The sequence below is a fragment of the Diadema setosum genome, chromosome 22 (genome assembly GCF_964275005.1).
Source record: "Diadema setosum chromosome 22, eeDiaSeto1, whole genome shotgun sequence".
NCBI lineage: Eukaryota > Metazoa > Echinodermata > Echinoidea > Diadematoida > Diadematidae > Diadema > Diadema setosum.
Genome location: NC_092706.1, coordinates 17,304,001 through 17,424,098, shown reverse-complemented (window position 1 = coordinate 17,424,098; position 120,098 = coordinate 17,304,001). Strand labels below are relative to the sequence as shown.

General features: G+C 37.5%; 2 protein-coding genes and 1 long non-coding RNA gene across 3 annotated transcripts; 2 read left to right on the top strand and 1 right to left on the bottom strand.

Annotated features, from left to right (window-relative positions):
• The first annotated feature begins 23,282 nt into the window (after window positions 1-23,282).
• Window positions 23,283-35,191, top strand: LOC140245587 (vacuolar protein-sorting-associated protein 25-like). Its single transcript, XM_072325151.1, has 6 exons — window positions 23,283-23,341; window positions 26,558-26,703; window positions 28,000-28,053; window positions 28,467-28,555; window positions 30,884-30,959; window positions 32,524-35,191. The coding sequence occupies exons 1-6, from the start codon at window positions 23,292-23,294 to the stop codon at window positions 32,634-32,636; spliced, it is 528 nt and encodes a 175-aa protein (XP_072181252.1). The 5' UTR covers window positions 23,283-23,291; the 3' UTR covers window positions 32,637-35,191.
• A 4,243-nt stretch (window positions 35,192-39,434) lies between these two features.
• LOC140245366 (uncharacterized) lies at window positions 39,435-42,993 on the bottom strand. The gene is made up of 3 exons (XR_011902327.1): window positions 42,858-42,993; window positions 41,583-42,113; window positions 39,435-40,372 (listed from the first exon to the last, which is right to left on the bottom strand). It is a non-coding gene; the product is annotated as an uncharacterized lncRNA (long non-coding RNA).
• Window positions 42,994-46,084: 3,091 nt separating this feature from the next.
• Window positions 46,085-108,057, top strand: LOC140245326 (alsin-like). Its single transcript, XM_072324905.1, has 28 exons — window positions 46,085-46,157; window positions 58,502-59,445; window positions 63,344-63,920; window positions 70,213-70,381; window positions 72,690-72,802; window positions 73,273-73,441; window positions 73,729-73,900; window positions 75,893-76,148; window positions 76,409-76,568; window positions 77,573-77,704; window positions 78,361-78,489; window positions 79,967-80,020; window positions 86,191-86,261; window positions 87,194-87,365; window positions 88,451-88,557; window positions 90,097-90,162; window positions 90,773-90,871; window positions 91,323-91,593; window positions 94,907-94,984; window positions 95,979-96,100; window positions 96,907-97,077; window positions 101,516-101,621; window positions 102,511-102,668; window positions 103,295-103,456; window positions 104,258-104,437; window positions 106,104-106,149; window positions 106,780-106,988; window positions 107,905-108,057. The coding sequence occupies exons 1-28, from the start codon at window positions 46,147-46,149 to the stop codon at window positions 108,044-108,046; spliced, it is 5,046 nt and encodes a 1,681-aa protein (XP_072181006.1). The 5' UTR covers window positions 46,085-46,146; the 3' UTR covers window positions 108,047-108,057.
• The last annotated feature ends 12,041 nt before the right edge of the window (window positions 108,058-120,098 follow it).

The following is a 120,098-nucleotide window of genomic DNA, read 5'->3' as shown; positions in this document are numbered from 1 at the left end:
GAGAGTTTTTTTTTTCTAATGTAACGTGTTAACACGAATTCATCAACGTGTTCCCCCTCCCAATTTCCAGACTGCCAAAAAGTGACCATTTTCTCTTTATAAAGTGTCCCCTACATTTGGAGGGGTATGTCCATAGGCATACTGGGGTATCTAGGATTTTCCGTTTTCTTCTCCTTTTCGTGTTAGTTGGAAGGGGCTGTCTTTTTCTTTTTATTTTACCCTTCATGGGGCGCAAAGTTTTTGAGAAAACACAAAGTTGATATTTTTTTCAAAGAAGGGCAATTTTCATGGCGAGATAGGTCATTTGGCTCTTCATTAAAAAAAAAAAAAAAAAAAAATAGCCAAAAATTTCCTTCCTCCTTGTGCCTTAGTTTGATAATAATGTTTTTGTCCAATCACTGAGAAAACTGAAACTACATTCTTTAAGCCGTCTGTTTTCGTCTTTGAATGTGATTTTCTATTACTTTTCATACTTTCCGTCGTGATGGAAAGACATGAATTTGGTAAATCCTTCAGTGAAGGGGACATTATTTTATGATTAAAAAAAGAGTTTTTGTTTTGTTCTCTAACTTAAAAGTGTCTTTTCATGTCCATGATGAGTTAAAATAGCACTATGTCTTTTTATATACATTTTATTCCCTTGAAATGATTTTCCTTTACAATGTATTCTTTCCCCTGATGAGACGCGTATGGTATAAAAAACAAACAAACAAAAAACTATTGAGCAAAGGGGTCCCTTGATGCATAAATGGAGCTTCAGGCGCTCCACTTAATTGTGTGTGTTTACGTACAGCGAAGACATTTATCAACACACTTTGTCCCCACTAGCCCCCCCCCCCCCCCCAAAAAAAAAAAAAGACAAAACAAAACAAAACAAAACCCACATCAGTCTACTGACAACTATTCACATGATAATGTAAAGACTTATCACCAGTATTTTTATCAGCATTAGCCCTCCTCGTAAGCCAATAACTATAGTCTGTATAATAATCAAGAGCGTGTGCAGGCAGTCCCCCCCCCCCCCCCCCCCAGTGCCCCCTGTAACAAATGATTAATCACTGATTTAAAGACCAAAATGAACAATAAAGGCATATTTCTTGTCTAAGATGTTGTAATTTCATAACTGAAAATGCAAAAATTTTCGCCCCTAACGGAGCGAAAATCATAATACACTAACAACATACATTATTGTATCTATACACTAATAGTCTTCTTCTTAAGTGCCGTCTTCAGTCCGAAGGTTGGCGACTGTGGACCTCCACTTAGCTGTTCCGTTCATGGCCGCCTTACTACATGCAGTGCACACTCCTTTATGTTGTTACACCACACACTGCGCTGGCGTCCTCTGCATCTCCTGCCTTCTATAATCCCTTCCAGTACACTTTTTGGGATGTTCTGATGTCTTGTAACATGGCAAAAATATTTGAGTTTTCTTGATTTGATGTCTTTCATCAAGGTTTTTGTGACGTTCAGATGATCTAGAACATACTGATTTGTTTTCCTGTCTGACCATGATATACGGCCCAAGCGTCTGAATATCCACATCTCGAATGCAGCCAGCCTTTTCATATCATCCAAGTACAATGTCTATGTTTCACAACAGTAAAGGAGAGTTGAATGCACGTAACATTTAACCAGTCTGAGCTTGGTTGCAGTAGATATCTTCCTTGATGTCAACACTTTACTCATTTGGGTAAACTGAGGTTTAGTCATTCCAATTCTTCTCCTAATTTCTCCACCATTCTTCCCATCTTCATAAACATTTTGTCCTAAATATGTGAATTCACCGACTTGTTCCAGGAGAGTGTTGCTGATAGAGATGTTTACCCTTGGTATTTCCACCTTTCGAGATATTACCATCGTTTTGGTCTTTTTCACATTCATGTCCAAGCCAAATGTCTTACTTTGGCGGTATATGACATCTATTGTTTGCAGGTCTTGTTCATTGTCAGTTAGCAACACAGTATCATCCGCATATCTCAGATTATTTATCATTACTCCACTAACGTTAATGCCAGGCATGCCTTCAATGCTTTTAAAAATGCATTCTGTGTATAGATTAAACAAACTAGGTGACATGATGCATCCCTGATGCTAAGTTACACTACTAGTAACTTATGAGTAAATTTAGTGTATAGATGGTAGCCTCGTGTCCTCGAGTGTACCCGCTGAAACATACCTTTAGTAAACCTTACTTATTTTTCATTTTCTTCTTTGCTTTCTAGCAGTATAAGAATATTTTTTATTGTTCGAACGATGCGATCACGTTTAAGCTTTTAATGAGTACATTTCAGATAAATTGCAAAGTGAAAGTGGCTTGCTCGTTCTGCCCGTACTTATAGTAAAATGAAAAGTTTTCATAAGTTATTATCATAGTCCTTCGCAGTGATTTCTTTTACTATGTTTAATTCCTCAGAAATTTAATCCAAATGCTCTATAAAAGCGACTTTTATACTCTGTTTTTACAAAAAGTCCCAACCGTGGGAGGGGGTATCCCCTCCCACACCCTCCCACGCTCGGTCGCTTCGCTCCCTCGACGAGGATCTCACACCATCACATAATATACCCCCGTATGTTAAGATTATAGTCCTTCCAACTGATTTTTTTCAATATGTTAATATCCTAGAAATTTGCTTTTAAATGTTCTATGAACGTGACTTTTATACTCTGTTTTTACAAAAAGTCCCTACCGTGGGAGGGGGTATCCACCCTCCCCTCGCTCGGTCGCTTCGCTCCCTCGCCGAGGATCTCGCACCATCACATTATTAATGTACTCCCGTATGTTATGATCATAGTCCTTCCAACTGATTTTTTCAATATGTTAATTCCCTACAAATTTGCTTTAAATTCTCTATAAACGCGACTATTATACTCTGTTTTTACAAAAAGTCTCTACCGTGGGAGGGGGTATCCCCCTCCCCCCGCTCGGTCGCTTCTCTCCCTCGCCGAGGATCTCACGCCATCACATTATTATGTACTCCCGTATGTAATAATCATAGTCCTTCGCACTGATTATTTTTCACTATGTTTAATTCCTTAGAAATTTGCTTTTAAATGGTCTATAAACACGACTTTTGTGCCCTGTTTTACAAAAGCTCCCTACAGTGGGGGGTGGGTGGAAAGGGGGATTCCCCCCCCCCCCTCGCTCGCTTCGCTCCCGCGCCGAGGATCTCACATCGTCACATAAATGTGTCCCCGTTGAGATTTTGCCCCCCCCCCCAAAAAAAAAAAAACAACAACAACAACAACAACAACAAAAAACAAAAACAAAAAAAAAAACAGACGCGTTCCGGCGCGCTTGTTAGTGTTGTCTTTGATGCTTTTGTTGTTAGGAATTTGTGAATTATACAATCACTATAATACGTTATAATAACTAGGGTCTATTATTTTTATGTTTGCATATATCATGTCAATATATAGACACGTTAAGATACATATACATAATTATGATTGTAACGTTCACTCACGTAATCACGTTATCACGGTTTGGGTAACGTCCGTAAAAACACGTGATCTAAAGTCATGGGATACGTGACCCAACGCCGTTGAAATACCGTTAGTGATGGCACTTGACACAGATGTTAGCAACGAATTATTCAATGTTCAAAGAGACGAGACTGACGTAGAAGTACCGGATAAAAATAGCGAGTGGAGGGGCAGCAGTGCGCGATGATTTCGCAAGAAGTCGCGATCGCGTGAGACGTGCAGCGCGCATGGACTCAGAGTGTGATTTAAGCCAGCAACAACATATTGACCAACGAAATTTGCGCTTAATTCGGAAAATTTATCCGACAAGCTAAAACGTAAACAAGCAAGTGACTATATATAAAACAGGTTGATGCTTGAAAGGTGAAAATTAACCTGTAGGCCATAAATATACCTGTAGGCCATGAATATACCAAATCTACACAATGTGATAGCCATGGTAAGTCTATCTTTCATCAGTTGTCTCAGTGTATTTGCTTTAGTATATTTTCAATAACAAACACTATATATGTCTTTCCTCCTATGCAAATATGAATTTTTTGAATTTATATTACTTTCGACACTCCTGAACGTCATTATCATGTATAAATACCACCAGTGAATGTCGTAGACTCCAGCATGCAATGCAACGAGAGAACATTTTGATAGCTTTTAGGAATACCAGCCCCAGTATGACCGAAATTTCCACTTACTTGATAGTTCTAAATGTCATGATTTTTTCAAATATTTTTTTTTCTGTGAAGTACAGTTTGCCACCAAGGTCCGCTCCATACTTACCCCTTGAAGCAATGGCCTGCAGAAGAAGTATCAAGTAAATGGGCATTCCTAACATGATTGTTATGTTGCTCAAACCACCACGATATCCAACGAAATATGATGCACCACGTTCGCGTCGAGGGTGCCGTTTGTGAACAATGACAACAGTCACCTGCATAATTACTAGACCTCATCAACAGGGCGGAGAACTACTGCAGGACGCTAACAAACATTATGATGTGCCATGTTTACTCTGTTCGCCCGGTGTATTTGAACTTTTCTTTCCTTAGCAGATCAATTGAATCGATTATTAGCATGTTTACGTCGGCTCTGTGTTTGTACATTCCCCACTGACAAACGGTGAACAGGTGGACAAACTCAAAGCGTCATCTTCATCAAAATATTTGGTTTGTGACGAATCTTTCATTAGACTCCTTTTTTTCGAAGAAGTAGAACTTTCCTGAAATAACTAAGATAGATAGTAATAACAATTGAAATTTACAATCGAGTTCCCGAGAGAGAATATTCTGGCAATAAAAACGTGATATCTAACATGTTTTCACTCTTGTTCTCGATAGCTTGGTGACAAAAACAAAAGTTCAAAAAGTTAAAAGCTAGAAAGGTCGTCAGGATTTCTTTGTCCCTATATTTTGGCTGGACTTCAACTTTTGCTGATCGGCATATGATCAAACAGGGGTGCCGAGGGTCGGCTCCTGCTTTTCTCTTCTTGGGATGCCACCTTTCTTCTGATGTTTAGAGGGTGCGGTGTCACACAGCAAGTATAGAGGTCTTCTACTCACCGGTGGTTAAAGTAACCAGTAATGGCTCGGTAGGCAGCATTCAAGGCTGGGTCGATTTTGGCGGCATGACCTGATCTACACTAGACAGGAGAAGCACACTCAGCAGTTGAGAAATACAAGTCGAGAGTCACAGAAAAGACAGTTCTGGCATGTGCTCCCCATTTTGTGTTCGATAGTTTCCGGAGGATGCTGCATGCTTCTAGATTTCATCTTTGCTTTGATTTTAATCATAATAATTATGGTCCTTGTAAGTGAGGGACCTATCTAGGGTGACACTAAACAGCCGGGCTTTGAGGTATGGGGGGGGGGGGGGAAGCTTCTTCTCACACCAACTGACACGTAGCTGATGGTCTGCTTGTTTGTTCTTTAGATGAAAAACACACAGTCACAGTTGTGCCTTTAGGCTACAAGTCCTTAGAAGGTGGTTAAAGGCATGGTAGTGGACGAGGTTATCCAGGGCATGATAGACTCCTCCACTTCTTCAAACGAGCACTTCTGAGAGGCATTGTGGTTGTCATCATAGAGAAAATTTCTAGAACCAGGATAAACGGGTTGGTCACTGAAGGAGCGTTCGTGAGGCGGTCCCTGTCAGGTAGCTCACCTGCGACTGTTTTCTTCGTAAGCTAAACTCTTATGAACTATACATGTCGTCATGTCACATCAAGTTCTGAGTTAAGATTTGCTGATCGAATTTGCCTTTTAAACATGTCGAGACAGAAATCCTGACGAAGCCCAGAGGGTCGATTGAAAGGGAACGGACAAAATAGGCACGGTGTGTCCATAGTGTGATTTCAATTGTAATTCACAGTGTGTTCTTTCCGGGAGGAATAATGGCGAAAACAAAATTAAATGTGAATGATAAACAACAGAGTATGCATCCTTAAGTTTTTGTAAGATAATCAGGATGGCCGCCAAAAATTAAAGTTTCCAACAATTTACTCATAAAATTAATGATGAAAAATTAAAAAAAATTGATGGTTTTACACTATTTCAACGGTGTTGAATCCGACTCTGGGTGATGGAAGGCTTTCACTTCCGAGAGTTTTACGATATCCAAAATGGCAACCAACAAATTTAAATTTTGATATAAGTATTCCTTATAAATCGTAAAAGACTGAAAAGAAATTGATGATTATCCTATTTCGAGGATGCTGAATTCGAATCCAGTTGAAGCAACTGTCACATACCTGAGGGTTTTGAAATATCCAAGATAGCCACCACTAATTCCGGGTATTTCTTTAAAATGGTGAAATAATTGAAAATAATTGATGGTTTTGACCTAGTTCGAGGGCGCTGTATCCAAATTTGGCTGATGCAACACTAGCATATCCTAGAGCAGATGTAGAGGGTTTTGAAATAGTTAAAATTTTTGGTGGCCATTTCGACGGTCATCTCGACTTGAATATCTCAACATCCTCAAGAATGCAAGAGTTGCATCAACCAGATTCAGAATATGTACTCTCAAAATATAATTTAAAACCAGCAATTTATTTTCGATATATTCACAATTTATAAGGGAATACTTAAATTAGAATTTCAATTTTCGGCGGCCATTTTGGACATCTCATGGGATGCGTTACCCAGATTCGGATTCAGCACCCTTTATAGAGATAAAAAATCATCCAGTTATTCAAATTTTCACCATTTATAAGGAAATACAGGAACATTGTTTTTGTAATATTGGCGGCCGTCTTGAATATCTCAAAATCCTCAAGGAAGTAAAAATTCCATCATCCAGATTAAGATTCAGCTCCTTTCGGAATAGAGTAAAACCATCATTTTTTTTTCTTTTTTTTTCAGCATTTAAAAGGACATAATATTATATACCAATTTCAGATTTTGGCGGCGATTTTGGCGGTCATTGTGGAGGCCATTTTAAATATCACAAGAATTGCACAATCCAGATTTTCATTCAGCACCCTCGAATCAGAGTAAAATGATTAAAAAAAAGTGCGCTGACAATGAAACAAGGTGAAGCCTCTGGCACCTAGACTGATATAACTTAAGCAAAAAGTCAAGTTATCAAAAAATACTTCCTAAAGAAATGATAACCCTGCAAAAAATATAGAAGCACTTGAAACAAACTTAATAGAGATCTTGAAATTTTACGTATTCCTTTTTTATATTGTCAAGCAAAAAAAAAAAAATATTGAGTCATGTATATACCATGAAATATGAAAGGGAAAAACATCCTTTTGATTTCTGACATGTATGAAATGATACTTTTTAGAAGTAGGCTATGACAATGCAGCGATTGTCTTTTTCAACTTGATTAGTGGTTGACTAGGGTTTGCACTTTACTATATTAGGCATTGTACCTTAGCTGAATTTTACCCAAAATGGCAATTTGATGAAGACATATGTGTGCATGTGCAATGGGAAAATTGTGAAGTGGTTACTCTCACACATTTGTCTTGCCAAATGTCATTTTAACTGATATCACAATCTTCGTGATAGCGTGTGAAAATCTAACATTTCATGAAAATATTTCATTTTGTCGGATCTCACTGAAACTTTTGTTATCTCATAATGATACCTGGTTTCATTCAGATTTTACATCTAGTGGAAAGTCCTCCGCGGGATGACATACTGATTTGCAGGTTTAGCCAGACCTACACAGACCTATGTTATTGCATTGTTCTCGAGGTTCGTCGCGCCAACATTGTCTCGCATTGATCGACTTGATTTCTCTATTTCCTTCACTTCGACAACAATAAAAAGAGTATTACGTAAGAACAGGAAATCAATGAGTTGTTGCGTTATAAGTAAGGTAAAACCAATTTTGTCAATTACGGGGTGGTTCGGTTGCTCAAAGGTAATTTCATTCAAAGATGCCGCCTATTTATAATGTTTGTTGTTCCCGTATCCTTTCAGCTTTATAGTCTTCCCTCCCCTGTCCTCGGCGACGGGAAACACGAAGAGATCAAAATCCGACCTTTATAGTAAAATTGCGTCATTGGTAACAAAAAGAACCGCACATGAAAAGATCCCTCAAAAAGCAAAAAACTTGATAACGTCAGCATCTTATAACCCTTTTGTGGTAAATATTTTAAGTGGTCACTGGAATAAGATAAACTTCTTTACAATCTTCGACATAACATAGTTGTACAGTGATGATGACGTCTCTATAGGAAAACAAGATAAGTGGTATTGATTGTCCTCATTGACATCAGTGTCGTCCAGCGCCCTTTCTTTTGCTGTATTTTGTTCTGCGACGCCAGGATTCCAGAGTGATACTCCTCTACTGAACCATTCATTTCTCATCTAGCGACATGTCTTGCTGCTTGAAAATGTCGTAGAAGCAGGAAAGTCTCTAATATACACCGCGCGTCAGCAATAATCTTCCAAAAAATACAGGCAGGATAGCTAAGCATTGAGAAGTCGGGTAAGTAACGAATTGTCAAGACTTTTTTTTTTAATTTCAAATAATTTTATATAAGTAGAAAAGAGCAGCTCATGAGATATCATGCGCAGTATGCTTCCACTACATTCAACTCCTCACGTTTTGAGCTTACTTTAATGCATTCAATTATAAAGTCTTATCTTTTCGAATTTATCTGTAAATATATATATCAAAGAAATGCACAATTCATGGCTGCATGGAGCATCGCATCACAATGTTTATAGCAGTGTAAAAAAAAGTGTTATAACGGATGCTAAAAGGGCTCGATCAAAATGTAGCTTCATATTTCACTTGTTCTTGTACTGCGTAACATCTTTCCACGAGTCAAGAGCTTGTAAGATACTAATAAAGTAATAGCAGTCTTCATCGCTTTTGACATTATTATCCGATTAGCCTTAAAGGGGATGGCTAGTAACCGATCAGTGGGAATCAGTGGGAATGCTGAGGGATGATTGTTCCAATCCTTGTGGGATTCATTTAAGAGTTCATTATATATCTACTGTTGTGTGAAAATTATTTGCTTCAGAACGGTCTCATATTCAAGTAATGTGCAGATTAATGCCCCGTCACTGACCAGGCACGCTAACCTGGAAACATTAAACTGCACATTACTTGAATAATGAGACCATTCTGAAGCAAATAATTTTCACACAACAATAGATATACAATGTACTCTTAAATGAATCCCACAAGGATTGGAACAATCATCCTCCAGCATTCCCACTGATTCCCACTGATCAGTTAGTAGCCATCCCCTTTAAACATTAAGCTCTGATATAATCAAATTTCATTCCTCAATCTCGTAGAATTGATACCATAACATTATGGTATTGGCTATACTAAGTGCTGTGTAAAGTAAATGATATTCTGAATGCGAAATACGTTCTTATATTAAAATATTTGGTCTGATACGTAATATACAATACATAATTTACAAATACGCAAAAAAAAAAAGCATCCCGAAGAACGGCACAAAAAGGAAATTCTGTGAAATGCTGATCTGTGAGGAGACTCTGTGTCACAGTGGATGAGACCATGCACGAACTACCAATTCTGAGGTCCCTGGTCCGACTCCCCTTTTGCTGCGGTTTATTGTCTCTTATATAGGCACTTTTTATAACTCATTGCACACCATCGGATGACACTGAATGCCGTTGGCCTTGTGCATGGCTATTTGCTTTATAAGCATTCATTGCTTCCGGTCACGTAAAACAAATCAATTCAAATCAAAATCAAGCATAAATGACATCCAGGAAATTAAGAAAACCGTAAGGTTGTGATCATTGAATCTTGGGACTGTTTTCGAACACGACTTTTAATTACTATTTTGGTTATGTAGTTGTGAAGATTCTCCTCTTTTGTGCAAGGTTAGAATGAAATTCATCACTATTTAGGCGATATTTCAGGTGACTTTATTTTTACATGATATGAATACATAAATACGTTTATAGTAAAGATAAAGGTTCGGGATATTTATGACATCGATCCCATCACAAATCAACGTCACAGAATGCTAATACTGCTTTGCTTTTTCCAACAGGTACAGCAGCCTTTGCACAATGGGCGAGAAGGAAGGAACATCAAACTTGACATCACTCCAAAATGTCGTCAAGGGAATGCGAAATAACTTGGTGAGATTAAAAATAATCATGTTTCGATGTCACTATGCATATCAAAGCCCTCTTATGCCTCCTTTCGCTGAAGTATGACAAATTCGATTTAAGTCATGCTGCGTGGGTAAAATTTGCTCAAGGATGAAAAATCCTTTTGCATTACAGGCCTACATTACTAGCACACTGATAACTAGTGGTTTTTCTCGTAACTACAACGAATATGATATTGTCTCATACAAAGCACTTCCGCTAACATTTGTGATGCAGGTGCATAGTTGACTGGTGTTCATTCAAACTTTGTGTGCGTCTGTCATGTCTAATGTCTGTTTTTTGTGGGTGGGCGTTTGCAGTCTTTGTCTATCTGTTCTTCAGATGACACACTTGGGGACGTTAATGCAGTGAACAATGTTCAGTTAACTCCCGTATTTACAAATAAAGGCTAGAGAGAAAGCGAAAAATATATAAAATGCACCATCGCACTCAATGGGACGTACTCCTGTGCTAAATCATGTCCGGGTGTGTCCGGGTGTGTTTTCTTTTGCAAAATAATACCCCCCCTCTCCCCCCCCCCCCCCATTCATATCTAAAGGAACATAAGGGCAGGAATATCTTGAGTATAGCTTATGTCAATTACCATACAAAATCTGTATCAATTTAATACTGACATGAAAATGAAGTTCAAAGTGAGTTCGAGGATTCTAAAGCATCTGAACTTTTAGATCAATGGAAATGAAAATACTGGGATGATGTTTTTTTATGCCTCCGCCACGAAGTGGTGCCGGAGGCATTATGTTTTCGGGTTGTCCGTCCGTCCGTCCGTCCTTCCGTCCGTCCGTCCTTCCGTCCGTCCGTAATGAATTTTGTGGACAAGGTAACTATCGAAACCTGTTGAGGTATCCTAATGAAACTTGGCATGTATGTGTATTAGGGGGTGAAGTTGTGCCTATCAACTTTTGGGTGCACATGCTCAAGGTCAAAGGTCAAAAGGTCAAGGTCAAATACATAAAATTTCACTATTTCCACCATATCTATTGAATGCCTGAAGATATTTTCTTGAAACTTAGTGTATACATGTTTTACCCAATTAAGATTCTCTGTTGAAAGTTTGGGTCATGAGGTCAAAGGTCGAAGGTCAAAAGGTCAGGGTCAAATACATAAAATTTCACTATTTCCATCATATCTATTGAATGCCTGAAGAGATTTTCTTGAAACTTAGTGTATACATGTATTACCCAATTAAGATTCTCTGGTGAAAGTTTGGGTCATGAGGTCAGAGGTCAAGTAAAAATATTAAAACTTCTTTTTTTTCTCCGTACCTTGGAAAATTGTTCAAGGTATCTTCATGGAACATAGTATTTACATGTACTGACTGAAAGTGATTATCTAGAGAATGTAGGGTTCATGGGGTCAAAGGTCAGGGGTCAAAGGTCAAGTGCAAGACTTCAAAATGTTACTATTACCCTCATATTTATGCAATGCCAGCAGGGTTATTTTTTTACACTTGGTGTATGCGTGTGTAACCTAATAGAAATTCTCTGGAAAGTTTTTTTTTTCTCTTTTTGCCTTAAAGGTCAAAAGGTCAAAGATCAAGTGAAAGTGCAGAACTAACTTTTTCCTCCATATCTCGGAAGTGGCTCAAGTTACCTTGAAACTTAGTACATATTATGCATGTTCTACCTGAAAGTAATTATCTTATGAATTTTAGGGTCAAGGGCCAGATGAAAATGGTAACAATTTACTGTTCAATTCAGAAATTGCACTTTTTCTCCACACCTGTACCTTGAAAATTACTCAATGCCTAAATGTATGAATGGGTCAAAGTCAAGTTAAAGTCCTTAAATCCCTAGATACATGCTCTCCTATTCATCCAATTAAACCTACGTCAAGGAAGGTGAACATTCAACACATTTGTGACAAACTTGTCATTCCAATATTTTGCCAATTTTGTGAAAATGTAATCACACAGTGTCCACATGTACTATCTAGACCTATTGGGAAAATCATGCATTATGGCGGAGGCATACCAGTCGCCAAAGCGACATTTCTAGTCAATCTTTCTCTTGCATCAGTGAATGCAAATTAGCACATCTTTTGTATTATACTCTAGATAGTTAACGAAAAATATGTAAGAAGTACGTAAGATATTGCTGTCGGTTATTGATGGTAAATCAGGTCAAAACTAATACATTTCATTGGAGAAACATTTTTTGATAGAAGCAGGCAAACTACATTTTCAAGTGTAATACAAGAGGTTTGCGCGCCTTAAATATCTGTCAATGAAGGGGACATAGTTAATTATTGTTCACATTCATGTCATTAAAGTGATAGTAATTCGAAATCAACTGTATATCATAATGCGTTTAATGTCCAGAGAATGTTGAATGATAAAGCAACAAGCAAAATATATCGATGGATTTTATTTATCGATATTTCGTTATCAAAAGACATTATTTTTTTTAATCGTCGACAAGACAATAGTTTGATTAGATTTGCCAAAACTACCACCTCTTCATACTATGATTTGTATGATGTATATTACAGACTTTTTCCACTTTGCTTTTTTTCAAAGGATGATATCAAGTCTGAGCATCAACGAATCAAAAAAGAACTGACTGAAATCCAGGCTTCATTTGCAATCCTAAGACAGTTTGCTGGACAGTCTACAGTTCACCACAAGTCGAGACGAGTCAGCGGTCTTCATGCTTTAGCTTCTCTGAGTGAAGAAAGTCCAGTGTTACCTTCCGATGTTAACAGTCACTCACGAAGTAGTTCCATAGCGCTGTTAGAGCCTCCGTGGTCTGACAACGACGATGATACCATTTGTAACTTCTTTAATGAGATTGGGGATGGGAACAGAAAGTCACTCGACGAGGTTGCTTTCTACAGGCAGTTCTTCCCTCTAAGCTCCGAAACAGAACGACTTAAGGACTTTACAACACAAGACGAAAATGACATCATTGATGTCATCCTCTTTCCGCCATCGAGGCCAAAGTCCATGTCATTGCAAGAGATTTATCAGATGGCCAATGGATTTGACGATAACCGTTCTCTAAATCGGAAAGCATCTTTATTCGACAGCACCATCTTTGATCGAGGCGCGCTACTGCCAAGGCGCCAGTCACTGAGTGTGAGAAGAAGTGGAAAGTCTCAGCACATGAGAGAAGATATGGTAACTGCTCTATGAATTCTAAGTCGAACTGATGACAAAATGATGGCCTAATTGAAATCAAGGGGGAAGAGAAACACGTTTTTTTTAATGATAAAAGGGATGGATGTCAAAAGACATCTCCTTTAAAATCACCTTTGTGAAGCACAGCAAGGTTGCTCGTTTCTTCATGGATTAAGCCCACATTGCCGTAGACCTCGACGACGTATATCACAGAGTGGCTTGATGTCTCACACTGTAAACAATATTCATTCACAATAGCCAATTATCGAATCATACGTATAGTTGTATAGTGCAGCATCGAATGATTTGCGATGATTTAGAGTATCCTGTCTTTTGAATTTTGACCCTTAACATGCTTAATTTACTGTTCAATTATTGATTGTATTATCTCTTTCTCTCTCTCTCTCTCTCTCTCTCTCTTTTATTCCGAAATTTCTATTCCCATCACTACGGAGGAACAATTCTGTCCGTAAAATGTTTGTGTTTGGTTTTCTTTTTCATGAATAGTCATCTATCATCCATGCTTCTGTCTGCTGCGACACCTGCGAGGAAGGCAACGCACGTGTTTGCAACTGACTAACAGACGATATATTTCAAATATCTAAGGAAGCACATTACATATCAAAACATATACTGCTTAGGCGTCACATGTCGTCAGAGGCGCATGGTATACTTTACAAATCAGAGCTCGAATTTGCTGTTTAGATGAATTAAGTTTGCTGTATCATAAACATGTTTGTATATATGCACTGCGATCAAACTGTTGATGTCATCATTTATTTCCGCAGCGCTTCCAAGAAGTAGGTCTGATATTTGCTGCAGCTGGTCATAGCATATTATGTTTGAACAACAGGAATGAAACTTCACTGTGTGATTAAGTTTACCTTGTTATGGCTGCTCGAAGCAAGTTTGCTGGTTTATACCATGATGTGGTGTCATTCAATTGAATTATAGATACTTAAGTTTAGCACTTCCATTTCTCAAGAAGAGAGAAATTTTGAGAATGATCAATGCCAACAGTATCTGTAGTTACAAACTCACATACATGGTATACCTTGTAAATGTGTTCTGCAATCTTTGTGGAAGGGGGATGGAGTTAAGAATGATGGGATACAATATTTTACGAACAGTTTATACACTGTATAATACTTTGCTTTGACATTGTGTTGTTGCTTGTCAAGAAGATCGGGAAAGACGCAGTCTTATATGAATTTCCTGTTCTACAGTAAAGTTACAGCTGCAATCCCTCCTAAATGCCATGCCTTTTGTGAATACCGACAAAGTGTTTCGATCGTTTTCATGCTTTGATGTGATAATAACCTGGAGATAACAAGTTAACTATGGAACAATTTATTAATCGAACGAAAGAACAAATCATCGTGAGAGCATGGAGAGTGAGCGAACAAATAAATGACTGAGTGAGCCAATGAATGAACACTAAATTAAAAATGAAAGAATACTTATTATAACTAGAGAAGCACTCTGAGAGCGCAGACCTCCGCCAAGCATGCAGCTCATTTGCACCATCTTGTTCTTCCATAGAGATATCAGTGATTTCCACCCATACGTAGTCATTGTGTGCTGAAAGTTGCCCGATTTCCCAATATAGAAGCATTTGTTACGTCACAAGCCCTCAGCTGCACGGCGCGCCTCGCCCTAGCAGAAATTATACAACACATGTATGGAATCTTGCCATCTGATTGGATAAATGCTGGTCACATGACATTCAGAGGAATCGGTTATCCAACGCTCACACTCAATGGCAGTGCAATAGTCGACTATTGAACGGTACAAGCGAGCCGGCAGTGCAATAGACCCTAGGACACACTGAACTTGTGTATCGTACAGCTAGCTGGCATTGATGCATACGCGCACCCGTAGGGTTTGCGCTGCGCCAGCACGCAACAACCGTTTATGTGTACCATACCACCACCGGTCACCTACGCACGTCGCACGGCCATGCCACTACGTTATCATGGCTACGTAGACCTACCTCTTTTCACCCGAGCTTTGTTCTCGTCTCTGATGAGGATCTCAGCGCATTGCTAATCATGAGTGAAATGCAGCAGCAAATACTAAGAAGGTGATCAAATACAGTATGCTTTAAATAGAGGTAAGCAAACTCTCTAGACCTAGCTATATAGGGTTTCGTTAGATCTTTTTCAAGACCTAACTAGGGGGCCTACCAGAGATCGAGCCAGTGGCAGTACGCTAGTTGGCCTAACGTTAGGCGTAGGCTTTCGCATACGTAGTTCTCGATCTACCTATTTAGGGTTAAAACATATCTATTTGTGGTCCAAACATGTAGGCCATGCCTAAATATTTCGATATCATGTGTTGTATAAAACAAATATTCAATGTTTATCATTCGTGCGACGGTACCGAATATTACATTCGGTACAAGTTTAACCGTTCTATTCAACTCCGCTTCGCGTCGTTGAATAGAACGGTTAAACTTGCACGCTCATGTAATATTCGGAACCGTCGCACTCATAAACATTGAATATTTGTATACTAGAGCACGCACTCTAGGGCGCACATACATGCAAACCTCAAATACGCGCAGCCTGAACTCCCAAGTTCATTGACCCTACCTGCCAAAATTTCAAAAATCCTTCATAAATTTCCCAAATATTCTCGGATCACTACCAAAAGTGAATCATTTGTTACTTGTGTCATTCTCAACCTTTCCTGCAAGTTTCATCCAAATCCGTTAACTACTTTTTGAGTTATTTCGCACACGGACAAACTAACTAACGAACTAGCGAACCAACGGTAACGAAAACGTAACCTCCTCCTTTGGCGGAGGTAACTAGAAAAGCACTTTGAGGGCGCAGACCTCCGCCAAGCATGTAGCTCATTTCCACCACTGATCTTGTTCTTCTATAGAGATATTAGTGGTTTCCACCCATTCGTACTTATAGTTATAGCATTGTGTGCTGAAAGTCGCCCGATTTCCCAATATACTCTAGAAACCTTTGTTACGTCATAACCCTCAGCTGCACGGCGCGCCTCGCCCCAGCAGAAACTAGAGCACGCACTTTAGTGCGCGCATGCAAACCTCAAATACACGCAGCTTGAACGCCCAAGTTCATTGACCCTACCTGCCAAAATATCAAAAATCCTTCATAAATTCCCCCCCAAATTCTCGGATCACTACCAAAAGTTAATCGTTTGTTACTTGTGTCATTCTCAGCTTTTCCTGCAAGTTTCATTCAAATCCGTTAACTACTTTTTGAGTTATTTTACACACGGACAAACTAAGTAGAGAAGCACTCTGAGAGCGCAGACCTCCGCCAAGCATGCAGCTCATTTCCACTACTGATCTTGTTCTTCCATAGAGATATCAATGATATCCACCCATTGGTACGTAGGCCTACTTACCGCATTGTGTGCTGAAAGTCGCCCGATTTCCCAAGCACTAGCTCTGAGAGCGCAGACCTCCGCCAAGCATGCAGCTCATTTCCACCACTGATCTTGTTCTTCCATAGAGATATCAGTGATTTCCACCCATACGTACTTACATTATTGTGTGCTGAAAGTTGCCCGATTTCCCAATATATAAGCCTTTGTTACGTCACAAACCCTCAGCTGCACGGCGCGCCTCGCCCTAGCAGAAACTAGAGCACGCACTTTAGGGCGCGCATGCAAACCTCAAATACGCGCAGCCTGAACTCCCAAGTTCATTGACCCTACCTGCCAAAATGTCAAAAATCCTTCATGAATTCCCCAAAATTCTCGGATCACTACCAAAAGTGAATCATTTGTTACTTGTGTCATTCTCAACCTTTCCTGCAAGTTTCATCCAAAGCCGTTAACTACTTTTTGAGTTATTTCGCACACGGACAAACTAACTAACGAACTAGCGAACCAACGGTAACGAAAACGTAACCTCCTCCCTTGGCGGAGGTAACTAGAAAGGCACTCAGAGCGCAGACCTCCGCCAAGCACGCAGCTCATTTCCACCACTTATCTTGTTCTTCCATAGAGATATCAGTGATTTCCACCCATACGTGATTATAGTATTGTGTGCAGAAAGTTGCCCGATTTCCCAATATATAAGCCTTTGTTACGTCATAAATCCTCAGCTGCACGGCGCGCCGCCTCGCCATAGCAGAAAGTAGAGCACGCACTTTAGGGCGCGCATGCAAACCTCAAATACGCGCAGCCTTAACTCCCAAGTTCATTGACCCTACCTGCCAAAATATCAAAAATCCTTCATAAATTCCCCCTAAATTCTCGGATCACTACCAAAAGTTAATCGTTTGTTACTTGTGTCATTCTCAACCTTTCCTACAACTTTCCGAAAAGAATTAAGTTCAATTCATGTGTATTTACATACACTCCCCTCTCCTTTGTCACAAAAGAATAAACGGTATAAATAGGGCCTTGTATATTGTAAAAGAGACAGATGTACAACAAAAGAGAAACATTATAGGGCTTTTTACACTTGTAAATTTTTGCTTAGCCCCGGACTATCGGTGGGGCTAAGGGGGGGCCTTAGCCCCACCGATAGTACGGGACTATCCTTAGCCCACTTTCTGTTTACACTCGTTTTTGCCAAAGTGGGCTAGCCCCACCGATAGTACGGTACTATCTGGCCCTGCAAAATAGCAGGGGTTAGCACCGCAATTGCGGTGCCAAGCAAGTGAGTGTAAACAGAACGAAAAAATAATCCTGGGCTAAGCGACGGAGACGAAGTGCGACCCTCACTGACCAATCAGAAACGAGGTAATCAAGTGCTGCCGGTGCGTGCGTGTACGTGTACAGTACACATCGTAATTATGACATGTGGTTTGGAAAGTCCGGGGCTAAGAAAGACGAGTGTAAAAAGGTCAGTTTTCTCCTTAGCCCCGGACAAGAGATAGTACGGGACTAATTGGCGAGTGTAAAAAGCTGAAAAAATTGGTACGGGACTAACGATAGTCCTGGGTCAGAGAAAGTCCGGGGTTAAGAAACACAAGTGTAAAAAGCCCTTATGATACACCATAATAACGAAACACCATAATAAATTACGTAGGAGAACAAAAATTAATCAACTTCTCAAGCATATATCGGTCGGCTATTGCCTCCAGTCATGAAGCTTTTCAGAATTGCTCCTCCTTTTTGGGAGGGGACCTCCCCTTTCGCTTGCTCCAGCCTTTAAAGCCTTCCTGCAGTCTTGCGAGCTCTCTCCAAGACATTATCCCAACCCCTGCACCGAGCCCCCTTGTACGTATAGGCCCTAGCTACAATTTGACAATCATAACGCCCTGCACCCGGATCGTATAATAGATTGGACAACTATGGCGTGCCCCTTGTTCCTAATGATGTCTGTATGGAATGATAATGATAATAATAAGGCTAAGCAACATAATAGTAATAATGATGATGATAACAATTATGATAATGATAATAATAGTAATAGTAATAAGATTAAAAATAAAGATAATAATAATAATAGTAATAATAATAATACTTTCATTATTATTACTATTATTATTATTGTAATAATAATAATAATAATAATAATAATAATAATAATAATATCTATTATTATTATTATTATTATTATTATTATTATTATTATTATTATTATTATTATAACAATTATTATTATTATAACAATAAGAAAGAATGAAGGTAATTTTACTGGTCACTGGGCTTGGGCACAACCCCACATTTTTATCTTTGTTTTAGACTATATAAAGTTCGACGGTGTCTGAACTGTATATGCCTGACAATTTGATTGGCAAGTGACAATGGACAGCAACATTCAATTTTAACAACTATATGATGTATGATTTTAAAACTACTGTACACGGACTCACAGAGGAACCATTGGCTGAAGAGAGTGGCCAGTGGTGAAATAGAATAAACTGAACTGATCTCAACTCAACTTAGAAAAAAAAGAAATGTTTGAGGCACTCGGAATTAATTAAAGTTGGTGCTCATCCAAGTCTGATATTTTCCCATGGTGTGTCATAAAATAATATCTTCATCCACGATGAGCTTTATATAGTGTGACCAGCGGGGGAAAAAGGGGGATTGTGTTTGAAGCTGCTTACAACTATGCTAAACTGCCATGAAATTATGTCACATCATGTTAATCAATTGTGGTGCCTAATCAGCTGACAAGAAAAAACAAGAAAAAACGTCCTCATATTTTTTTTTCTACGAATTATGATGCCCAATTAGGTGACAAGCAAAAAACAAAAACAAAAACAAAAGAAAAACAAATTTGATTGTGTTGCCTAATCGTCCTCGCATTTTTTGCTACAGTTTGTAATGGTTCCCGATGAGCTGACAAGCAAAAAAAAAAAAAAAAAAAAAAAAAGAGAAAAGAAAAGAAAGAAAAAAAGTCCTCAAATTTTATGCTCCCTAAGCTAACCTTTGGCACTCAATCAGTGAATCAAAACAAAAACTCATCAGTTGCGCCCTCCTCGGGATCCGCCACTGATAATGATTAATTAATTAGTGCCAAATAAACTCACGATTATAACAGCTGAAATAATGATAATAATAATGATAATAGTAATAATAATAATAATAATAATAATAATGATAAAAATAATAATAATAATGATAATGATAATGATAAAGATGAAGATAGAGGTGATTTTTCTCTTATCATCTCATTCCATTAATATCATCCCATTGTAATGGTACAGACAGCCATCAAAAACGAAAAAACAAAACAGAACAGAACAAAACTTACCAAGCTTGGAATATTCGGGACACTGACGATCTACTACTATATAGCTCAGTACGAGTTATTACGACCATGGACCTATGTAGGTTCGTGTTACGACTAACGTAAAGGCCCGGTCCCACTGGCCGACGGACACAAAGCGTATGCAGAAAGGACACAGCGGACGAGCAAAATTTCGGGGATATGGCTTCATCCGCTTTCATCCGCTCCAGAAATTGACAAAATTGGCGAGAATTGGCGGTAACAGAACGGAAATAGAACGGACGTGGGTAGTATGTAGCGGGGTGTTAAACGGATGTTCATCGGAAACCTAGCGGATGAAAGCGGATGGAAGGGGGTGACAGCTCCGAAGGAGTTACCGGAGATAATTGCGAAACGAACGCATAGCAGAAAAAGCGGATGCAGAGTGGATGCAGAGCGGATGCAGAGCGGATGCAGGGGGATGCTTTCGAAATGCTTTGTATACGATATGCATATACGCTTACATCCTTTCTATTAACGTGCTATTAACGATGTATAGACGTTCCACGTACCATATCTTTCCTCCCTCTTTCCGTTTTTAGCTGCAGCGGATGTGAGTTGCGAGGATGCCCAGAGGATGCAGAGAGGATGCAGCGGACGTTTAAGGGATGCCGCACGGACATACAACGTTTGTTGCTCGTATGTCGCGGATGTACATCGTACACAGCGGAAAGTTCATCCGTTCTAAAAGTTTTAAGCAGCTTAAAACTATTTGCGCGGATGAAATCACAGTGGACGGATGCTCGATGGATAGGTATATCTAGAGCGGATGAAACACGTATGCAATGGGTACACAGCGGATTCGTAGCGTTTTCCAACGGATGGCAAGATTTTTTGTACGCTTTACATCCTCTTTGCATCCGTAAGTGCAGTGGGACCGGGCCTTTAGCTCTCTGGTTTCAAAAGGTCAACGAGGCGAGGAGGTCGATGGTAAAATCAGGGAGGTGAGACAATCACCTCCCTTGTAAAATTCACGGGAAAGGCGGTCGCCATTTTAGGATGCAAACCTCCGGGTGATCGATAGAGGGCGTATTTCTGCCTCCGTTTCATTTCATGGGGCATACAGGATAAAAGATGAATTCAGGACCTTATTATGGCATATAGAAGTAGAATTCCTGCCTAATTATGAAATAGAATTGAAGAATAATGTTTTTAACTTTCCAATCTATAATTCTTCAATGTTCGCCGGCTAATTTATGACCGTATGCAAGCCTACTTGTGTCCTATAAGCCAAGTAGACGTGCTTATAGTACAGAATGACGTGGGGAGCTCATAATCATATCGAGGGCACTTTGTCCCCCCCCCCCCTCCTCTCTCTCTCTCTCTCTCTCCTTCTGATCCCTTCTCTCTCTTTCTTCATCTTATTCTCCTCCTCCTCCTCCTTCTTCTTCTTCTTCTTCAATTTCTTCTTCTCCTCTTCCTCCCCCTCCTCCTCTTCCTCCTCCTCTTCCTTCTTCTCTTTCTTCCACCTTCAGACACATAGTTTGGGCCGTGGACAGAATTTCAGTTCCGTCATTCATGTTTTCAAGTCGCCCGTGTTTTTTTTTTTTTTTTCACATAAAGACTAATTATCCCCATGATGAAACATATTCCGTGGACAAAATAAAACAGATCCGTAATGAAGTTTTTATGAATGGTTCAAAACTGGTAAGAGCAGACTTTTTTCACTTTTGTATTTTTTGCCAAGTTGACGTATGAATCAGCCATCAGCATGCGAAAGTGTTGTCTTTTATATTCCTTGTGCCTATGCAACTGACTTGCTCTGACCTATATGAACCAGGTTCAGCATCATCCTTCTTGGATTTGTGTTGCGGAATATGTCAGTTATGTCTTTTAGGATGTGCTCTTGGTGAAATGATATGGAAATTTTGAAATGAAATTAGTATAGTACCATTTTTTATCGGTTGTCTATAAATGAAAATATTTTGAAGAATAAGAGTCCAGAAATAAAATGAAGTCTGTGATTGTTCGGTGATTTTCTCATCTACAGATCAAAATTTGTTTGAAACTTTTGATCATGCACACAATGAGTCGAAACGGTCAGAAGGTGTGGTATGGGAATACCCCTTCCAACACAAGAAAGCTTTTGCATTATTTTGTTATTGAAATTCAAATCTGGGTACACGCTTTTCATGGAAAGTAAATAGATGTGAATGTGTGTACACGTATAGTGGTAGAGTAGTTAAACGTCCTTTACGCCTTGTTTTGTAAAAATTTTTATTTATATCTGTTATTTTCACATGTACATGTACATTATCACTTATATTTTTGTATTCATCTATTGTAAATATGTTTGTACTCTCATACCCCGAGAGGAGGTCGATATAGAGTCAATAAAATCTTACAAATCTTACAAATCTTTCGAAACACACAATAAAATATTTTCAATCAAAAATGAGAAAAATTATTCTATTGATAAGATATGAAGAGGTAAATAATTGTACATCTGTCACCTCTTATCATGCGTCTTCACCATGTGAGTCTATGGGGTGGATGTATAGCGGTCACTGTAATTTTAAAACCTGCAGTTTGAATGGAGTGTATATGGTGATATATATTACGATCTCAGAGGTATAATATTCTCACAATAGGATCACGAGAAATGCAACCAGTAAAAAGAAGAGTATAATCTGTAATTGTTTCACGGTTTTTTACTGATCAAAATCATCTTAAAATCCATCATCTGATTCTTGGGGGAAAAAAGGATTTGAAAACCCTTCCAGACCAGTCCTCCCGCCAGTAAATGAGACGTCCATGGTTCCTATATACCTGACTCGCTCTCTCAGTCGTTTCTTTGAGTCAAGATTTTCAGCTGTAACGCCGATGAAAGGGGAAACGGGGGAGAAGGGAGAATACCCGGGGAGAGGGAGAGAGAAGAGAGAGGAAGGGAGAGGGAGAGAGAGAGGGGGAGAGGGAGACTTAAGAAGCGCTTTGTGAGTACGTTTTAGTTACGCCTGCACATACTTTTATTAGTTAGCTCGAACTTTCAGGAACAACAATTTGGAACAAAAAGGCATTTCTTCAATTTTATATCATACTTAAGTAGAAATTTTGCTTCTGTATGATATAACAAGGTCCTACATACATCTGAAACCTTGTATGCCCCGTAAAAAGAAGAAAATGAAAGGGAGGCAGAATTTTCTCCATAATCTAGTTATACGGCCACGTGATATACGCTCCGGAAGATCCAGCGGTTTGCATCCTAGAATGGCCGCCGTTGGACTCCATTGCATACTACGCTCGTTTACGTGTAAAATCGGGAGAGTGTTCCCTCTTAGCGCACTGCGTGCGCTCTATACTCTTTGGTGCGCACTGCGTGCGCTTGTATACTCTTCACTTTGATTGGAATGCAATGGGGAATTTCGAGTGGCCGTGGCAGTACGAATTTCCACCATTTTTCACGTAAGATCAGTTTTATTCCGCTTATTTCAATCAGATTTAAGAATTTTTATATCTAAATCCCCCTGATACCGTTCGTTCATTTTACTTTTGAGGTCAGATTCCAAGCTTTAGTCAGAATACTGGTAGAATCAACAGTCCCATATGTATTATTTTGTGTCAGTTGCACCAACTTTCTCTCAACTTTTAGAACTAAATAAGTTTAAAATTTAATACCCCTTTCCCGCTGAAGGAAATCTTCCCCGAGTGCACCCGGGTGCACCCGGGGAACCCCGCAGTATGAAACGAAACTCGGTCGAAACCTAGGGGAAGCCTAGGTGAAATACCGATTAAATTTTGGGCAATTTTTACCCTAGAAACGTCCTGGGTAAACACCGATGCCGATATGATTCAATGGGAAACCACCGCGACCGGTGGTTCATGAGCTGGAATCGGCCACGGTGGTGCGAGCAGAAAACACGTCTAGATGTCTAGGGAAAAGTTGCAAACAAAATTCACCGAGAGCATTGTCTTAGGTGTGAAAAGACGGCACTGAAAATTTCACCGGAGGTTCCCCGGTGAATTCACCTGGGAATCCAACGGCGGTTCACCGAGAGTGGCATCAGGAAAGGGGTATTAGTCTAAGCCTTTTTTTATAGACCTCTACTCCGAATTATAAGGAGCAGGGTGGATCAAATCCACCTTGATAGACAGACATTGCAAGGCAGGGATAGCTTCATCTCGCTTTGTCATAGTTATTAACATCTTTCTTATTTTTGTCTTTTGTGTAAAAGTAAAACTGTTTAATGACAATGTTGCTGGATCTCCTTCAGTCCTTGTATTGGCTTTCTGATGTCCCTTGTTAAGGAATTCCACAATTTAACTCCTATTTAGGAATAGGCAAGAGATTGAAAGTTGACACACCAGTAAGCACTAGTAAACTGTTTTACAAGTCTACATATTTGTACCTCTTGTTGCATACATTGACAATATTCTACTCTATATGGTAAATTGCCTTTCAACAAATCCAACATACAATTTGTATGTAGAAGTTACGTTATGTTTGAATGGAATATCAATCGAGTAGAAAACACCATGACCTGCAGTTTTCTGAAAAGTTTTTTTTTTTTTAACTTGTCCGTAATGGATGACATGTGATTGTCTAGTTTTTTAGTACAATTTAAACCAGACAACATGAAGTTCCACACTCTTCAATTCCATATGCATGTACCAGTATACATATAAACACATACAATATGTAACATGTGGCTGAATGAAAGACTTGGTTATAAAGCAAAATGAGAATATGCTGCCTGGTGAATATAAGATTTATTCTAATGGCTCTCTTTCTTCAGACCTCAGAGTTTAAGTGATATAGGAGATAGAAGAAGTAACAGTCTATAGTGATTAACATCAGACATGTAAGAATTGGTTTGACATTATCTTATAGTATCTACCTATATAAAGAAAATTATCTGGAATCAATCACTTGTTATAGATACGAACCTCAATAAGAGCATAAAAGGTTGAAGAAAACTCACTGTTTCCTTAGTCCAAGAAATCACAATGCTTGCTTATTAGGAAGTGAATGTTGCTTTAAAAAACAAACAAACAAACTTTTAGTAACATTACATTCTTTTAAAATTCACCGGTAGTTGTATGATTGCAGGCAACTAAAATCCTGTGTGTGTACAGGTTGTGTATGTGTGTGTGCTTGTGTGTATTTTGTCATGAGCCTCATTCTGTTTTCATTACATGTACATGAAATAAAACTTGAAAAGTGCTTATAGTATGAGACCGTGCACCTCAAAACAAACAAAAAGTCGCACCACTTGATTTTACGTGAGGACTCAAAAAAGGTGAAATGGTTCAACCGAGTCAATCGAGTCGATATTTGATGCATCACGCGTTACCCCGGGGTATCATAGTACCCCGGGTTACTGCGTTGTGTAGCGCCACCTCACGTCCACTCGAGGACAGCCAGAGAAAAATGCATGCACTGTGTGTGCGTGTACATAGTCATTCCCATGCCACTGCATGTTATACTATGCGTGCATGGCACGCTGTGATACCACTAGCGTGTGCTTCAGTGCAGTGCAGTGCAGTGGCTAGCGTGCACTAGCTCCAGCACCAAAATAATTTCTTCTTTTTGGCACCCAGGGTACAACCTTATTAAAAAAATAAATAATTCAACAAAATGGCTGATTTTTATTTGGTACACCGGGATACCATTTATGTCATCATTTTCTGAAAGAGCTATCCTCCTATGTTATTCTTCAGTTTGGGAGAGTGTGTCTTTAGCAGTTTTTCTACATCGCTTTTTGGAGGAAGAGTAGAATGATCAGGTTTGTCTTAGAGGCTGCTTTTCATGTCTTGAAATCCTTTGCACACTTTTCACTTTCAAGTCTGATAACTTTCGAAAGGATTATGCTACTGCTTTGAAAGTTAGCATTAATCATAGGCAGAATATGCTGATAGAACATGCTTAATTTCAGTTTAATCTGATAATCCCTTCATTGTTGTTGCTCCAGTGGTTTACATCCTGTGTTTTGTCCCATTCATGGCACAGCTAGCACGGCTTGGTAAAGATTAAGCGCTTGAATAGACCGTGTTCTTCAGAGCCTCTTTTTTCAGTTCACACTTTTCAAGAGTGTTCGCTTTCTTCCCAATAGTTAGGTAGGTTAGGGGAGTCCATTTGTATTGAGTTATACATCATTTTAAAGCTTAGAGTCTGCTCTTTCAGAATCTGCCCTTAACTGAAAATCCATTTCTGGCGACTTTTTGTTGGTTTTGTGGTACAGGGTCACATATATACATGTTATCTCAACCTGACTGTAGTGAGTTTTCAAAGATAGATGCATGCAGGTAAATTGATTGAGCAACCTATTGGCAACCAGTACTGGTTTCTGTTGTCAGACTTACTGTAATGTCTAGTGGAGCCCCAAATGGAAGATGACACTTCTGTTTATGTAAGAAATGAATACTAATGATCCTTCCCTTCATCTTGTACAACTGTAGGCATTAAATCCATTTGATTATTGTGCTGAAGTCACCTTGTTGTGTAAGGTGCTCTGACATCTACAAGCCATCTATTTATCATTTACATACTGTATAGATAGGCAGGCATTTAAAAACCAGACTGCACTCTTTTTGTCTCTTAATTTAACAATTTCTGTAATGACTCGCCACATTTCTTCTCTGTTTTTATAGATATTTTTAATATACTATTCATTCCTGCAGATTACAGCCCAATCTAGAAGTGAGGAAGAAGCAGCTTCAAGCATGGTGTGATCTTTTGCTTGCATACCACAAACATCACAGGATATACACACTAGATGTCAAAGAGGCGGCATCTTCTCCTCTCTTCAGTAATGCCAAGTTGAACAGTATCCTTTTATGTGATGTTATAGCCTGCCTTGTAGAAAATGCAGCATGCTTACTTCCTTTGTAGAAAGTAGGAACCAGTGTAGCTATTCGATATGCTGATGTTGTGATATACATTATAGTCAACTTTATGAACTTGTTTGAGTTTGCATTGAAGGTCAATTACAAAAAATGTAGTTGTTTCTCTGGTCAGTGTGGAAACAGTTCTTTTGATGAAGACTAATAGTTCCTGCATATAAAATTGACAGACAGAACTGTCACATTTTTGTCTGTCCGTGTGAAATGCATTACCCACTAAGTATAGAAATTGTATAAAACACAGTGTTCAATAGAATTTTAGTGCTGTTATCACCTTTTCTAAGCAATATTATACCATTCAGTTAAAAAAAAGCAAATTTTCAATGCGCATTCATTATTTGACCTTCATATGTTATTTCATAGATGTCTGTACAACGTTACATATGTTACACCAAAAATTTTTATATTGAGAAAAATTTTACAAAATTGCTTCTTTTAACCCGTTGAGGAGAAGCTGATTTTGATTTAGCATGCATTTCCCATTGACACCTGCCCGAGTATACTGGCGACTTGTCTTCAAAGTGTCTTGAACAATTTTGGAGCAGTTATCTCTCATTAAAGTATTTGAACAGATTGTATTGTATTGGGGGTAATGCACATTGGAAACAGAAAATAACCCAACATCCCTGAAATGTACCCTTTTTACAGTGGAAATGCCCCCTGAAAGTCTGAAAGCCATCATTGCTAGGTTATTGCAGTGCAACAACATCAGATGACCAGGATGAGAGTTTTCTTTTTGATATCATGTCAAATGACACAAAGAAATCTGGTGGAGATTTGTTTGTAGGTCATTTGGAGATTGTAAGGCTATGACATTATCACATCATCATATTTCATGTTTAATGAAGTTACTTTTGCAGTTCTGGCTTAGATGAAAGGTTTAACATTAATTATGTTTGTTTCATTTTTATTTTGTTTATCAGAGCCAACTTGAACTTGGTATGGAATAGCACTATGATGCGTGTATAATGTAATCTTAGAAGGCTTCCTTTAAAAATCCTTCAGATTCTTATCAAATCATCATCTAAATCTGGTATGTCTTATTAGATGACCATGACTCAAATTGCAAGTCAAAATACCAGTAGAAATATATTGCAGTGATTTAAAAAAAAAAATGATCATGTCTATTCTGAGACCTCAACTGTGATTGGAAGATTAAGATTGTTGTGCATCTTTCATGTAGTTTTGCAATAGTAAGTGTCCTTAACTTCATCTCTTAGGGAAGCTGTCAACAGAAGGAATACAGGCTGTGCTCGAAGACTTGAGGGTAAAAGGTTAGTGTGCTCAAATAAATGAATAATGCAAGAAGACCCAAGAAGAAGGATCTGCCCCTTAATCCATAATTGTAACCTTTTTGCATCATTTTTAGTAGTTGTTGACATCACATTATTGATAGTTTCAATCCAGATGATGAATGCCAATTGCTTCAGATCTTAGACACATCAAATTGGCATTGCAACCAAATAAGAAATTAAACTGCTTAACTCCGAAATTAATGTGACTTTTAACCAATGATAAGCTATAATGATTCAGCTAATGAAACTGAAGCATTGTTGTACATTAAATGACATACAACAGTACATGTACATGTAATATAGCACATAATCATAATCTACACACATAATTATTACAGAAAATATGTATGCAAGTATATTATTTCCTATTTCATGCTTTGTTGCCTATGTAGGAAATATTGAATGGACAGATAAGGGGAGAGCAAGATGTCTTGTTATGTGGCGAACACCAGAGGAATGGGGAAATCTTATATACAGATGGGTAAGTAAGCACAGCATATATCCAGAGCCATGACCAGTAGCTATTTTTGTACATTCACTGTTGGGAAAGTATGTGATCTCTCATTGAAACAAGGTTAGATCGAATGAAAATCCACTTTTGGTTTGGTAAATCATTTGGTTCTAATTAACTTTACATGTTAAACTGGGGGAATTTGAAGTTTCTTTTGTTGTGATGTAAATTTCAGGGAAAAAAGCAGCAGCAACAACAACAACACAGAAAAAGAAAGAAAAATTTGTGCAGATAAAACGGACAATTTCAGGTCCTGAACCAAATGGCAAGTAAAATCACCTGCTGTGTCAAGACCAGCAAACTGCTGTTGGGATAGCCACTCTCTGTACTTGTTTTCATTATATCGTGTGTGCTTGCAGTAAATGAAAGCACCTCACACATGCAGCTACTGTGTATTCCACATTCTCTCAGCTCCCAGCTCTGATTGGTTTGGAGGATGAAAGTGATATGGGTTTGTCAGTTACCTGGGAGATGTCACTGTTTGTATTAAAAAGTTTGAGGGACTTGGAACTGCCCTAACCTGGCACTGTTCTTTGAGGGATAAGAATGTGGATGCTTTCCATCTGTACCTGTTTGTTTTGTATTCGTTAACTGAAACTTTGGTCATATCATCAAATCAGAAACTCAGAAAAGTGATGCATAATTCACAAGCCAAGCATAGGGTACAGTGACCACTGACATTTCTCTACACTTCTAAGAAGTCATTGCATAGTTTTCTTTTTCTTTTCTTTCTTTTTTGCCCCTGTTTAATTTGCTTCCTTTACTTACCATTACTTTATGCCTACAGCTCTATTTTGTAATGTGTGAGTGAGAAATGTAAACATGATGGGTATGGAATGTGTTATCATAGGAAATGAAAGACAGGTCCAGTGTGAGATATAACTATTTTCAAATACAGAAAAAAAATAGCAATGATATTGTGCTGTATTATGTATGTAACCCCATCATAGCAGAACATCTCTCACAGTGTACATGTATGGCTGTGTTCCACGTGTACTGATACGAGTGTCTAGATATATCACAAGATAAAGTAGCCAAACCAGTGACCTTGTTATAATGGGATTTCCCTATACTGTACTTTCATCAGATTCCTGAAGGTGTTGAAAAAAAAGGGATTTCCTTTATTTCAGTAATCAAACTCACCTCTCTTCTTGCCCATGCCACCACCCCCTCCACACCCTCCACCACCCCATTATGGCCTTAGCAGTATATTGAAATCAAGAGAGGTGATTGGCTGAGGACATGTGGTAAAACCTATCACTGCAAGTTATCAATAAGATAAGTCTTTAAAGTGAACGGTCCATGAACTAAATGACATACAAAATGAAAAGTGCTAGTTGCAATTAAAAGTATGCTCATGGTATTCCACCTTATGTTTGTAACTTTTAATAACCCGTTGAGGACAAGCTGATTTTGCTATAACACGCATTTCCCATGGACACCTGTCCAAATATAGTCAGGACTAGTCTTCTACGGGTTAAAAGTAGTGTCCCATCAGAGGTGAGTAAACAGGAACATGACATGTACATGTTCAAGGTTTAAAGTGAAGTGAGTGTTCCTGTGTCTGTAACTGACATTTAATAAAGTCTTTCATCCCTCATACACATAAACATGTACTTGATACAGGCAAATGAAGCTGCTCATTTGTTTTCAACCATTTTACGACATTTAAAGGGAATGCAAACCCAAAGAGCAATGTGGATTGAGTGAAAGCATTAACATTAGTAGAACACATCAGTGAAAGTTTGAGGAAAATCGGACAGTCGATGCAAAAGTTAGGAATTTTTAAAGTTTTGGTGTTGAAACCGCTGGATGAGGAGACTACTAGAGGTTATGACGTATGAGTGGACAACAATATAAAGAGAATTCCACAAAAATTCACTTTTCTAGCATAATGAAAGAGCACTGGACTAAACCGCTTTCAGAAAGCAGGGGGAATAATTACTACCCCTAACATATGTCAGTATCAAGTTGATGGAATGTGTAATTTTCATGAAAAATGAATTTTTATTGAATTCCCTTTATATTTTCTCTTTATTGTAGTCCACTCATACGTCATATCGTCTAGTAGTCTCCTTACCCAGCAGTTCCAAAACCAAAACTTTAAAAATTCATAACTTTTGCATCGATTGCCAGATTTTCCTCAAACTTTCACTGATGTGTTCTAGTAATGTAACTACTTTCACTCAATCCACATTGCTCTTTGGGTTTGCGTTCCCTTTAAACAAAATTAAATCATATCTTTTGTATTGTCACCTTTGCATTTCACTGCAGTAATCTTATTTATGTTTACCATAGGCCAGTAACAATGGAATGACCAACACAGTGTGCACGTTATACGAATTGACAAGTGGCGAAGACACAGCAAAGGAAGGTTAGTACTACAAGGTGTTGTGATATACTCAATAGCAACAGTGCTGATGCTACAAGACTGTGTATGTCTGGACACATGCCATCCCTATGTATGAATGTGGTGCAGAATATGATGAGATTTACTGTATAAGCTGTTATTTTCGCGAGGGTTTAATTTTCGCGAATTTCGCGAATCCCAATTGGACCGCGATTTTAACAACACGCGAAAATGTCACCATAAGCATTTAGAAGTGCAATCTAGTCAACCATTTTCCTCCTAATCGTAGTGGTACTTTATACAACCATGTGATTTTGTTACCTGCCCAACATCCCACCGTGTAGCTCTTGTAGATATCTTTAAAATATCTTGAAACAAGTTTTTAGAATTCTTTATATTGTGTTCTGCAGCTTAACACTCACAGATATTGCACTGTTACTGTCACCTCGTCATGCCCTGCACGAGGTCATGTTCTGACATTTAAGCGAGGAGTGCACTGTCTTACAGAGTGTGTCAAGGTATCTTCCATTGAAGCCACAAAAGGATTTCTGCCTTAGTGAAAGTTAGTAAGTTCTCACACCAAACTACAATGTATAAAGAACAAATATACATTAAAGGGGAAATCCAGTCCAAATAAACGTTAGTCTGATAAAAAAGAGTAACATCTTACAAGTTTAATGGTAAAAATTTGACTGAAATAGGATGAAAAATAAGGAAGTAATGACATTTTGAATTTTTGCCATTTTCTGCAAACAGTTCTTGTACAGTGGATATGAATATGCAAATGAGTGAGCTAACCATGTCATAGCCTCACAAATGTCCACTGATCATGTACACAAAAAAAAATGACAAAAAGTCAATATTTCTGTCATTGAATTCTGAAACATGATGTTATTCCTGGTTGAATAACTTCAGATAGTGATCAAGATACTGTATAAGCTGTTATTTTTGAGAGGGTTTGATTTTCGTGAATTTTGCGAATAACAGTTGGATCGTGAATTTAACAACACACGAAAAATGTCTGCATGCACTATGTTAATAGAGCATTAACGTAAGCTCGGGGTCGATTCACGAAAACAACATTGCGCAAAAATGTCTATGACCTCGTTATTCGCGAAAATATCTTTACGCGAAAATAACAGCGTATACAGTATACCAAGATTTGAGCCTCAGGCATAATTGTGTTTGAATGAAAAACTGAAAACTTCAAAATTTTATGTACAAAATATATGCAAGTTGTGAGGGGATGACATGCTTACTTTGCCATTTGCATATTCATATTGACTGTTTAAGAACTTTCTTCTCCTGAAATAGCGAGACTTCAAAATGTCAGAACTTCCTTATCTTTCAACCGATTTCAATCAAAATTATACCGGTGAACTTGTAATATTCTACTCTTTCTTATCAGACTAACTTATATTTGGACTGGATTTCCCCTTTAAGTAGGGCCTACATCTCCAAATTGGAATGTTACCAAATTGAAGCTTGCATGGCAGTCCCAAGAGCTGCACTGTGACGTAGAGTTGAGTGTAATACAGTCATCCTTTTAGCATGTGATGGATGTACCCCTTTTTTTTAATTGATCCAGAGTTCTATGGCTTAGAAGACTGGCTGCTGAAGAGAGCGCTAAAATGTTTGGAACGTCAGCGAAAGGCAGAGATGATAGCGTTTGACACGAATGAAGGAGTCAAGTTCTTCTGATTCATTCCTTTGTTTCTGAGGCATGCTGGACTGCCTTTCAAGAAGCTTCATGAGCACAGAGGGACTTCAAGTTTGAATGACTAATGTGGAAGGGCCATCTAAACCCTTGAAGACATGTGGCTAACTTTGCATAATACCACATGACCAGTATGTGCCAGGGAGATTCAGTGTTGGATTTTGTGGCATGATTTTTTTTTTTCTATCCAGAGTTAAGAGGTGATTTTAAGTTCTTGTAAGTGTACTCTCACATGAGGCATATGTATGCTTCCACAACTATCGGTCATTCATTGATATAACCTCTCAATAAGCGATTATGCTCATGTGCAATCTCTACCACTTTTGAAGTTGTTTCTTGTAGTCCATATCATGTAAAGTCTAATTTTCCAATCAAATAAAGCAGAGTTAGTGGAGATGAAAAACAAAAAACAAACAAGCTTTCAAATATTGTATTATAATTATCTTTCCTGTTCATTTTAGATTTCTCAGCTTAAGGTGAATGGAACAAACTGTTTATTATTATTATTATTATTGTTATTTATTCGGCAATTCAACGTACAATACAAGCAGACATAAAATACAAACAGAAAATGGTATTACATGATATAAAAACTGTGGTGATTCCAGGTTTAGACTGTACATCATTTCACAGTGATAATGCTTTCAAAGTTGTGACTTTCTTTTCATGGTAGTATGGAAGGTTACCAACAGTATGTTGGTAAATTTGCTTTGTCCTAGGAATCAGTAAATATGCTAGTAATATTTGAGATCCAGAGAAGCATATTCAAATTAATTCTCACTGGATAAATTTCTAAATTTAAGGTAACTGCAACTCTCAGATAAATGGTTATAGACATCATGGAATACTGGTCCAGAAGGAGAATTTTTTTTTGAAACAATGTTGTTAGTTCAATCTCTCCCCAAGGTTGCTAAAGCAACTAGAGGTTATCATCCATGGGCATTGATCAAAACATGAAATGACAAGTTATAAGGGTGATTTTTTTGAAATTGCTACATATTAATCTAGATATGATTTCTGTGATAGCTTTCATGGAAAACCCAATGCGAGACTTGTGAGGTAATGACATCATGTCCTCATTCACTTTGTACACTGACGTTATGATTTTTATCACAGTGTAGTGACAACATACTAGAAATTGTATGTAACTTTACAAATTCATCACATTCTTATTCCTTGTTTGATTGTAATGCCACTCTTCCCATTCTGTTTCTTTGATTGTCCTTCATATGTTATGTTAACTTCGTCAGATAAAAGTAGAATCTCACCTCAAGTTTGGCTGAGAATAATTGACATGGTATAGCTATTAGAAGATCGTATATGACTTTATGTTGTTTCCTGCCCAAAACCACATCTTTCCAGCAGTTCCATTCTCTGCACTACAGTCAGTTTCATATATAAGGTATTGAGAAAGTACATAAGAAAATAGTTTCATAGGCCTGGTCAAGGATAGGCATGGTTTAAACATCCTCCCCCCCCCCCCCCTTCATTGCTCTCTAATTATTGATATCTTAGTCCTTGCTGAAAGTCAGTTCAATCTTTCAGTAAGATGTTACATCAAGTGGATTATTTGGTCACTTTAATTGTCTGGATTCTGGCTTTCCATTGTATTTTGTTTATTTCCCCCATCTTATTTTGAATGAACCATTGAGCAATGTCACTTTCTTTGATTGAAAGAATATGGTAGCTTATTTGCACATCATGGCAACACCCATGTCAATATTTTTTCAAAACTTATTTGACACCTTGAAACAGCACATACATTTTGCTCATTAGTTCTGTGATATGTCATCACCTAGAATGTGTATGCAGTGTGATTCCTTGGTATATCTGTGAACATCGAAGTACTCTATGGCACTATTGATGCACATTATATCAATATGTATACAAGTTAATGCAGATGTATGTGTCATGGGTTTCTGTTCTCAGTTATATGACTTTATCAATTCAGTATGAAACATGCCCAATTTTTCAGCCTTCCTTGCATATTTTTGGGAACCCTTTGTGTCATTACATCCTCAGCGGACTAGTATTAATCATGGATCAGGTCAAAAGTAGGGAGCAGCCATGTTTTGAATGAAATGACACAACTCTCTAATATCAATGAATATGACAGATAACAACACAGAGTATTCAGAAATCCAGGCTATCAATACATTGTAATTTGACACAAAATACTGCATGTCTAAGTGGTTGAATTATTGGGATGTATATTTCATCATGGAGCACTAAATCACATGGATTGCATGTAGACATAACCAGAATGTGTCTCTCAGTCTTTGATGACTCATTTATTAAGGGGTATACAGTAGAGCAGCAATGTGGTCATATATGAAGGCCAAAGGCTATTGTTGATATTGTCAGCCTCTACACTAAACTTCCTCTTGTACTTTTTATCAGGAAGACTTTGCAGGCAATTTGTTGTTGTACGCGTAGCAAGTAGTCAGTGTGAGTAAAACATTGAAAGAGCCTTTTTTATTGTATATTATAGTATGCAATTGCTACAAAGACCACACACACACACACACACACACACACACACACACACACACACACAACAATAAAGTTCTTTGTGTACAGTCCACACCATTGCAAGTGTAATGGATATACATTACACATGAAAATATCCCCAGGCAAATTGGAGAGAATTCCCCAACAGAGCATTTGATACAGTGCTCATTTGTAGGACATAACATTTATTCTCTACTTCAAATAAGTTATTCGTGAGGTTAGGTTTGTCCACTTGTATCTTTCCTCTACATTATTCTGTAAATCTAGGTGAATAAATGCATGATGATTTGTATAATATAAACATGCAATAAACAGACTGTAATACTGCAGTTTATTGTGTTTGATTATTATGATACCGATTATTGTTAATGTAGAAATATATGTTATGCCCATCATCTCCACTGGGTCACCATTTGCAATATAGTGAAGCCTTTAATGGATTAATCAGAATAAGTAAACAAACTAATCTCATTTCCCATATTGTCTTACCACAACTTCACTATCCTTAACACTCTTCATTACAATGGTCATACATTTATGCTTTACTGAGATAAATATATGTGCACTGTCTATATTTTTACATATTTTTGTAATGGATAATACCTTTTCCTAAACTGTATTCCATATCTTCCTTGTTTTATATCTATATCTGTTTTTCAATTAACAATAACTTTGTAATGTAAGCACTTTTCTACACATATCTGCTTACCAAGATGCCTGTAGGTACATGTACAAATGAAAGCAGAATCATAGTTTTTCTATGGCTGTTACCATGTGGATTTGGATAGGTGTATGTACATGTTTGTGTGCGTGTTTCTGTGCATTGAATATACACTACATTGTGGGGTGAAGGATGGGGAAGTTGATGACCTATTATAACCATATTAATACCACCTGAACATGCTGGCAAAAAGATACAAGAAAGAGAAGGGAATTTCACAGAAGCAAAAAAGTGAGACTTTGCTTCCTTGTTTTTGTGTAGGCCTACATTGTGATTTAATTTATTCCATTACGTGCAGACAGATTTTCATTGCTTTCCACGCAACTAACTCTGTATTCTGTCTTCTCTTTTTTTCTACCTTTTTTCCAAAATCTCTGATATCGGTAATTGTCCCCTTATGTACAAAGATATTTGGAAACACATGCCATATTTAAAATACTGATTTGAAGCAAAATTCATACAAACAAGGGTTGCAATTGGTACTGCATGTTCCTTCCATGAAGTGACTTAAAGGAGACACTGCATCTATTAAAGTCATTTTCCTTTCATCTCTTCACTTCCCTCTTATCATTTCACAACCCAAATTATCCAAGTCTTGACAGCTAACCTTATAAGATTATAGCAGAAAAATTGATAATTCCCATGATTGATAAATTGCACCATGAGATCCACTTAGATTGGAATATGCTTGAGAAAGTGAAATTAAAGATGAAAATTAGAGAGAGAGAGGGAGTGAGAGAAGTGCTGTTTGCTACATTGATGTTAGGAGAGTGAGACGATGAGCAGTGATGAGTGAGTAGATGACTTGACATACTGTATGTGTGATTGCAGGTTGAAAGTTTGCCAAGAAGTGTGTGATACAAGAGTGAATTACTGAATGAATGTTCTTGGAGTCAACACGAGCAAATATTGTCAGAGTCCAAAAACAAGCCGGCGAGAATAGACAAAAATGATTTCGAATGGGACCATAGTTCAGGTACAAATTAAATACAAACATACATTACTAGTGCCATTTAGCACAATAGCAACATACATTGCACAGGAATTTTATCAAAACCATTTAGTTTTAAAATCTATCATTACCAAATATGATTTGCATTATATCTTTCAGTTATGTACATGATAGAAACCCACTTTGTACCATTTTTTTTCTGAGTATATATTCACAATCTGTCAAATTCCAACTGTTATCACCAAATAATTCTGATGGTATTCTTGGGAAAATTTAACAATTAACATCTTCCTGATGTTACAGTTATAGAAGTCACTTCAATTAAATTTCTAGGTTGTTTTTCTTTTCTTTTTTTCGATGATAGATTTACTTGGAATCTATACACATTAAAAATGCCTTTTTAATGTTATAATACAAATGTCCTCTACAGTCTACTTTTATTTGTATAACCTTACACTTTGACATACTCTCCTGGAGAAACATGTATTCTTCATAACAAATAGAATAATTACAAATATTACAGAAAAACCCCTTCTTATTATTGTAGTGAATCATGGAGATGCCATATAGGCCTACTGATGTTCAAAGATCTCGAAGATTTCAAAGATCAATGATTTGTATATAACTATTGTTTGCACTTTGGCCAATTTATGTACAAATTCAGTAATCATTCTCTCCCGCTTGTAAGCGGATTCCATGTTCGCTAAAATAAAACTGTCCATTCATATCCTACCAGGCAATCCAATAAATCATGCCAGCTTTCGACTAAGACCATTTTTTTTTTTTTTTTTGCCAAATCTATATATTATTCACATCCTTTCTCTGGCCCTCAGATTTGTGAATTCTCTTGAAAACAGCTATTCACAAAAGAAGCTTAAGTTATAATACCTTTATCCTTTTTTCAGAAATGCCTTTATAGCTGCTAAGGTACGCTCTTTTTTTTTTTCTTTTTTTTTTCTCTCTTTTTATTTTTTCATGCAACCATAAAACAAACAAAGCACACAATATAAACAATGTACAAATGTCCAGCCTATAGCATTAAAAAGGGTTAAGTAAACAAGTTACATTAAACTATCTGCCATAATGGAATAACACAAGAAGATGGATGTCTATGAGATATATGAAAATAGAGGATCAACCATTACAAAAGCATGGACCACTTCCTCAAATGACATTGTAATTTACCTTTCTTTTGTGCTATAGCATATTCAGTTTTCTGTTTATACTTTACTAAAGCCATAAATGCATCAAAATTCAAAGTTGAACCTTGAAATCTACATCTATTTTATATATAAAACTTAAGACAAAGAAATAAAAAATTTATACATGTACAAAATTCTACGTCATTATTTACACCAAACATCATATTAAAAGGCAAAAAGGTATATACCTTTTTGGTCTTTTCCTCTATGAAATCAAATAATTTTTTCCATAAAGGTGGTGTTTTAGGACAGTGTACAAATAGATGAAAAGCAGTTTCCTGTTCTTGACTACAAAACATACAGTTTGGGTGTTCTATTCTTTTAATCTTAAATAAGAATGCATTTAAACCAATAACATCATGAAAAACCTTAAAATAAAAGGAACAAAGTTGTGTTTCAACAGTACATTTATAGTTATTCATATGAATAACATCCCACTGAACTGTTTCATCATTAATGGAGAAGAGGTCTTTCCATTTACCTATTCTTTTCTCACATGAGGAGTCACAATGTACATTTCTTATTACCGGATAAGCATGTTTAGAAATTTTCTTTTTTTTCACCAGCTCTGACACTAGTTTATCAAACATATCTTCATCGGTATCCAAGGAAGAATCAAACCATGAAAGATAAATACCATTCATTAAAGAGTTATATTTTCTCCTATCCTTAATTGCAATATCAAATTCCAGAACTAGCTCTTCAAAGGTTTTGACACGACCCCCTATGTGCAAATCATTAATAAAATGAATTCCTTTCTCAAACCAGTCAGGGTAATAGAAAAAGGGTCTATGTTTCAAACTAACTTTCTTATTCCACCATATATAGTCCTGTAAATGAAAATTTGAAAGGCCAAGGTCTTTCAAAATACCTTCTCTATAAATGTACACTCTTAGAAAAAAAGGTTCTTTTGAGCACCATTAAATGGTTCTCAGCACTGTCACAATAGCGACACCCTTTTAGGTGCTCGTGAGAACCTTTTTGAAATGGTGCTTGTCGGCACCTTTTGCAAAAGGTGCCCATTAGAACCTTTTTCCCGATGAAATGGTGCTCGTGAGTACCATTTAAAAGGTGCTCATGGGCACCTTTTTGACTAAAGATGGGCACCTTTTTGACTCTTTTTCAAAAGGTGCTCACGGGAACCATTTCATTGGAAAAGGTTCTAATGGGCACCAATGTTAAAAGGTGCTGACAGGCACCATTTAAAAAAGGTTCTCACAGGCTCCAAAAAAGGTGTCGCTATTGTGACAGTGCTGAGAACCATTTAATGGTGCTCAAAAGAACCTTTTTCTTTTTTCTTAGAATGTAGTATGTGAATTGATGTCTGTGTATTTTTGGTGTGTTTCACATGCAGTGCTGGTAAGGTGCTTCACTGGCACCATTCTTAAAGGTACATTACCTATCTGCATTGAAAATGTGCATCACAAACTCATTTGAAATGAAATGAATTCATCTGAATTTCATCTCATCAGTCAAACATACGTTCAAAACATGTACATTAGCAATACATTAGCATGTCATACATTATCATTGACACTGGAAAAAAAAGAGCAAGGATAACACACCCATGCACACGCAGTTTCACAAGCATGAATACATGTACATGACATTCACCAATATTTTTTCATGAAACATTACTCAATAATTGAAAACCATAGAAATTTGCTCTTTCACAAATTCGCAGAAATGTATTTATTCACCTTAACTTTTACAATCTAAAGGTGAGGTTTGTATTTGTCATGTTATAATCTGTCAAATATTCTTAACAAAATATTTTCATTTGTTTACTAATTCTTTTTCAACAATATTTGTCATTTGTGTACCGAGCAGTTCTTGAAACACCATCACACATCTCTGTACAGATGATATGAAATAGCAAGAGGTGCATCAGGCTTTTGAAATACATAACAAAATTTCTAATTCTCTGTGAAATAATTCCTGCATGGATGAGATACAGTAATTGTGTCAGTCTTAAGATAGGCAGAAGTCAAGTACATTACTTAAGAAGTATGAGGAACTTTTTCCACATGTTTGCCAGTTTGTTCGGTGTTGTTGTTTTTTTTTTTTTTTTTTCTTTTAAAGCATGCTTGTCCTAAAAGCAACTACAAAGGGCAGGAAAACAATTCCAAATTCCATTAAACAGGACCTTTGGTATTGTCACAGAAAACATACATTATATTGCTGGTATGATACTTGGGATAGGATAAGCTTTACACTTCTTCACTTCACATTCATAACGTCGAGTACTTGAATTAACTTATCTTTGTTTGTATACGAGTGACCTTTTTTGTTGCTGTTCTGCAATTTGAAAGCACCACAGACTCATCTATACAACTGTAAATACAAGAAGAGTATCAATTCAGGTTAATCATGACTTCTGACAATTTACAGCATGTCCTACGAAAACACACACACACACACACACCCAAAAAGAAGAAAAGAACACATTGTTTATAATGTGAAGGATAATAAGAATCCCAAGGGGAAAAGAGTTAGGATACCACACCCACACAGTTTCACAAGCATGAATGAACAAAATTCCTCAACCATGATCTAAAATATGTAACATTTGGAATCAATAAAAAATTACTTTTTTTTTTAAAGCAGAGCAACAAATTCATTAGAGTAAACTATATATGATGCAGGCCTAAAGCTGAGGTTTGAATTTGCTGTCCTATAACCTGCCTATGACAATAATATGTTGTTAGCATTTGTCATTTTGTTCACCAAATTTGCCAACAGTCTTTTAAACACCACCACCACGTACATGTACATTTTGTATGTCTGCAAAAGCAATATAAACTGGTGACAAGAGGTGCATCAGTGCTTTGAAATAAATTACATAATCTTCAATTCTCTATACACAATACGTAATTCCTGCGTGGGTATAAATGCAATACGTTTTACTAGTCTATGTGCAAACTTTAAAAGTGTGCAGAAATCGACCACACAATGACTGGAGAAGTATAACGAGCATTTTCCGTTTGTGCTTTTAAAGTTTAGAACTATGAATGACTCCACTTCTCAGATTGGCATCTGGTCTGATCTCATTATGTCTACCCCCCCCCCCCCCCAATACAGTTGATTCAAAGCTGTTAAATGCACATTATAGTGAAACATTATCACTGGTACATTGTAAGTTGCAAATGAAGAGTTTGTTTGCAAAAACCGATAAGTCCATAGTTGCCAAATGGAGATATTTGCGATTAAAGGTCAAGAAAAATAAAGAGAATAATAAAAAAAAATCTTTGCTTCTTTTGACCATAACTTTAAAAATGTACCTTTATATGCAGTGACCAAAATATCATTTAAAAGGTATTATTTTGTACTTTATGACAGAGACCGTACTTCAAAATCTTCAAAAATGGACTTATCGGTTTTTGCGAACAAACTCTTCAAATACTGTATTGGGATCATAACAAAACATATGTGACCCTCCATCACACAAACCAACAAAAAGTCGCCTGACATGAATATTTGGTTGACGGCAGATTCTGAAAGAGCAGCTATAAAATACACTATAAGTCAATGCAAACGGACTTACCTATACCCTATCTACATATTTCTCAAAGGTTTTCTCTGGCAGCATCAGCGTTTTTTCTTTGACTCAGCTCACTCTTGGCTAGCGTAGGTTTCTGGTCGATGCTGTCAACGGGCTATCGGGCTAAAATTGTCATTCTGATCGATGTATTCTTTTGGTCACCCAGATCATTCTTGACTAGCCAAGGGTTCTGTTTGATGCTGTCAACGGGCTATCACGGGCTGTCATTCTGATCGATGTATCGTCTTAGCCACACAGCTCATTCTCGACTAGCCCAGGTCCGGTTTCTGGCTGATGCTGTAAATGGGCTATCCCGGGCTCTTATTCTGATCGATGAATTCTTGTGGCCGCCCAGCTCATTCATGGCAAGTGTTAAGCCTACGGTTCTGGCCGATGTTGTCAACGGTCTGTCACAGGCTGTCTCTCTGATCAATGTAGAGTCTACCTTTTTCCCAAACACGTACGTTCTGCTTCATCGTCCCGGCCGGAGTTTCTTGTTCCGTGGTTTCTGTGCATGTTGGTGTGTCCACTTCCCTGACATATGAATTGAAAGAAACAATAGACCTACACCGCGTTAATAAAACAAAGTCATGCTATAATTCGATAAACAGAACACGGCATTACATGACGTGACTCCTTACTTAGAACAAGCCTGAAAACATATTGAAGAGATTTTGACCTAAAAGTTAGGCCTACTGCCAGCTGTAGACAGACCTCTATTGCTAGTATTGGCTCTAACGTTAACAATGACAGTTATAACTTATAGAACAAAAGTTATTGCATGTAGAACGGTTACCGGTAGTAGACCTTACCCCGGGGCGCTCCTTGTACAGTTATCTTTGCCTTCGGCGTTCGGGCTGTGTTTCGGAGTTAGCAGACTCTATTTTTAATAGGCATACACGTTACATATGCAGGCCTAGCCAAGTAACTTAGCCCGGCCCAGTCGCTGTAAAAACGCGACAGCCCTGCTCCGGCCCCGCACGGCGTCTGTTCGGGCTAGCCCATATGGGCTATTGCTATGCCAAATTTCTAATTGTAAAGTGTTAGGCCTAACATGTTATTGTTAGATCTGGATCTACTGTACCTGGTAAACATTACACAAGATAGCAGCTTCGATCAAATTAGATCTAAAACATTAACGTTAGGATCTAGCTAACCGTTAAAGGTTAATCACTGACTGAAAACGAAAAATGAGTGATGAATCTAATTTGATTTTGTACCAACGACTGTCGATCATCTAAAAATGAGATAAAACCACATTAAAACTAAAAATCTTACCTATTCTCCTAAATTGTGATGACTGCCATGGCGAGAATGGAATTGACAGTGACACGTTTCCAGTCCACTTCAGGCAAAATTAATGTCTATAATGTTAACGTTACCAGGTGCCGTTCGTTATGGGTGTGATACTGGTGATGCATAGACCTAAATGTGTAAGTGTCTACCCGGGCCCGCCACACGTACATAGCTAGCTGCATGCATGGTATTGCATTGGCACTCTCCTGCCGCTGTGGTGGCTTGCATAGGCGCAGCCAGGCAGCACAGGGCTAAATATAGCCGCGGCGCGTGCCGCGGCGGTTACATAGTCCTACAGTGCAGTACTAGTATGTGTATGTTTACGCGTACGCATATCTGATCGAGCGCTAAAATTGGATCGTGGCAGCTGTCAGTTGGCACGCAGCCAAGAGAAGTCATTAGTCTACGATAAAAAACAATATGAACTTTTTATTATCACAGCAGTAGAAACACATACAATATTTTTGTACCAATACCACAGTTTTGGTGATTCTTACATCTGGCATTTGAATATACAGCAAGGGGAAAAATGAAAGTGGACCTAAAGATATTGTTTGACCTGCAAGAGTACCACAAATAACACTCGGGGACTGGGTCGCATACTAGCAAATGGTGACGAACGGAACCATTTCGATTGGGAACCATTTATAGGTGCTCATCGGAACCATTTTGTGAGAACCATCTGATGAGAACCATTTTGGAGCCGACGAGAACCATTTGAGAACCTTTTTTTCTTAGAGTGTACTGCTAAGGTACGCTCTTTGTATGTCAGATTCTATTTTTTTTTAAATCATTATCATTTATTTCTTTTATGCAATCTTCTCTCTATACCTTGTCATGAGCCAATGAATCTAATGCATGCCTCGCGTAGGCCTTCGTTGGTTTAGACCCTTCAACTCCTTTTCATGCCGTCAATCCCTCGTTTGAGGCGAGACCCCAACTGGGGTTCCCCAAAGTGGGGTGCGTATATTTGTCGTTTGGGAGTTGGGAGTCGAAGTACTTGTCCATTGCAAATAAACTTTCTGCTCAGGCGTGACAAACCTGGAGGCCAAGCCAGGGTTTGATGACTCCAGCAGCTGTCGTATTACGTAAGAGCATGATAAGGATATCTGCCTGTGGCAGACCATTCAAAGTGAACTCAATTTTCTCTATCCTTTTTAAAGTTTTCAATTTTATATTCTATTGAGAAATTCTATGGTCATCCATTTTACATTTCGAACGAAAAAAATTGACCCGTAAATAACGAAAATACAGGAATAAGAAGGAGAGCATTGCCAGTTTGCCGGTGCTATTTGGCAGTGAGTTACAACGGGGAGGTGAGACTACCTCCCTGGTTACAATCAGCCTGCTGACTGGATCGTTGAGAAAGCAGCTGTCGTATTACGTAAGAGCATGATAAGGATATCTGCCTGTGGCAGACCATTCAAAGTGAACTCAATTTTCTCTATCCTTTCTAAAGTTTTCAATTCTATATTCTATTGAGAAATTCTATGGTCATCCATTTTACATTTCGAACGAAAAAAATTGACCCGTAAATAACGAAAATACAGGAATAAGAAGGAGAGCATTGCCAGTTTGCCGGTGCTGACAATGTGCTATTTGGCAGTGAGTTACAACGGGGAGGTGAGACTACCTCCCTGGTTACAATCAGCCTGCTGACTGAATCATTGAGAAAGAGAGAGAGAGGGGGAGAGAGAGAGAGAGAGAGAGAGAGAGAAGGAGAGAGAGAGCGAGGGGGAGAGAGGGAGAGAGAGAGGGGGGGATAGATGGGGGAGGGAGAAGGGGAGAGACAAAATGGAATGACAATAGTTCCGGTCACTACAGTACAGGCATGCTCTGTCTGCATACGCTGAATGTCTACACTCACACGCACACACGTACACACACACACGCACCATGGAGCTACATAGCCCATGCCAAAACCAAAACAATCTCCTCCTCTCGCGGTGCCCCCCCCCCCCCCCTCCTGTTGCGCTGTGGCGATGACTGATGCTTAGATTAGGCCAGGGTCAAGAAACAGGTGTTTTATATCTTTGACTTTAAGTCATTGATTGCCAATATATGCACTGGCATTATTTACGGGGGTGTAGCCTCTTCAAACGAGAGATTTGCGTCATGTTTCTTTTTCACCCCTTTTTCCTGTACTCTTCAGGCTCTTTCTGTTATTCCTACCACGCTATTTTTTTTCTACTTTTTTTTTTATACAAGAGAGCTGTACTGTGTTTGTTTGTGTGTGTGGCCATTTAGTGTGTCTTTTCGTCCTTTTCTTATGGCAATTTCCCCAGTTTTGTTAGTTCAGCAATTAGTTACTATAGTTACTATTATTAGTCGCTATAGTTATTGTTTATAAGAAGACTGCGAACTACAAGCTCTGCTTTTTACAGTCCCCTTCATTTCCATTCACACTTGAATATGTTTCATGATCATAAAAGACATAACATTTATTGCATTTCAATTCATAACATTTTCGTTGATTTCTAATGTATTGATTTTGTGTAATTTTGTCGTTTGTATGATTTAAAAGCAGATAATTTCTAGTAAGATTTCTCGTCAAAAGAGAAAAGCTAGTTCTGTGCAGTGCTCTCTGATAGGAGTATTGTGCAGTGTGCAGTGCAGTTGTGCATGAGCGCCCTCTACGAAAATGCCTCATAAACAGAGCTAGCTCACGAGTATAATCATAAAAATAGTGGCATAATAATAATGCGCACACACAGACTGTGCGAGGCTAGTGAGACGACTGCAACTTGCATAGAGAATGTGTAACGTTTAACCGTTTAGGGGTAGCTGGCTCCGTCATGTCATACGCCATACGAGAAGCAAGCGAAGTATCGATTAAATTCCATAAATTTTTCAGCATATAGAAAGTAAATCTTCAATGTGAGACCTACTTGCCCTGGGTAGCAAAACATTTGCTGATGAACGATCGTAAACATCGCGTCATACTCATATTTTTTTTTAACGACAGCGCCGGCGCGGCGGCACACCTGTGCGGACGACGGCTCACTCGGGGCGGCCCCGGGCAGGCCTGCGCATCAAATCTACCTGGCTAGCTAGATAGAACTCGGTACGATTGGAGATGGATGTGCTTTGCTACCAAGGCCGCGAAGGGGACAACATTGCTGTTTAAGTGTCTGAACATCACTGTCAAAATTGTGACCCCGCCACAGGTTACAGAATTCGGCTAGTGTCTGATTAGCCAGCCCCTTTGTCATCTCCAACATCAATTTGCTTCGGCGTCCACAGGTCACATCCTGCTGCATCATCAATCATCATGGATGTTGTGTAAGAATCTGGCTCCCTCCATTTTAACCTGTGGGTTGTTGTAGGGTTCTGATAGATCTACATGAAAATTACACACTTATTACTGTTCAGGACCTTGTCTTGCATTGTGTTGATTCTAACTATTTGTGATAGTGCTGTGCTGTGATGAGTATGGAGAGCGCGAGCGTCTAATACTCCATAGACATAGAACTTAGAAGTCTACTGTACATGTAGATTATATTCAAACATGCCAAGACGATAATAATCATGATAATTAATAATAGTGTATAAGACACTATAACGCTAGAGAGACTCCCATAGGCATAATTGCTCATTGTACCTAAAAAGATACTCGAGTAGTCATTGTGCTGTGGAACAGAAGTCAGAATATTATGTTGCAACAAATCAGAGTAGAAGTATTGTATCAGTTCGGGAAACCCACTCACAAGGGGGGCCCCTCCTTATAAGTAACCCGTCCCCCTTATAAGTAACCCCGTCCCCCTTATAAGTAACCCCCGGGGCACCCCTTATAAGGAGTCTCCACGCTTTTTTGCAATGCAACGCGAAAATGAAAGGACTGCGGCAATTCGCTTGATTATGTCCATAAAGCTTCACAAGTTTCCTAGTTACTCACGAAATTTGAGCAAAATCGGTTTGAGGCATCATATCTAAAATCATGGATTTAAACGCGATGTCAAACGACCCATGCGAATGCTGAAATGCGAGCGATTACTGGCGTGAGTGTCGCCAGGCGCGGCGGCGCGGCAATGCTTGAGTGCAGACGTGGCGACTGAGCACGGAGGTCAGTCGCCACGTCTGCACTCAAACATTGCCGCGCCGCCGCGCCTGGCGACACTCACGCCAGTAATCGCTCGCATTTCAGCATTCGCATGGGTCGTTTGACATCGCATTTAAATCCATGATTTTAGATATGATGCCTCAAACCGATTTTGCTCAAATTTCGTGAGTAACTAGGAAACTTGTGAAGCTTTATGGACATAATCAAGCGAATTGCCGCAGTCCTTTCATTTTCGCGTTGCATTGCAAAAAAGCGTGGAGACTCCTTATAAGGGGTGCCCCGGGGGTTACTTATAAGGGGGACGGGGTTACTTATAAGGGGGACGGGTTACTTATAAGGAGGGGCCCCCCTTGTGAGTGGGTTTCCCGGACTGGTATGGTTGAGGGGTCTAGATATCGCGCACGAAAATTTGAAATGCTCTTATAATAGAAGTTATTCCATAATCGTACCTGAATTCCTCAATGAATATCACGAAAATGCAGAAAAATCACCTCCCAGAATCTCCTGATGATACGATGACAGAGTAGTGCGCTGTCGCCGTTTGTATGTCGGACTTTTTTTTCTGCGTTCAATTTCTCGGGGTATGTAAAGATCGCGCAGCTGCCCTCTGTAGTTTCATGCGTGAAAGTGTCTGCCCCTCTGCGGCTGTAACGTGCTCTGGGTTTCGTAGAATATTTTTTCACTTGATATTGAATTTGTCCCTGTTAAGCAACAGCAGTTTTACCTAACTTGTGTATATTATTGTTATTATTATTATATGTGTTATCATTATTATTATTATTATCATTACTATCATTATTATTATCATTATCATTATCATTATTACTATTATCACCACCCTCATCGATCATCATAATCATCATCATCATTATCATCTTCATTATTATTATTATTATCACTTCCACCACCATCATCATTTTATCATTCTTATTATCATTATTTTTATCATTGATATTTTCATAATCGTTAAAAATTTTCATTTATAAAGTTTTCTTACAATATTTCTAATCACTTTAACCAATAATATACACATAATATGAAATGGAAAAAGTAAAATATGAACATATATTTTGTGTGTGTGTGTGTGTGTGTGTGTGTGTGCTTACCCATTCGTCACCCTCTCATTTTCGTCACCCATTTGTCACACTCTCATCTAATTTGTTTTCTTCAGTATCATTATGGCCCTCCCCTGTCACAAATATATCACAAGTTAGCGCAAGAAATCACAAACAAATTCAAATTGAAATCACACTTCAACTTCGATAGACTGAAATATTTATTCCTTTGTAATATTATAATCGTTGTGTTAAAATTTGACTTAAAACAACATTTATTAACAGTATTTCAGCGTAGCTGGCAGCATACATTGTTCTTGTGTATGATGACGTCACGTGGTAAACGATCGATCGAACAAATTACGAATTCTATCGACTACGAACGAGACAAGCGAGACGACACGTCTAGGCTACCAACATCCTTAGAACAGATTTTAAGGGAAGGTAGGTTTGTACAAGGTAAAAAATTGGAAATTTAGTGGAAAATTTGTTGGAAATCAAAATTTCTTACCTGCTTCCTTCTCATGTTGAGCGGTAAGTCAGGTATGTTTATTCCATGGGCGTATCGGCAAATTTTGCGCTTAGTCCTACGCGTAATATCGCTTGTTATACGCAGTTACGCTATGCGCGATCATTAGGTCCCTGCGCGAGACCTAGTACCCTTACTATACTAGAACTACAACTGTACCATAGAAAATATAGTAAAATACATGTTATTACAATGTTAAAAACAATTGTCATTTTCAATTAAAAAGGTACATATGTAGGTTTTGAGGTTTTTAAAAGCGTCCTTGTCGTAGAGATATTGCAAGGTTGTAAATTTACCAAAGTTTTGGACGGGGGGGGGGGGGGGGGTGGGAGCAGAATCCCCCAACTGCTTGATTCGAGGTGTCTGTATTTGTGAGTTTGATGAGCGAAGATTTTTGTGGTGGTTGGTGAAGATTTAAAAGAGTATTTTGAAGGTATAGGTAGGGACAGATTTTGTGCAATAAACAGTAGAAAAGAAGAAGAATCTTGAAAATTCAGTATGTTTTTCTACTGGGTGCCAGTGAAAGGACCGAAGTATTGGGGTAATACAGAGTAAGTGTTGTTTTCTTTATGAAGGTAAGTAATCTAGAGGCATATTAAATTCTGAAGATGTTGCAATTCACCGAGTTCTTTTTTGTGAAAGGCTGCAAAATAGAGAATTGCTGAAATCTAGACAGGATGAAATAAGAGCATGCATCAATCAATCAACCTATCACGCAACCCCGGGGCGCTGTCCCCAACATGTACAGTATGTACATATGTACAGTATGTATACGGTTCGCCGTTGTGGTTACCCATCACATATATACACAGCCCTGTCCCTGTGCCATTTGTACGGAAGTAACTCTTCGCGTGGCGTCGGATCTGGTCAGGCTACCCATCACGTAATGAATGATTTGAATTTTGATCGTTAAAATTAGCCACATAATCATAGTTTTCTATGATAACTTGTGCCACCAGTACGTACAGTAATTATAGTTGATTACTGCGCTGGTAGATTATATACACTTGTATGAATTCTGTGATTATCTGTTGAAGCCAGAATTAAAGGGCTTCCTTTCAAAATAATCCAAGTAAAGAAAGAAAGTTTCTCGTCCAGGATGGAGAACAGTGATGCAGGAGGTCCTTACTATTTGATATCTTACCTTTTTTTCTGATCTTCTTCTTCTTCTTCTTTACTGTTACAAAGTATCTCAGTAAAAAAAAAAAAAAAAAAAAAAAAAAAAGGTATAATACAAAGAGGTAGCTATACTGTAGTTGTATGTGTAGCTAAAGAAAACATCCTCATCTTAAAAGATCTTTAAGGGGAACGGATCTGAAGCCGCCGCATGCATGAACAAGCTAGTGCGATATTAGTGGTTAGGAGTTCTACAGCTGTATGTACTCTAGTAGTACACATACAGTATGTGCACATAACCTGTGAAACCAAGCCAGGCTCGTGCATGTACACATATGCACAGATGCGAAGGCAACTTGTCCATTCATGACTTACATTGTCCTGAGTATGTGCCGATGCTTTCTCAACAACATGCCTCGTCTAGGCCCACAGGACAGCCGTTGGTTTGTTTGGCGATCATTCTAGCCTAGCACTGTGATAGTACTCTTAACACTACAGACTACACTACATTGTATTACCAGAGGAGATCCTAATGCAATGCATGGATGACACACTGTAGAAATGGGCATCATGATTGGTAGATGAATTTTCAGTATTTTTTTGGTGGCCCCCAAATATAAAAAGTTGATGTGTTAATAACTCAAAGGGCTGCAAGTGGGGACAAGAAAAATAATACGTATCACATTGGTATTTGGAAATATATTAGGAAGAATACAAACGATGCAGTGGCCCAATTTTTGTGCATGCAAGGACAAGAAATGTATTAGATGCCTTTCAAGATTTGTTTTTAAACTATGTAAAGACAAAATCAAAGCACAAACAAATAAATTGTTTAAATCAGAATTAAGGCAGCAGATTTTTATGATTACATAAATACATTGTATGCAATAAAGGCATCTTGACGTCAAAAATGGCAATTCCATTGGACCGTATTCCCCTCTAACCCGCTGAGGACGGGCTGATTTTGCTATGTTACAACACGCATTTCCCATCTATAGACTTCTGCCCGATTATACTTGAGAATTGTCCTCAACTGGTTAAAGTATAGGTGTACTACTGGTGGAATCAAAGGCAGGTCATGTACTAGTATACCGCCACACGGTTTGTCTTTTACCTTCCAGCCACACACATTCACGAAGAGCACCTGACTTGCAAAATATTTGGCGTATATTCTAGTCTTGTGACACATTAATATACAAATTGTACCAGGTATATGTCCTGATGGCATGTTGAACTGTACATTTTAAAATCAAACCACATCAAGTACATGTAGCTATTTAGCTTAAGCTTTGGTCACTAAATGTTGCATACAAGTGTAAGTGCCTGTAACGCTTTACGCATACAGTTGTACAGTTGCAGAATGTACAAAAAAATAAGCCTCTAGAGGGTATTTTCTATCTAATTGTGGTGTATGTTAAATGTACAAAATGTGCAGTGTACAGCATGTACATTGCATGTTGGACCATTGATACAACCACTAATCAAAAAGTGGTTGATGAATAGTAGGTCCAGCTACTGTATACGCCGAATATTTCGCGAGGTTTTTATTTTTGCGAATTTCGTGAGTCAGGTGCTATTCGCAAAATTAAAGACACATGAAAATATAGACTCTGATCCCGATGTCAATGTGACATACATGTATGTGTGTACATTTCTCTGTTCAGTGCAGGACTCCACGATCGCGAATTTAACCACTCGTGTAATCGTCAGGAATTCCCGATTCGCGAAAATTTAGACTCGGGAAATATATGGCGTATACAACATGCTGTATGCATGTGGCTGTAATTATACACTGCCAAAAACAAAATGTGCTAATGGGATGATTAATGGCAACCATATTGCCAAAGTAAAATCAGGGTGCACTTATAAAATACCAATCTGTATTTTTGTGACAATTTCTGAGTTCCCATGAAATGTATTGTAAGTGTGGCATTCACTAACACAAGATGCACGCGTCTTTAGATATTTGAATCGTGTGTGTTTGTAGGACCCTACAAGTATGTGTAGAATTGTATGACCATATCAGTACCGTGTTCATATTACCTGTAAATCTACATGTACATACCATGTGTGGTTTGATACTGGCTGGTTATTTTCACACATCAGCAATTTGTGGCATAAATGTAAATGGCATGTTATAGGAAAATCAGTCCATCTTCAATCATTTCATTTCCAGACCTGTCAAATACTGTACATGGTTTTGCTAGACATGATGAGTCATAATGCCTACTGTATATGTTATTCATGTTTAAGTTTACATGTACACAGACTACATGTTCATGGCATCATGCATCAGATACTGTATGCCAGTCCTTGAGATTCACAGTTTTGTTGATATGACAATGAATTACAAGTGTGTGTAGAATGAAACATGTGTTAGTAGAAAAGAAGCATTCTGCCAAGAGAAAATTGTTAAAGTATACATACGGTGGAAAACATTTGAGTATATTTCTCTCTTGAAAAGGCTAATGCATGGAACTTGTTGATGAAAAAACAAGAAGAAAACAGATGAATTCATGCTCATGCAAGGATGGCCCATCAATCCTTTTGTCTACAATCATGCATTTTTCTAACATTTGGTGGAATCATATGGATGGCTAGATGAAGTAGCTTTTCTCTCTTTTTTTTTTTTTCTTGAAGGATGGCCAATTTAGTGTACTGTTAGTTTTGTTGCTATTTCAAAACTGCCTTCTTTTTTAGCTTCAAAAAGCACTCACTCATCTCAGTTGTGACGTTGAATGAGTCATGCCCAAAGGGCAGCAAATCCAACTCCCCATTTCAGCTGTAATTGAACAACGGTCTGACGGATTATTAAAGACTTCCTGAAGCCAGGCTGAGTTCATGCTTTCTAATTCTGTCACCTTATTCAAGCAGTTAATGACTGTAGCAAGTGACAGTAGTGTGCATGACATCAATACACCCAGTCAATAACATGGAGAACACCCACATTAATTATCTGTCAACTTCATGACATTCCTTTGTTCAAAAATTTGAACTTCAGGGGAGAGTGGGGAGAAGTGGAAAAAAAAATTGTGATTTGATGAATATTCTTGTATAACTTTACTGATATTTAAGAATGGGGCACTCATGTCTCGGACCCAAAGATGACTGATGCTAGGCTGCATGATGGGATATTACTTCATTCCTCCAAGTCTCATATATGTGTTATTATTATTCTAGAAAAAAAAAAGAAAAAAAGAAGAAGCTTCTGAACGGGGTGAACTGGGCCACCCTGTGGGAGAGATGGGACATTGGTTGGGGTAAAGTGGGACAAACAGTAACTACATGTATAGCAGGGCTGCATACTAACCCATTTTCTCTACTGGTCCAACCTTTTTGTCAGATCGATCAGTCATTACCCAATTTTTCCATTTTTTACTGGTCCATTCCTGAAAATGTTACTGGTCCAGCAGTGATTTTTACTGAAATTTATACATGAAGAGTCTCATCACATAACATGATATGTATGTCCATCAGAGAAAGTTACATTTAAGGCATCTGGAATTTAAAGAAAAAAAAATTAGAAAACCTGTGATATTTTTATCATAACTTTGAATAAAGGTAGAATTATTGTTATTATTAAGTGGGACAGTGATGGTGCCCCAGTTTACCCCGGCACCCAAAATATAATAAAAATAGCACTTGGCTAACATCACAATTGAGCTACATTGTAACTTTTGCAAAATCTTTTTAATGCAAATTTTTGGAACTCATAAAACCTACATCATAGCGTGCTAAGTGCCTGCTAAATCTACATTGTTACATGTGTATACACTGAATTCAGAAAGCACCTCACATTGACTGCAAAAAACACAAAACAAAAAAAAGTGTCATTAAAAAGAATTCAAAATCAAACTTTCCAGCAGAGTTGTTGCAGAGATGTTACGATGTGCTTGTACTCTGATACCAAATGCCTAATAGGGGATAAGACTTGAAATCCGATTGTAATAATTCACAACTTTTTGACATATGAGAGGTGTCCCACTTCTCCCACATCCCAGTTTACCCCACTCTCCCCTATCCCTGCTTTACCACAGTGGCCACTGTAAGTTTTCGTCAATGTACAGTACATGTACATGGAGGTGTATTGAATAGCATGTTGTACATTATGTATTGTATGTGGTCCAGAAAAAAGAAAAAGATGCTTCAATGATGGTGTAATCTCAACCACTGCACAACCAAAATATATCATATTGAAGAAATGTATTATTTTCAGAGGAGCTGTGTACAGCAGGCACAGAAGTATAACAATCTGTTAGATTACTGTTACTAGTATTGCAAATAACTACTTCACATTTTGCAGAAAACATATACATGTATGAAATGCTAAGGCAGTCCATACCTGTACATCTTTTGTTTTGGAAGCCACTCACTAAAGGTAATAGTGCACTTACCTTGTACGATAGCATCAATGTCAGTATGCGAAGACATCATCTCAAAAAAATGTCTGTGATCTTTAGTATCATTCACAAAAATATCTGTACTCAACAATAACAGCTTTACATGCACACACCTGCCGTGTCTGTAGTTGAATACAGTGCTGCCTAGTAAGGCTCTAAACTGTGGCCATGAGAGACTTCACTGTTGATGTACACGGTACTATACAACGTACATCTCATGCACATGGAGTGATATCACTTCACATGGTCTCTTTTGTGTACTTGGTCATCTCAGAACCAGATGGTGTGCTGTGAGCTATTCAACACAATTTTGTCACAACAATGTCAACTTGAAAGAATTGTAGATGGGATTTTTACTACCTTAACCTTTATTAAATCTCCCTTCTATCCACTTGCAATCTGCCAAAACAAAGACTGTACGTAGTTTACCTCATGTGGTAAAATTCCTCTATATTTCAAGTAAAAGGGACTGTATTTTCACATTCAAACTATGTCTGGGTTTTGATATTAGATAAATGCATTTTGAGCATTTAAGTACCAAGTGTTCATATTACAAATTCACTGGGGAAAAAACAGGAAGGGGGAGGCACTGAGTGAGGCTACATGTATTTCTGGCTCATGGACCTTTGTGAGTTTGCTGTATTTACCTACATTAGGGCTGGTTTCCCTATCAAATACTGTACAAATTTTATATATATTCCTGCTACTTGTTTCTGTTGAACATCATTACCAACAACTAATGAATTAGACTACTGTATAACGAGGAATGTTCACGTTCATATTTATTTCAAGAATTTCGCGAGCGCCAAGATTCGCGAAATTAAAATGCATATGAAAGTTCTTGTCTACACTATATGCATTGAACGCCAGTGGTAATTCATGAAAATTTCATGCCACAAAAAAGGCTGTCGGCTCCAATTCGCGAAAATTTCATGCTGCGAATATATCATGTTTTACAGTACATTACTGGTACAGAGCTCTGTAGAGAGGCAGTGGATATATGTCATACCAGTATCAATTCCTGAATTTGAGTATCATCCAGATCGACTCATCTTCATGTTGGTTATAGATCATCTCTACTGAGAGCATCCAGTCATCCTTTTCATCTGAAATCCCCTGCCTCAAAAGAAGGAGATAAACTACTGGCAATTCAGGGCAATGCCGATATCTTTACTTTACCATTTTGCCCTTGGAGCAAATATCATGCTTCATACAATGGATCACATCATTAAATACAATGTTATCACAGGAGCTGAAATGCACTGTTGTGCATCATTGTGTGGTGTGTGTATTGGGGGGGGGGGATACATGTCAACAGTATTTGCACCCTTTTATGTTGTATACAATGAAATATTAATAGCCTTTAATTTGCAGTGTAAGCATTTTTTACGTTTTATGATATTGTACACAGAATGGAGGCATAAAGCACTACAGGTACCGTGTATCTACAGTATATGTATGCTATCATACATACATGTACAAATGTATATTGTACGCTAGCAGAGTGATTATTGTTCACTTAGCCCTGAAGATCAATCATTTAGCCGTAAACCCTTCTACAATCGTACATTTACATTCATATTCTGAAAAAGAACAGACACTGTAATACTTGTTTTACACAATACAAGTAAATTTTAATAGCAATGAGAAGATTATATTTTTCCTAGACTGGGCCAGATGCAGATTCTTCAGGCACATGTGTGGGTACATGTATGTTTGTGTATTATTGTGTACGTTTCTGTCTGTCTGTCTGTCTGTCTGCCTGTCTGTCTGTGTGTATGTCTACAAGTGTATGTCTCCAGATAACCTGATATAAACATTTTGTGAATCATGTATCAAAAGTAGTGTAAAATCAAAGCATGACATTTTCAGAGCTTGTAATCATCAACCTGTTCACAAATACAAACTGAGCTTCAAGGATTACTGAGAAACCTGTAGTCACGCAACATAATCTCAGCGTCAGTGTCCGAACAAGAAATATGGTGGAGCTCCCAATCTGTTCAGAGAGGATGCGAGACTCGTTATGTTTTCGTCATAACTCATCTAGGCTAGATGTCGACACCCCGCTCTCACAGTACAATAGCCTGGTAGCTCTCTCTAAAGGCGTGTCTCACACATCTGGCTTCAATGCCATTCACACATTGCCCCCAACACACACTGTGTGTGGGGTATTTTCTGCAAGGATCATACTGTATGCAGTTGTTGCACACAAGTGTACACTGCATGTGAGACACCTTGTTGGTGTCTGTCTCACATGTATTGTACCACAGAATTGAAGTTGGTTTTTTGTTAGCTATAATCATGTGTAGGTGTATTTTTTTTTCAATGTGTGTTGTAAGGTGTGCAAGTGTTTTGACGTACACGTAGAACTAGTGTAATTATTCATGTCAGGCATTTTAGCCAGACCATACAAAATGCATCTTGCAACATCTTGTCTGCTTCCCACATGTACAAGCATGTCTCATGGGTCATATCATTATGATAATGATACAATGGTACTGTCCACTAAGCTAATGTAACAGTGTTCAATGTTTGAACATTGTCTGTTTTTAGGCTTCATGACAGTCACCTCAGCTGTCACTTCTGACTTGTTTGATTATGGAGGAAATTTCATAGAGTTTCATGTAAAAGACTAGGTGTATCTGAATAGCTTAGACAACTCTACCCTGTACAATGTATGTTCAGTTTTCTGGACTCTGTTTACATACAAAACTTTATTTTGTATTTAATGTAGCAATATGAGAAATAAGTTGTCTAACCATGATTCATAATGTATGGCCTTTTAAGGTGATTCCAGAAATTACTTTCTTTGTTTCTGTGATTCCTGCAATTTTTTTCCAAATTTCTTGTGACAATCCTATTCAGTGTCATCAATTTAAATGATACAGTCCAAAAATGATTCCTTTTGATACTAGATGACATACAGATGTATCCTATATAATATGTGTTAGTAATAAGCAACACAAAGATGTCAAGGGACTTATACTGTATCATGCTAAATAAACCCTTCAAGGAAGTCCACCTCAAGATCCAGAGCAGATTGAAGTTGTGAAGGGTCCTGTACTGTACTGTAAAAGTGGAAATTTTGAGGATTGAAATTTACACACATTTTACATGACATGAAACTAGAGCAAAAATAAAAGTGAAGGAACATTTTTTGCTTGAATTATGTGATATTGTATATCTCTTTGATTCTGCAGAATTATTAAACCCAAACAAAATTAATTTTACTCGACTACAAACATGATGTAGCACAAAAAAAATTTCTGTAATGCAAGCAGCCACTTTTGCACTACAGTGTACAACTGTATATCATGATAATCACACTGATGAACTGTGTATTAAAACACAGTTTAATTTGCTAGATGTTGTCACCTCCCTCCCACCCCCCCCCCCTGAGCGAGAGAGAGAGAGAGAGAGAGAGAGAGAGAGAGAAGGCATCATTTCATCAGCCAGTATAAAGCTAAAATACACAAAGAGTGTGCAGGAGAAGTAGTAATGTGCATTTGATTTCAAGATGTAGAAAAGTGAAATCAGCATCGCTTGCAAAATTGAAATTTCTGGACTTCAATTGTACCTTCTTGTTTTATAATTCAAAACTTGACAGTCACAATTCATGCCATTTTGTCAAGTACAAGGCCAAGTCACTTTGTATCATAATCAAGAATCTCTACTTTCTTCAATGAGTGAAAAAAAAAAAGTGTGCTGTGAAACGTACAGAACCTGAGTTTACTTCCCTTTCTCTCAGTCATGATTAATAAGGTCTTAATAGAATATTGCCCTCGGTGAACTCATAAAAAGTGTGGTTGGAAACCATTTTTGAGTCACTATGATAAAAAGCCCACAAAGCCATCAGCCATAATTGCAGCCTTCAAGGCACAGTTACATTCTATGTCGTCATGCGATGTCATCACGTTGGCACACCCCTACAATCCCATTTGTCAAGTTAAGTGCTCGTGTTGAGATGAGCAATACGGCATGATGACTGCCCACAGTACCCTCTGTCTGCTTCACTCTCTTTCCAACAGCATTGAATTCACTGATCAACCATTCTGCAGGGTGCATGAACTCAAGTTTGTGAAGGATGGTCCTTCGTAGGCTCGTAGCCCTAATTCATTGCTACCACAGGATAGCAAGTAAAATATTGAATTATTCATTTACACATTGTTTCAGCCAAACTAAATTACAAGTGAACAATAATGCTGAAGTGCATTTCAGACTTCTTTTGTGTTGAAGGCTGACCTACAGTTAGGTCTTCAAGAGGATGGTGTACATGTGCAGATCTGCAGTATTGTGCATGATCATGAATTCCATGCCTTTTTAATAATTGCACCGAGTGCATTGTAGATTGTTCAGGGTACAGTTCATATCAAAGATTGAGCAGAATATCTCTTCGATTCTTTAAAGTTCCAATGTACACTGTAATCAAGCCTCCTCAACATGTATCACTTTGTTTGATTTTACAGAATGAGTGACGAGAATGGGAAGCAAGAAAAGGAGCTGCATGGCCTGCCGTACATGTGGAAAGGCTTCCTTAGCAACACCATTCCCATTTGCCATGATGTGTTCAAGACCAAAAATGTTATCAAAATATCACTGGGCAGCAAACACTGTGCCTTCCTCACAGACCAAAGGTCTGTTTACACATTTGGCAGTGGAGAATATGGACAACTTGGACACAAGAAATTCACAGATGTGACAAAGCAACCTATCCTGGTGCAAGAACTTAAGAGTGAAAATGTTGCAGATGTTGTGTGCGGAAACAACCATACAGCAGTCGTGTGTGAGGATGGGATAGTCTTTTGCTGGGGAGACTCCACCAACGGCCAGTGTGGGAATGGCTCTTCTGACAAGGTGAACGTGCCAACACAAGTCCACATCAGTGATGCTGACTGTGACCCAGTGATCACACAAGTGGCTTGCGGGGAGTCCCACACTCTAGCCCTGTCAGCTCAGGGAGAGGTCTGGGCATGGGGCACAGGGCCACAGCTTGGACTAGCTACAGGAACTACACCAGTACTGTCACCAAAGAAGGTGGATGCCCTCATGGGACGTAAGGTGCTTCAGGTTGCTTGTGGTGGCACGATGAGTCTTGTCCTCATCCAAAGACTGAGATCAATGCGGTCACCAGGCAATAAGTCCAATGAACCTGAAGAGGAAGGGTCCGGGTCCAGTCTGGCATGCCATGAGACAGTGTACACCATGCATGACGAGGGGGATACAGTCATTATCTCAGACACCAGCATGCTCCATCCCGATTCTGCTGACACCACATCTAGGAGTATCTCACCCGACAGCATTGATGTTGCTGCCATCCAAGCTCAGCAGGCAGAGTGGACGGCTGCTGCGGAAATTGCAGAAAAGAAGCGCCTCGAGAGAGGGTCAACATCATCACAAGGTAGTAGTGAAGGTATGCATGATCTACTAACCTACTAACCTTTCCCCTTAATACACCCTACCAACAGTTCCCAGAAATGTAAGAGTTTGTAGTGCAGTGAATAGCTTTTCCGTCTGAGGTTAAAATTGTTCATAATGATGGTGAAATATTTAAGAAAAAGGAGTGTGTTTTTGATAGTAAAGCTCTACAGGGGATAATACCAAGACCATTTCACCAGCCATATTGCTGCCCAGTGTGTGCACAGTTTGGCCATGTTCTAGGCAGACATCAAATTGAAAAATGCTTTCATATTGGGATTGTTAAGTGCAGCAAGGCTTGTGATTTGTTTTACTAATTTAATGCTTGGTTTTATAGAATGGGCTTTGTTGTCTTGTTGCATAAGCATGATACATGTACATGTACAATTGTATGTTGTGACCACATTGCAATCATATGACTGATTGTTTTGGTAGCCTATTAGAAAAATTATGTAAATGTTCAGAACCGCACTTACTGAAGATAACCTACTGTGTAGTATGCAAATTTGATACTTTGTGGAATGGAACTTCACTATCCCAACACAGTCAATGCATGGATTCAGCTACAGTCTTTGTTATACATTTCATTACAACTGTAAATGTTTTGGTTATTTAAAGGGGCATTCAAGATGATTTTTGTAATTTCACATCATGTAGTACATAAATTGACAGCTCCATGTATAGATTTATGGAATTTATTGTGGTCCTAGAGCAGAGAAACCAATACTCTGATAAATCTTAAACAAATTACACTGAACAATGTTGATGACATTGGAGCCTCACTTATTTCATAAATGTAGCAGTTAAAGTATTTCCATTGCAATACCGCTTGCTTAACCCGTTGAGGACGAGTCCCGACTATACTCGGGCAGGTGTCTATGGGAAATGCGTGTTACAGCAAAATCTGTCCATCCTCAACGGGTTAACAAGTTCACCTGTGTAGAATCTATGCATGCCTTACTCTTTTGTTCTGCTTCCCTTAGCCCCAACTTATGGATTGTTATGGTGAGGCTGCCCTGTCATCATCCTTGTTCCATTTTTATATAAATTTTGAAAACATTCTTACTCCTTATCCCAATCACTATAAATTCTGAAACTCTGTACTCGGTAGGCCTATAAGTAATTTATTTTTTTTTTTTAAAGAAAGAAAGAAATGCTCATCAAATAGACATACAGTGTATTTGGGTATTGCAAGGTGGCTTTCAGGAATTGCAGCCTCAAATAATGCCACACAATTGACCTGCAGTAACATTGAGGGAGCTCATATTGTAGATCACCAACGACCACCTGTATGGCTTAGATTGCGAGCACTTGACACATTTGTACCTGGGCAAAACCTGACCTAACCATGAACTGTGGTATAACAAAAATCTAACAGTGTATCTATATGAATGGTTTCAGTTTGATCAGATCAGTATGCCAGTGATAGAACTATACATACTATGCGTATGCATACATTTGTATAATCAATGGCTATTTCATAAAACATATCCATCCATCTGAGAACATGTTATTCTGTTTAATATCATTTTTTTTTAAGACCATAGTATAATGGACAAATTGTGGGAGTTACGGTGTACCATACTTTTGATAGGATACATGACTGTACATCATATTCAGATGTCTTTCCAGCAATGCAAGAACAACTACAGGCAACAATCAAAATCAACATTTTCATGCCTCTACCCCGCCCAAAGAATGTCTGAACAATTATATTTTCAGGTTGTCTGTCTGTCATTTTCATCCATCCCATATCACATTATCATAATTTCAGAAAAAAACACTGATAAGAGTAGGTTTTTGTGGTACACTGTACATTTTGTACCTGGCTGAGATATTTTGCAGCTGCAGAATAATCTTCTCCAGGGGCTGTCAAAGTGCAAAATCTGTCTGGTATTTTGTTGGCAAGCCAAATTTATGGTGGTCACAATACAAGAAAGTATACACTGTAATAGTGTAAACATGTGTGTGACTTTGTCACTGTATCTCAATTTCATTCTGGGATGTGGTAAAATGATAAATGGATCAGTTCATACAACTCATTGAAATGTCTCAGAATGAAGTGTAATGAGCATCAATCCTGTGACAATATAATCTTATAATCTTCTTTTTCCCATGTTTTTATGCACACCTTTTGAATAGTTTTAAGTTTTGTTTTGTTTTTTTAATCTCAGTCAGAACTTAGAAAAAGTAAAACAGATCAATTCAGATGATTTGAAATGGTTTGCAAGACAGTTTCTCTTTTATTCTATGAGACTGACCCTACATGTATGCATGTCTGGTAATATGCATGGGATCTCTGTCCTATTTCTTACCTGCTTGCATGCTCTATAGCATCATGACAGATTTATTTCATTTGTTTTGTTCTTTGAGAACGCTGTGAGGTCATGAATGAACACAAGCTTATCTATGACTGAGATCTTTGGTCATGGATAGAGTATTCGGAGTCGGTCATTCATAGCAATGAAATCGGTTGTGAGATAAGGGTTCTCACATCTTTTTTTATTTTTATTTCTCTTTTGCATCCTGTAAGTTGAGTGTCTAAATAAATTGATGTCATGATACCTATCAGACTGTTTTTTTTTTTTTTTTTTTTTTGCCATTAAATATATACAGTACAATACTTAGTATATACAGTACAATACTTTAATAGTGTGAGCATCGGTGACACCACATTTCCTTGGTCACACAACATTTGCTTGTGCGACAATTGCTCCAGTCATATTTTCTCCAAGGACTTAGGTTAGGGTTAGGGTTGTGATAGGGTTTTAGGTTTCCAGTAGTTTGATGTGAAGATTAACGATTAGGGGTAGGGTTATGTTTATGAGTAGAATTCATGTTTGGCTTAGCATGCAGATACATGTATTTTATGGACGCAATCATCGCAGGAGCAAATGTCATGGAACTGAGTGCACCAGAGTATTTCCTTCTCCTGCTGCTCTTTTCTTTGACATTCTCTCTCTCTCCCTTTCTCTTTGTTGCTGTCATCCCTGCTCTCTTGCTCTTAGTCTTTGGAATTAAATATTGGCATGTTCACATAGATTTCACTTGAGAGACATGCATCATAATAGAGACCCTTTCAGACTCTCATATCCTTCCCTGAGGAAGCATGTATTATGACATATAATTTGATAATGAATGGATCTTGCATGTTCTTTTTTTAAACTTTGTGCAGTCAAGTACAGTACAGTGCATCCAGCATGTCAGTGCAATGCAACTTTAGTTTACACTATTGTCATGCACTGTAGCCTTCATACCCAGTCTCCTACAGTGTATTACAAACACAAAGACTCTGTGGGGTAGCAAATGAAGATGGATGGAATACAATTTGTTTCTAAGTTGTATGTTTATCAAAACAGTGAGTGTACAGATCATGTGACTTCTTGAAATCAAAGCACATACAGTGTAGAATGTAATGTTGATGTACATGTAAGAATGTACAGTGTAAGGTGTGTAATTTGTTCCATGCATTCTGAGATTTGGTATGAAATATTTTTGATGGAAAACACTGCTGAATACAAAATCTTGTAATTTATCATCTTTTTTACTTCAGGGGCAATGATATTTTGAAATTTAATTGCCAAATATAGTAAGAATCATATCAAAAAGAGAACAGAGTCAGTCTCACTGTCCAGAAATATACTGTACTAACACATTTTGCTATCTTTCTAGTATTCAGAAACATAATTACATAAGATAACAAATTTAGCTGTCATATATATAGTGATTAATTTGGTGTCAAAACTAGTTACTTTAATAGTATTCCTTGCTTCCAAAACAAATGTGTTCAGTAAATGATATTATGGTCAAATTTTGTGGCAGGAAGGGGATTTCCATAGTATTTTATGATAGATTTTCTTTTATTCATTGATTTCATTTGTTGGTTTACTAAGGCACCTACACTTTAGATGATTCTGGCAACCACCTGAGAAAAATCAAGGAGGAACCAGCGGCATTCACAGAACAGAATGGTAGCCATGACAACAGCACTTCCATGGATGGTATGCCAAATGGCAAGCAGGAGAATGGCAGGCTAGCTGGAGTAGAAGAGGATGATGTCTTTACCCCTCTCAAGGGGACCAAGGAGTATCTCACTGAGCAACTGAAGCCACTCAACCTGCGAGGGAGCCCCAGCCACGCAAATGCTACACAAAGACCAGGACCCAGTGCTCGGATCTTGGCCTCTCTTCCTCAGTCGGTAGCAATCCGACTCGAGAAAATCATGATGCCTCGAACCAGTCTCACAGAAACCATCTCAAGAGCCAGCAGCAACAATTCTATCTGCGAGACAGAATTGATCAGCCGAGAAAATGCCCCTATGTTGGATTCCAGCTGCAACATTGCAGACAGGAAGTTACGGACTTCGTCACCTCTCATTGGGGGCTTGGATGACCTTGTCTATCAGACGGAGGTATGGAGTTTTGGGAAAGGCACCATGGGACAGCTAGGCCAAGGAGACACCCTTGACAGGTAAGAGGTTTCATTGCTGTCTGACTTCCTGCAGTACACTTACAATTTGTAGTCATTTCATGGACATTGTCAGCCATCATTTCCAGAGGATTTCTGACAATTGAGGCTTCCCCAAAGGAACATTTCCAAATTGCAACTCAACAAATTTATCCATCAAAAAAAAATATATATATAAATATAAAACACTCACGTAAATTTGATGTGGTTCCTTATTATACACTCAGGTGAATGTGAAGTCTAACATCTGTGTGTTTCCAGATGTTTACTTGCCTTTTCTAGTCAAAGTATTGTTTTTTAAACTTATACAGAGGGCAAGTTCATGTTGATTTACATGTGGATTGAGTGATTGCAGCAACATCAGTGAAAGTTTGAAGAAAATCACAATCCATTCAAAAGTTATGAAGGTTGTACTATAATTCTATTACAGTAAACCTTCTCACTATGTTCTGCTAATATTGCTGCATTCTCTCAATGTATATTGACCTGTTGAGGAGTCCTGAGTATACTCAGGCAGGTGTCCATTGAAAATGTGTGTTGTAGCAAAATCATCCTGTCCTGAATGGGTTAAGGTGAACTTGTCCTTAGAAGGCATGCACCTGCTCTGCTTGAGGTAACACTTGACAGTTTGTTAAGAGCATTATGTAATCAGAAATAGAAACTTTGGTCAAACCATCAGAAGTCGGTATAAAGCTATGCACTCAAATCAAAGCTAGGGAAATAAATGGGAATAAATGGTAAAAGAACAAGGGTTCAACAGAGTGAAAGGACAGATAACATCTGGCAGTAGACTGGCAAAACAGTAACAGAGTGCACTAAATGATAATGCACACAGAAGAGTGAGTGAAAGGGGGAGGGGGAAGGGTGCATACAGTACATCCATAACCCTTGACCTTTGGCTTTGAGGAACAGGGTAGTCCTTTCTGGTGATACTACACGTAACATGCTACAAGTGCCATGTGATTAGCCATACATTACAGTGTGCTATTGGGGTTTATCATCAGCAGCTTCTTCAGCTTAGCTTCCTCCTATCTCTTCCTTGCTCCAAAACACAGGGAGGTCACTCTCAGACAAATGCGATACCTACCCGCATTCAAACACCTCAGAGAAATGGACCCCAAATGGCGTATTACATCAAATTTGCACCCCTGAATGGTGTCACACCTTTAAAAAACATTTATCCTAAATGGTATCACCAGGAACATCACACATATCCTAAATGGCGTATTTCATTATTGTACCAAGTAAAGGGACATTTTGAATATACAATGTAAATGCTTTCTACACTACTGAAAAATAGTAAAATAACACTTTCCTGAAATATGTAATGTAGTTATACAATGAGAAATTCAGTGAAACAGATGTCAGATTTCATTGCAAATAATCAACAACACTGCAAATAACAGTGAAATAAAATACTTATTTTTGAAAAAGGACGATAGAAAAGAATAATTCCAGGTACTATATAGGGAAATCGTCAGTGACATGACAGGCCTTTTTGGCACCTTTTGGACACGAGTGTGTAGCAAATCAGATGGAGAGAGACCCATTTGTGGCTCAAAATCAGCCCTTTCTGACTCACATGAATTATGTAAAATATTCAACGTACAGTAGAACTTGTACAATCAAGGCCATCATTTCTTAAACTCTACAGCTTCTGAATCTAGAAGAACCAGTTGAAATTCATAATCCAGAGCTGTGCATCCAATGACACATGACATGATATTTTTTTTTTCTACATGGCTGAGCTGTTTTCATGTTTGAGTATCATCAGGTATCGATGGGAATTAAGATCATGGTGTCCACTATCTTTAGCGTTTATTTGATAGATACACCATGTAATATATTTTTTGACAATACCTTTTGTTGTGTCTGGGAGTGATATTGACCTCTCTACATGAGAAATCAGCATCCAAGTTCAAAACATACAGTACATGTAGTGAACATCTGGAAGGAAATGGGTTAATCTGTTTCCTTTTTCTACAGCACACCAATTTATGCTCAAGGCATGGCATGCCACGGGCTATCTCATTTGATTCAGGTTGTTATGTCTGGTGATGTGGCTGAGTGGCAAAAAGGCAGATGTGTTTTAATCAAGATCTCAGCCAAGCATGGAACCACTCCCTAGCAGTGCCTCTAGTCTAGACAAAATAGACCCCACAGCTAGTATTCATGCATCGAAAGGCAGGGCAGTGTCAGTGAAAGCATAGGGAATTCCCCTAGGGCCTTCTGTAGGATCATTCTGTTTATGTACAAGCATTGCTTGTATAACACATACATCATGTATTTGGGATACACAGCTACAGTCGAAGCTGCAGCCTGTCTTTGCAAGCCCTCTATATGATAGCCTGAAGTCTGGTAGTGGTATTCAGCAGGGAAAACATTAAATTGAGATTGCACTGCCAAGGCAACCACTTGAGATGCTGGAATGCTTGATCTTTGTTCATTAGTATCCCCCAATCACTCTAGATGACTGAGTCAATGCTATCATTTTATGTTTGGTATTTCAATGCCGGTTCATGTACCTTGAATTTATAACATCACCGTGCAATCCAGGTGCACCTCGACCATTAAACACAGGGAGAGAGAGAGAGAGAGAACCAAAATATTTGAGGAAAACAAATTATATTGATCCTACAGGTCTGTATATCTACTGGAGCTTCCGACAAAACAAGATTGGTAATTTGTATCATACTTTGTATGTAATTTTATGCTTCGTTTTGGCAACCAAGTATTGAATTTAAAAAAAAATACTGAAGACTGCATGATGAATACATTTTTGGTTCACTGTACTTTTATTGTTCATTATTGAATTGTCATTATCCTAATGTTCACTGTTCACTGCATCCACTGTAATCTTCTTCTTTTTTTTTTTCTTTTTTCTTTTTTGAAATAAGGATACAGTACACTTGTACGTATCTTTATGGCATCATCATTTAATACGATGATTACAAAATAATATAAATTTTATACACAGTCATGTGTTAAGACTACATATGTACATGCTGGGCTCGTCCCTGTCTTGCTTGCTAGTGGTGATTCTCTTATGCCATAGATAGATGCTGTCCTGAACTGTGACCTGAACATCTATAATACAGTGTGCTTAAAAGAGCCTGTACCTGTACATCAGAAGTGCTGTCATTTACATTGTAGGTGGTATTATACAGTCGTGGCAAATCATCACTTTTATACCACTATACAGTGGTGGAATTAATTTCATGAAGTACATTTGTACTTGTACATATGTGACGTTGGATTTTCAGTTTAACATGTAATTGAAATTGATTATTCAAAATAAATTTGAATTTATCAGCCAAATTGGACCTCATGTTAAACTACACAATACCTTCTGTTTTCTTTCTTTCTTTTTCTTCTAAAAAAAAAAGAAAAAAAGAGAGAGAAGGGATTGCAGAGCAATACCAAGAAGCAGACACATTTGATTCAAAGATCTTATACACCAAAAACAAAGTAACAGTAACATAAGCTTGTGATGTCTGCTACCTGTCTTTAACAAGCTTGTGGTCAATCTCCATAATCTTTACAACTGGAATATGAGGTATGGACGTTCAGTCGTATGCATCAATTTGATGAATGAAATAGTGTGTGCTCGCTGTATTGCAGATAAGTAGCCAGATGGCCAAATTTATTCTGTGATGACTCACAATGAGGACACGTGTACAAGACCACGCATACTGAGGTAGTAACCTGGAAGTACAATGATGCGTGCAATGAGATGCTTGGTGATGTGGCCATAGGTGTAGTTTGGCGGTGCTGCGAACAGAATCCCTGCATCACATCTCAAGTCATGGCTGGTCATGAGACTGAAGGCTCAATACTTGAAAATAATAATGGCACTTTGAGAATCTGTTTATATATGCATTGCACATGATCCATGTCATCTATTCTCCATCCAGGAGCAGTAGAAAAGCAGTAATGATTTGTCCAAGTGATGGTCAAATGGCAATGTCAAAAGATTTCTGTCCAGGAGGTGTGATACTGTATGTCTAGCAATACTAAAGAGTTAGAATAATCCTCATTATCAAAAAGTGAGTATTACAAGGGTATTCATTCTCCAAAATTAGGTTGACAGCAAGTCATGTAGTTTATCATTGATCCTTTTCAATTTGATGCCCTTCATTGTAGCAAATGCCTGTATTAGGGACAGATTATTTGCTCCTTTAACTCTGTGGTACAGAGACCAATAGAGAACATGGAACAGCATTGTCACCATTCATTGTATTATGCAGACTCTCCTTCATTGCTTGAATATTTATAGATTGCTGACTTAATTCAACACTTTTTCTGTCCCTCCCCTTGTCATCTTGAAATTTGTTGGTATGAAAGAGGCAGGACATGTGATGTCATCATTATATCAATGAGTAAAATGTACAATAGTATATAGAAGAATTTAAAATGAATATACTATAACAAATTGGTGCTGTTGTTTTGTTCCAGTGTTCCACGTCTTACAAGCTTGGCTTTTTTAGTGGAACACTGTTTTCCATCATTGTGATTATTTACTATTTTTGTTGCCATGGCAAAGTGCATTGTTTCTTTTTTACGACATCATTCGTGTATATATTTTATATTGTATTTTTTAAAAAAATCCTTTATCAGACGAGTGTAAGAGAAATGAAAAAAAAATTGTATCACTTTGGATCATGTCAACTTTTTCTTTTCTTTTCTTTTTGATGATGGAAATAAATAAACTATTGAATTGAATTGAATGTCAAACATTGGAGTCAAAGGGGGCCTGAGCTTTGGATCCTAGCAGAATCTTTGTCAGAGGCAATGACAAACAAGTAGGGAAAGCAATCACATAAGGACTACACACAACATGCCCAGTCAAGGGAGGGCTAGGGGCACAGAAGAAAGAAAACAAAGAGGAATGAATTTTGGAGAATGAATACCATTGTCAGGCTCACTTTATTGATTTCAAAACAATGAATACTTGAATGGACTTTATGCTTAAATCAGGGTAGATGTCCCCCCCCCCCCCAAAAAAAAAAAAAAAAAAAACACAAACACAAACACAAACACAAACACAAACAAACAAACAAAAACAAAAACATTTTTGTTTTGTTTTTTTAAATGGTAAACTAATTGAGTATCTCTCTTTGGCTGGTACTACATTTGTGTAGTTACCATATCTAGCGCTGTAGAGGTATATTGCAAATCATTTTCTGCATTGTTTCATTCGATATATACAAAACTAATGCATTACAACCATGAATTTTCATGAATTATGTAGCATTTCATTTCAAATAACCTACATTATATACAATAGGCATTTAAGAAACAACTGTTAAACATTGTATATATATGCCAATGAGTTTGTACATGTCTACAATGTACCAGTACTGTACCTATTATCAGTATAGCAGACATTCTTACCAGAAGAATTCAGGAAAGGGTCTTGAAACTTGTATTCAGTGTAATTTATTATATGTGATGGTGCATACATTGTATGGTTGAAATACACTGTATTTTGGTACTTCAGCAATTTAAGTGTAAAAAGTGAAAGGAAATTAATAAATAGATAATAAATTACAAAATATATGTAACTTTGGAGAGCAGGCAGGGAAAGGGGCTACAGAGTGTACATGGACATCTTTTGTCAAAGGGAGGAAACCCTCTTCGGCAGCCTTCTCAATTTCATCAAATTTTCATTCTATAGTGCATTCAGAGACAGGGTACGGTGTGTAGCCTCTGTCAATATTGTCTCAGGAGGTGTCATGGCTTGAGCAGTGGTGTTGAACACTGACAAATATAAAATTAATGAGTACTGTACATTCGGTATGTTATACACTGTACATGTAATTTTCATATCTTGTATGTAACGTATAACATGCTAACTTACACTAACAGAAAGAAGCTAAGAAATGTTAATGCCCTAAATATTGCAGCACATTCATATGAATTCAAGGCTGTTTTTTGATCAATACCTCATTATATGCAAATGATAGTTTCCCCATGCAAAGGCATCAAAGATTATCGGTATGTCACGCATCACATCAAAATAGGATGGAGAAGATGACCAAGATATAGCATGTTATTGTTAGTTTGGAATTCTTAATGTCAGTTGAATTGATTACTATTATAATTATGCAATTATGTCTTCTTCCACTCTTTGGTTTAGTAATAGCTTTAAATATGGGTTTGATATATAGGGTGTATTCATTGCAGATCTATGTGCTTTAACCTATGTACAGCTGTAGATCAGAATTTTCCCTAAAGCTTTCAAATGTAAAGACTATATTGATGTCTCATTTCTTGTGATTTTCATATCTTACAGGCATCAGCCCTGTCCCATCAAACAGCTGAGCAGTAAGAACATCATCCGCTTGGTTGCAGGGGCCTCTCACTGTGTGGCCATAGCCAGCAATGGTCAAGTGTACACATGGGGCTGCAACTCAGATGGTCAGCTTGGGCATACTGGACAACTTGTGCCAAAGAAAATTAGAGTAAGACCTGGGCTCTGTTGCTAGAAACTTGACTATTTCTTATACTCAACTTGAGATAGAATATGAGTATTGTCCACAAGTTACTTGTTTGTATTTGATTTTTGATCACTATTCAAAAATGTTATTGATCATTGTGAATGAGCCTAATTCTGAAATTAGCCAAAATAATTCCCAATAAACTGCTGTATTATCTGTACATCGCAGCAGATGACAACAGCAAGCATTGAAATGTATATTGTACAAATGTATTGATATTTAATGTTAAAACCTGCCAGCCTTATCAAGTGTATGAGTAAAGTTTTTTTTTTTTTTTACAGAACTCTGACTGTGTGCTCAAGGGAGGTCTCTCATTGTTATAGGCTGTATCAATACATTTTCCAACTGCTGCAGAATATACATTGCTAGTATTGTATGTATGTATTAGTATAAGAAGCTAATGGCCGTATCAGGTATGCATCCTGTAAATTGCTATAACCTAGATTTGAAAGGCAATCTTCTGAAAAGAATCAGCTCATACATTGTAGTACAAATTTACAGTGTTGCCCTTGCAGTGTTTCTTAAACCGAAACTTTCAGTGAGATCTGACATACCTATCGCATTGCCATCAGCAAGGAAGTGGGGGATGTCGCTATTTGTGTTAGTATCCAAGGGCATTGTCATGGTAACACTTTCATAAGAGGAGAACTAAGGTGCATGGTTTGCTGTATAGTGAGTCTAAGTAAATTGAAAGTGAGTCAGTTAAAACAAATATGCATTGCAACATCTTGCCATCTGAGGCAAATGATCTACAACTGTATGTACCCTGTGCATGCAAGAACAGATTAATACAAGAATTATCTCAAAAGAGTAAAGCTGTCCCATGTTCAAGCTGAATTGAAAACTTTTTATTCCTTCATATTTAGTATACATATAATCATAAGAATTATTTGAAAGTAGAAATCTAGGAGAAAATTCAGGAAAATTTTCCATGTTTTCCCAAAACAGTAATTTCATGAGGTCATGATGTTGACACCAGTGACTGTACTTGGAATAGTTTGCATGTTGATGAACAACAAAATGTGTGTTTCTAGATGATGATGTACATTTAACTGTGTACAACTCCCTCTGCATTGTAAAGTCTTAACTTTATGATGTCTTGTCTAAATTCACTTAGATTTATATGTTCAGTTTATATGAGCTTGCCTTTTTCTGCAAGTCAATTCTAATAAACATGCAGTAATATCTCCCATAAAGAGAAAGCAAGGAGATATTGTATTTGCAAAGGCAATATCCTAGCTGTAATCTTTACATCATAACAATTGTAATGTGTACTGTAACATACTGTCGAGTTGTGCAGGGAATTCAATCTTTGTAGCCAAGGAACTTGTAAAGTCAACAATAGTGTAATTTTAATTCTAAGGCCACAAGGCATAGATGTGGATTTGAATTCTCTTCTTAAAAATAGAGCATATTATGACTATCATTTTAACTTTAACCTCAAAAGAAAACATCAAACAACAGCACTGCCGGTCATTAATCCCATCAACAAACACATGTGACTCTGTCACATGACAATGGAGGAAGCACATGATGTTTGCCTATTCTTCATTAGTGTTGTGTATTACTGGAGAATATTGAAGCTCAAAATTTGTAAACTGTTTACCCAGGAGATATGAAATAAATCGGTTCAGTTATAGAGAGCAAACTACGCAGTATGTTTAAAAGTGGCTGGTATCACTATCAAAGCTAATGTACATTTTTACACAACAGTAAAAGTAGTTATGATTCATGTATGATAAGTGATATGATAAGTGATCACTCAGAGAAGATTGATATCAATTCACTCAGGACCAGCCACATACAAGACTAGTACAGTCATGGTGTCTACAGACTTGAGAGTTGACATTGCCTTCGCTGAGGCTAGGCAAGAGGAGGGAGGCAACTCTTCCTGTTCAGGAACCTGAGACCTCCTTTGTATTTCCGTGCCCTGTTTCTGAAGGGCTTGTGCATGATTTGTCAAATTGACTGTTGATATTACCATCCAAGTCATAGGGTGTATATGCAAGGCATTTTCCAGCTTTATCGAGGGGGACATTATTAGTTTACAGTATGTTGTGATTATTTCCCATCGTACCATAAATTGAATGAGATACATTGTAATAAGATGTGGGGTTATTTCAGATGCAAATAGCCATCATTTCCATGGGCAGACATTGTGTATGATTGTAGTCCAGATGAATTAGTACAATGCTTTGAAAGTGTTGCAGATTTACATTTAGTGTTCCAACTTACTCTTTTGCATATCTATTTTTTCCAACTGAATGCACAGATACCAAACAACATCTTAGTATGGGATGCAGCAGTGGGAGGAACTCACACCCTCCTCCTAGCAGATGGAACCAATTACATGCCAGACGTGTACTACCTGGGCAAACAACCAAGGTAAGGTTTTCTACATACAACTGTAGAAATATGCTTGTAGTGATGGTATCATTAGGCAATGCATTATTATCAAACTATACAGACAAGTGCTCACAGAGAGCAGTTACTATTAGTTATTACAATTTTTTTTAATGAGATAAACTATATTGCTCTGACTCAAGGTTTGAATCAGATTGTAGTTGATTCTTGTTGGTCACAGAGCATATTATTTTTTCCCCCATGACCAGCAAGTGATTTCACCTGAAGCTGTTAATTAATCTCTCAACTGTCTTTGCGTAAGTATTTATGATGGATGCAAATCCAAAACTCAAAATATCTAAAATGTTTCATCATATTCTTGATTTCAATGTATTCAAGATTCAGAATGAAAGAAGTGTAGAATAAATCATGTGTACAATGCAAGTTGAATTTAGGTAAATAATGGCATCTTTGGTAGCATAAAAATGTGCATGATTTCTTTCCATGAACAGTCTTCAAGAGCTGAAGAATTCCAACAGTACTCCCAACCCAGAGAGTCCTCTCAGAGATAGTGCTGACAAATCGAAGAAGAGACCAATGTCATCAACCATCTCAAAGTCGCCGACAGTGAAGTATGCTGCCCGTGCCAAGCAGCCAGAGAAGCTCTCATTTCTCAAAAAGGTATTTTTCTCTTTTTATTTATTGATAATCAGAGTGAAGAAATCAAATGGTTATTATTCCTTACTCTACCTTACTCTTAGAGCTATGCAGGATTGTAGTAGGGTTAAATTGATTCAATAAAGGGATTGTCCCACATCTAGTGTCAAGCTATTCTTGCAATATTTGTGGCAACACATGTACTGTGTGTGGCACTCGGTTTTTTTCTAAACTGAAATGTAGGGACAGAGGAAATGTGGTATCATGTTTTTAGTAATGCAATATCTTGTATCTGACCTATTTGTGAGCAGAATGGCTGGTTACAGTCTGTGGCTGCTTCAGGGGATCAGTGTGCCTGCATTGCCGACAAAAGTGGTTATGGTTTCATTGCCATCACTCACGAGTTCTCAGCCACTGAGAGGTTACTCCATAGTCAGCTTTTGTCCATCAAGTCTACTATTGTCAAGACACTGCAGACTTCAGGTGAGATGATGGGGATAGAGATACCCATCTCTGGTATAGGACCACTGCTGAGATATTACAGCCTTCTGGTTTACCTTTCAGTAACATCACTTTAATTAAGTACCATTTATTAACACTGTGATCCAGATTTCTCTGACATAGTAATATAATACAAACAGAATAGTTGCTGTTTCATCAAGAGTGCCCCTAGAGCAAGAAAGTTATGGAATTTTTATGATGTGTGTTTTCATGAAACAGTGATATTAATGAAAATGACACATGCAAATTAGATAATGTCACTGTCACAGGTAGTTCCTTTTCCTGACTGCAAAATTTTGAAAATGAATGTGAAGTCACTACCAAAAGTCTCCATCTAATTTCCTTTCCCTGACTTCAAATTAAGGAGGAAACCTTGTGTACTGTAAAACAAGGAATGTTCATGTGCATTTTAATTTCATGAATTTTGTGAGAGCCAAGGTTCGCGAAATTAAAATGCACGTGAAAGTGCTTGTCTACACTATACACATTGTATGTTAGAGGCAACTTGCAAAAATTTCATGCCCCGAAAAAGGCTGTTGGCTCCAATTCGCGAAAATTTCATGCCGCGAAAATATTGTGTTTTACAGTGCACGTACCTCGAATCAATTTGGGTGCATTTCTTAAACCTACATGTAGCAGTGATGACTTTATGGGAGTAAAGTGGTGTACAACACTTACTCAATTGTTACCGAAAAGGATGATTTCCTTGTTGTGTTTCTAAGACCCTGTTTACAGTGAGTGAAAAGGCCAAATGCGGTACCAAAATTGGCCGCGCATTTGGCCAAGCTCTGGAGGTAGTCTTGGCCGCAGCTCAGCCTTTTCTCACTGTAAACGCGAACTGGGCCAAATGCGGTTCCAAATTGCGACCGGCGTGCTCCCAATAATAGTCGTTTGTTTACAAGCAGAGCGCCACTACGACAAAATATTGAAAGGTTTGAATTAAAAGCCTGGGCCGAGCCTGGCACTGTAAATGGACAAAATTGTAGGGCCGGGTACCGTAATTGAGGCCAGTCTCCGCCGCGGCTCAGCCCGGCCCTGCACTGTAAACGGGGTCTAAGTGATTGAACCTGTGCATTTAAATTTTGCCTTCGCTGCCTTCAAGGAGTACAGTACAGATTTATATATATATATATATATATATATATTTAATGGTTTCTAGAGATTAACATGTACATTCTATGCACAAAGCACAATTTAGCAAGTTTTTATGAAAAGAAAAAAAAGTCTTGATTGCAGTAAGACGATCAATATTGTCATTGAAAATCAAGTGGAATGAAATTACCTGTAAACTGCCCTTGCATGTAATTGCATGGCCGTCATTGACAAGATTTGACACCACAATTTATATTTCCACATGTTTAATTCATCCATTTTGTCCCATTTCAACTTGCCTGCTAAAAGCCAGGCTCCATCCGTGTGTTTTAAGCTAGCATCATGCATTTGTAGTTTGCATTTTCACTGTCTTACAGTTGGACATACAAGTTGTCTGTTCCATTACTTGAACGGGAGGGAAGAGGCAGTACATTTTTACTAGCTTGTAAAGAGCATCTATTCATGTGTGTACAATTTCATTTGTGACTACAATTATTCAGTTCACAAAAGTTTCTGAAAATATGAATATGAAAATAAATGTACAAGCTATATATGAAATGAGTCATTTGGTACATTTATGCACTCAAGTAAATGTTCTGCTTGTGAAGATGGTCCCTTGCATCTCCAATTATTTCATTTTTAAAACTTTATTTGAAGTGTTCCCTCTGTTATCAAGTAGTGTACCTTCAATTTGACATATAGTTTGTTATAATGTACCTTCAATTTAATTGTACTACATAATGTGTACTGATACATACAAATGATTTATACAGTTATGCTGACAATTTATTCCATTTATTTTTATATTGTATGGAATATGGAATGCAGAAATTAAAATCAGCTGAATTTAACCATTAAAACTCTCTACAAATTTCTATGCAGAGGTGCAGAAGCTATTAGAGGGGACTATCTACATCGCCCCACTTCGACATGTCCTTGACACCTTCACTGCAGCTTGTGGTCTGGTGGCTCAGAACAGCCTACAGCTGACTGGCCTGGTCCAGCGCAGCAAGGAATTGTGGGACATCATGCTGCTGAAGGAGGCAGGTCGCTATGTTCAGATCTTCCAGGAGTATGCCAATGCTGTGTGTGACTTTGTCACCATCACTGGTTTCACCCATCTTGGAAAAGTAGCAAAGTAAGTCAAGATGAAACATTTTTTTTTTTCCCCTGAACATGATATTTATTATAGCAGGTATTCTGCATGATGAGAGATTACTTTTGTGCTTTGTGTAACATCTTTCTTCAGGTTAGCAATAGTGGGTAACAACAACAATCAAAGAGTGCAATGATACCAGTTGTTTTACTCGTAATGAGCATTAAGGTACACATGATGCTAACATGCACAGCTGCCATCAGAGTTTCATTTGTGTACTACCTTGTCTGTTTATCTTGTAGTGATGTCTTGGCAAAGCATGACACAGTCTTTGCTGAGATTCTGAATGAAGAGAAGCCAACTGTGTTTGGAGCTCCACTGAGATCTGCCATGAAGCTTCCTCTAGACAGGATAAAAACTTACTCATACCTCCTGACAAAACTTAAAGGGTACTATGCAGAGGTAAGTTGAGTCAGTACATATACTTATGTGGCATCTTTACTCCTATTCTTTATGATTATGGAACTTAGTAGATCTGTCCACAATGGTTGTATGTGATTATTTGGACAATTTTGTTGGTGAAGATCCCCAAGAACATAATCAGAACATTCTTCTGTCTGTACAGGTGATTTTAATTGACAAACTTGCAATTGTTCTGAGACAACTGGAAGATGGTTAATTCATGTTGAAAGATACGATATCTCTAAAAATGTTTTAGAGATATTGTCAATTATCAAAGGGAAATTACCCCAATCTATATGTCAATTTAGTGAATGCAAAATATTGATGGAATAAATCAAAGGAAGTTTGAGGAAGATCAGACAATCCATCCAAAAGTTGTGAAGTTTTAAAGGTTTGATTAAATGCATATGCAGTCATGGCTGGATAAGATTACTACAACAATTTGTAATATCACAGCAGGGAAACAATGCAAAGGAAATTTCATAGCGATTTCAACATATTGATTACTGGATTGTACGATTGACTTACCTCTTTCAGAAGGCTGGGGCGATATCATTACCCCCACCATATATATATGTCAGGAACAAGTCAGAAGAAATTGAAATTTTCGTTAAAAAATAGCTTTTTGTGGAATTCTCTGTATATTTTCTTTATATTTTTGCCTTACTGTTATGTCATGAATTGTTGTAGTCTTCTTTTTTCAGCAACTGTGGCAAATGGATTAAACCAAAACTTTAAAAATTTATAACTTTCATACAGATTGCCCCATTTTTATCAAACTTCACTATTAAATGTATACTCAACTGGTAATACTTCTGCATCCGTCGAATGCACATGTATATTTGAGATTAATTCCCCATTAAACCCTCTCCCCTCCCCTAAAAAAGAATAAGAAATCATCAGATGTGTCATATCATGAGACATGGTGGTGATAGTGATGGTGATTGTGACAGACCATCAGAACCAGATTGGTATGTAATGTACATTATATATTTGTTTTGCAGGATTCTAATGAGTACAAGCTCCTCACTGACAGCAGTGCATCATGGGAAGAGCTGAGGAAGATGGTTGACAGGAAACAGTCAGATGCTGATGACACTCGTGTCTTCTGGGAGTCATGTCCAGCAAAGCTTGCTGTTAGTTCACCTTTTCAAGTCCAAAGTCCTCAAAGCTAGAGGCATTTCCGATTTAATGCTGTATCGAACTGAGAACACATAGTCGCATAAATATCATATTGAGTCTTGATGGCCAGAATTGATAATGAAAAACTCCATGGATAAGATTGATGTAACAGGATCTGTCAACTAGGTCATGACCAAAGTTGTTTGATAATTTATAAGAAAAATACTCAGATTAGCAGGTATGAGCACAATCAGTCAGATGACAGCATTATCATCAGATTACAGAGAAATTATGTGGTATCTGTATTATGTGGATATACAGATATGTGAAGTATCATTCAGATGCTTTCCTGTCATACAATGGTAGTGTCATTTTACATGTAAACTTCTTTTTTTCATCACATTCTTAACTCATTTTATTATTGCATGCCATACAACTTAAACATGGTGTATACTTTTTCTTGTGAATAAGAGATATTTATAATGTGATTCATTTAATATTCGATTATACAAGCATTCAGAAATGTTTCATTAATATGCCCTTGTTTTCATGTTCATCATTTCAAGTTTGCCAAGAATAAGATAGAGGGGAAAACAATTTCAGCCTCATGTAGAAGGGACACTTGTTTACTCGCAGTCCATCTAGTGTGTTTCTACCTCATTCTTTGTAGGAGTCAATCAAGAGTCCAGACAGGCGGCTGATCAGAGACAGTCGTAACAGACCTCTCCAGCTTGCCAGTGGCAAACGCCTCTCTACTCACTGGTTCCTGCTCTTCAATGACATCTTTGTACATGCAACAGTAAGTATGCAATCAATAAATGCTGTCTTGAAAAATACAGAATGAATCACAAATATAACAAATATGCAAACAGTAAGAAGAAATCAATAGCAAAGAGCGGGGGATGATACAGGGAAGGAGGAATTTGATGTAAAAATCTTACCCAGGCAAAACATCACTGTTGTATTAAGCAAATATCAAATGTAGTATGATGATATGGTCTTTGAGTATCTTCTTTTATCTTAGCACTGATCTTTCAGGGGAACTGCTGCAATTACATGTACCCTAGCATTGCAAGTTACCCATTTTCCACCTGGGCCAAAAGGGATACCCTGTGTATTAGAACATGTCTATTGAAGGGAGATCAAACCAGTCAGGGTTTGAACCCCAGATCTGCTGTTCTTGAGTCCCTTGCCCTATCCACTATACCACTCTTCCTCTGCCAGACAAAGTCAGTAGGAGAGACCATAACATGCCCCCATCAGGAATAGTGATACAGACACCCCACCCCTCCATCCCATTGTAATTCATTTTTCTCCGACACTCCACTGTAACCATTCTGACAAAAGACATGGTATGATTTTACATTCTTGACTCGGTGAACACCACATACTATTGGAAAATTGCCATTTCTTGGAATTTTCAAAATTGTTCATTACATACCTACAGCTTTGCAGCTCCACCTCATAGCATTTGTGGTGTGTGTGTTGTTTGGGTTTCTTGTATGCTTGAATTTAATTTGGGACTGTCTCACTGCATAGCCTTATGAATGATGTCTCTGGAATCCTGTGGGTGCCTTTGATAGTCACCCATGTTCTGGACTTCGAAACCTAGATGTTGAATGTTGCATGTGTGTATGTGATAATTTTTGAATCATTATTTTGGGTTGAGAGGTGATTTGGGAGGGAAATATAAAAGTGCTACCGGAAAATGATGTTCTGCCCTTGCTCAGTATTGTGTGTGTGCATGTATGGACAATCATGGCAAGTGTGCTCTGATAGCAAGCAATATACATTAATGCTATGAAACAATTTTGTTTGTAGATCAATTACGACAGGCACTGATACCATTTATGAAATATCCCATTGTTGGCTGTTGCACATTACACATACTTTCTAGTAAAAACATAGAAATATTTTTCATTTACCTTGCATCTCCTTTTTTCAAAGGTTGATGAATTTCTTTTACATCTTGTTGGAGTTTTGTGTTGTTTGGTGTGATGTTTGGAGCGTGAACAGGAGCTATCATTTTTAGTGATCAAATTGTTCATAAACTTGCTGTATTTGCTGAATGTCACAATAATTGTTACATCCTAATGAAATAAAAATGAAGGTGTTGTGAGTCGCATGCATCATGTCAGTTGATGGAGAGGTGAAAGTTTTCTCTTAATTGTTCACTTATAATTTACAATCTGGTACTAGTAGCTATCATTACAGAGATTTTACTGAAGTTTCTTTGTCATTTCCTCTGAAATTGCAATTTTCTACAAACAAAAAAGGAGGACACAAAAGTTCCCCTTCCTTCTGTACAAAAGCCACCAGAACCAGACAAGGTACACAAATTAGTGCAATCCTGTGGTAGACATCATTATGTATGTGTCATGTGTATTTGCAGTGAATTCTTTCAGTAGTTGTAAGATGCAATCCCATGTTTATGTTGTGCTCACGTTATGCCTACTCCTACAAAACTTCTCTCTTTGTATCAGTATAGTGCTGTTGCATTTTTTCATTAGAATTCCCTGTATACATACAGTGTATAGAGGCCAGTTTCTTTATTTTTTTTTTCAGTCTCAAGGTTGCAATGTAGAATCACACCCTCCTAAAGTGTAGTTGCTTTCAAGTTGAGCTCATTTCCATGTTCATTGTAAAGAATCAAGCTTAAATCAAGCAAAGAGAACAGTGGTGGGTTCAAGACAATCAGTAAGAGATGTTTAAAAAAAAAAACTAATTGTGTTTGTTTTTGTTTTGTTTTTGGTTTTTTGTTTTTGTTTTTTGTACAAAATGATAGAACCAACAGTTAAGATAGTAGGTATTGGCATTGTCAACTCACTTCATGTCCATTTGACTTTGACCAGCATCACTGTTTTGTAAAAAGTGCAAACCTTTACAAAGATTCCTCAAACTTTATGTTTTCCTATACAGTCAACCTCAGATACCTTGACATCAGATTGGCTATCACTTATCTTGAGGCAAAAGAAAAGTTCCAATTTTGCCTTTTTATTTCCTCTTCTTAGAAGTACAATATAAGTTTAAACATATTGCTCACAGTTTGTTTTCATCTGTATTTAACTTATTACTTTTCCCCCACACATGACTTGAAGCAAAATTCCAACATTGCTCATCTATTCCCAGACAGAAAAATACCACTTAGAGATAAAGCGTGTTTGGATTTGTGATCAGAACAATCTTGCATCCAAGGCCTTGTAAGCAGGAAAAATACCTCACTCCAATATAGATGGACACAGTATGCAAACAACACTCTTTGCCTATTAGGTGCTTATTGCAGCACAAATGCAATCCACGAGGGCCATGCAAAGCAGTGGAAGAGCAAGTGTTCTTTTTTTTTCTCTAATCGACATGTACATACATGAGCAAGTGTACAACTAGTCTACTACAGACATGCCACATGCACATGAAGACACAGACATAGTCCAGTATGCATATCCTGCTCCTCTTGTATTCATGTTCTTCTGTTCTTTTTTTCAACAAATTCAGTTCTTTTACCAAAAAATTGAATGTTGCATTAAAAGTATAGTCTAGTTCCTTTCCATTCATTCACATTTTAATATCAAAATTGCCATGCAACTATGACAAACATACAGTCAAACAATTGACATTCTACACACCTTTTTGAATATCAGTTTAAAAAAAAAGTCCAACATTGATTAAGTTGAGGCAATGCGAAGTATGCAGAAGGCATCATTCTTTATTAAGTCAACTATTTTCTGTAGCCTTGACTGATTCGAAGTAGGCGAGGTAGACTGTACTATGTGATAAAACCACTGTTTTCTTTCATCTTATAATGTACTCAAACTGACTCTAGTCATATTGAAGGCAAAGTCAAGTTTCACTTTGAATGGAAAAATGTTTGAGTCATATGTTATGTTTGTTGTTCCCTCATCTGAAATGTAGTGATTTGGTAACTATAATCACATTATGTTGCACAATTACTGGAGCCTATCATGTTTGTGAATCCCTGCAAAGTTGTAAAAGCAAGTTACACCCTTTTCTTTCTGTCATGGCCATTGAAGCAGTCTGTAGATTTCAAGTCATCACTTGCTAATATTTATCATTTAACTTATACTTTGTAGGATTTGACAAGAGTGGGCTTTGGAAAGGTAATAATACATGAATGAGATATTTCCTGTACCCTACATAATATTGATAAAGACCACACACTGTCCTAGTGCAGTGTATGGCAAGGCATAGTGTATACATACACATATAACATGTACATGAGTAAGCATGTACAGTACAAACATCATTTGAAACCATTTCATGCTAATTACTGTATACACTGTTATTTTCATGAGGGTTTAATTTTCGCAAATTTCGCGAATTGTAGTTGGATCACGAATTTTAACAACATGCGAAATTATCGCCATGCGCTTTGTTAATAGAGCATTAACGTAAGCGTCGGCGTCGATTCGCGAAAACAACACTTCACAAAAATGTCTATGACCTCGTCATTCGCAAAAATATCTGTACGCGAAAATAACGGCGTATACAGTACATTTCCCATCTCTTCCATACTTGTAGAAGTAACAGTACACTTTGGCACTATACTCTGTTAGGAGAGCTGCAGCTTGCTACATAAAATGACAGGCGGTCATAATATGCACCATACTCTGTACAGTGTAGTCAGTGCATTCTGCTCAATGTAGTCAGTATATTCAGCTCTGGTGGATGTGGGTTAAGAAGATTCCATTTTAATGCACCTGCAAAATAGTGATGTCGCGCAATTCAATTTTGAAAGTACATATCAACCATAGATATCTCAGGCATATAGGATAATTCGGCATGATCTATCTTTTGAAAAGCTAACATTATTCAACCTGCATGGATTGTAACACAGTTGGGACCTGCCAAATAGATGGGATGCTTTGTGATACCACTTGTCACACACACACCAAAAAAAAAAATCATCACTTTCATCCATCTAACTATCCACTGAAATGCAGCAAATTTATCATATAGATAGCATGTCACCTCCCTAGAATTCTCAGCTATACGTCAATTTATTTCATGCAGACATTAGGTGCCATTTTTTGCTTACATCCCACACTGATTAAAGGCATAATTTACCATTTGCAGATGAAAGCATTAGTGCTATAAAATAGTTCTAAAATGTGAGTTAGGGATTGAAACAACCACTGTCAAAATTTGAATCCGTATAATCGATGTTAAGTGTTGTTAAATACACAAAATGTGAACAATAGTTATAATAAAAAAAATTTCCAGACTAAACCGTATACAGTTACGGTTTATTGAGAAAAACCCTGATATCTCCTTATATTTTAGGTTTTATTGCAAATATTTCATATGGTAGGACGTTTTATGATACAACAGACCTACACATATGCATCAAATATGATATCTTGAAAATTTTTGAAATCACTGCTCCCAAAGGTAAACTGGACCTTTAACTTTTTGTATGACTGCCAATTAGCAGGTGTATGTTCATAAATGCTTCTTTGAAGCTTTAATAAGAAGTAATCATGATTGAATCTATGAGCTGATCCTGGTGAGCTGATGTAAGGGTCTCATTGCTGTAATTACAAAATTATAGTGAGTGTTTGAAACAAACAATACACACACACACACATACGCGTCTATGATGGAAATCGAGGACATGTTTTACCCACAAGAATTTTACCACATAACCGAGGACCTGTGTGTAATTAGGAATCTGGTCAACCGAGGACTTATTTGTATATTACCATACAACCGAGGACTTAATGTTAATTGAGGACTTACAAACATGTACCCCTAAATACAAAAGCAGACCGTCTGGGATGGTCTGCGAACCGAGGATGTCCTCAGTTCGCTGGGTGTCCTCGGTTTAAATGTAAAGTTTGTGTATATGTCCTCATTTTCCACCATGGGTAAGTGCACACACACACACACACACACACACACATACACACACACACACACACACACACATTGTTTTTCTAAAGAAGGACAGTAGGATTCTTTCTATTCTGCTGGTCTGTTTTCATTTTTAGCTGTTGATATTGTGTGTTTGCTGCTTCCTCTGTTTAAAGTGCTGTTTTTTCTGTTCTTGTAGTTGTTTTCCATCACCACAGAAATTGCAGGCAAGATATCACTGACTCACCCTCATACTACATTGCCTGCTTGGCAGAAGGACCCTTCTATGAAATTCGACCCCAAAATCAAATTTTGGTTTGTGACATGATTTGACAGCGTTTTTAGAGCTCTTTCATATGATGTAACCATCATTTTTTTTTTTTTTTTCGGGTGCACAAGCCTAAGGGCCCTTGTGCTGGGCAGGCAATGACTACATGTGTCCCCTGAAAATAAAGTTGCATTGTATCAACTGATATTTAATTTGCAGTTGTTGTTTTGCGCGAGAGCCTGATGCTCCTGTCTCCTCCAGATAATTGTGTATCAACACCCTGCTATTTCTGTATTTTTGTTGTACTGTGTCATGCACTCTGCATTCAGTTGTCTGCAGTTGCTTATAATCCAGCTGGAAAATTATATCCATTATTTGTCCTTTATCTATTTCCATATGTTGTTTGTCTTTTTCTGTAGCACATTTACCATAAAATGTGCAAATATTGTACTTAATCATACAAAATTTGTAACCGTTCCCATGCATACATTTGATGAAATGAACAGCAAATTTTTCCATTTTGATCTTTATTGACTTTTTCTGTACTGGTTGTTTATCACATGCACACCTGTACATGTAGTATACAAGGTTCTAGAGCTCCCCTTGTTGGATTGGTTGCCAATGACCCTTCAGAATTTACAGTGTGCTCCTTTATTGTACTTTTCATTAATTAAAACCTGAATGAACAGGAAATTTATTATTTTCTAGTATCTTTATTTATTTATTTATTATTTATTTATTTATTCAGTTTTCTTTACCCAGGGTAGCCCCATCAGTGGTTTACACACTGTTATCCTAGGGGGCCCTAGTTATCTGGATTAGATTATTTATGTAGAAAACTCTCTTCTAATAGGTTAAAGGCATGATTGAATGTATTTTCTTAAATCTTAATTGTATTTGTGGACGTGCTCAGTCTACATTGTTTTTGTGTTTTTTTTTCTCCAAGATATTTAAACATGGATGTATTGTTCATTTGTGCCAGTGATGTTGTTGTTGTTTTACGGTGATGGATCCATGTACTGTAGTTGTGGCTGTACTTTTTGCCTTTAATATTTTACCAAGGTTCAGCATTTTTTTTTTTTTTTGTAAGTAAGAAATATACTCAAAAAAGCATATTCATTTGCCTGAAGTATTTTTCTTTTTTAATAGTTTAAAGGAAGAATTAGTGAAGACTCCATAATATTTCATCTGATGTAGTGTGGGGAAGGGCAGATAAAGAGTAAGGACATATTGTGCCTACGTTCTGTGACACAGTGCACTGCATGTTGATGTGAGTCTCTGCATCACTAGTTTAAAAGTTTGTCATCAGTTTATGCTGTCTGTATTAAGACTCAATGTCATTGATGTTTCTGTGATTCACATTTATGTCTTGTGGACACTTTATACCCTTAAAGATGCATGAGTAAATAATGATGGCAATCTTGAAGGATTGCCAAACAATGCTATGCTTATTGCCCTCTGTAGAAAATGAAAATAGATTAAAAAAAAAAGGAGCATGAATACAAGCCACGATGTTACTATCAGTTAAGAATAAGGACATATCATTTCAACAATTACCGGACCTGATACCTCAGGAACACACATGTATATATATTTGTCGTATGCACGGTTAATACAAATTCATACATGCCACCTCGTATAGATCAGGTAATCTTCCCAATTGATACTACTACTACTAATGATAATAAATAACACTTACATAGTGCTTAATACTGATGCTTCTATGCGCATTAATACTGGAAAAGAATTAAATCAAACTACAGCATTATGTACATATATAACAAGCAAAAATTAGGATTGAGTAAGTAGATGACTTATGAATCAAAAGTTTGGGATATCAGTAACCTTCTCCAAGCTTGGTAATGGCTGTAGGAAGAGTAACCTCATGGTAAATCTTGTTTTTCAGAAAGTCTGATTTAGTGTTATAAACTTCATACATTATTTGTTGTAGAGTGATAATGTAGCTATAAGACAGTTAGAGAGGATGTTCAAAGGTTTGTTTTTTAGTTTCCTATAGGTTTATAGGTAAACAGTGAGCATATATGTGCCCTTAACATAATGTGGCATGGATAATCAAAAAACATATCTGAACATCCACAAGAATATGAAAGCTCCTAAGTTTATATGTGTAGGTCAAAACCGTAGCTGGTCACAAGGTGTATATCGGAAAATACCAATATCAGTATGTTTTCAATTGTTGAAAATACTGATAATCTACATTTACAAATTCCACAGTCAAATTTCGCTTGTGAGAAAATTTTACTACAAATCACAGAAAATTTTCCTTACTGTGCATGCAAAATATAGAGAATATAATAATTATATCACCTTTTGTACATTGTGTCTAATTGTTTTAAAATTCAGTTCTCCAGTCACCAGATTTTCAGCCTGGCTCTCGTTTGGGCTGAACCAGTTCCAGACTCGGACCAAGTGATGTAAGTTTTTGCTTCCAAATTTGATGCCTGTTGATTGTATCTTCATTTTGTAATCAATAGAATATGGATTGTATAGATTGTTGCAGTAATATTACTTCTTATAGGATTGTTGCATAATTGGAATGTCATGAGCAGGAAACCTACTGTACTTTAAATTCATTCTGTATCAAGTGATACAAAAAGAGGACTTTAAAGCCAAAGATATGCTGTAGTGGACCATAATAGTTATGTAACCTTGCATCAAAAAAGCCACCACATATTGCATAAGGCCATTTCCTAGTTAGCATGGAAACAAGTGTTTCTGACAGCAATGTTAATTTTTTGTTTGTTTGTTTGTTTTTGTGTGTTTTTTTTTTTGGGGGGGGGAAGAGAGGTTAAAGGAGGAAATGCATTTTTGTAATCATGTGAAATTTGGAAGCATAGAAGTAAGTGAAAGTAGAGTTTGTAATGTTTGTACAGTAGTGTTTCTTCTGCTTGATGTTGCAAAAAGTACAAAAAAGTTTTGAAAAGAGCAGTAAGTCTGATACCTTGAAATGAAGATGAATGAATTATATGATTGTGAATAATCATCATTAGGTATTAACAGTTTTACATGCCCATGTATGTACAGTTTTGTGGTTATGTACATTGCTCAACTATTTCAGTAGCACATGGTTGTTACATACCTAACTATTACTAGTATATTGGCACATGGTCCCACCCCAATGGTACTGTAAATTGTATATCCTGGTCAGCTAAAAACAAGTTGACATTCTTCCCAGAAAGCTGTCATGATACAATAGGGATGAGAAGGGTTATTTACATGGTATTTTCATTTGTGAGGTTTAGGATACCTGCTCTGGCCAAGAGAAGAAAGTCAGTGACTTATTAACAAGTAATTCACAGTAAAATATCCATGGTCTTCTCTTTTTATTCCTATGATATATCTCTAGAAATGCTCTCCAATTGAACATGCCTGAGGAGACACTGTTGCTACAGGCTCCCAGTCCAATGGAAAAAGCTGAATGGCTTTGGTCCATTAATCAGGCAATTGATGCCATTTTGACAGCCAGTCAGAAACCTTCATCGGGTGATGTCACACAGAAGGACAGTCCATTCCAGAAGGTAAGATGTCTCCTCTTTTTCATACAAAGGCCTAACCAAGCAAAACCACTCTTTGCAAATGACATCTGAAAATATTACTCTGAAACAGTTAATGTCAATGTGCAAGTCAAAATATTTCATATCATATAATGCCTAGTAAAATAGATCCTTGTCATTTGATTTGTTGTTTGACATTGATCATTTAGCCCATTTCACTATGATGTCATCATCCGTACAATTGTGGCTGGATTTATCGTGCAATCTTGAACCTATACGATTTCCTCCATTGCACGCACGTATGAAAAACGCTTGCGTTTGCAGTGTGTGTATACGACAGCATGTTAGCGTAAAGCGCTTAGTGGGTGCTCTCTCGATCTCAGATTCTCTCTTGTTTCTAAATTAATAAAACATCAAATGACAAGGATCTATTTTAGGCATTATAAAAAACAAATGTTTTTCATTCATGCACTGGACAGAATATTTCATTCGGTGAAAGATGAAATCTTTGATCCATTCAACTTGGCTGTGCCTCGTTGAATGGATCATCAAATTAATGGATCAAACTCTATACTTTCCCAGGAGTACCAGTAGACACCTACCTAATTGATTATTTATTTAATATGCTTTTATCTCTGTCAATCAATATTTTACAATTTTGTGGTTGCACTATTTGTTCATTATAGAATGTGATACAGCTGTACTGAGATGTATTGGCAGTGTATATTTTATTCTTGGTCTTGTGTGATATCAAGAAGAAAAGAATATACACTTTGTATGATACGCTTTGCATGTATTGCATTTCCTCAATCATAGACACAAGAAACCGCTCTCCTTTGTCTCATCTCTTAGGCTTGGGTGCAAAGCTACAGCCATTTTGGAGATAATAACATTGTCTTCAAGGACAAGTATTATAACTGCAAACAGCAAACATATGTTGTACAATTAAGGTGCTGTACACAAGTGTAAAACACTGTTTTGGCTTCACCTACTTTTGTTGGATACTTTTTGCATGTACACTCATTTTATGATGGAATGGATCAGTGTTGACTGGTGCCTTTGTATCTCCTGTGATCCATGTTACATCCTCTGCATCCTCTGTCTCCTAGGTTCCACCAAAGTTAACCAGACAGGGGCGCCATGTATTTGGCAATGCAGGGGTGCACAAAGATGCTGTATATGAGGGAACATGGCTGAATGGAAAACCCAATGGAAAGTGAGTTGTAGGAGTATTTTGTTTCAAACTTTCTTTTGTTCCCCATCTTTGTAGTCTCATCTCTTTTGAAACTATGAATATTTCACAAGTAAATGTATTAATTCTGGCAAATTGGACTTTTGGGGAAACCATGATTAGAATGCTTTAATAACTCATCCTAATTCCTTCTTCAGGCCCGACAGACTGACAATCACTATCCTTATGTGAGGGGTTGATGTTAAAGGTACAGTTTACCATTGGGAGCAGTGATTTAAAGATTGTTCAAGTTATCACATGTGATGCATACACATGTATGTATAGGTCAGTTGTATCAAAAAACATCCTACCATATAAAAATTTTGCAATAAAGCCTAAAGCGTATTAAAGGAGATGTCACTATTATCACTAAACCATAACTGTAGACGGTTTAGTCTAGAGACAATTTTATTATAACTGTTGTTCACATTTTGTATATTTAACAATACTTAACTTTGATTATACTAATTAGCTTTTTTACACTGTTGTTTATATCCCCAAGTCACATTATAGAACTATTTTAATGCACTAAAGCTGGGTTTTGTTTCATCTGCAAATGGTAAATAGTGCTTTTAATAATGCTCAAGACATCAAGGATTCCTCAGATGACAGACTTTATTTTTACCAATTTTAATCCAAAAACTTTTAATGGACATCAGGTTGACGACAACAGGTGATTGCTATACTATTAACATCAGAGGCATGTGACCAAGATCGGTTATGTGCCATAACCTTTAAATCATTCCCAACTGGATTTTGCCAAGTATCAAAACAGTGCACCTGCATTTAAACAATGCATGGCATCCTCCTTATAAGGAATTTTCCATTTTTGGCCCTTTAATTTTAAGTCACTGACCTCATTCACTAATTCACTGCTTTATGTTTCAGTAAATATGACACTTGGTATGCTGTAAATGGGCTAAGAACAAGCGTTTATACTTAATATCCTGTTTTCTAACATGTTGGTCTTTCATACAATATGTGCATCTTTTTTTTATACTACCTGTATTTTGTCAATCTCTATTGCTGTCATGAAAATTCCTGTCTACATATTCCAGTACTCTAATGATTTGCCCAATTGAATCTCTGGAGTGAAATATGCAGATACCTTTTGGATGGTTATATTAATACAATATGCTGTATAACATCTAGGTATGGCAGTTGTTGAATAGTAAAGGTAGGGTCTCAAGTCAGTTTTCTACAGAGTGTGATTTGAAAGGTTTTAGATTGTTAAAAAACTGTGGAATGTACTGCAGTGTGTTTCAATGTCTTTATGATTTTTGCATATCTTACTCATTATGGAGCATGGTCCAAACTATTTTGTAAAGGTTTAGCACCAGTTTTTGATGAAATAAAATCATTGATGTTAGCCTCACATGACTTTGAAAACATAACAGCTCTGTTTACATGATATAAGAGCATATTAGTGCTCTAGGTGGATGGATTTGCATTTTAGCTGAGCTCATTTCATTACAACTTTCTTGCTCATATTTTTTGCCTGTTTGTTGTGTTGTCTTCTGACAGGGGTATTCTAAGATGGCCAGATGGTAAGAAGTATACTGGCAACTTTGTGCAAGGTCTGCAACAAGGGTGAGGATGCACTTTTTGAACTACATTGATCTTATCATGTTGTGGTCAAAGCCTTATCTATATCATATTGTGGTCATATTGTGGTCAAAACCTTATCTTATCATATTGTGGTCAAAACAGGATTCCAGATATCTCTCAAACAAGTTACAACATTCCAAGTGTATTTGAGGCTTTCAATTTTGAGTTATCTGTCTCAACCACTGTTTTATTAATCAGAAACCTTTTGTCCATAAGCCTCTGAAACCTGAAGTTGTAAGGTTTTCTGTCAAACAATTCCGATGTTGCAAATTTGATTGAAGGAAACCAAGGTCCAGATATAAATATGAATCATGTAAAAACAGCAATATTCGTAGAACACATCAGTAAAGTTTAAGGAAAATCAGACAATTGATTCAAGAGTTATGAATGTGTAAACAGTCTGTGCCATCTTTGCTGGATAAGAAGACTGCTACAGTTCATGATGTCATTGTAGACTACAATTTGAAGAAAATATTAGGTGCTTATGCCTTCAATTGAAAAAAAAAAAGGGGGGGGGCGAGGGGAGATAGACACAGTAAAATTTTCCAGTAAAATTAGTGTAACACAATGTTTATAACCATTTTGTTTCCAGTCATGGTGTTCTCACCATACCAGGTCCAGATCCATCACAGCAGGAAGTTTATGAAGGCCAGTGGCATGATGGGAAGATGCATGGTGTTGGTGTTCTAAGGTATAGTATGCTATCAGGTTGATCTTGAAAAGACTATGAGTGACATGGGTCCAAGTTTTTTTCATATGATATAATTAGTGGTGTCAAGCACATTGTAAAATTTGATGACACAGAATTGCTTAGTTTGAACTTAGTGTGTTCAGTGAGTTAGGACCACACTGAGGGTGTATGCCTATGTTAAGATGTCTAACCAAATAGAATAGAAGTTTGATTATACTGCATACTGTAAATATCAAGTGACTGTGCAGGTATTTTTGAAAGGAGACCAAGCAAAGAAAAAAAAAACAGTAAGCAAGATACCATTATTTATGTGAAAGTGGAAATTGAATAGGTAGGATTGTTAGCCACATAATCCTGTTCTGTCATGAACTGTGTTATCAATCTCCTTCAAACTTACAAATGCAGCTGTAAGTTTTCTCTGTAATAATAGCCAGTCTCTGCTGTCTGTCAGATACCACAATGGATCAGTATATCAAGGGGAATTCCAAGATGGTGTACTGCATGGACATGGCACTCTTCAAATTGGCAATACTGCTGTGCAAGACATCTACATTGGTGAGTGGCGAAATGGCAAGCGTCACGGCTATGGTGTCATCGATGACAACTCACGGGGAGAGAAGTACATGGGAATGTGGCACGATGACCATCGTCATGGCAACGGGCTTGTCATCACCCTAAGTGGGATCTACTATGAGGCAGTGTTTTCTCACAACAAAATGAGCGTAAGTTGTCATTTTGTCTTTCTGGTGCTTGCCATGTAGGAACAATCATTACTTTTCTTCAGGATTTTCAATAAATTCTACTCTGGACTGTAAAGGCTAAAGTCTGGATGGCACTTTTACAAAGCATCTTTTAACCCTAAAGGGGCCGGGCTTTTTTGGCTATGCTCAGACCGGGGGCGGATTCCGGGGGCGGATCTCGGCCATCGGTGGTGCGATCGCGATGAAATTTTGCATGCGTGAGACCCGCGTCATAATCTACAAGATTGTGTCATAAGATTTTTTGAAACAATCAATTTCTAATTTTAATTAATTAATTATGCAAATTAAGCTCAAGGTGATATTTTAGCTTAATTAAAAGCATTGAGAGTCTAATTTTTGATCTGTAAATCTGTTTTAGCATATTCAACAATTGTACATCACAAAAACTTCCAAAACTCATTTCAATTCTTATGTATTTTATTGTTTTCAGAATTTCTTATGTATTTCTTTGTTTTTCAACTTTTGTTTTTTCTTTGTTTTTTCATTGGAAATTGTCACTGACAACTTTTCTACCATAATTAGCACAAAATTAATCAATGAAAGTGATTAATTGTAAAAATAATCAGGTTTTTATGCCTTTCATGACAGAGCACTGTTTTCCATAGGAAATGTACACAAAATTGTGCCCGTTTTGGAGCGACATTCCGTTACAAAAATGGGCGTGGCTTCGCAAAAGTATGCGCAGACGTTGCAAATTTGGTCTCAAAAGTTGCGCGAGACTTGAACGAAGAAAGTCAAGAAGCCTCGCGATGAGGCCTTCTCGCGTTACAGAATTATAGCGCGAAACGTCGAGGGGGGGGGCGGATTCCGCCCCCCCCCCCCCCCCCCCCTGGCCCTTTTAGGGTTAAATGTCCTTGGTTTTAGTAGGGAAAGATGGGACATACCTGTTGAATGTTTTCAGCAATCATTGTTAAGTTCCTTGTAGGAGTCAATTAGTTTTAGTGTAAAGTGATTGTATGATGTGTCTTGTGTCCCCATGCATCATGCATTTTTCCTTGTATTGTCAGCATGTAAAGTAGTGCCAATTTGTTATGTCCTTGTACCTTGTGTGTGGATATTCTATTTTTGCAAAATATTATAGGATTATGAATATTACAGAATTTTTCGCATACAGTAATTAATGTACTGTCGGGCAGAGCATTTTTTACCCAATTATTAAAGCAGTGTACCTGATTTACCAGAGAGCATGTGCCATTCACATCAAAATATCCTACAGTGAATTGCTGGATAGTCATGTTTTGTGACTTGTGTGTTGCTGTGTGTGTAGTTTTGGTAGTGTGTGTGGTGCTGGTGCAAAAGTTTGTACTTGGCATGCCTAAAAACATCTACTTGTAGTGATGTAGGGAATTATGTTTAAACATAGTGTATGTATTTTACCTGTCACCACTCCTAGCACCTCAACAGTTTTTTTTCAGAGTCTATATTTACCATCTATTGTAAAGACTTTCCACAGGAAACTATGCAATAGATTAGATTTGTCTGCACAATAGGCCGGTTTACTAATGTATGCACAGATCTTTAATTTTGCACACGGCCGCAACCTCGGGCAAACAAAGGATGCGAGCCTGCAACGTCGGCTGCTGCAGCCGTCCCCGACACGTCCCCACATGTAGACTTACGTGTATGTTGTGTACATGTGTGCGATGCATCAACTTCGATTTTACCTCCTGGCATTTCGTGTGGCTCTAAATCAATTCCCAACCTTAGATGAGGGAAAATTCTGCTGTGATCAAACGCAGTTTGGACTATAGTTTCAATTTTATTGAATTTTGGCTTCGATTTTGTCTTCAGTAGTTCTGAAAATGGGTGGAAAACACTGCTGCTACGGAACATGCAACAGTATGACCGCATCACTTCAAACTTCAATGATTTTAAGCATTATGATTAATTGTGAAATCTAAACTAGACAACGAATGTCATAATCGATATGTTTCCAAGGATTTTTTTATTTTTAAAGTTAGACTCAGACTGATTAGACCTCATGAAATGAAATGACGATTTTGACCTATTTTTCTATTAACGATAACAGTTAGGGGGCCTAGCCCTATATAGATCTAGACTAGATCTAGAGTAGATCTAGACGTAGGCCTAGACCTAGAATTAAAAACAAAAACAATGATAGACCTAACCTCCCTGATATTCGCAGTAGGCAACATTTATTTCCCCCGTTGACTTATTCATCACGACCCAGGTCTGGTACGTTGGTTTGTTGAGGTATGTCCGGTCGGCCTAACCTCACCAAGGATAACAGGAAAAGGGCTCGTGTCCGAAACCTCATTGAACTTCAGGCTTGAAACACTCCCATCCGCGAAAAGACGGTAGTCCTCAAATGACTTGTATCCCTTTAGCGTTTCCAGTCATAGTCAGTCCAATTGATGATCAGGTAGTTGAACACGTCAAAGAGTCCAAAATCTGGAATACTCTCGAAGTTGGATGTAAACCCAGCGAGCTTGTTAGTTAGGGTCGGAGAACGAGCAGCCTACCAGAGGCTTAGCGAGCTTCTCCTGCAGTGACCGGCCGGTGTCCGCCCGGGAGAGGTCGAGATCGACGGGCAAATCCAAATCGGCTACGGCAGTTGCACTAGTTTGATGAGTTTCTCCTTGTTGTAGCCGCTTGTGCTCACACCTATATCCCTAAAATACTCAGTTAATTCCTTAACTGTCCAATTCTTCCATGGCTTACTCGAACTTTGGCTAGAACTTGAAGCTGACGCCATCTCAAAGCAAGATTATAGCAAACAAAAGTTGTCGATTATCCGCAGCGAGTAATGATCGTAGACAATACACGCGTGAATGCAAAAACAGTGTGGCGCGCGCGTCCGCGCTTATTTCGCTTGCCCGACTTAGTTACAATCACTAGGGTCGCGTGGGGTTGACGTCATTATGCATATCATTAGTAAACCGGCCTATTTCTATCCTTTCTTTATGTCGATGTAGGACAATTTGTCAATCAGTTTCTACCCATTTTACAGAAATGTCTACAAGATTATCAGGTAACTGTCACATGCTACAGAACTATTTGTTCACCCTGTATGTCAGTTAAGCATGGTACCCAATGAAATGGTACCCAAATATGCTAAGATTATTAATGTACCTACTATTATGTACGTACAGTCACAGAGCCTCCTGCTGCTGACGATTGAGTTTTGATACCCACAATACTGAATGATTGTCATAATCTGTTTGCTGCCATACTATAAAAACCATAATTTTCCTGTGATTTAAGAAATTACTCAGTAACTTGTCTGCATGTGTGTGTATTTCTCTCTTACCAGGGATCAGGTGTCCTTGTGACGGAGGATGGCACCTGTTACGAGGGGGAACTTGCTACAGGACCAACACTAAATGGAAAGGTGTGATGATTGGCAGGGAAAATTAAACGCTCGGGTGTTCAATATTGCATTGCTGAGCCAAGATGGTTTATTATGATTCGTGTCTCATGTTTTGAGTGCAGTATTTAGTTAGGTTGAAAATAGTACTGCTAACTAAGCTATCATACCAATAGTGACAACCAGATAAAATTCTTGCAGTAGATTGTTGTAACTCATACATATCACTGTTAGTGTCATGTACAGACACGTACTATGTTCAGTTATCCACCTAACATTGCATGTGATGCTACATTGTATCTGTGGTAACTGAATTCTTCATGTGTTATCATAAATGTATTTAGTGTTGATGATTTTGAATATTCGGACAAAGTAAATTGTAGAAATTGTAACTGAAATGATAATCGATATAAAGTGTTTGTAGTATGGATGGTTGGTAATTGATCTTGCATTAAACATTTGTTATTGTTTTTTTACATCATATTTCATAATACCATACATTGAATGAGCTCACATCTGTAAACAAATCAAAGCTTAAAAAGATATGTGTGATTAAGACTGACCATATGAACACTTCAAATGAGGATGTCTTCATGATCCTTGTCCAATGTGTATACTTTAATATGCACAAGGCATCTGTCTTTCCTACCATTGTCTAAATGAAATCTATGAATTTCTTGAAGATAAAACAGATTTTTGGTGTTGTCACAAGTTACCTTATGTTCAATTTATTTCAGTTTTTCCTTTTGTATTATATCCTTTGTGAATACTCTTTCTGTATATCTGAAGGCATATTTGACTGATTTCCAAATGGATACAGATAGCTTGTTTGCGTATTCATTGTTGTACTTGGGGGGTAAAAATGCATTGTTGTTTTTAATCATCAGTATTACTCTCAAGATTCTACACAACAGTAACTGAAGGAGCATGCAGTCTTGTTCTCAGTGGTGATAAATTTCATGCATGTTAGGACAGGTGTTTAGAAGTGTTAAAGTGAATGTTTGTGTTTCTACCTCAGGGGACCCTTACACTCCCAAATGGTGATGTGCTTGAGGGAACTTTCAACGGCCTGTGGGGGGATGGCGTGAAGATCAATGGCACGTTTAATAAAGGCATGCAGGAGATATCAAAGAGGCTATGGTGAGTGCCATGAGTTGTGGCTATTCCAACATGAAGGATTTCACTCCGTACAAAATTTTTTGAGCTATTTCTTCCTAGATTCCATGTAACTATCAAAATGACATTGAATCATTCTCATGTTCTAGATATTAGGCCTTTGTATGTGCAAACTTTTAGAAAATGCCCTGTACACATACTTAAAATAATTCTTGAAAAAAAAAACACCATTTATTTCTTTATGAGTATACCAAATTACACAGTTAAGATCTTCATGTATATGTTGTCATTTGAGAAGGGGAAAAGTAATGACTTTGTGCAAAATCCAGTGAGGTGAGATGTATTTCATGTTTGGGTAGAAAACAAAATCTTTCAAATTATTTCACAGTGTGGGAATTTTCATTAAGCAGCATATAAAAATGAATACATTATGAGTGAAATTTCAGGAGAATTACATCATCAGCAATCTATGCTTGGAAAGAAATGAGTAACTGAAGGAAAATCAAGATATTTGTAATCTCTTTTTACATGAGAGGCACCATACATCTTCTTCGGGGAACAATACAATCTTGTTTGCTTGTTGGGTTCAGTTGCCATGTAAACGTGGTGTATATCAACATCATCAAAGTCTTATGATTCCACTTTGCTTTATAAGAATCACAATGCAGCCATATTGTCACCATTCTATTCAAGGCAGGCAGGTGGATGAACTGAACCAATTCGCAAATTCAAAATAAATACACTAGGATAAGAACATGTACAGTATGTATCTGTGATGTGAAGTATTTTGATCTGGTGTAACTCTATCTCTGTGTCATTTTGTATGTTAGTGCTATTGGCAGACATACAGTGCCCCCAGACCAGAAGTGGGAGGACATCTTCCGGCAATGCAGGAGTCTGCTTGGCTTTGTTAACAGTGTCCAGCCAGATTCACACAAGGCATGGGAAGCTATAGCAGTAGCACTCTCCACTGGACAAAGACTTCAGGATACGTGTGACCAGTAAGTGAGAGTGAACATACAGAACACAGTCCTATGCATCCATTTTTTGAGTATAGAGAAATAGACAGCATTTTGTGTCATTTAAGCAGGATCAAATTTATTTTTGAACAAGCATTTATACAACATGGATCTTTAACCCTAACTAGGCTGGGGGGGCCTCCGAGGCCCCCCCCTCAACGTTCCGTGCGATGTATCGCTATCACGAAAAGCTCTCGCCACGACGTTTCATGACTTCTTTCTTTCGAGTCTCCCGCATCTTTTGACACCAAATCTGTGATGCCCAGGCGCGCAGTTCCAAAGTTGTGCATAAATAAGTATGTGCATGTCAGACCAAAAATTGCTCCAAAATGTGAATTCATGTACAATTTCAATGCAAACTGTGCTTACAAGCAAATTTCATAAAAGCATGATCATTTTGGGGTTTTATTGATTAAAATCAATTAATAACATATTTTCTTGTTCGGAACAATGTCGCGGACAAATTTCATCGAAAAAACAATGAAAAACATAAAGTTGAAAAAACAAAGAAATACATAAGAAATTTAAAAAAACAATAAAATACTTAATCCATATCGGGCCACCTATGGGATATTCCGTAGTTCGTTTGAACGCTGCAGGGGCCACATACGGAATATCCCGTAGTGAATGAAATGACATATAAACGACGTCATTCCAAAGTTCTTTCACCTTCTAACCTTTGACAACATATCCCAGAATGCTTTACTACACTGTCTGCGATAATTCAAGAACGTTTTGTCAGTCGAACACCAACAATATCGTAAAAATCATCGAAAATAATGTGTTTTCTTGGATTAACGTGAATAACCACGAAGCGTCAGTGGGTGCTATCTAAAGCTGTACATTGTGCTCGATTTTGGATTTTCTGCGGCAGTTTTTGAGGAAGTTTGGACACTGGCCGGTCGATGATTCGACTGTGATAATAGTCCCACATGTATGTACAACAATTGTATAATTCAGTCGAAACTGAAAAGCTGTAGAAGTGTATCTATCGTGATGAGTTTCACTTCAACAAACTATAGGATGCACACATTATACTATCGATTTCCCGTGCACCCGCAGTGGCGTCATCGTCATAAACATAAACATAAACCTGCAATTATGGTATCAATGGTCATGATATTGCTGACACTCTGGTCATTTCATTTCCGATACTGGATGTGTAAAATTACAACATTTGCTATATTTAATCCATCAATGAAAGCAAACAAACAAATTGATTTCGTAACTTTTGGATGACTGTACTTCACTTCTGCCGAGTACTATGACTGCACTGTGCATTGAATGGCAGCATGTCATATACCATTTTAAAGGGAATTTTATCTTCTTTAAAATGACATAGGCCTATAACTTGTCTATGTTTTGTTCACTGCTTTCTAATGAAGAGCGATTGTTAGGAGAGTTGTCTGCCTGTGGGCGTGTGTGTGCAAACGGTGCTGGGCCACTGCGGTGTTTGTTTATACAAGTGCGTTGGCCCGATATGGGTTAAGAAATTTTTTCTGATAGCATATTTTTTTTCTCTTACATTTGCTAAGGACACTAAAAAGAATATTTACACAAAAAATGTGCCTGTTTTGAGCTTCATTTAGTGATTTATACGAAATTTTGTGATTTCATGCATCATTATGCATAAATTAGCATAATTTAGCATAAATGATATTCTTTTTATTCCTCCGCCACGAAGTGGTGCTGGAGGCATTATGTTTTCGGGTTGTCCGTCTGTTCGTCCGTCTGTCTGTCCTTCCATCCGTCCGTAATCAATTTTGTGGACAGCGTAACTAAAAAACCATCCTAATGGAACTTGGCATGTATGTGAATGAGGGGGTGAAGTTGTGCCTATCAACATTTGGGTACACATCCTCAAGGTCAAAGGTCAAGGACAAATACTCAAAATGTCACTACTTCCCCCATATCTATGCAATGCCTGAAGATATTTTCTTGAAACTTAGTGTATACATGTACTTCCCAATTAAGAACCTTTGGTGAGAGTTTTGGGTCATGAGGTCAAAGGTCAGAGGTCAAAAGGTCTAGTAAAATTTTAAAATTTTACTTTTTTCTCCATATCTTGGAAATTGTTCAAAGTATCTTCATGGAACATAGTATATATGCATATACTGACTGGCAGTAATTAAGGAATTTTGGGTCAAAGTTCAGAGTCAAAGGTCAAGGTCAACTTTTCAAAATTTTACTATTTCCCTTATATTTATGCAATGCCTGCAGGATTTTTTTTTTTCAACTTGGTGTATACATGTATTACCCAATGGAGATTCTCTGGGAAGTTTGTTTAGGTTGGGGTTTTTTTGCCAAAAAAGGTCAAAGGTCAAAAGGTCAAAGACCAAGTGAAAGTGCTGAACTTTACTTCTTCCTCCATATCTCGGAAGTGGCTCAAGTTATCTTGAAACTTAGTACATATGTGACCGTGCATCACAAAACGAACAAAAGTCGCATGCAGTGAATTTGTGTGAGGACTGAAGATAGGTGAAATGGGTCAACCTAGCCAATTTTGAGTTTTTTATATTTTCTGAAAGAGCAAGTCTTCTTCTACATCATGTTAAAGTTTGGGATCCTAAAACAAACAGGAAACTGTGTTATTAGTAGTTTTTCTCAGACACTTTATTGTAGAACAGTGTGATTAGATGTTTCTTAAAGAGTCTGCTTTTCATTTCTTAAAAATCCTGTACACACTCTTCACTTTCAACTCTAATAACTTTTGAAAGGATAATGCTACTGCTTTGAAAGTTGTCATTAATCATGGACAAAATGTGTTAATGAAGCATGCCTAATTTAAGCTTAATCTTATAATCTCTTCATTGTTATCGCTCCGGTGGTAAACACCCTGTTTCTTGTCCCATTCATGGCACAGCTAGCGTGGCTTGGAAAAGATTAAGCGCTTGAATAGACTCTTTACTTCAGAGCCTCTTTTCTCAGTTCACACTTTTCCTAAGTGTGTGCTTTCTTTCCAACATTTAGAAAGGTTAGGAGAGTCCATTTGAATTGAGTTATACATCATTTCAAAGCTTAGAGTCTGCTCTTTTAGAATATGGCCTTAACTTAAAATCCATGTCTGGCAACTTTTTGTTTGTTTTGTGGTTCATGGTCACATGTGTTCTGCCTGACAGTGATTCTCTTATGAATTATAGGGTCAAAGGTCAGGGGCTAGGTGAAAATGGTAACAATTTACTGTACTGTTCAATACGGAAATTGCACTTTTTCTCCATACCTTGAAAATTACTTAATGTAAACTTATAAAAGGGTCAAAGTCAAGTAAAAGTCCTCAAATCCCCAAATACATGCTCTCAAAGGTGAACATTAACACATTTGTGACGAACATATCATTTTAATATTTTGCAAATTATAAAATGTGAAACTGTCATCACGCATTGTCCACATGTATTAGAGACCTATTGGGAGAATCATGCTTTATGGCGGAGGCATACCAGTCGCCATCGCGACATTTCTAGTTTAAAAATTAACTTCATGGTACTTTAGATTACATCATAGGCAACGTGTGTGCCAATTTTCGTCCTGATCGCGCAGTCGACGGCCGAGATCTGCCCCCCCGGCTCTATCATCTACCTAAATAGCCCGGCCTAGTTAGGGTTAAACGTAGAGTGAACAATCACAACGACTTGTTAAACTTACTTTCTCTAAAATTGGATGTTTCTTTGTTGCATTGGAAATGTGTTTAGCATAAAAGAGGATTTTTAATTGTCACATCCCATTATACACTTTACGCCATCTCTGAATTAGATCACTTGAGAAGTAGTGAGGCTCACAAGATGAGGTTCAGCCTTTACACTTCTTGTGAACAAAATGAATTAACACTCATACTTGTAGCTCATCTAACATACTACAGTGCTCCTGTTCCTCCTTAGAATAAGGGAATAATTGTCAAAGCTCCATCTAATACACCTATCCAACCCTAAGTGTTTCTCCCTCTCTCTCATATCCTTAAGTTATTTGTCTTGCTCTTGAAATAATTAGACACAAATAAAGAGTTGACATGTATGACTGTGTCTTGTACCGTGGGACAAAAGGAACCTTTGATAGTCTCATCCAACCAGAGCTTCTGAAATGACTGGGAGTCTTTTCAAGGAGAGTGCATTTGAGCTACAATTGAACTTTGTGTAGTAGTATTTCACAGAGCATTTTAAAGGGATTGGAAACCTCCAAGCTTATTCAATGCATTTTGTTTGTTTGATTTACCATAGAAAAGTTAACAGATTGTTCGATAGTATTTCACAACAAGTTAACAAAACTGAGTGTGATTGTGCAGCACAATTTCTTGGAATGTAGGACCCTTAATACCTTGGCCTGGCTTTGTCTCTAGAAATATGAAGACATCAAGGGTATTATTTCAGTAAGTTTTGTTAAAGCATGAAGTGTATCAATATGAATGTTTCATGTTCCATATCCGTAGCATGGGACGTCGTGTGTCAATTGAAGGCCTGGAGAGGATACCAGTGCACAACAGAGGAAAGATTACCCCAAGTGACTACAAAGCTATACAGGATTACCTCACGAAGGTGACAAAAAACTGAAATAAAATAACACTCTAGTTGTGTGCTAGGATGGTAATTTTTTATCAGTAGGTAGGGTATGCCTACAGGGAAAAAAAAAGAAGTTCTGCAATTTGAGGTCTGGAGAGACCAGCCGAGCCAGTGATGTGTGTAATCATATCCACACATCCACAGTAGATTAATGCCAACATCATGGGATGTTCCTCAGAGAACTAGGAGTGTTAGTTTAATCACATCAATGAGGTATATCATGCCAAACAAAGGCAAACTAAAATGGCTGGTCAGCAAAAGAAGAATATAAAATGCAAAGCAGTTCAAAATATGTAACTTTGGCAAACTGCTTTTTCAAGTGCAAACATTCTCGTGTTTTAGGTTTATAGGAAATAATGCTAGCCCCATATATACATGCACCTCTTTCATGAAGTAGTGAGTTTTAGAAAATGCCTCTTCTGTAAGTGTAATGTTATGTGTTGTTTAGATGTCCCATGTGGTGTCTTTCATGTATAGACAATACATTGTATATTATATTATGTTGTGGATACAGTGGTGTCATTGATGCACTCATCCAGTATCACATTTAACCTTTTATTCATTAAATCAAGATTCTATAATATCCATCTTGTGCAGATTAGCAAGGTAGGGTCAGGAAGATGTAAAGTGTTACACATGCTCTACTAACGTTGCTCTATGTTTGGAGATAACCTGTAGCTTGGAGAGAAGAGGGCTGTACATTAAAGATGTACTTTATATTACTTTTATTGGTAGTTCATTATTGTCCATGGCTATCCATCATACAATGTATTTCCTTTTGTTATCTTATCAGTCCTGTCATGTTTTGTATGTGTGCTGAAAGTAAGAGTGAATGTGAAACTAGAAATGTTTGTGTTTCTGTTAGGCCTTTGATCATCCACTGCATCCATTGGGGAGACTGGTGGACAACCTGGTCAATGTCTACCGAGCCACGTATATTGGTGTGGGGGCTCATCACTGGCTGCTTCCTTTTGCTGTGGCTGAGATACACTCTTATGTCAATAGACTCTACAGCCTCCTCAGGTGAGAGTCTCTATGTGGTTGGATGCTTCGTAGACAAGGTCATTGCACTTTGTTTGTAATGCTGTTATCCACAACTCTCGCTCGCATTAGATTAGATGCAACATTACCCCAATTCACTTTGCATACATCAGCAGGTGAAGTACATTCAATAGTGATCTTAAAGAAGGTGTGAAATTTTGTCTGAATGTTGGATGGTACAGCAGTCTAGATTTCCCCTGATGGTGCTCTATGAATCATACATGCCATCTGATCTACACACAGCCTGCAATTAATATGGGTGTGTTTATCCTTTTTTAATGTGTACAAATCAATTTAATATATTTGAGGTACGGTACTCATTTAGATTCACTGTCAGATGTTGTAAGTTTACACAGTGAATGACAGCATTAAGCCTGATAAAGTGAACTGAACTGCTGCAGCAGATGCTATTTTGGAATATTCTGTAAAAAGGAAACATTACTTGGAATAATGACATGATGTTTTTAGTGCTTTTAGCATCACAGCATTGTTGAATGAAAAATATGAAAATCAACAATCATAAGCATTGGGCTTGAATCTTTCTTGTCTTGCAAGCTGTACCACTGATGTTGTTACAACCTTTTATGTTTGTGTCAATGATTTGTCAGAGTGCTGTTCCCTGAGCTCCCTGGAGAGGAACCACGAGTCATATCTCCCATGCAGGAGCAGGCTCCTACCTTCCACTACTACTATGACTATGGAGATTCACAGCCAGGTGGGAACCAGACCACACCCCTCATCACACCTAAAGAGAAAGAACCAGATGACATGTAAGTGGTGATATTCAACCATTCAAAAAGTTGTTGTTTTTAGTGTTATTGAATTCTAACTCAGTACAAGAACTGTTAACTTTCAGCCTTGTTTGTTTTTTTGGGGTTTTTTTTGTTTTTTGTTTTTGTTTGTTTGTTTTAGCGGAAGGGATTTCATCTGAAATTAACTTATCCTCATGCTCTTAAGCACTGCATTATACAACTTGTATATTGTGTCATATTATTTGAAACGTGTTATTTGAAATTCACAGCTAGCTAAATTTCTTAATGCCTAAATACTCTTCATTGGTCATTCATGTGCAAATTTACTCAAAATATACTATTTGCTTTCTTTATGTAGTGCCAAGAAAGATTTGACTTGCTTGATGTTGCAGAGATCTTATCATGATTTTTTTTTTTCTGTTGAAAGTGCCAAATTCCTTTCCTTTCATTAAACATGAAAATGATGCCAATATCAAGTGATAGTTTTCCTGTATTTGAAATGGTTTTTGCTGCCATTTTGTACTTTCACAGACCAGGCTCTAGCATTGAACTCTCTTGCATTATTCAGTTCATAAAAGCGGTAGAAGTGATGGTGATTTTTTTTTTTTTTTTATTGATCTTTTGCAATGTTCATATGCAAGGAGTTCAAGATGTTCTTACAGGTAATTGTTGATAATGCAAAATATCTTTACTTGAAGAGATGAACATCATAAACATAAATGGCACCAAGGATGGTGTAAAGTGACAGATAATTGTATCACCTTGTTCCCACATACCAGGTTTCTAAATTACATCACTTTATTTTTGTGTGTTTATTAGTTCTCACCAAATCACCAGTGAGGGCCTCCTTCATCCCTCACTACTGCCGCGCCTCTACCCTGTTATCTTCACTCTGTATGCACTGCGTAATGAGAAGGAGGATGAGCACTACAGGGATCGGCTTGTGAGACTGAACAAGCAGTCTGACCTGGGCCTCATGGCCTACCTTGGAGTGGACCAGTGAGTGTAGTCAGTCTCTGGGTGTGGATTGAACCTTTCTCAGAAGAGCTCAGTTTTGTTTACAGGACAGTTGATATCATAATTCAAACTCCTCAAACATGACACAAGCCTTTAAATGTAGATAACATAACAGAGTGGTAAGAATTTAAATCTGTTTGGGGGCTTGAAATGATCCATACACAGATCATGCAGTTAGAATATTAGCTTATCCAGTGGTAGACATTCACAACCCGCATTCATCACCACAACCTCTTACAGTACAGGGCTCGACACTAACGGTGGCCTGGTGGCCCGGTGGCCCGGTGGCCCAGGGCCACCAAAAATGAAAGTCGGGCCACCAAATTTCAAAAAAGGGCAAATTTGATGGCCCGAGTCGGGGCACCGAAATTTTTTGAAAAGTATGTCAATAAATTCGTAACTTTTTGCGACGGAAATTAGCAGTCAAATTTGTTGAAAGGTGGGATGAAAAGGACTAAATGAGTGCCTGAGAGTGAGTGTTGTGAGTTTGTTGAGGTTTATTTATGAGTAGATATGTCCAACTTCCAATTCTTACTATGATAAAACTTAAATATTTGACTCATTAAAAAAGAACAGGACTTTAATTGTTTTTGATTGCTTTTTTTTTTCGGGCCACCAATTTTTTCTCTTGGGCCACCAAAACTTTGAAATTGAGGATTTTGATGGCCCCATCGGGCCACCAAACAAAAAAGTTAGTGTGGAGCCCTGTCTTACATATATCTTGGCACTCCGGGCTTGTAATATTGATGTGATGAGAAAATGCATACATTGAATATTAATGTCACATACGTGACTACCCTGCTCATAACCCACAAAGAGTCACACATTACGATTCTCTGTAATGGACCAAAATAGTCATTTGTGTTGACAAACTCAAATATTTTAAGTTTGCCTTACCTGGGAGAGTAATCTCTTCTCCACTTTCTGTCAAAATTTTGACACTAAAAGCAAAACTGAAATTGAGATATTAGTAGTTTTTCTGCACCATATTTTTTCGGACAGGCGCTGCTTTCACTGTGATTTTCATTGATAGTTCTGCACAGCATACCTGAATGACCCTTCTCTTTAAATCCTCTTTTCTCCCTTTTCTATGAATCTGCACCTCATAACTCTCTCTTATTTCAATCAATTTTTGAATGGGTGAGGATGCTCCAATTTTAACAAGTTATATATCATTTTTAGGCTTAGAGCTTCTCTTTTAAACTATGTTGAGAAGTGAAAATTCATTTTGGCCTACTTTTTGTGGATTTTGAGCCAGGCAGTCATATAGAGATTTCAGTACTGATGACTATGATGATAAATCATCTAATCATCTATTACATTCTACTTGTGTTTGCACCTCTCCCTCCATGCATGTAGGATTAGCTCAAGATAGGGTTGAGTCTACATGTTGGTGCACACTCTCATGATTTATCTGATTTTTATGTTTTACTGCATTGTTATGTCACCATCCTATTAACACTCTGTTGCAGAGAATGTGGCACTGTAGTTGGCAGAGTCAGTTGTGTGCATAAACCTCACATAATGTGTCATTTTCTAAGTGTCATTATCTGCAATGAATGCTTCTGCAAAAATACATGTCAGAAGTATGCAGCTGTGTATGAGTTTGATTGAAAATGTGATACTACAAATTTGTCTCTTCTGTCAGAAAATTCTGGAGACTGGATGAAAGTACTCTCTCCAATCCAGGCAAGGTAAATATCACCTTGATAATTTTTTTTATAAATTCAGAATTATTGTTTTCGTATATGCATCATGTGTAGTTGATATTCCTCTGAGTTCTATCTGTCACATTAATAGTGATGTGTGCTCACATACTCACATTTTACATGCCATGTAATTATACACCAGGTAGTAGTAGTCCTGTCCCTTCAAAACTTAAGAAGGGAAGAAAAAAGCAAAGAAGGCAAACAGTGGCCTTAAATTAGGCATACCAGTACCGGAATCACACTTCCGTCGTTTTGAAACTTAAATACTGGTATTCTGACATTTGTTGGTTTAAGACCTTTTCTATTCATATTTCATCCAAGTTTTGTTTTTTTTTTTTTTTTTGTCAATACTTTCTACTCTCTATGTGCTCACTCAGTAGTACATATGGTATATGGGAGAGTGAATTACTTTGTGATTGCAGCATAGTATATACAGTGTACACAGTGTACATACAGTGTATACAGTTTTCATACGATATCAATGAACATAATAACTTGTGCAATATCCACAAGAAGATATTATCATCACAGGACAAATGAGATCAATAATGATTGAGTATTTTGCAGCTGACATTTGCTTCATGCTTTTATTCTTGTTTAATGGTTCATAAACAGTTGACAGAGACGAAGGATGCTTCATTCCTGGAGGCTATTGAAAGTCTGCAGAACCTGAGCACAACCTTTTGTCCCATAGACAAGCTACATGTCATTGAAGCTTCCTTTGAGGGCATCAACAATGTCGTCAATGCTCAGCAGAGTGAGGGTCACATATGGTCCATGGACGACTTGTTCCCCGTGTTCCAGTATGTCGTCGTCAGAGCCAGGTACAAACTTCTTTCTTTGAGAGATACAGTATCAGAGGATGAAAGCTGAGAAGGATTAATTATTTTTGAAGCTGTCTCTAACAAACTCTTAAAACAAAAAATTCCCAAATAGTGACTTATGACATCTCTGAGTGGTCATGATGTCAAAATGGCAGCATTTAGTGAATTATGCTATGACCTTTGATGGAGTATTTTGGATGGGAGCTTAAGAATGAACAGTGATATGAAACATTGATTGCATTCTGGAGATGGACATGGGATCACATTTACAAATTTCAAACTATCATGATTTTTTTTTTTCTATCTCTTCTCAGGGAAAACTATTCAAGTGAATATCGTAGATTTCCATTTCTTTCTCACTACCGTATAGAATAGTAAAACTTGTATCATAGGAATGTGTTATGTGCAATATTTCATGCACTACCTACACACATACTAATACATAGATGTACTCTACTGTCCCCTGTCAAATGTGTATGAAGGCCATGTTGTGATGGTATTATTAAAATGAACACAAGGGAGAGTGGAGTAATCAGCATGTAATTAAGGGAAGTAGTGTTCAGCCTTTTGATTAACAGTCAACCATTCTGGTTTACAGAAATCTTCATACCTCTTCATGGTTGATAATATTATAATAATATGATATTACTACTTGTATTCATAACCACTCTGCAGCAATTACTATAAACTGTTCCTAAATCTGGGACTAAGATGTTGAGAAATTTATATGATGATGTTACACATCCAGTTGTTTCTTCTCTTACAAACCAGGATTGCCTAGTATAAATCAAAGGGGAACTCACATCAGAAAGGCAGGGGAGATATGTGTCCAAACATTGCAAAAGAATTAATACGGATAAAAAAAATCAGGCATTGTACATAGTGTATGCTGAATGTCTTATTTCCTCTTGTTCAGGATACCCCACCTAGGATCCGAAATCCAGTTCATTGATGATATGATGGACCCTAACCTCATCCATGGGAAGCTTGGTATCATGTTCACCACCCTCAAGGCCTGCTACATGCATACCAAGAATGACAACCTCAAAATGCTGTGACACCAGAAACAAGTGACATCGAGTATACTGTGAGATGGTGGTGATGTGTGAATGAAAAGTTTGTTGCTCTCGATTCTCTCTTCTTTTTTCCTAGCTTTTAAAATCCACAGTTACACTAATACGGAGCTTTAGATTTTCACGATGGGGACGTTCAGAGGAAAAAAAAACATGTTCTGAGCATGCGCAAAAATGTGCATCAAGTCGATCTATTTATAGCTTGCGTCGTCTGAGTTTTTCACTACTTGTTCTGGGCTATTTGTACGTCCGCTCAATTCACAACGTAGAGAGCTAATTGATGCACCCATCATATGGGGGCGCCATTTTATTTTTTATAAGTTGTGTCTCGGCGTAATCTAAAACTGCTTTTCAACACGATGCAGGGAAGAGGAGAACGTCCAGCATCATCTCAAACGTCTGCGCAGCAAATCTAAAGCTCCCTAATAACACGATTATTTTCAACTTCAAAACACGGCACAATTATTTGAGCAGTGTGGACTGCTGCAGCTGGGGTGCCATTTTAGCATAATGGACATGATTGATAGATTGTAATGGCTGCCACCAATATTGCAATACCTAGGCAGAAAAAAAAGAGGAGTGCGACTGTAATTACACTCTCTCCGTATGTATTACCTGATCAGATTTGTGTCGCTATCGGCTTCAGGACTATGTTGTAATCTTTATCACACTAGTTTGCAACTACACATAGTTCATTTGGAACATGCTGTCAAGTATGAATGATGTTGTCACAGAAATAATTGTGATATTATCAAATCCCATATTTATTGTGAGGCTTCTGATTACAGTTGAATTCTTTGACTGTAATACACTGAGAATGCAGACATCCTGCTATACAGATGGAGCACAGAATCTGTGTGGTACATGTACACATATTCTGTCATTATTATATGTACTTACTTACACTGTAAATGGACATGGGTCCTGCAATGGAAAACAAATGGTTAAAATTAAACAAAGCTGAAATGTGGGTTGTAACGTTGGGTGTGGTAGGTTGTCATGAAGTTGCATTTCTTTTGTTAAATGCTACTTTCTATGCAAGAGACCTCTTGAGAATAAGAGCAAAACTATGAAAATTTCCCTAAATTCTGTGTTTTTGGAACCACTTGCTCAAATGATGCCGAAGTGGGAAGACAAGTAGACCTTTGCCATAAAATGTGCCATAATGTAGTGGTGTTTTGTCTTTAAAAAATCCATTTCGCCTAACCTTGACAATCACATCACATTTTGTAGGATCTTCCTTTGATGGTTCCCCTAATTTTTGTCTTTGAATTTTAAATCCAATCAAATTCCATTATTATTTGATTTGTCAGAAATGCAAATGTCAAAGTTTAGGTCAGTTCAAACAATTTGCTGGTTAGGCACTCTACATATATAAAAGAAAACAATTCCAATGGTCTTATTTTCATACTCTTGTTGAGTACCAAAATATGTAGTATCCTAGTGTTTACTGGAATGTGACGTCATTATCACAGATGGAATGCTTTTGAGACACCTGTGAGTCACGCTGCTAATAAATGCCTTTCATGCTCAATGCTCAGTATGCTGTGTTTCATGTGCACATCACATAATATGATAGTGATGTCAGGGATGTCAGTTTATGATGTTATTCTGCCCAGACACGGGATAAATTGAGCTGATCTACTTATGGAGCAAAGACTATTTGTCTTTCTGTGTACTTAATGTTTCCACAGAATAAGGAGTAGCAGATTTACTTCTTGATTAGAAAATTTGTTAGACATGTATATTGTTCCTATTGCAGGATCTTTCACTATCTGGTTTAATCAAATTATTATTAAATTAGCTCCTCAAATTCATGAAGATTGTTTAAGAAAAGTAATACAGATTCAGCCACAAAACTGTGTACTGTGTATCATTACATAAAATGATGAAGCATTGTATGTGTATATATGCATGTAACAAGATACCAAGTCTGCACAAAGTATCTATATTCGTATTATACCAAATTTATCATTAACTGAGACCCATGTTTAAATGAGTCCTAAAGAATTGTAGTGGTACCTATATAGCATTCAGAACATAAGTACCAGTGTGTATGGTTGCATAGTGAATGATCATCCTGTTATGCCAGCCTGAACTCTGTCTGTAGTGAACAACCTGTAAACAACATGTACATGTAGGTGAATATTATCTGTGTCTATAAAATTGCAAGCAAGTTTGTGATTTCTCTGTATGTGTCTGTTGTTGTGTGTATGTGTGTAAGCGTATGAGGTTGGTAATACAGCCTTTGCAGTGAAGATGTAGTTTGAGTGGTGTGCTAAACTTTTTAAATGGTTTCATGTTTCTATTTCATTTACCAGCTGCCTGCAAGATTTGTTATATCTCCATGAAGTTAATACATGACACACCCTCATTCTTGTATCATATGATGACTTTCATTGTTGAAAAGGTTTGACAAAGTCCTGTAGTCGAGCCTGTCTTTATGTATATCAGTATTTCGTTATCACCATGCAATCTGAAAAAACTGAACATTGTAAATGTGTTGAGTGCAATTTTTCTCAGTATCCATTCCTTCTTTTTTTTTTTTTTAATTCATCTTTTTTCTTATGGTGTCATATTTTTATAGTGGTTACTCGTAGACTAATACTATTGACTTAATAATTTGATGATTTAGGGAACTATTGTACACATTGTGTTATGAGTTAAGGTATATCATTTTCCCATTGGTGTTTTTTAGTCTGAGTGATTACTTATCCATAGAGCAATCCATTGTTGCAATCCATTGTGTTGATGTGTTCTGTAGACACAAATGACACATTCATTTGTTGTGTTTAAATGTCTATTGAAAATTGTACATCTTGTTTGTGCATAATATAATGCATGCAAAGGTAACCTTCATGGTGTAGAGTATAGTCGTGAGATACGACTGGTAAGCAGTGAACGTGTAGAAAACCCCTCATAGGTTTCTAATACACATGATATTGTTGTGCCATCAATGGTTGTACACATACAGCTTGATCAAGAGACTGTAGGAAGTGAATTATACCCTACACCATGAAGTGATGGCATCAATACTTTTTTTGTCTTGCATATTTTCATTACTTGTATACATTGTAGATAAGTTTTTGACTATTTCTTTAAGTGAAATGTACTTTTTTTACATATTTATGAGAATCAGAATGACACAAGTTAAACATCTTTGTAGATATTTACAAAGCATTAAATGATTATTAAAGATATTTTGTGTTATGGATTTTAAGCAAAGGTTAGAACATGATGTAAAGATCACTCTTGTACATCACGGGGCAGTCTGTATTGCCTGATGTGAATTTGTCAAGTGCAAGAGTTTCCTTTCCATCTGATGTATCACAAGCGCCTCAAAAGTTGTTTCCCCATATGCCCTGTGGGACAGAAGGGAAATCACTTGCCTGGACTGAGCAAGTCTCACAGGTTTTCTGTATCACAAATATTAGTAACTGCTAAGTTGTTTCATCATTGATGGGGGATTCAAAGATGTCACTCTTTTTTTCTTTTTCTTTTTTACTGAAAAGAAGAAAAATCAAGAACGATATTGATTTGAATAGACAATAAACCCAAAAATAGATTGTTTGATTACTGAAGTGACATTACATCACTAGGGACATTTGCTCTCGCTGAGCAAGCTTGATAATATGCTGAGCATTTTTGTTGCCATGAGGTTTTTACTAACTAAAGCAAATTTAAGAAGAATAAATTGTTGGACTAAAATATGATCTTCACACTTTACTTTTTTGTGTGATACAAAAAAACATAGGTGTGAATGTATCCATTTAGTTTTCCAGCAGCATTTGCTGCACAAATAGTGTGGTCGGTATGTATGTTTACTTTGTGTTTATTTAACTTAATTAACAAAAATTAGCAAAATTATTGTAATAAAGATAATGGTTGCCCAGTGAGGCATATCAGTTTTGCTGCCCAGGGAAAGCGGGCATGTTGTAGCATGAAGTACAGTATGTACATGTAAATTTTGCTCTATGTAAATATGTGTAAGCATGTATTTATTGTAAAATATATAATTCTGTATGATATTCAACCAATTAACTTATAGTGTTAGATATGTAAATGTAGAAATTAGCAGCATTACTGGTGAGCAAGTGCAGAAACGTCCTCAATTGTGCTGTGTGTAGCAATGTAGTCACGTCCATGCTTCCGTCATGTATTCTCCGTGTACTGTGCAATATTCACATTTTATTCCATGCTGAAAATCTTGTGCAGACATATCCATACTTTCAAAACGTGTTATATTATTTATCATTCAAGTGAAACATGCATAAAAACATAATCCAAGTTAGAGAAGATAACATCCATTCAAATCAGGGTGTCATTATCAAGGAAACATGTTTAGATATCTATATTGGCAACTACATTTACATGGTGGAACAAAATCGCCTCTGCCCTTAGTTGTATGTACATATATGTACTATCTCAAGTCTACATCCTGTACACATTAACTCTTTTGGAAGGCACACAGATTGGAGGGATGGTGTCATGATTTATGGGGCATTGTATGATTTGCTGATGATACTCGGTGAATATTGTTCAGCGTATAACCATCATACATCTCCAAGAGTTGTTTTGTCTGGCACTAAAAGCTTCACAGAAACACAAGTCAGTGAAGAAATGATTCTTTCCCTGAGCGAGCAATGGGTACTGCCTTCAGTTTGATGCCTACCAGTCTATGGGTGCGTTCCAGTGTTCTCCTAAAGCCAACCGAACTGTACCGAACCTGTGCCAGAAGAGCACTCAAACGCTCCTAAAGTGTACCATACTGAACTGAACAGAGCCAAAAGTGAACCACTTCCTGATGTGTTCCAAAAGGGTATCAAAAGTGTACCAAACTTTCGCATGTGAAGAATGCGCGTAACATGCACACACGTCATAATGCAAAGAGTTCATTATCTTTGTTCTCTTTGATGTATTAAGCACAGCACAGTATGGTTCGCTTTGGTTCAGTTCACTTTTGGTTTGCTTTTGACTACTCAAACACAACCTAAATCTGGCACAGTTCAGTACGGTTTACTGTGGTTCACTTAGCACTGGAACACACCCCTAGTGTTTTGTCTCTACACCCTATGAGTGTACATCTACAGGATTATTCCATTTGCATCCATATCAAGCCTACCCACAGTCACATGATGATATAGCTACTGTGATAATGATGTCTCTGTGATAATTGACAGCTGTGTCATATGCTCAATACCAGTATAAATCAGAAAAATCCTGTCAATAGGAGTACATAAAATTGTATATTTCTTGCACTACTTGTTAGATGAGCAGTAAATACTTAAAGGGAAGATAAACCCCAAGAACAATGTGGATTGAGTGAAAGCAGCAACATTAGTAGAACACATCAGTGAAAGTTTGAGGAAAATCGGACAATCGATGCAAAAGTTATGAATTTTTAAAGTTTTGGTGTTGGAACCGCTGGATGAGGAGACTACTAGAGGGTATGACGTATGAGTGGACTACAATATAAAGAAAATATAAAGAAAATACTACAAAAATCCATTTTTCATGAAAATTACAAATTCCATCAACTTGATATTGACATATGTTAAGGGTAGCAATTATTCCCCCTGCTTTCTGAAAGCGGTTGGTCCACTGCTCTTTCATAATTCTAGAAAAGTGAATTTTTGTTGAATATCCTTTATATTTTCTTTGTATTGTTGTCCACTCATACGTCATATCCTCTAGTAGTCTCCTCATCCAGCGTTTCCAACACCAAAACTTTAAAAATTCATAACTTTTGCATCGATTGTCCGATTTCTCTCAAACTTTCACTGATGTGTTCTACTAATGTTGCCGCCTTCACTCAATCCACATTGCTCTTTGGGTTTACCTTCCCTTTAACAGATGTGCAATCATAAATATTGTCCTTGTGGAACAAAACAACAGAGTTTTAATCAGATTAAATGATATAGTGTCCAAAAACTTGTATTTCTCACAGTCTTGCATGGGTATACACTCCGTCTGGTTTAGTAAAATGTGCAGTTCAATGATTAACTTATTTCCAACTCTATATTCATTTGACATTGGGTTAAACAAGGGCATATTTTCCCTTGTTTAAATGTAATTCTGCCATTGTTATTGTTTTGTTCTATGTGTTTAGATGATAGGAATGTGTTTAGATAATCTTATAGACAAAATAATGCATATGCTTACTTCATCTATTGAAACTTTATCTCTAACAGACACATTCCCAGTATTATAAAACTATAAGTTTGCTACTGTGTTGTTGTTGGTTTTTTTTTCGTACTTGTTCAAATTGATATCATTTACCTTTATGTTTTAATACCTAACTGACAACGAAACTGATTATTTTGCATTTGTGATGTGGTTGATAAGATTTAAATTAATTTACCAAATGTTGTACCTACTACATAGCACATAAAATATCAAAGAATGGAAATATCTTTAATAACAAATACAACAATTATCTGTGGTATGGATAAGTTGGCTGCAAATCATCAAGCCCAAAGTTGTGTCACCGAAAATCAAGTGTCAAAGTGTAGCTTAGATGCCATCTTGTAGAAGCTGTTAGTGGGGTGTATGCATGTGAGTAGGCATGGTATAATCAAAGCAGTTTACGTGTGCAAAAATATATGTCAGGACTATGGTCTCCACTTTAACAGTGCAATATATCTGGCAAAAACTATTTGCTGATCTTATATACTTGTACATGGATACAATTTTGCTTTGAAGGAAACAAAATATAAGTGTGACAATTCAGTGACTTATTTTTTGTTCTTTCTTAGTCTTGATTCATTCCTGTGTCATAAAATGGTTTGTTTATGGTCATTGTATGTATGAGATTGTGGGTGTATTTCTGTGATGCTGCTCAGGTTCTTGAATATTTAAGCTTCAATAGCTATAAAATTATGTCCAGCCCCTGTCCCATTATAATGTTATTGAGGTCATTGCATTAATGTCATGTAATGTCCTGATGAGATAACAAGGCCAACTAGTCATAGCTGTAGCTGTTTTTGTTTTGTTTTTACTAACAACATAACATGCTTAGGAATGTATAATGTACAGTCCTGGCTCTCCCTTCTGCTTCTTGTTTTTGTTTTTGTATTTTTGCTAATGACTCGACATTACATAGCAAATTGTAGGGTAGGAATTCACAAAAGCAATTTGAATTCAGCCCATGCATGGATTATGCAAATTTTGTCTGAATAAATGTATGTGGCAGATGGAGTGCGCCACAGACATGCAATAATGAAAGTGCACTGATTGGGCATGTGAAAAGTGCCTATTTCACTACTTCAGTCCATGGACTGAATTTAAACCATGGATCTGATTTAACCTATTCGTAACTTAACCACCTGAAACTGCCCATCAGATATCTATCTTAACCGCCTGAAACCACCCGTCTGGTTTTTTGTTTTTTGGGGGGGGGTTTTGGTTGTTTTTTTTTTTTTTTTTTTTTGTAGTTTTATGCCTTACTATCTTTATTGTTTTCATATAGAATATATAATTATGTAATTTAAAAGAGGTCAAAGGTTAACAGAAGTATGTCAATTATGTCTGTGACACACAGATCTTGGTAAACTCTTACTAGGCTTTCAAATAAACATAACTTATAATAGACAAAAGTAAACATACAGTGATCTATTTGCATAATTTAGAAAGTTGTCAAAATGAAGGTAATATTGTACCTTCCACAGAACAATAGGCCATTATGTATGGAATCTTCAGTTGCTAAAGGGTTAAACTACCTTTGTCATTTGGGTTTACATTTCTGGTGCAATAAATTTGTTGTAAGTAGGGCACTTTCTGGACAGCCCATTACATTTGTAGAGAAGGCTACTAATCGACAGTGATGTCATGTTCAGGCCAAATATATGTATTTTTTTTTAATCCCAGCAAGGAATGAAAATCCCTATACTGGGGAGATTTTGCAGAAAACAAATATTCATGCTTTTCTGTGTAAAGTTCCCTGTAGACTTTTCCCTATACTGGGGATGCACTCTTTGCAGTCAACATCATCCATCACCAAAATAATGCCTCCAACCTGAAAGCTCAAAGGATGGTGTAAATGAAGCTATGAGTCAAAGTCTTTTCAAGCCTACAATGTATTACAATCAAATAAATGAGATTTTTTTTTTATTTAGGTATATGATATACCAACTGTTATACTAGTTACTTCTCTCTACTTCTTTCCCTGGTCTGACAAGATTACTGCATAGAAACTTTGAACAATTTGTCTCTCAGAATTTTCCCAGGAAATAGTGGTCAGTATACTAGCCTCCTAACTTGTGCTTGAATTGTTATTAGGGCCTATAAATTTTAGGATCACAGCTCTTTAAGGACTTTTATGAACTTAACCACATTCATTTTCCATCCAAAAGACTTAATGCCCTTCACTTTACATGCGAAGTTTACTTCTCTTTGTAAAGCCGACAGGTCTATGTTCCTAGAAAAAAAAAAAACAGCTGAAAATGCTTACCTTTTCCCGCAACCTCTTTTATTGAGGGAAAAGAAATTACACTTAAATTAGTGAATGTTTATGCCTTTCAAAGTGTGAAAAGGGAGAAAATTGAATCAAACAGAAAATAAACACAGTGTGATGACACCTCTGTACTTCCTATACATGTGTAAAACTGCCAAACTATCGTTTGGAATTTAAGAGACAAGCATTTATACATTATAGCTAATGTGATTTTGATTGTTTCGGTACAGTAATTGTCAGTAATTTGTGGGAAACATATTTTACGACCAACTGCGCTCAGGAGTTTGTATTTCAGGACCTGTTAATCAATCGACATCCTCCTTGCACGTGTTTGCAGTGCTGTGATTAGTGGAAAGTTAAAATTTTACTTCACTCAACAACCCATATTCTGGGTATCGATGTCCAATGTTAAGTCGTATTTCACGTTATGAATTCAATAATGCAAACAGAGTTGCAAGTATTTTTGAAAATATACAAAATAATTATGATAAAGTAAACGAGAGTGAAATACGATTGATAAAAAGAACAAAGAAAATGTACAGAAATATAAAAAATACAGATCTATTAATACACGATACAGGGAACCCCCCCCCCCAAAAAAAAAAAAAAAAAAAAAAAGAAAATATGGCAGGAGGAGAAATATAAGGGAGGGGGACAGTGAGAAGGACCCAAAACTGATGACATGAGCACAGCTGTACAAATTTAGAATGAAAGAAATACGAGTCACATATTAAATAGTTGAGAAAAACAACGGGAAAAAAAAAAAACAAAGCTCCACGTACGGAAATATATGCATATGACAAGTGAACAAAGAATGAAGGAAAATGGAGATGAGAGCGAGAGGAGGAGAAATGAAGAGAAAGAAGGGGAGAGTAAGTGAAAAGACACGTTACAGATAAAGAAGTCACGGCCTGGAAAAAGGCTTATGCAGTAACTGAGAAAAGGACAAAATACTAAAGTCATAAACATGTGTCATTTATCTAGGCCTATATAACTACAAAACTTGGTTTAACTAGAAATGACTCCCCTCTTTGCACAATAAATAATTGATCCACCTTCTTTTGGGGTATTTCCTGTGATTATCTTATTCAGTATTTCTTTCGATGTTCACTAGGAGGCTGCAATGAAAAGGTAATGCAATTCATCACCGCTTTTATTCTCATCGCAATGGGAAAAAATCTTCAATTTCTATAGGAATTTGATTCCTAGAAATTAAAGGAAAAATTCTTAGGAAAGTAGTGAATATCTTGAGGGACCCCCAGCACCCCCTTCATCAATATTTCTGTTGGCTGAAATCTGGCAAACGACAGCAGTCTGCAAAATGCGAGACAAACCGATATCCGAATTTTTTCATTCCATTTGCAATTAGACTTTTCAATAGTACCCGTTAACTCATTATTAGCTGAACTACCGGAGACCGCCCGTGAGGTTGCCAGAGGCCCGCCCGTCCGTTATCTGATAATTTTGTGTTTAACTGTTTCCACTGTTTTCACGTGGAATACTACTGTCATTGAGTAATTTGAGGGAGGTTAGGGGTCAGCAGGAGTGTGTCGGAATTGTTTCTGTGATGAGCGGGTCTTTTGGTGGAGTCTTGGGCTTTCAAATGGACGAATTGTGATAGATAGGGGACAAATTTGCGGTGATTTATAGCTTGGAAAGTTGTCGGGTTGGGGCGGTATTGTAGAACAGTGAAACTGCCCTGAAGATTCCATGTTTGCCTGTTTTTAATCACCATCATTATCATCTCAACGACAACATTATTGCCACCTTCATTATCAGCTTCACCATCATAATCATTGTCATTTTTAGTCATTGCCACAGACGGGTCATCACCTGGGATCACCATCTTGGGATTTTACAGTTTTTAGATTTATGATGTAATAGCTGATGATGTTTGATATAGATTATGTTATTTATGAGCTGCTATACCTCCGCTTCCTTTTCCATTCTTATTTTCCTTTCTTTTCTCTACCGTTAATCATCCCTTCATAATGTTTTTTGTTTTGGGGGGGCAAATTGACGTATAATTACAATGTATTTGTTATCTCAGTAAAGTAATTATGTGCAATACAATGGTGGAATGTAGAAAGAAATGTAGATGATGATAAATCACATTGATATTGTTTTCTTATGTGTTAATTTGCTTGTTGTGTTGTATTTTAGGGCGAGTTGATCTGAGTTGTTTCAGTTTATCGCGGACTGACATGGGGGGTGAGACTGGGAACGTATAGCAACAGGGAAGGTTTCTGGAGTTTTTAACATGCCAATTGAGTCGGTTTTATGCCACGTTTTCATACGATTGTTCTTTTCAGTTTGACTTTGCATGCATGTTCAGTTATTTATTATTTATCATGTACTATTTCGTGTTCTCTTTCCCTCTCTCTCTCTCTCTCTCTCTCTCCATATATATATATATATATATATATATATATATATATATATATATATATGTATATATATATATATATATATATATATATAATGTTAAAGTCGCCACTCTTTATGCGCCACTCTTCCTTATAAATGTAATTTAATCTGCCGACAACTAAACTTTTGCTTCTGCTAGAGTGAGATTTGATGCTTGATTATTCCAACTTTCCGTTAGGCCTAGGTTGTCAATAATCTACATTTGTTTTATATTTTGGGGTATTATTTTCTGATATTTGTAATCGAATTAGGTCGTTTTTACACAGGGTAACATTGTGTCTTTGAGTTTGCACTAATTAAGATTTCGGGGTGTCATTTTCCGATATTTGTAATCGATTTAGGTCAGTTTCACATAGGATAACGTTGGGTCTTGGAGTTGGCTTTATTACGCCAGTATTTCGGGGTGTCATTTTCCGAAATTTAGAATCGATTTATGTGGTTTTCTCATAGGATAGCGCTGTGTCTTGCAGTTTGCGTTGAGTATTTCGGGGTGTCATTTTCTGATATTTGTAATCGATATTACTTGGTTTTTCACATACAGGATAGACCCTAGGAAAGCGTTGTGTCTTGGAGCAGGGGAGCCATGGGTGAGACCTTCCTGCTTGGAGTTTGCGTCGAGTTTGCATTAATTAGCAGTTCGGCCATCAATGATCGATCATTACAGTCCGTATTTCTACGCTTCATTCTTTTCACATTTCACATTTTCTGAATTGGTAAGCAAACTAAAGTCTAAACGACATCTGTTTGGTCAAAAATATGAATTTGATGATTTTTCAATACATTTTTTTTCGAGTTATTGTTGACTGTTGAGGTGAGATGCTTGATATACTGAAGTAAACGTGACGTTAGTCATTATTCGATAGGATGGATTTACTTGATCAATAGGGCCTATCTGTTTCGAGAGGGCTATAGAGTGGCCTGGGAAGAGCCAGGTCCAGGTGCTGTAATTAACCCTAATTTTCACCGCTAGTGGTTTGTACTAATTAGTAATTTGCGTTAGTTTGCATTAATTAGTATAGTTTGCATAGGCTATATCAAGGCTGCGATCCGTGTGTCCGTGTGTAGTGCAGTGAGTGACCTGCTGGCTCACACGTACAATAGTACCGTAGGCCTTCTGCATGCAATCATCTCATCCTGGGCGGTTCGGGTCCTACTAAT

Coding starts and splice junctions, on each gene's coding strand:
- LOC140245326 (XM_072324905.1), top strand. Junction 76,149..76,408: donor CATCTTGGAAAAGTAGCAAA/GTAAGTCAAGAT, acceptor TTTATCTTGTAG/TGATGTCTTGGCAAAGCATG. Junction 87,366..88,450: donor AGGACAGTCCATTCCAGAAG/GTAAGATGTCTC, acceptor TCTGTCTCCTAG/GTTCCACCAAAGTTAACCAG.
- LOC140245587 (XM_072325151.1), top strand. CDS start 23,292: ATGGGGAATTTCGAGTGGCCGTGGCAGTACGAATTTCCACCATTTTTC. Junction 23,342..26,557: donor GAATTTCCACCATTTTTCAC/GTAAGATCAGTT, acceptor TCATTCCTGCAG/ATTACAGCCCAATCTAGAAG. Junction 28,556..30,883: donor GAAATCTTATATACAGATGG/GTAAGTAAGCAC, acceptor TGTTTACCATAG/GCCAGTAACAATGGAATGAC.